Genomic DNA, 140,378 nt, shown 5'->3' with positions numbered 1-140,378 from the left:
TAGAACATTATGAATATTGACAGTCCAAAAAAATGATGGATTTATTCATTTGATTTTAAATCATTCTTTAAGGTATAAAAGGAGATTTATGTAAAGTAGCCTGAAGGATTTGAAATTAAAATACTAGAAGATAAAATATACAAATTAAATAAAATATTACACGGTTTCATCTTTCAAGTCGATCACCATCCTCACGTCAAACCACCCCCTTCAAACCTCATGTTCATCATCGTCCATTACGTTCCTCCTCACCCCTTCCTATAGTCTAATCTTTTGAGTATCATCCTTACTTCACCTACTGTATCCATCATTAATAGTAATTCTATGATCTTATGTTATTTATATATATATATATATATAGCGAATAACAATAGGATAAGGGAATCTCAGTTTCAAAACAGAAGCTCCTCAACAAGAAACAACAATAAGCATACACGAAATAATTAAGAATTGTGTTAGAAACATACATTATTGGTAGAAATAGTGAGACCTGTGTGCGAGTACAGACACGACATCAATAAGGATTGTGTTGGAAACATAAGTTATTGGTTGAAATAGTGAGACCTGAGTGCGAGTGCAGAATGCTAAGAGAAAATTAGGTTCTATAATTTCAACAACAAGAGAAAAAGGCTGATGCATGTCATTCTTGAGACGTAGGGAGGATTCAAATCTTCGCACGCAGCGACGATTGTCATGGACAAGGCCCGCCGCCACCATTATTGATGTTGTGATTGCAACCCGAAGCTCCCGAAGGCGGCACCGTCCGTTGTTTTCGGGACCCCAACAGGAGGCCGTCCTGCGTTCTCCACCACTCCTCTTCCATCGGCCTCGCCGCCACTGCCGGAGACTGCATGCTCGAAAGCAGCAGCAGAAATACCAGCGCTTGCCTCCACGCCACGGCCATGAATCGATGACAGGAAGTAAGATTACTCGGGTTCTCACTACCAACAACAAGTATGTAGGTTATCACTACCGAGGTTGAGATGGGTGTGGTGGTGGAGAGGGGGAGCTCCATATATATATATATATGGGTGGGTCACAATACTATTACTGAGACTTTGTGGCTCCATTCCAAACGCATTTGTTTGTTCTTGACGAGGTTTTGCTTCCCGTCTTCGTGCTTGACGGTGTCATGGTCCAAGTATTTGGTAAGTCATCAAAAGGTTTGAATTGGATGCGGTCGTATGGACTTCAAGGCGGTTTACTAGTCATAAACGGGTTACCGGGTAATTAACATCCACTATAACCTTTATAAACATGTCATATATGACTTTGTACAAGTTGACAAAAGAGATGGAGAGAGAAACCAATGAATGTGATGAATAGAAGTGAGCGAAAGCAATGAATACATTTATTTTATTAGAGTACGTCTTCGATGTTATACATTACGTTAGCTCATTGCTCAAAGTTAATGAGTAGTAAAATCTCACACAGATAACCCGTTAACGAGTAGTAACAAAGCCGGAGGAAGTCCGCATCCATTTCAAACGTTTTGGTCCGTTCCTGACGCTATACATAGCGAATTTAGTACTCGTCAAACATGAAGATTCGAAGCAATCCTCGTAAAGACCTTTGAATGGAATCATGAAGTCACATGAATGCTACGTTGAATGGACGCGAAACAATGCAGATCTCTCTCTCTCTCCTTTTATTTCCTCTCTGTCTTCTCGTAATTATAAACATCGTGGCACCGAAACTTAGGAATTTGCTGACATCTGCAGGCAACGCGGAAACGAAAGGATCCTTTCTCATGAGAATTAGTGGGCATTTGCTGTGTTAATTGAGAAGTATACTTGCCTCATTTTTTTCATTACTTGGTGTGGATTGTAACATGTTATCAGCTAAATTTGTTCGAGTAGTCTATTACTCTTGCGCTCCACAAAGGTTAAGTCCAAAATCAACCTTGTGTTATCTACGAAAGAACATGCAAAAATATATATTATTAGATTCAAAAGGAAAAATAATCTTATGTCATCCACAAAGAATATGCAAAAAGAGAGATTATTGGCTCACTCACGCCAAAAAAGAGATTATTGAATACCTAAAAACAATCCCAAGTTCAAAATGGCCCCACTCAACCAAATGTGGAAGGGCTTGACGACTCTGAGGTTGTTGAATCTCGGATTTTGATGATGAAACCAGTTGATAAGTATTTATGTTTTGATCTGCGTTTTGAGTGACGTAGGATGCTTTGATCAGGATGAGACACTTAAAGCAGGAAGAATCATGTTGGGTCGGAGAAAAACATGTCAGAAGATTGGACGTCGAGCCGGAGGATCGGTTGACGTATCGACAGAAGACTTCGGGCCATGGATTCGGGCATCGGGCCAAGAAGAGCGGATATTGCACTAAGGATATCGGAGTTGCTAAGTCAACTGGCCGATTGGATAATAGGCCGCAAGAGAGGACGATGCACCGAAGAATCGGACGAAGCGTCGAGGGACCAATGATATGCCGGACAATATAATTAATGCTTAATATTAATTGTCTATATCAAAGTGTATTTTACATGTGCAGAATTAACTACGAAAGCAAGGCATGAAGCAAAATGAAGTCTCGGAGTCAAGGACGCGATTTCGTTGGGAGTTCGAGAGTTCGTCGGAAATTTTATCGGAACCGGCCGAGAAGTTTCAGAGCTTGCCAGAGAAACTCATCGGAATTCACCAAGAAGATCGTCGTGAAGTTCAGGAGCTTGCTAGGAGTCCGCTGGAACATTACCGAGAGATAATCGAAAGTTCGCTGGAAGCTCGCCAGAAAAAACCAAGATATAGGGACTTGTTTAGCTTAGAAAATGTCTTAGGAATCGTAGTTAGCACGTAATTGGGTTTAGATTTGGGCCAACCCAATTAGGGGCCAATGAGGCCCATTTAAGGACTGTGTTGGGCCCAATGAGAGGCCTAAACAGTGCCCCAAGAAGTGGCACTATTATGGCACAATCTTCGTGTTACGACCCGAGCCTGATGGGCTAACTAGCCTATCAATTTCGTTTGATCTAAACCACTGACCAAAATGCTTAAACTGAAGTTTATAGTAGTATACTCATTTAAGCTGAAGTTTATAATAGTATACTCATCAGACCCTTATAAGTCAATTCGATGTGGGACTAATCAGGGGTGTTATAATCACCCCCACTCAAAGGCTTGACGTCCTCGTCAAGCCCTAACATAACCCAGATCAAGCCCTAGCATAGTGCATGTGAGGCGCAGCTCAGTGGTGGCTTCACGCCGTGACGAGTCCTCTGACTCCGTCTACAGGTAGCCCTTTCCTACTAGAGCCCTCTCACCATGCCCAAATGCTAGGTCAGCTCTGATACCAAATGTTACGACCCGAGCCTGATGGGCTAACTAGCCTATCAATTTCGTTTGGTCTAAACCACCGACCAAAATGCTTACGCTGAAGTTTATAATAGTATACTTATCAGACCCTTATAAGTCAATCTTAATCTTGCCCACTTTCGATATGGGACTAATCAGGGGTGTTATAACTCCCGCTTAAGCATTTTTGGTCCGTGGTTGAAGGACCAAAATGGAGTTATTGGCCAGTTAGCTCATCAAACTCAGGTCGTGACACTTCGAGACTACGTCAGGTGGTGGTACCACCAGTCTAGGTGGTGGTATCGCCCAACATAGCATTCCAAGCGGTGGTACCATTAGACTGGGTGGTGGTACCGCTTAGTGCAGTTTCAATGTTAGACTGACACTAGCGGTGGTACTGCCTGTACTCGGAAAACCCGGGATGAGATATTTTTAGGCTCCAAGTTTGAATCAACTTGAAGCCTATAAATACCCTTCTCATCCCTGGTTAAAAAACACAAGCACAGAGAATTCAAAAGTGAGAGAACGCTGCTGTTGCAATCTTTTTAGAAATTCTCTCCTCCACTCTAAGTTTAGAATTCTATAAGAGAGGAGTGAGTGCTTGTAAGTGTTGTCTCCTAAACTCGTGAAAAGGAGAAGAGGGGTGTAAGAAGGAGGTTGATCTTCTCCTATTAAAGGAAGATCGATAGTGGATGCCAGTGGCCTCGACCGAGGAGGAATCAGCGGAGTGGATGTAGGTCACGACAACTGAACCACTATAAAATTGGCGTGTTATCTGGTTTGCATTTACTTCCTATCATTTATATACTACGAACTGAATCTTTACTTGCCTACTGCATTCACTTCATAAACGTATGGTTTCAAAGTTAAGTTTTCGAAATTGCTTTTCATCAAAATCAGTTTTAATCGAAATGAAAAGTTTTGAAGACATGATTTTACCACTGTATTAATTCACCCCCCCCCTCTTAGTGCCACTCTTGATCCTAACAAAGGCTAGATAGTTATTGATAGTGATTGATATAGTGATTGACACCGGTTGTTATATAGTGATTGATATAAGAATAATATCTTTGAATAGGTTAAAAATTTAATAATGATAAATTAAATTAATCAGAATTAACATATATTAATTCAAACATCATTTTAAAATTTTAAAAATTTTAAATATAATTTGATATATATATATATCACTTGATTCTCTCGATTTTTATCAATATGAGAATTTTTTTTCAATCTCTTCTATTTTTTAACAAAATAAATAAGAATAAATTTCTATTATAAAATTAAGAGTTAAAGTTTATTTTAGCCTTGTGGTTTAGGTGCTCTTATGATTTACTTGTATATAAAATAACTCCTATGTTTTTAAAAATATAACATATAAGTCATTCTTGTTAAGTCTGAGTTAACAAACATTAGAGTTTGCATACGTAGTATACTAACTCATAATAACCATTAATATAATAACATGTATAATTTAAATTTTAAAAAAAATTGATAATATGTAGATTTGAAAATGTAGACTGGTTGCCTAATCAATTTCTTTCAAAACAAGCCTTTCCATGATCTGGCGTGTGGTGCACTAGTTTTATCTCAACATTCGTCGTAAAGGGAGGATGGTTAAGAAGGCCACAATAGATAGCCGGTCCCTCGAGGCATAGAGGAAATCACTAACCATATTGCATGCTTCGGTATTTAGAGCTTTTCCCTTGTCATGCCTTAGCTTACGTCTAGCAACATCATTAGATCAATCGAGGTGCGAAGAGGGGCGAACGATCCTATCAGTGGCGCTTTCACCTTGAGAGTCACCATGTAACATCCCTTATCTAAGAGCAGGGCCACTTGCAACATCATGCTCACAAGGACGCCACTAGCCTTGGACTTCAATGTCAGCCGACAAAGGACTCCTCCATTAGTGTGATTAGCATATCAAGTGTAAGGAGCCATAAGGCCCATGGAATTGGTCCTCTCGTTCCACATCCCTCATCCTCCTCATCATCGCAGCTTCCTCATTCTTGTCCTCGTTGGCTACTTCTAGTAAAGGATTGAACTACTAGTTACAGGTGCCTTACAAGTCAATCACATGAGTGATGGCACGTGTGTCACGTTGTACGATCTCTTTGGTTATTATTATTATAGTATTTTCTTATTTTATATTACTCGATTGATATATTATGATGTCTATAGATTTGTGCAATGAGAATTGAATAATGATGAGATTACGATAATAAGACCAAATTGCTTGTAAACACAAAATCTTAAATATTCCCGATCATAAGTTACTTAAGAGAGACATTGAGATAACCGGAGAGACCAGTCTACTATTTACCTGTCCATATGATGGAGGCAATTGGTCTCAAAGCTACTTATAGGGATACTACAGATATAGTGCAAATGATCATTGAAGAATGAGTTCACTGAATGATTCGCTCACGGAATACTAGGTAATTAATGATACTTCATCGTTAGATAATGATTCTATGATCCTAATTATGTGTTTAGTCTTTAGACTTGAGACACTAATAATGCAATACTTTACTTTTTGATACCAGACTTATAGGTCTAGAATTTCTAGATCTAACACAGTCGATCATCGAGAGTGATAACAATCTTATACGGATAATTGAGTGTCAGATGATCATTCGCGTTCGATATCATGAAAAAATTATTTTATTTATTCTCGATCTGCCAAACTCCTCACCAGAATCATTTACTTGCAAATCAAAGCCTCTCCATAATCGGAACGAAGTCAACCTTTTTTTTCTCTCTCGCTCTCTTTACATTCAAAACAAAACCATCCTTCTCTCTCCGGTATAGCTACCTCTCTCTCTCTATTAATCTATATATATAGAAACGCTGCTAACACATCGCCATAACAAGAGTAATCAGAAGAAGAGACCGCCGATATTGGTTCCATTGGTGATTCATGGCCATGGCGTGTAGGCAGCTGCTATATTTTCTGCTACTGGTTTGGAGCTTGCAATCGCTGATGGCGGCGAGGCCGATGGAAGAGGAATGGGGGAGCCCGCATCGCAGCTTCTTGATGGGGTCCCGGAAACAACAGCGTGTGACGCGTTCGAGACCTTCGTGTTGCAACCATGAACCCATCGATACTCGCTGCGGGCGTTGTTTCCCGCCCGCCGCATCAGATGCATCATTACTATATCAACCCTGCATGCGTATGTAGCACTAACTATATCAACCTTTTTACTCGCTATTCGGAATTGATAGAACTTCATACTCGCACACTCCTCTCACATTTAGTCGCTGTTGTTTGTATGTGGTCTGGTATCATCAATAATATCAAATCAGAATTGTTACATCACAATTGATAGAACAGCTGAAAGATGACTGTTACATCAAAGCAATCAAGAATATCAAATCAGATGGTTGAAAGCATCACCATCATCTCTCTCTCTCTCTCTCTCTCTCTCTCTCTCTCTCTCTCTCTCTATATATATATATATATATATATATATATATATATATATATATATATATATATATATATATATATATATATATATATATATATATATATATATATATATATATATATATATATATATATATATATATATATATATAGACATTCAAGATGCACGGCTGCTAACTTTGATAGTTATGACGTCACCAACTCATTCAAGATGGTGCCTAGAAGTCAATTTTACATACTATGGGTCCGAGTCAACTCATCCATAGACTTTTATAATAAACCAAATATTCATTCAAGCTACACCTCCTCACGGTCAACGAGCCCCTTCAACCCTCATGTTCATCACCGTCCATTACGTTCCTCCTCACCCCTTCCTATAGTTTAATCTTTCGAGTATCATCCTTACTTCACCTTCACCTATTAGTGTTATCGCATCGTATCCATCTTTAATAGCAATTCTATGATCTTATGATATTGTCATACATATATATAATGAATAACAAGAGGATCAGGGAATCTCGGTTTCAAAACAAAAGCTCCTCAACAAGAAACAACAAATAATTAAGAATTGTATTGGAAGCATACCTTACTGGTGGAAAAAGTGAGACCTGTGTGCGAGTACAGACACGACATCGTTAAGAACTGTATTGGAAACATGCGTTATTGGTTGAAATAGTAAGACCTGCGTGCGAGTGCAGAATGCTAAGAGAAAATTAGGTTCTATAATTTCAACGATAAGAGAAAAAGGCTGATGCATGTGATTCTAGAGACATAGGGAGGGTTCAAATCTTCGCACGCAGCGAGGACTGTCATGGAGTACGGGGCGGGAAACAACGTCCGCTGCCTCTATCGTTACCGTTGTGATTGCAATCCGAAGCTCCCGAAGACGGCACCGTCTGTTGTTTTCGGGAACCCAACAGGAGGCCGCCCTGCGTTCTCCACCACTCCTCTTCCATCGGCCTCGCCGCCACTGCCGGAGACTGCATGCTCGAAAGCAGCAGCAGAAACACCAGCGCTTGCCTCCACGCCACGGCCATGAATCGATGACAGGAAGTAAGATTACTATTCCTGTGGGTTCTCACTACCAACAACAAGTCTGTAGGTTATCACTACCGAGGTTGAGATGGGTGTGGTGGTGGAGAGGGGGAGCTCCACATATATATAGAGGAGCCACACCATGCTTCACGTAAATACTGCATTACATGGTGCGTTCTGCATGCATTCAACGTAGTTTTACGAAGACTTTCTCGCTCCGTTCCGAACGCGGTTGTTTGCTCTTTGCGAGGTGTTGCTTCCCATCTTCGTGGTTGACGATTGCATGGTACGTGACCAAAGGGTTTGAAATTGATGGAGTCGTTTCGACTTGACGGTGGGCTACCTGTCGTCGTTAACTGGTCATTAATAGGTTGTTTTTGTTATTGATTTGCACAATGGAGCGCATTGAGTGAACAGATCATACGATCGTCGGGTTCTTATTTCAGATGCATCCAACCCCCTTGCTAGGTGAAGTTTCAGGGACGGAGACAGAGAATATTAGACTGGGGTTGGTGGGTGGGTCGATCACTCCTCTCGACCGGTGGAAAGTCTCAGAATGAAAGTTATGAATACTTGTGGATGGATTCAATTGATGAGTTGACTCTGGACCAAATCTTGCAACATTGACTCTCGCCACCAACTTTGATGTGGTTTGTCACGCGATCCTATGCGAATCAATTCTACAACTAAATGCACATTTGATAGGTTTCATATTTGAGTCCAACAACAGACGGTGCCGTCTTCGGGACATTCAAATTGCACACACAACGGCAATAATGGTGGCAGCGGTACTTGTCCATGACTGTCGTCGCTGCGTGCGAAGATTTGAGTCCTCCCTACATCTCAAGAATCACATGCATCTGCCTTTTTCTCTTTTGTTGAAATTATAGAACCTAAATTTCTCTTAGCATTCTGCACTCGCACACGATTTCAAACAATAACTTATGTTTCCAATACAATTCTTAATGATGTCGTGTCTGTACTCGCACACAATAATGTCTCACTATTTCCACCAATAATGTATGTTTTCAATACAATTCTTAACTTTTTGTTGTTTCTTGTTGAGGAGCTTTTGTTTTGAAACCGAGATTGCCTGATCCTCTTGTTATTCGCAATATATGTATGACATTAGCATTAGATCATAGAATTGCTATTCAAGATGGAAACAATACGTGAAGTAAGGATGATACTCGAAAGATTAGACTGTAGGAAGGGGTGAGTAACGTAATGGACGGTGATGAACATGAGGGTTGAAGAGGGTCGTTGACCGTGAGGAGGTATAGGTTGAATGAATATTTGGTTGATTATACAAGTCAATAGATGAGTTGACTCGGACCCAAACGTATGTAAAATTGACTTCTAGGCACAAACTTGATTGAGTTGGTGACGCTATGCTACTAATTAACTATCAAAGTTAGCACCCGTGTGCTTTCGATATGGTAATCCTCGATTTAGTTTCAATTCAACTGAGGTATTTATTATTAGATCGTGTTTTACTAATTTGATGAATTTAGTAGAATGAATATTTATTGATAGAAATATACTTCTATATTTCTATCAATAAATATATTTTTAATTCGATTTTTTCTTCTTGATTTTTTCATCCTTGCTGTTCATGGCAGAGGATAACATCAAAACCAAAATCAAATTGATTTGGAACTTAAACTGAACTGAGTCAACGATTTGATGGTTTTGAACTGAATAAGAATTGATCTTTGGTTTCGAATTGATGAGAAAGGTAAATTATTCTTTAGCATATTTTTCTTAGTAAAAAAAATTTAATTCCATCTTGAATAATTTGTATTACAAAAAATAATATAAAATTCTTAGATCATTCATTTCAAATTCTAACATCATATTTTTCTTAAGTATATCTAATGAAATTCTATTATAAATCATATTATCTTTATACAAACACATAATAAAAATTTTAATTCTGTTGTACTATACCTATCATACTTGTTTCAAGTCATATAATACTTTATTCAATTTATATATTTTCTCTTTTAACCCTTTATTTTCAAGTGACAGATTCAGATTGACTTTTTCTCGATTAAAAGTTAATTAATCTAATTTAAATCCATTCAAATAGTTAAAATATAATCATGATTAAGTTCGATAAAAATTATTGGATTAAAATAAACTAAATTAGTCAATTTTATAGTTGAAGATATAATTTAAATTTTTTTAATTTTGTGAGGTAAAACTATAATTTTGACTTAGAATATATATAAAGAGATTTTTTTATTTCTAGAAAACATAAAAAATAAAATTTAAGGACACATTATTAAAATTCTAACATTATTGAGGGGTAAAAATTTTCTTTTAATAAAGATCCTAGTTCTCACCAGCCATCTTTGTAGTCGCCGCTTCCACCTTACCCATGCGCATAGGTCGATGGTGCACCGGTCATTCATTGCCACCCATCATCTGCAATGGGATAGTTGTCCTCACACAGTCGATCGATGACTTTACCGATCATGTGTTGTGCCATTGTGTTTCAATAGAGTGCCTTTGTTATTGATCGACAACCTCAAATTAACCCTTATAGTAGTTAATCATATTTAATTGGGTAAACCTGAAATTGGATTATCCAAATTTGACATATAGATTTGGCCCGACCATTATTCTAATTAGGTTCATCAAATTTAAAATTGATCAAAATTAAAAAGTAGTCAAATTTTATTTTTCTTCGAATTTAATCAAAACTTAATTATTCAAATCTAATTCCAATCAAGTAATCAAAATACTGATTAAATCCAATCGAAAATATTAAATTAAAATAAAATTAATTAATTAATTTTATAATTGAATATATAATTTTAAAAAAATTAATTTTTGAGGGACAAAACTAAAATTTTACTAAGTATATATAAAGTTATTTTTTGATTTGTGATAAATGAATAAAAATTTAAATATTTTTTAGGGGTAAAAATATCTTTTTAAGAAAACGGTACCCTCGCCATCGAGGGTTTCACCATGCCCACATGCATAAGCGACAGTGCGTGAGTCAACGGTATAACAATCGTCCATCGCCCATTGTCTTATCACAAACGGTCGTTGCGCACCCATAATAATTTTGTTCAATGAATCGTTTATCGTTTTTGCATACTTGTACAGAGACATAGCAGCATGTTTTGTCTTGGTTTTGTATGCTTTTTTGTAGAAACTGTAAGCAATGATAGTTCGCAGTGCTATAGTGCGATCACTCGCCGTGTCGGATCGAACTACCCCAAAATAGCTCTATTTTCGTGTGTCACGATTTGTTTTCTACAAACAACAAATGCACGGGAAACATTAGCCATCTCATCACCCTGAAACCCCCTAGGTGACACAAGGCTGGATGGGGTTTCGGTATATACTCGGGCGTTGAATAATTTTCACAAGTTTGCACTGACACGGACTTAGCTGGTTTTGCCTAAGTCGTGCGGCACCCTTGCGCGTCCGTCCACAAAGGTCAGCCTCCCCGAAGCCTCCCATTATCCCTTAGGACCAACAAAAGAGAGAACGAGTTAAAGAGAACGTCTCAATCGGGATCCACAAGCAAACATGTCCGAAAAACACTTCATAGACAATGCAAATTACAAACAGACTTTACAAGCTCTGAACAGTGGCACAACAAAGGGTAAAATGGTCCATTACAGACCGAAAAGCTCTCGCACGTGTCCACATGACACAACCTTTATTTTCAAGCCTAAAGAGGCCACCAACCCAACTAACATGGGACTATTTAGCCTTCGGCCGCCCCTCTACCTGCTGTACAAGGCATGAACATGCCAAAAGACAACGGACAGACATAAGCATTACATCCAACATCTTGTTTAGAAGTTTGCCCGTTACATTCTCCCCCACTTATCCCTTCGACGTCCTCGTCGAAGCCTTTGTGAACACTGCAACTCTTCGCCTTTGCTGAGTCTTCAATCTTCCGCTCCAGCTGCAATGCGCCTCCTGGCTCCCAGCTGCTCTCCGCTGCTGTTTTTGAGTAGTCGAACCTTTGATCCGCCATGCTGCTTCAACTCACCAATGACTCTGACTCTGGTGTGGGGTTGGCTGAGTTGTGTTGATCCTTGTTGATTCCTGCGGATCCGCCAAATGAAGGAAAAGACCATCCTTACTGTGCCAGTCTCTTAAAAATTCCTCATGCTGCTTGAACTGGGTGGATGCTTGTTGGAGCTTTAACGAGCATCGTCTCGCAAACTTCTGAAGCTTTGGGTCCTTCCTCCACAAAATCTGCTCATTGACTCTTCTTTTAGTTAGTTGTCACATCCAAGTAGGTTCGCATCACTTCCGCTTTCGATTGGCATTTCGTTGGGAAATGAAGCGGACAAACTACTCTCAGTAGCACTGATCACCGTTGGTGAGGATTTGACAACTATTGTCTTCGAAGGGTCTTTGAACTTATGCAGAGCTCCTCTGCTGGATAGATAAGAGAACTGGGGTACTCGGTTTCACCCATTCTCTTAAGAATTGAGAAGGCAAAGGTTACTTGACTTCGCCCGCCTCCTCAAGGTTGTACTTCATGCATCAAGCTGGTTACTGGCCTTCACCTGCTCTTTGCTCACACTTCTGAAGCACTTGAAGTGTTTGCACTCCTTGCGTTGAGTTAGCTACTGTGATTCACCTTCTCAATGCCATCGAACTTCTGGAATGCGGGAAGTTTTCACCCCAACTTGGAGTAATTCTCTGATAGATGAGGTCGCCTCTGGGATTGTACCGTCTTCTCCATCAACCCTGCCGCCTACTCCACTGAGTAGCAAAGGTACAGCACCGCGTACTGCCTGCTTCGTTCCTTGGTCGTGCACTCTTGCATGACCCGAAGTCCTTCACTTATGGCTATCTTGATGAGAAACTTGTTGACACCGGTCTTACGAAGTTTCTTGGCCTCTGCCCGTCAGCCTTGTCTCGGTACTTGGAGATTGCCTCTGCATGCTCCACCTCCTCGGCCCCTTTCACGACCAAGCGCTCTCCCTCCATGAGAGCAAGGGATCAATGACTTGCACGGAAGTCCCACCTCTGCGGTACCATGGCGCTGCCATGCCCATGGCCCTACTATCCGTCGCCTCGCCTCTGTATCCCTTTTCTTCACAATCAGTAGAGATGTCTCCGTGGCAATCCTCTGAGTCCACCTCCATTCTAACTGATGCTTGATTTTGGGTAGCTAAGTCCCTCTGGACTCATCGTCGCTTCCTCGCCCCTTTCGACCCCCTGCTTCAACACCTCTGTGTTCTTCAAGCAGTCTGTTTGGTCGATGGAAAGACAGACTACAACTCCCATGCATGGCCTCTGCCATCACGTTGTAGAGTTTGCACCGATTCTGTTCTCCTTAGCTTCCTTGGTAGCAACGTTCGCTTACTCGACCTTGTCCTCTGACTTGTCGGGCTCTCTTAAGCGAATATGAGCTCTGGAGAAGTCCAACTCTCCAGCTGCTTCGATCATACCTCTGCATGATCAAGTCCCTCCCATGGAACTCACTGGTACTTGCATTCGAACTTTTCCCTTGGTGGAACCCAGCCCCCATATGCTGATGACCAAGGTTTTCATCCGATGCAAAATTCGGTGCACGCCCGGAAGACCCGCCTCTGTGGTACCATGGCCTTCACTCCTTGAATCCATAGCCCTTCTTGCCGTCGTGTTGTTCACCAAAGCTGAGCTCCCAGTAGCTCCCGATCATACCTCCATATGATCTCATCCCTCACGGGACAGATTGTGTGTATCGCATTGCCACGAACTGTTCCACCACGATCCGCTGCACCATGTCGCCTCCTGGTGACATCTCCATTGCATTCTGATCCTTGTGGAATAAACTCAAATTGTGAACCCTTCATGTGTGGCCTCTGCCAATACATCGCAAGGTCCCTTCCACCTTCGATTTTGTTCGCTCCTCTAGCAATCGACCTTCATCCACCCACTCCTGGGTCACACCTAGATGAAGCACCGCTCTAGGACAATCCGTCGCCTAGTAGCTCTCGAAGTCCACCGACTTCACTGTAATCTGTGCACCATTGTCTGGATCCTGGGCCTCTGCCCCTACCAGCACAATCTCCGCTGCGCACTGCTTCCTTCATAGCAACTCAAATGGTAACACTGTGGCATATTCTTCAAGAGTACCCGCCTCTGCGTCCTCTTGCCCCGTGCTAAGGCCCTTCTGAACCCAACTTCGCCTCCGCAAATTGAGTCACCTTAGTTCCTCCATCAAATGCTTCTCCGAGTTAAGGTGCATGTGCCGCGAAGCTCCCTTCGTCTTTGGCACCATGCAAGATGAGTCCGCTCCATCAGAAAGAAGGACCCATGGAACAACATGATCCTACTCTTGCCTTTGCATGAGTTCATGTCCTTGACCTCTGTCTAAGGAAAGCACTGTGCCTCTGCTCCATGTTCCAACTTCTATGCTGGCTCCATTCATGCGGCTTGGGTACTTCGCCAAGTTACACCCAAGTTGCTCCGCTCCTTGTTTTTGCATTGAGTCGATGGTGGCCCTCGCGCCCACCATTCCACGGGTCAACCCTCCCTTGAGTTCGATCTCCACATCGACTCCAAGTGTGCCTTCATTTAAGTTGTTTTAGGTCGCTCCCCCACTTGATCTCGCAATGCATCCACCAATGCATTCTCTCGACGAGATCAAGCGACAACTCCTCGCCGCTTGCTCAGTCCACCGAGCTTCGTGGAGTTGTTGTTTGTTGAGGTACTCCTCCTCAACATGTGAGGTCCGTCTCACATGATTCTCCCTCTGGAGAGCCGGGACTTATCCCTCCTGGATAACTACCCCGTTGGAGCAATATCTCTCTTCGTTTCGGAGACCACCATCCCCTTGGACTACTCCGATCAGCTGAACAAACTGTGCATTGTTTTGCCTCCTGCAAACGCACTTGCTAGATTGCGACTCCACGTCCATACAGCCCCCGCTGCACCCCTCAAGGCCTAGCAACATGCTGAACTCATTGCACACTTCAGCCTCCTACGGACGTATCCTTCACATGCTGAAGAGAAAGTTTCCATGCTCCATGGCGCCGAGTCTCGGTCGCCTTGAGATGGCCACGAACATTCCATCGTCCGCATACAAGCCCATGCATGAGTACCAAATTCTTCGAGTTAGCAATTCCCCTCACCTCTGTGAGCTTTGCATAACTCTTTTGGTCGTTGAGCAACTCATTCCACCTTGGATGGTCTCATTCTTGCCAAGCGCCTCGCTTGCTTAGAGCACCATCAAGTATAGTTGTCAACGTTGAGCCGTAGCTCAAACTCAGCCATCCCAACCTTTGTGCGCTCCAAATTCTTCCAAGCTTGCCTGTTCTCGTGGTGCCTCTTGCGCGAAGGGTTGGCCATTCCTCTGAATGCCAATCTCAGATGCTCGCTCCTCTGAGCGACTCTTTTCCCTACATCTCCATGCCCGTTTTCCCTCAAACGGTCGCGCGTGTGCTGACTGCCCTCAACGCAGTCCCGCTAGGTCCCCCACGTTTGCATGTCAAGTGTTTCTATGAGTGCTTGTCCCGCTCTGATACCATATGACACGGACTTAACTAGTTTTGCCTAAGTCGTGCGGCACCCTTGCGCGTCCGTCCGCAAAGGTCAGCCTCCCATTATCCCTTAGGACCAACAAAAGAGAGAACGGGTTAAAGAGAACGCCTCAATCGGGATCCACAAGCAAACATGTCCGAAAAATACTTCATAGACAATGCAAATTACAAACAGACTTTACAAGCTCTGAACAGTGGCACAACAAAGGGTAAAATGGTCCATTACAGACCGAAAAGCTCTCGCACGTGTCCACATGACACAACCTTTATTTACAAGCCTAAAGAGGCCACCAACCCAACTAACATGGGACTATTTAGCCTTCGGCCGCCCCTCTACCTACTGTACAAGGCATGAACATGCCAAAAGATAACGGACAGACATAAGCATTACATCCAACATCTTGTTTAGAAGTTTGTCCGTTACAACACGTTAAAACTTGCCTTTGCGTCCGACACTCGATAAGCAGTTGTTTGTGGACTTACAATTGTTCGTTCTACCTTCAAGTCATTGTTTTTCTCCGTCCTCTCTTTTCTCTCTTGCACCTAAGGTGCTCACTGAATTGCTTGTAAAGCTTATCTCTTCTTGATATATCGAGACTTGTTCGTCGCTTGTTTTCAATCTAATCAACTTTCTATTTTACAGGTCCTTCGGGACCTGTGAGGTTGTAACTAGATTAACATTTTGCGGATGCATATGTTACAAGGGTGCCTCATGACTTAGACAATCCTACCTAAGTCCAACGAGTTAGCCCAAGGGTACCTCATAACTTGGGTAATTCAAACTAAGTCCGTAAAAGTTTGCTAGGATGGCTATCCTAGTACGATTGACCGATGATCTCGTCGATTGTCATGTCGTGCCATCACGTTTCAGTTGATCGGTGATCTTCCACGGCGCGGCTGTGCCGAGTTCTCCCTTTGGACTGTTAAATCCAAATCCATCTCACCATCACTGACCCGAGAATCTAATGGTTTTATTTCTCTGGCCATCGAACCTACTCATGCTGAGCTTCCACTACTGATGCTTGGAAAAAGTATGGTGACACAACGCGATAACAATAGTAATCTATTGTGTGTATATATATATATATATATATAATCTATTGTGTGTGTATATATATATATATATATATAGAGAGAGAGAGAGAGAGAGAGATAGAGAGAGAGAGAGAGAGAGAGAGAGAGAGAGAGAGAGATATGACGTTGTTGCTTTGTACCACCCTTCTCTCTCTCTCTATTAATGTATCATGGAATCTCGGTTTCAAAACAGAAGCTCCTCAACAAGAAACAACAAATAATTAAAATTTGTATTAGAAACATACATTATTGGTAGAAATAGTGAGACCTGTGTGCGAGTACAGACACGACATCGTTAAGAACTAACTGTATTGGAAGCATACGTTATTGGATGAAATAGTGAGACCTGTGTGCGAGTGCAGACTGCTAAGAGAAAATTAGGTTCTATAATTTCTACAATAAAAGAAAAAGGCTGCTGCATGTGATTCTCGAGATGTCGGGAGGGTTCAAATCTTAGCACGCAGCGACGACTGTCATGGAGTACGGGGCGGGAAACAACGTCCGCTGCCTCTATCGTTACCGTTGTGATTGCAATCCGAAGCTCCCGAAGACGGCGCCTTCTGTTGTTTTCGGGAACCCAACAGGAGGCCGCCCTGCGTTCTCCACCACTCCTCTTCCATCGGCCTCGCCGCCACTGCCGGAGACTGCATGCTCGAAAGCAGCAGCAGAAACACCAGCGCTTGCCTCCACGCCACGGCCATGAATCGATGACAGGAAGTAAGATTACTATTCCTGTGGGTTCTCACTACCAACAACAAGTCTGTAGGTTATCACTACCGAGGTTGAGATGGGTGTGGTGGTGGAGAGGGGGAGCTCCATATATATATATATATATATATATGGGTGGGTCTTAATACTATTACCGAGACTTTGTCGCTCCATTCCAAACGCATTTGTTTGTTCTTGACGAGGTTTTGCTTCCCGTCTTCGTGCTCGACTGTGTCATGGTCCAAGTATTTGGTAAGTGATCAAAAGGTTTGAATTGGATGCGGTCGAATGGACTTCAAGGTGGTTTACTTGTCATTAACGGGTTAACGGGTAATTAACATCCACTATAACCCGTTATAAACATGTCATATATGACTTTGTACAAGTTGACGAAAGAGATGGAGAGAGAAACCAATGAATGTGATGAATAGAAGTGAGCGAAAGCAATGAATACATTTATTTTATTAGAGTACGTCTTCGATGTTATACATTCATTACGTTAGCTCATTGCTAAAAGTTAATGAGTAGTAAACTTCACTCGGATAACCCGTTAACGAGTAGTAACAAAGCCGGAGGAAGTCCGCATCCATTTCAAACCTTTTGGTCCGTCCCTGACGCTATACATAGCGAATGAAGTACTCGTCAAACATGAAGATGCGAAGCAATCCTCGTAAAGACCTGGAGTCATGAAGTCACAGGAATACTACGTTGAATGGACTCGAAACCATGCAGATCTCTCTCTCTCTCTCTCTCTCTCTCTCTCTCTCTCCTTTTATTTCCTCTCTGTCTTCTCGTAATTATAAACATCGTGGCTCCGAAACTTAGGAATCTGCTGACATCTGCAGGCAACGCGGAAACGAAAAGATCCTTTCTCATGAGAATTAGTGGGCATTTGCTGTGTTAATTGAGAAGTATACTTGCCTCATTTTTTTCATTACTTGGTGTAGATTGTAACATGTTATCAGCTAAATTTGTTCGAGTAGTCTATTACTCTTGCGATCCACAAAGGATAAGTCCAAAAGCAACCTTGTGTTACCTACAAAAGAACATGCAAAAATATATATTATTAGATTCAAAAGGAAAAATAATCTTATATCATCCACAAACAACATGCAAAAAGAGAGATTATTGGCTCACTCAACCAAATAAAATATAGTAACTTATACATATTAAAAAAAAATGGCCCACTCAACCAAATAATTCAAGACTTTTCAAGGGATTAACATATACTCATAATGAGCGATCGATCGTAAGAGCTTGGCAGGTTAGAGCTGTTGTATGATGATTGATATTTGAGTCGTAAAAATAATATCTTTGAATATGTTAAAAATCTAATATCGATAAATTAAATTAATCAAGATTAATATATATTAATTCAGACATCAATTCAATCAAAATTTTAAAATTTTTAAATATAAATCAAAATTAATATATATAATCCGATTCATATTTATCGAGACTATTCTTTCTTTTTTTTTTCAATCGCTTTTCAAACATGAATATTTCGTAACAAAATAAATAAGAGTGGATTTGTACAATAAACTTAAAGCCATAAAAATATATTAATGAAATTTGACAAGATTCCCAATATATATTCATGGGCAGACAATAAATGAATTCTCCTCCACAAAAGAAAACAATTGCAGAATTTGCAGGCTCAGGGATCCAACAACATGGATCTGATCTTGGAAGAGGTCAGGCAAATAGGTCTGTGTAGAGGACAAGGTCAGAAACAGCATGCAGAGCTGTGTTCTCATTAGGATGTCCACCAACAATTGATTATTCTCATAAGTTTGATGAAAAGAAGCAGAGAAAGCTCTTGAAAAGGAAAGGCCAGAGGATTTAAGCAGCTGCAGCCTCCAAGAGCTCTCTCTCGGCCCTCTCCCTGATTCTCCTTTCTAGTTCTGGCCTAAAATGCCTGATAAGTCCCTGTACCGGCCATGCAGCAGCATCACCCAGAGCGCATATAGTGTGCCCTTCGATCTGCTTGGTGACTTCCTGAAGCATATCAATCTCCTCCAGCTTGGCATTCCCCACCTTCAACCTCTCCATAATCATCCACAGCCATCCGGTTCCCTCCCTGCAGGGTGTGCACTGACCGCAACTCTCGTGCTTGTAGAAGTAAGACAGTCTTGCTATTGCATCCACGACATCAGTGGATTTGTCCATAACAATCACCGCTGCAGTACCCAGTCCAGACTGAACAGCTTTAAGAGCATCGTAATCCATCATGACATCATCACATATGTGCTTGGGAAGGAGGGGAACAGAAGAACCTCCCGGGATAACTGCCAACAGGTTGTCCCAGCCTCCTTGAACGCCACCGCAATGCATCTCTATCAATTCCTTCAGTGGGATACTCATCTCCTCTTCCACCGTGCAAGGCTTGTTCACATGACCAGATACACAGAACAGTTTTGTGCCAGCATTATTTTTCCGGCCAAAGCTTGCAAACCATTCAGGTCCTCGCCGCAAAATTGTGGGAGATACAGCCACAGTCTCCACATTTGTTACAGTAGTTGGACAGCCATACAGTCCTGCATTTGCTGGGAAAGGAGGCTTTAGTCTTGGTTTCCCTTGTTTGCCTTCAAGGCTCTCCAATAATGCTGTCTCTTCACCACAGATGTAAGCTCCAGCACCAAAGTGTATATGAACATCAAAATCATAACCTGATCCACAAGCATTCTTCCCCAATAATCCAGCTTGATATGCTTCCTTTCTCGCCTTCTCAAGTGTCAATCGTTCATTTACATATTCTCCTCTTATGTAGATGTATGCAGCTGTTGCCCTCATACCAACTCCAGCAATCAGGCACCCTTCCAGAAGTTTATGAGGATCATGACGCATGATTTCTCTGTCTTTACATGTGCCAGGTTCACTTTCATCAGCATTGACAACAAGATAAGAAGGGCGGCTATCAGATACCTTGGGCATGAAAGACCACTTCAGACCAGATGGAAAACCAGCTCCTCCACGGCCTCTCAGACCAGACTTCTTCATTTCATTGACAATCCAGTCACTACCCTTAACTACCAAGTCCTTGGTTCTGTACCAGTCACCCCGTTTCATAGCACCTTTTAGAAGAGGATCATGCAAGCCATATAGGTTCGTGAAAATGCGATCTTCATCCTTTAGACCACCAAAATGAGTCTTTTCTGGAGGTGGAGGTGGAGGTGGAGGCTGAGGGGTACTTCCTGTTGTAGCAGTCTGGGTGCTGAATGACCTACAAGCAGAAAATAATCTCCAGCCACTGGAATGGCGAACCAGTCCAGCCCTATAGATCGAAGAAAGGTTCTTGAGAGGTACCTAGAAAAAACATATACACAAGGCAGGAACCATCAATCAAATAATCATCACCATTACTAACTAAAATAGTGGATACAAAGGTTTCATTGAAGAGAATGTGCAACAGAAAAATAGCATAGATTAATTGCATGGCATGGCATGAACTTCTGAAGGATGTGTATGAACATAGTTAAATAGACCAGAGGTGCACTTAACAAAATATTCAGAACATTTCTGAAGTGAATTTTATATTTTCTACTCTGACTGACTAGGAAGCAAAGAAGCATTCAAGACATTATAAATTACAGGGGATGCTTAACAATTAAAATTATCAGTAGGATACCAAAAAATGATCTTCGAAGTTTGACCATGATGCCACATCCTGATTGGTGCCAGAAAGATATTGACAATGGAAACAGATATTTTCCCAAAGCCACTGTCATGATCGGCACATAAATTTTGCTATTCTGGAAAGATATGTCCCGTCATTGTTCAGCATCTAAGAATTCTGCAATGCTCTGTGGCAATAATGCCATTTAGTTTCTGACTGTAGATTTCCTTCCAAACTTGCATCCGATTCAAGTTTAATATTGAACTTGTGTGGTGACCAAATGTGCTTATCTTTTAGCACACCGTGCTCTTAAATTACATTTTAATTCCCCACTTGAATCTTTTCTTAAACATTCTTCATTTATGTTTCCTTGAGAAGGAGACAAATCATATTATTTGTACAAGAAAAAAGTTGAACAAAATTGCCTGAGCAGTTCTTCCCAGAAACAGAAATTTTTGGATGCTCTGATATCATGTTAACCTAGTCCTTGGGTCCTGAAATATTCCAGTACTTGTTTTGCTTTGTATTTGAAGATGTAATGAATAATGTATAGAATTCAGAATAAAGTAAATCTCACAACAGAGTTGCTACATTCATATTATATACTCTTGGCAGCATTAGATTTTATGAAGGTTAATGATGCAAGATTGTCCAAATTTCCCTAGACTCAATGATGATCACTATGGTAACAAAAAAGATATCAGCACGAGATGATGTGCTTGATTTATGAAGCAGCTGAGACATCCTAGACATGGAACCACATGGGGCCTAGTGGGAAAATGGGCTTCAAGGGACATGAAACCATGATAGTATGAAAATTGAGAATGTTAAGAGTTTTAATCTGTGATGATTGTGTGAGATGGAGAAATATTATTTCTAGAGACTATCAGCCTTTAGTTGATCATAAGATAGACATATGATGACCTCTAAGCAAGAATGAAGTCCTATTGCTCCAGCGTTAAAAGAAAATTACATGAATTTGTGGGACTATGGGTAGGTAAGGATCTTGGTAGATACTATATCCAAGTCTAGATCCTAGTCAAATAATATGCCTAAAAATATCTTAATAGATTCAGATCATCGTGGGTGTATCGGATCATAAACCATTAAATTTTACAAGTCAAATCAGGATTTTGATGATATCGCTCTCAAGTTTGGCCCTCCTGGGTCTATTTGTGCAGTGTAAAGTTCAATCCAAGGTGAACCATGCTTAGCTTTGCTTTATTGTTATCTTATGAATATTGGGTGATAAAAGGGACATGTTTTTCATGTTCATTACTTTTATCTTTTAAATATTATTATTTACTCTTTCATGTTATTCCTATATAACAATCTGTTATTTATTTTAAGTTTGTTCAAAGTTTTGTTGTTCCCCACTATCAAATTGCAGGGTCTTTCACTTGTTCAAATCGTATTTGAAAAATCTATGTATCTTAGACCGCAGAATTTAACAAGGATCTTGAGAGTAGAAATTTGATTTGGTCTCGGGTAAACTAATACACTAAATCCAAGCTTCAGAGGAACTTTTCTTTTTTATCCAAATTCAGTCAACTCCACCTGTATGATAGGAGAAAGGCCTTTCCTCTAGAAATTTCACAGAATATTGTATCTTTTTTTTTGGGCTCATACAAAAAAAAATGACAAGTAAAATTGTGATGATCTTATGTTCAAAATATAATTTATTATGAAGAGATAGCAAGGCAAAAGCGTTTCTGATGCCTACGATTCATTATGAAGAGGTTAAATATGCATATTGTTGATATTTTCCAGCTGCATCCACGGCCGACCCATGATGGTATGGCAGAGGGGCGCCGACAGGATTGCAAACGGATGAGACCAAGGTCGACCCGTACCCAGTGCAACATAAGGAAATGATCGGATAACAACAAGAGCAAGCGACCGGGAAAGGGAAGGAGAAAGGCGTATTGCAATCAGATCGATTCTGGCGTAGCAAAAGCCCAACAACGGTAGATTCAGTTGTATCAGAAACCCTAATTCCTCCCGCATCTTCGAACTCTAGACATCGATTACCACCTCCAATACAAGAGCGAAAGCATCGATCTTGATCCAGCAAATGAAACCCCCAAAATAGAAGAGAAAAGTCTAAGAAAGACCCACTTACAGATCCACTTTTGATTGCCGACAAACTTGTCGACACAACGCGCCGGCTGGCCTTGAAAAGAACCATCGTCTGCCTCGCGAAGGAATCGAGAGGATTGAGTGAAGCGGCTCTGCAGAAGCCACGGAATGAGCTCTCGTTCTTCCACGGCCGCCTTGAGCCGGCCGATGAAGCTGGAAGTAGACCGTTCCAAATTGAGCCGGGCCGAACCTGGCTTTTAGTTCACAAGCGATAAGACAATTCTATATTGTGTGGAACTATTGAGTTTTATGGATAAAAAGATAAAAATTAATGGGTAAATTCCTTAAAAAAAATAGGTTTTTATTATTTTTCTTACCATGTGCCATATTTTTATTTCATCATTCTTATTTTTTTTAAAATAAGATTATCCCTAGCCTTCACCATTGAGGTATATTATTTTCATGTGATTACCTTTCGTCTATCGTTGGGTTGCCTCCATCTCGTCACATCGTCTCTGCATGATCTCCTCTATCCTTGAAGGAGTGTTTTATGATGGTATCATGGATACAAACGTGACAATGAAGGTAATGATAAAAAGTCGTATGGGTTGTATGTAGATGATGGGCATGGTAGAGGTAACCACGAGGAAAGACGACCAGAGGTAATTTTATATTTTAAAAATAAAAAAAAAAATTCTATGTGAATAAAATAAAAAGAGAATCTCGTGGACAATAATAAGGTGATGAGGCCTATAAGGGAAAACTAAAATCTTGAGATGTGTTTTTAAAGAATTTGTCCAAAATTTAGTATCAATTTATTCGGAAGGTGTATTGCAAGGCCAATGCCAATTATAACTAAATATCATACATAGATGAAGGAACTATTATATATACTTCATTAAGAATTGAATGCATACGTTGTCTTCCTAAAAGTTGGCTTACTCGCTAAACTGACCAAACCAAATATTCGTCTCCGACTCCTTTGAACCTATGAATCAAGACATGATGATATGCACTTATTGTCTCCCTTCAAATATGATTGATTATAATATATGATGGTCAGTGCGCTTGATTCTTGTTGAAGGATGTTATTATCAGTATAATATGTGGTAAAGGATACATGATTTCAATAAAAAATTAATTAATCTACCCTATCAAAACCGCTAAGTATATGCAACATGGAAAAACAACTTGGATGGATCCATCCAGGAACATGAATAAAAACCTTTAATTTCAACTCTTCTTCAAACAGTTTCCAACAATTTCAAACTCAGTTGTCCAGTCTATAATCAATCAATCAATCAATCAATCAATCAATCAATCAGCAAGAGTTTCATGATCTGTTTAAGCTGGATCAAAGTAGAAAGCAAAGCTGATACTCAATGCTACAAGTAATAGAATTTCAGATACACTAGTATGGATTAATATTTGATATGAACAAAGAAAGATGGAGCAGATTGCAGCACTCTGCTGATCACAATCCTGGAAAACAAAATTCTAGCTTGGGCAGCCAACATAACCGTGTAACTGAGAAAGCACAACCACTTCTCTTACCATCAAAGCTTGGTCTTGCACAATCATAACTCACAGTTGATGCCCTAGATAAGTACTTAAATAACCTTTTTTGCCCTAACGTAAACAAGCATGCACAACTATCCCAAGCCCAACATCAGGACATTAGAACTGGTTCCCTCTGGCACGGCCACCCATCCTTCCTCGTCCACGGCTATAGCCTCTTCCACCAACCCTTCCACCACCACCCCTTCCTCCTCCGTATCCTCCGCCTGTCAAATTTGAGAACATTTAGTCATAGCACATGAAATTTGCAAGCAACTAACACATGAGAAGCAAAAGGTTAGTACAGGGAGGTTTATTTAATTTTCCTTTCTTAAGAGTACAGACAAGAGCTTTAGTCAATCATAAGTTCACTTGCCAGACTACTACACGGTAGACTGTCAGCTTAATTATCTTTTTCTAAGAGGTAACAGCTTTATTTAATCATGTCCACTTGCAAAACCAATTCTCCAAGGGATCCTGTCAACTGAAATATCGGAGCACAAGGATCATTCGGCTTGTAACTTTAAATGGGTATTGATATCTGTCTCAGGGCTGCAGCCTAGAAATTTGACATTTTTGAACCAAATGATTAAGTTCCCAAGTGGGTTAAGAAACTTGAGTAACACTATCATGACCAGACCTGATAAGAATCTGATATATTAGCTGCATACCCCTGGAAACATGTGACTTAAAATGCTTAAACTCAAGTTAATAATAATAGATTACCTAACATCTATAAATCAGCTCCTTCCTCCTCTCACTTTTAATATGAAACAGAACTGGGGAGCCATAATCTAACCAAAACACATCAAAGCCCAAGGAGCAATTCAGAATCATGTATAGTCAATGACATGAGAATCAATCCCGTGATGGTTCAATGCCCATGATGCAATACCAGCCTATCCACGAATAGTAATTCCTACTTGGAAACCTTGCTGTACATATCATTCCTTGCTATCAACCGTCGAAGCCTTCACCAGCCGAAGTAGCTAACATCTTTAAAAATTCAATGAGATTCCAAACCGTCAACTAAGTGAATATGATATATCACCATCATCACCAGACATGTTTTAGGTGTAATGTTAATTCCATTTTGTAATATTAGTTATATTTTGCTAAATGGATTTTTCATAATTGAAATTTACCATACTCCGGCCATACAAATATATATCCTTTCTAAAAGATTAAACAATGTTGATCTAATAAAATTTGCAACAGTTTTTCTAAATAAATAACTAAGGTAAAAAATAATTACCCCTTTCATTTCTTCCTTTGTTACAAAGAAGTTACTAGAACTTTTAGCTAGCTTATGTTCTAATCAAAGACCTATTATGTATTACTTGTTTGGCTTCCATGTCTATTCTTTGAATACGACTGAAGTGTCCAAGGGCTCTAATTGGTCTTATCTCACCTCTCCATTATCAGTATCCATGAATCCTTTGCTGAAAAAGATACTTGATGGACTTGAGCAAGCAGCAACTAACAATTATAAGACATTTTGGTCTTGATGGCATCACAACTTTTGTCATTCTGAATTATAATATCAGACTTATCTTTCATGATAATCAATTTATAATTATGTCAGGTCAGCCCTCAGCTGTAAACAATTTGGCCTAGCATGGGCGCATAGCTTAGCCCTCTGGCCTCTACAATCCCAAGTTCATTTCAGTTGCAACAAGATCACACTCATCACCCAGACCTCATCCCAATAGAGGCTGAGAGGTATGTACAACATTAATGGAAGAAAGCTCAGAAGATTCAGTGAATTTATTTCGCTGTGACTCGAGGAAAACTTAATAGGGGTGAATGTGAATAAGACACCAACAGATATTGAATAAATCATATACTTTTCCACATTTAATCAGCAGATACAACTCTAAAATGGATATAAAGACAGTGTAGGCATCAAAAGACGCCATGACTCCAAAATGCTCGAGGCATTGGGCACTCGTCCGAACAAAACGAGACGCTCCCAAATATTATAATTTAAAAATTATATATCATGATTAATAAAAATAAACTAAAGCAAGCAAAAATAACACATTAAACTTCCATTCATTTAAAGTACCAAATGTACATTGTCCGTATTCAATGACAAAATAAAACAAGATTAACATCAAAGATCATTAAAATCCAGTTCATCATCTAAAGCTGCAACGACAATCCAAAACACTAAAAAGTAATACTAATCACTACAGTAATAGCAATTATAATAGACATTTTACTACTGATTCTCTACAGCAGGCAGCAGCTGCTGTTCTCACAAACATAAACAAACAACAAAGACTAACAGCAAAGCAGGCAGCTATTCTAAGTCTAAATTGACAAACAGCAATGAAGTGGCAGTGATGAATGGGAAATAAGGCAGCGATGAACAGGGAAGAGGGAGGGGAAGAAGGAAGAGGGAAGAGGCTGTAGGATGGCTGCGGTGAATGGGGAAGAAGGCAGCAGTGAAAGGGGAACAATGCAGCAGTGAACGGGGAAGAGGAAGGGAAAGAAGGAAGAGGCTGTAGGAGAGCTGCGGTGAATGGGGAAGAAGGCAGTGTTGAAAGGGGAAGAAGGCAGCAATGAACTGCTAAGAGGGAGGGGAAGAAGGAAGAGGGAAGAGGCTGCGGTGAACATAGGAGGGCTGCAGTGAACGGGGAAGAAGGTAGAAGGGAGGAGAAAGAGACGAGGGAAGAGGCAGTGGAGCACTAAGGTGAACGGAGCAGAGGTAGGAGGGAGGAGGAGAAAGAGAGAGAGATACATTGGGAGGGAGGGGAAGAAGTCATCGCCGCTACAGATGAGCGGTGAATGGGGAAGGAGGGGAAGAAAGAAGAGGGAAGAGGCTGTAGCGCACTGCAGTGAACAGGGCAGAGGTAGGAGGAGAAAGAGAGAGAGATACCGAGAGGGAGGGGAAGAAGTCATCGCCGCTACTGTTGGAGGAACACACTGCTACTACTGTCGTCGCTGGAGGAAGACGCAGTCATTGCTGCTGATGCCGTAGGAAGAAGACGTTGTCACTATCGTTGCTGTCGTCGTTCGCCGATGGGAGGAACTCCACCGTCATGCAGAAACGAAATGAGAAAGGGTTTCTACGTTATGGCTCGTGCATGGATAGGTCCCAATGGAATTCCACGACCGTTGACTCAAGGTCTAACTGGTTCAATCAAACCAGATACAATTATTTGGGTCAACTCAGGTTTGAACTGGCCTGAGTTGAACAAGGCGTCCACCTAGCTCGCCTAGTGCTTAGGCCCAGGCACTCGAATTGGCCTGAGTTGAACCAGGCATCCACTTGGCTCGCCTAGTGCCCCAGCCCAGGCAAGTGCCTAGGTCGCGCCTAAGCAAAGACGCCTGCCCAGCCTATTAGGCGGGCAGTGACTTCAAGTCTCTTCTTGCCTAGGCATCTAGGTGAAGTTAATATTAATAAATCACTGTATGGATCTAAATCAGATTCAATCCGAATAAGATATGATGTTAATATTAATAAACTTAATATATTTTCTTAACATAATAAAAAACACTAACTCAAACCTAACAATCCTATTTCATACATAGGAAAACTTTTTAAAGCAAATGATAAAAGAAAAGAACTTTAGAGAAAAACATTCAAGTGACTTCTTTCCTTAGGTTAATATAGGTGTTAAAAGATACTCAGATATCTGGACATGGATATACTTGAGCCATGTCTATATTCATACCTAGAACTCAGATAGCATAATTTGGCAACAAATACATATATATGTGATAAACACAAATGCAATTATTTACTGAACAACTCACAGAAAAGGAATTGGATGGATGACTTAACCCACTTTCGCCCCTAGAACTCAATGTTTGCAACAAACTATATCTTGTAATATAAGAAGATTAGTACAAATTCAAGATTAACAACTGTCCTAGTTGTTGTAAAACACACACAAGCATATATAAGTAACTCTATGAGCTTTAATCTCTTTCAAGTATGTGTTAAGTGTATAATCTAACAACTTGGCAAAGCAGATGAATAAAACCACAAAGATGATTAGACGAGCTTACCACTATAATTCCAGCCACCTCTACCACGTCCACCACCACGACCCCAATTTGAGTTCCATCCACCATTTTCTATTGTGCAAAAAAGCATGTAACATAGTTAAAAAGTATAAAGGCAATCTTTTCTAGGTGCAACATCATGCAACTTAAATTACCTTGATCATGGTTGTATCCACCATATCCACCTTGATTGTAGCCATAGCCACCATATCCTCCTTGATAGTTGCCATATCCACCCTGGTTGTCATATCCACCATACCCACCATAACCTCTTCCCCAACCCCTCCCTCTTCCTCTTCCTCTACCTCTACCACGTCCTCGTACATATGAATCTTAACCAAGCAATTAAAGAAAATCAATTGTTACAGCCAAACTTAAAGAAACAAATTTCTAAGATGTGTACCTTCATTAAATTGATCTTGTGGTTGTTTTGGTTGAAACTGCTGTTGCTGTTGAAACTGTTGCGGTTGTTGATATCTTTGTTGACGTCTTGGCTGCTCTAAGGGTGCTTGATACCTACCAATGGAAGCAAAGAAATCCATAAAGAGAAAGTAAATAGTTCCCCAACCACCATCCCAAGGAGACTAGCCAAGTATACTCAATTTTAAGATGCAGCATGAGAAGCAGCAACATGTGATTACCCAGGGGAGTTCTTGTTGAGCTCTCTGGTTGACAAAGATATTGAAATCATTGAAACATGACGTGTTGTCTCCAAACTGCAAAGACAATATTAAAAGCTTAGGGACAATCCAGCCTCTTTAAAAAAGTCAAAAGGAGTTAGTTACATATGAACATCAAAACCAGAAAGAGACTTAACGGTACAAGACCCTCTTCAATAGGTTCCCACACATCAGTTATACTGACTGAACTGATTGTGGTGTCTTGATATAATCCAGGATTTCTTTTCTGCACTCAGAAGATCAAAATACATGGGAGTTGAAGATTAATACACTTTGAAAAAAAAAAAGAGAAAAGGGAAGGAAAAAGAAATTAAAAACTAACCTTTATAATCTCAGCAATCGCAACTGCTTTGCTGATTGCCTGTCCCATTGCCTTTAAGACAATCTCTCTAACACGTGTTTCCTGCTTGAAGCACCATAATATGACATCATCAAAGGGAGGTTTAGCCAACAACTAGCAACATGTGAGCAAGTCAATTAAATGACAGAAAATAAACATCATAAAATAGATGCATAGAATTTGCATGATATATTCATTCTAGATGAAAGAATTCACATTTTCATTAAACAAGGCATAACATTGTGTAATCTTTGATGTAACAAGACAATCTCCTTTGCAATCAATTATGCTACAGCACCTGCTGCTCTAGCTAATTGTCCACTAACCAAACCAATGCAAATAACAATGGAAATTGTGCAACCTTCTGTTTAAGACAATCATTTTATTTGAATTTATTCCACCAAAGCAATTTGACTCTGGGTAGACAAGCTAGTGGATACTGACAAATAGGAAACTCAGATTCAATCATCATGTTCAAGAAAAAGAAAATCCAAAGTTCAAATGTTAACTCGTGTTCATCAATGTTTCATGGTGATCTAGCATATAGGAAACCAAAACGAACCCTAAATTAATAAAAATCACTCAAAAAGATTTTAGCATCCAACATACAAATTTACAGTCAAAAGAACAATTGGAAACAATAAGTCATCTAGTCGACACATCTAATTTGCCAAGCCTTTCAAAGGTTAACAAAACTCACACAGGACACATAGACATATGTGAGTGTCGGAACTGTCAAGACCACTATAAAAGAAAATCAAAAGTAATTCAAGATCTTATTGCCCTCATAAAACTAATCCATTACATGACAACAAGAGTCATCATCAAGGTTTAGCACATCTTCACAATTTTTTGAGTGCATCAAGGATCTATCAAATAACAAGTCAGTAGCATATCTGTCACAACAATGTAAAATTGCCCCAGTATGCTCAAACTTAGAACAGTGAATCATGAGTACAACAACAACATCAAACCACAATGTCCCAACTGTTTCAGGTTAGTTACATGGATCTATTCTTCCAAAAAGAAATTGATGCTGCCTAATAGCCTGAAACAAAACCACACTAGGGATCTTTACCGTGTAGGGCTAATGTATAACCACTACACCACAGCATCCATTAAAAAACTTGATTTATAAAAAATAAAAATATATTACTTAGTGAGCCACCATTAAAAAAAAAGGTTTTCACAATCAGATTATTTATTAAACTTCCAAGCAATAGAAACAGAGAAATTAAGAGTGAGAATCTGAATTAGATAATAAAGCAAATACACTTTTTTACATATGGGATTGTATTCTAGGCCCTCTTTCTAATTTAAGTCAATAAAATAATAAAATTTTCCTTTAGAGAACTTGCAGCAGAGATTTTCTCTAGCATGTCTAAAGCAAAGTTTAATATTGTTCCTAGGTTGAATGAGCTTAAAGTGCAACAAAAAAGGCACAAGTTTCTAATTTTTTAGCAGCCTTTGGCTTAAATTTTCAAGGCCTGACATTACTCGGCTTTATTTACTAGGCTGAAATTGGCACTAGCTCAAAGGGACTAATATATTATCAGGTCAGTTACTCATAATATTTGGCTAACTTTGGCAAATACTTCTCAACTTTGAGTTTAGCACTATACTGATTAATACCAAATAAAAAAAGAATTCATAATAATACTGATACTGATACTGCATATACATAAGACATATGCATGAATGAATAGAAAGGTTAAAATATTCAAACTCATATAGACTAAGCATATGAGTGAAGCTCGAGGCATACTGAATAAACACAAAGAAATTAGATGCTACACACCAAAAATTTAAGTTACAACCCAAACCCGTCTCTGCGTGTGTGTGTGTGTGTGTGTGTGTGTGTTTCAGTTGATTCTTTCTTTTCTTTTGTACAAGGAGAAAAAGATTGCAAAAGAATGGAAAAGGAATAGCTTTATCACATGGCCTTCATTTATCAATTTTCTCAAACCAAGCCCAGCCTCTTCCATCTTGAGCCCCAAAGCTTCTTTCCAGAGATCAAGTGCTGAGCAATGACAAAGGGAAGACAATACCCCAAATGTCTGTCATCCGCTGACCTATGTGAACGATCAACCTACAACAACAACATGACTAACAATAGGTGCATGGAGTTTTTATTTTCTTCCAATAGTCATCTCTAGATCTAGGGAGGTTCCCACAATCATGCATAAACGATGCACACAACAACAGCAAGAGACATGCCTATAGCATGTACCTCACCAACCAATCTCCAGAAACGGATGCACTGGAGAGAGCTAAATGGTTGATAAAAACTAGATCAATGGCCAACTTTTACTATGCTTTTCCTAAAGTAATGATGCCATTGTAATCAGATAAACATCACCAACTAAATAGATTATCTGATAGAATCTTATTATAAGTAACAAGAAGATAGTTAAAGAATATGGTTGCAAGTATCCAAATTAAAGCTGAAAGTATAGACTGCAAGTTAGATCCCTGTGATAGATAGTCAAAGTAACCAATCTCATAAAACAACTTATTTCATGCTTCTGAAAGAAACAATGACAGATTTGCTGAGTCTATCCGTATGATCTACTCATGGCACACACAAGTAAGTTTTAAAGGTGAAAGAACAGAGGCCGTAAACTAACAGAATCATGTAAAGAAGCACCCTCTGACAACAGCTTCACCATAAATTACATATACATTTTCTTTTAAAAAGAGTCAATTGTGTACATGTACTTCGATCACCACCAGTAGTTACAAGGTTAAAGAAAACCCATCAAGTTCTCAGCCTCAGAATATGAACAACAAAATCATCAGGCATTATCAAATGGTTCTCAAGATTTCAGCTTTCCTCGATGAATATTAGAAACTTAGGTATCTCTAACCTACACCCTTTAAGAAAACATCTTAAGAAAAACCTACCAATCCTACAAATTAAAAGAAAGGACACCGCTAATAAGCCATTGATCTCAAGCAATGTCAGAAAATAGAATCGGCAACCGAGTGAAATCGGAGAGCTCACACCAAAGAATGATAAAAGCCAGCGAGAAAGAGGGATCCATACCTGGAGGAGGCTAGTCGCGTAGCTGACATAGTTGCGGACGACGCCCTGGCTGGTGATTCGGATCTCGTTCTCTTTGATGACCGATTCCGGCCGTGGCTTCTCCACCTTCTGGTACCTATCCATGGTTGATGAGCCGCTCCTCCGCGACGAAGGGAAGCGATGCCAAACAGACCGATAGGGTTAGGGTTTTGAGTCGAGACGACGGCGAAGGATGATTCTCAGGTCCAAGAATACCAATATATATATAAATATATATATATATATATATATATAAAGGATAAATATCTAAATTATAAAACTCCTTAATTATAATTAGAGGTTTCAAATCGAATCGATATATAATTTTAATGAAATTAAACATAATTTGAATTGGACCCATTCATTTATTATTTTGGTTGAATTTATTATCTTAAAACTTTAACCAATTTAAATCGATTAATTAAATCAATATAAAATATTTAATTTTATAAATAACAAAAGTTTAATTTCAATTTAACCAAAATTTCGATTCAATTCAATTCAATTAAATCGATTTGTTTTACAAAAATATTTTTTTAATTTTTCAAAATTATAAATTAATTAACAAACCAAATTAATCAATCTTGAATTGATTCGATTACATTGATAAAAATATATAGACTATTTTATTTTAATTGAATCGAATAAAAATAAGACGATCAATCCTTAATAGTTCGGTTCAAATAGGTTTAAACATCTACAATTATAATTCTAATTTTATGAGACGTTTACCCAACACCTGCGTTCTACGCGATTTTGACCGACGAAAAATGCTCATTTCGGCGACCCCACGCCTTTCTGGTGAGTCACTTGCCTTGCAATCTCCGGAGGGTATTCGAGCGCGTAAATTGACCGAAGACGGAATAATAATAATAATAATTATTATTATTATTAAATCCCAACCGACAGCTAATGCCAAGTTTTCTCTTCTCTTTCCAATAATAATAATAATACTAACCGTAACAAAATGATAATAATAATAATAATAATAATAATTATTATTATTATTATTAACATCATCTCAGCCTTCTCGAGGAAGGAAGGCGTCACGGGTCGATCGGCGAAGAGCATCTCCCCTTTCTCTTCCTCTCCGCTCTCTCTCGGAGCAGCATTCTTCGCCGATCCGCATCCATCCTCCGCTGCGATGGGAATCTACTGTTGTTCGTACGATCTTCTTCGACCCGTCCTCTTCCCCTTCTTCGCAGCCCTTCTTCTTGTTGGATCGTCGTTGGGCCGAGCGGACTCCGACTTCTTCGATCCCACTCGGGTCACCCAGCTCTCGTGGCGCCCCAGGTGAGGAATCTCGGGTATTCCCTTCTTGTGCTTCCATCTTATGGCCTCGATCTTTACTTTGACGGCTTTTTGGTTGGTAGGGCTTTCCTGTACAAGGGGTTCCTTTCCTATGACGAATGCGATCACCTTATGACGCTGGTTAGAATCTCTTGATCTCTCTTCATTTTGGTTGCCGTGGCCACGTTTGTAATTTAATGACGTGCGTGGAACCAGGCAAAGGATAAGCTGGAGAAATCCATGGTTGCGGATAATGAATCGGGTAAGAGTGTGATGAGCGAGGTTAGGACGAGCTCTGGAATGTTCCTTGAGAAGCGCCAGGTGATGATTCCATGTTTCTGGCATTTCTAGCCCTCTTCTTTCTTTAAAAAGAGCTCCTTTGATGCGTGAATTTTCTGGTCGATTTCAAGCATAACCCTCCTTATTCTCACCTGAAGCACTACAGGTGATGAGTTACCAATTTTTGGAACAACCATTTATGTCTTTGGTTGTTTGAAAACCCTATTTGAGTATTGACATGATAATCACTTAACAATTTGGTCATCCTAGTTCTCATTAAGGAGTTCCTATTGAGCTGACCATTTGGAATTGTTGGACTGAAAATAGTAGCAGGAGGCTTTTCATTTCTCAAGTTATCTAGTATTGTGTCTCTCAGTTTTTTTTTTAGGTACTTTTTGATGGCCCGTCTTATTTAATGTCAATTTTCTATTTGATGGAACTTCAGGTCTGCTGAAATTGTAGTTAAGTCAATGATGTCCTGGAGACCTAGAGACTTTGTAACTTGGGAGTTCTCTTAGAATTAGAAATATAATGTTTGGAAGTGGGTAAAAATGTTCTTTAGTAGTGGATTCCATATATGATGTCTCCTTATTAGTTACTTCTCCATCTTTTCTCCATTTCTCTTTGTTTTCTGTTTCATACGCCTTTATAAAGTACTTATATAATACATTTACAATGGTTGAAGATGACAATAGAGTTTATTCATGAATTGATTTTAAGGTGAGGATGCTTCTTATTTTCATTTCCTTCCACTGTCTGAGATTTTCTGAATATGTAATTTAATTCTGAAAAAAGGAACTGATTCTGTGAAAAAAGAACCTAGAAATGTGAGATAAAAAAAGTGGGCACAGCTGATGATTGACTAATTAGTGTCCACATGGTTAATTTTTTGTCTGATCTTAAAACATTGTCTGGAATGTTATCAGCATCATGATAATACAAATCAAAAGATGATGGCATCTCCTTTCTAGAAATGCATTTCAAATTCTTCCAAATTTTGTACTGTAAATGTGAAGTGCTAGGGAAAACAAACATACAATTTTGGTTATACTTAAAATTTGCTATTTTCAAAGACTTTTTTTGTTTAGGAAAAAAATACTAATTACTTTGACCCAAAAGACATTGTCTGACTTCCTATATTTCAATTTACCTGATGTTGGTTGGAGAAGGAATGCCCTTATTGGGTTCCTTTGCAAACTAGTGCACGAGTTTCTTTTTTCTTTTTTATGTTGCAGTTCCTTTTTCTAATATATATATATATATATACATATATATATATATATATATATATATATATATATATATATATATATATATATATGTATATGTATATATATGTATATGTATATATATATACATGTATGTATGTATATATATATATATATATATATATATGTATATACATATGTATATGTATATGTATATACATATGTATATGTATATGTATATACATATGTATATGTATATGTATATACATATGTATATGTATATGTATATACATATGTATATGTATATGTATATACATATGTATATGTATATGTATATACATATGTATATGTATATGTATATACATATACATATGTATATGTATATGTATATGTATATACATATGTATATGTATATGTATATGTATATACATATGTATATGTATATGTATATACATATACATATGTATATGTATATGTATATACATATACATATGTATATGTATATGTATATACATATATGTATATGTATATACATATACATATGTACATATATACATATATATATATGTATATATATAACATTCATATTTTTTATATGAGCTGGATTTTGTTCTTTTTGTAATGCTGGAAAAACAATGTGATGAGAAGTCAAAATCTTCATTAGATAACAAAAGTTGTACAAACTTGAAGTTACTGAATAAGAAGTCATTAGTTTAAAAGATAACAAGGACCCCAAATCAAGCTTGATTGGGCCCCAAATTTAGGAATTCTGTGTTTTTATCCTTGTAACAAGCCAAAGCGAGTGCTGGAATGTAGATGTGCTTTAATCTGGAAAACATAAAAATAAAAAGAAAGGAAGAACATATATGATTTTGCATGGGCTAGCACTGAACAGGTCTTTGACGCCAAAAATTTCATTGTATAGCAAATAGCAAAAAATTAAAATTATTCAATAGTGAACACAAGGACCCATTATTTTTTTTTCCAAAATTTGGGAACAAGCCTGGAAAAGTGACAATCTTTGCAGTTTGAATTTTTGAAAACAAAATAGTGAACATGTTCATGAACCCAAAAGTTTCATTGTATAACAAAGTAGTGAACACTTGAAACTACTGGATAGTGAACAATATGACAGAAAACCCGAGGCTCTGGACCAAGCTTGATTTTGCCCCCAAAATTGGGAACAAGCCAGAAAGATTGATGGGATATCGATACAGTTTGAAGTTTGGAAAACGAAGAAATAAAAAGAAAGCACCATATTTGGTTTTACGCAGGTTGAATTGACTTGTCCCTGATATACAGTTACATAGTTTTCACTCTGCTTACCATGGGATATTCATGTAAGTTTTTAAACTTCTTTCCTTCTATTCATTAATATGAAGGATTTAGAAACAAACTGGAGAATCCTAGTTGTTGTCATAACATAGGATGGCTTATTGCTTGGTTGGATCCTTTAGCTCCTCTACAATTTGACCTCCATTGCAGCCTTTTCTGTCAGAAATAAATGATAGCATGTCATGAAGAATAGTCATCCAGGTGACGGATAGAGAGCATAAAATGTTGTGCTATGGATGATAGCTGGAGGGAAGATAGAGAGTATGTGACTTTGACAGAAATTTAAGGTGTAGCTACCAATAGATCCCTCTAACCCCAGAAACTGTTCCAAAAACCACAAATTGACTAATCCTACCTTCACTGTTCCATGAACCACATTAAGTGGCATGCCTGCATCTCTGCTTGTACTATGAAAAAGTTTCTTGTCTTGGGTAATTATTTTAAGTTATTTCACACCTATGATTGTTTAATATGATTCAGCATTGAATCATCAGGCTTAGATATTTCAACAAATTGTTGTTCTCTTTCCAAGTTTTTCAGATTATGTTAGAAGCATGATAAAATATTATTCTGCTCATGGTCTTGTGAGGGTTTTTCAGAATATTAGTGAATTCCATGGTATATGTTTACATTTCTGTTTCTTTTCTACCTAGACATAAGAGTATGACAGATTAAAGTATGCAAGGTATCTTAGATTGTTAGATCAGATATTTATGTTTGTAATGAGCTATAGCATAACTGTAATGCACAGAATTTTCTTATTGTTCCTTGCAGCAAAACATTTTTACATTGGATTGATCATCCAACTGGTTTGTTCCTTTGTTATGACCATGGTAGTTGCATCCAAAATATTGTCTAGACACCAAAATCTTATGCACTTTATTGTCTCCTTGTAGGATGAAGTCATTGCAAGAATTGAGAAGAGGATTGCTGCTTGGACCTTCCTTCCAGAAGGTTACAGATCTTCCTTAAATTAGTAGTAAAAAATCATATTTTATCTTATCGTTTGTGTGATGACCCTATGTTCAACCTTTTACTAGAGAATGGCGAGTCCATGCAAATACTGCACTATGAACTTGGGGAAAAATATGAGCCACATTTTGATTATTTTCATGACCAAACCAATCAACAACTCGGCGGTCATCGAGTTGCCACTGTATTGATGTACTTATCCAATGTTCAGAAGGGTGGGGAGACCATCTTTCCCAACTCAGAGGTAACAATTTCACTAATAGCCACATTGCAGAAGATCTCTCTTATGTCTACATTCATCATCATTTTCAGGGTAAGTTATCTCAGTTGAAGAATGATACCTGGTCAGATTGTGCAAAAAATGGTTATGCAGGTATCACACATTACACCACTGTTGATTCGTATCATTTTTGCACTTCATGTAGACCTTGATTCAAGTTCCTAATAGAATATAGATAGAAAATTTCCCAAATCATTGCATTTGTATTTCATGAAATCATGATTATCTAAAGATAAATGCTGCTTCATGATTTGACTTGCTTTGGATTGTATCCAGTGGTTTCTGTGCCTAGTTTCACGATTAAGCATAAAGCGGTCTGGATATTTAACCTTTTTTGTTTGGTTCTGTTAACTTCCTAAACTTTAACTGTTAAATTGTTTAAAAGAATTCTGGTTACACATCATACGTATGTGTTTCTGAACACAGAAGCAATATCTATCATTTATGAACATTTCAGTCTTCCCTTAGTTTGGTTGTCTTTGCAGTAAAACCTGAAAAAGGTGACGCCTTGCTCTTCTTTAGTCTCCACCTTGATGCAACAACAGATCCTAAAAGCTTGCACGGAAGCTGCCCTGTTATAGAAGGCGAGAAGTGGTCTGCAACAAAATGGATTCATGTGAGGTCTTTCGACAAACCAGAGAAAAACAGGTCAAGCGAGGCATGTGAAGATGAGAATGTTCTTTGCCCACAGTGGGCTGCAGCAGGAGAATGTGCAAAGAATCCTCTCTATATGGTAGGATCCAAGGATTCACTTGGATTTTGTAGAAAGAGCTGCAATGTATGCTCTTTGTAGGTTACCAGTTATGTGGTAGTGCAGTCTTACTCAGCATAGTTTTGATTGTATACATAGCATTCGCCGAAAGCAAATGAAAAGAACAGGAAACCTGAAATCTAGTCCATAATTTTCTTATGGTTTTTGTGCAAGCTTTGTCCCTTTAATTTTATAGCTTACATTCTTTGTGTAGTGAGATCATCCAGTTTGATGCGTATAGTTGGAACTGATCCTCACAGGAAACTCTGCTCAAAATCGAGCACATCTTGTTTATTAATCATGAGGCCTATTACATTCCTTATTAGATGGTTGGTGAGAATGGAAGATTCTTTGAGATGAGTTTCTTTTCATTTCTTTGATTGTTATTTGAATGTCACTTGATTGTCAAGAATGTATTCATCATCTTTTATTTGATTGTTATTTAAGACTCTGAATAACATTAATATCCCTAGTTAAATTAAAAGCATCTGAATCCATATTTATCTTTTTAGGTCTCTCTATCTCTCATCATATTTTCTTAAAGAAAATGCTTTAGCTAAATCAAGGAGGTTATAAAATCCACAGAAAAGGATTGCAGGCCTTGATATATATATAGACCAACCCATTCAGCTCCCACACTCACTCTTTGTAAGTGCTGTAGGTTGGGGGTAACAAAAAGCTGCCAAAATAGTTACTACTCTGCAACAGCTTAAAGCAACAAAGGAATAAAGAAGGCTCAGGATCAGTAGTAGATCTCTGCAGTATGAAGAAGATGAGTTTTTTTCCTTTTTCCCCCATCCACATCATGCAGCCCACCACCTAGAAAGAATTATTTCTTTTGTTCTATTGCTAAGGTTATACCCTGCAGATTTACTTATCTGACAGTCTGACCAGGATTCATAAAGTCTTTTGGATTTGAACCCCAGGAACTTGAGTACCAGCAGTGGCTTCCACCCTTCTCCTAGATATCACAAAATCTTAAACTGCATCCTCTGCAATTTTCCCTCAAGGCACTCTAACTTGGATGTGCATTTTTTCTAGTCCACTTAAGTTGAATTTGGAAGGCATCAAGCAACAGGGTTCACAGTTTCTTCAACTTGGCCTCACTGAATTTTTTTGATCTGAACCTACACACAACTGGTGACCAATGTAAAAGGAAGTCTCAGATTCTGTTCCTTGTCTGTGTCTTGAAGGTCCCAGATAACTTCCTTAATGCTTCTAGTTGTGATCTTTGTGGAAGTAATAAACCTGTCAGCCATGTTGTAAAGTGCCCCTTAGGATAAGTACTTTCCAGAGTCCATGTTCTATCAAAGTGGATGTCTCTCTTTTTTGCACTTTGCCATTTCCAATGCTTTAGAAAGTAACCATTCTGGTCCAACACAATGCTGCTTGATAGATCCTATATGCTCATATCTCACTGTCCTACATCTTTACTCTGCAGTCACACATGCTAAGCATTCTGCTGAAATTGAAAAGCTAAATGCTTCTTTTGACCATTATCAGATTTGAGTTTAAAATCTTGGAAATTGAATAAACTATTCCATAGGAGGAGGAAAAATAATTGGCAGTATGCTAATCAATAGGCAGTATTTGTATGATCCAACTATTATATAAACTGCTAACTGCCTGCTTGGGGAAGACAAACACTTGAAACTTCCAGCATTGGCTGTTAGTCTGTGGAACCAACTAAGTTAAACACTGAAGTTTCATCATGAGGGACACAAATCACTTGCCTGTTTCTCATGTACTCCTTTGGTTGGCCATTTCTAGCATACTATCTACTGTATCACCAATGAGGAGCCATTTGAAGCCAAGTGAAGTTCTGAGACATGGTGGACATGATCCTGGCCTTGGCCATTCTTACAGTTCTTCACCATCTACAGCTAATCAACATGGTTCTTACATGCCTCATTCAAAAAAATTCAACGTCCTGCTCTTTGGAGCTACTGGAGATGGAGTTGCTGATGATTCAAAGGTATGAAGCACTTGTGTTGTTGCCAGTTTCTTCCATATTCATCGACTATATCATAATGTAGCATTCTGTACTCTGTTCTGAAGGGCTACCAAATTCAAAGTCTCTGAAGTTTTAAAAAGCTTCTGTTAAGAACATGAGCTTGTAAGCTGTTTTGCAGAAGCAATCAATACAAGTTATTAATTCTTTTAGACACATTAAATTGCAACTCTTGCTTGGAACATACAACCATCAATGACTAGTATTGGTATAATTCTCTGCAGTTGTCAAATAACCTTCCTTGTCAGATTCATCAACTCTTATCCTTTGTTATGTTACATTGAGCATTGATCTAGTGAGTTATTCATGTGAAGCTACAGTAAGACATTCTTTATGTGTGTTCATGTACAGGCATTCAAAGCAGCATGGAAAGCTGCTTGCTTGGTTCCCAGAGCAACCATAGAGCTACCATCAGAGTTCAAATTTCTTGTTAGACCAATCACTCTTCAGGGCCCTTGCATGCCTCACCTTGTTCTCCAGGTTCTTTCTCTTTCCTATCTTCTTTTGTGGTGATGGTTTTCTTTTTTTGATTTAAACACTAGCAAATTACTCTGCTGAAAAACATCAGCTGCCACCTACATCTTCTATGAATTAGCTGAATCTGCCAAGTGACTTCTTCCATGTCTAAGAAGATGTTTTTATCTAACATTATGTGGCTGCGCATCTGCCTTTTCATGTTCACTGCCTCACATATCACAAACTGCTGCTATAATATACCGGAGTGATTGCACTTAATTTTCAGATAGATGGAACTCTTGTGGCTCCTTCAAGTGTGGCTAAATCCAACCTCTATCAATGGATCAACATAAAATGGCTTCATGACTTCACCATACAAGGAAGTGGTACTGTAGATGGTCAGGGTTTTGTACTGTGGAACATCTCTGAAAGCCACCACATTGAGGTGAGGAAAAGAATATAACACATGCATAGACAGAAGCTATTATTTCTGGTCACAGTGTCTGATCAAACTAAAAGCTGTAATCTTGGACTTCTTGTTGCAGAAAGAGACCAAATATGGATCATCTATGAGACCAACTGTATGACATTTCATTCTCTGATTCCTAGTTAGATTTATCACCTGTCATGGATCCCAGTTCAAGACATGTTCTTTGTTACAGGTGATCAGGTTGTACAAGTGCTACAATGTTACGGTTCGCAACATTCGGATCATCAACAGCCCTCTGTGCCATCTGAAATTTGACAGTTCTCAGGGTGTCAAAGTGAAGAACATTACAATTTCTTCACCGAAAGATAGTCCCAACACTGATGGCATTCACCTTCAGAACACTCAAGATGTCGAGATCAAGCACTCTGATATCGGATGTGGTGAGGATGACAAACCTCGATCAAATGCCAGCCACTGCAATGTTGATCATTTTCTTCTGTATCTTTCTAGGTGACGACTGCGTCTCAATACAAACTGGATGCTCTAATGTTCACATCCACCATCTCAGATGCAGCCCAGGTCATGGAATCAGGTGAAGAAACATCAAAACCAGAAATCCCAAACGACAAATTCACAGACTAAATCTTCACTTTTACTGACCATATGAGATCGTGGCAGTGTGGGAGGGCTGGGGAAGGGAAGTAGCTTGGCCTGTGTCTCCAACATCTCCGTTAATAGTGTCACCGTCCAAAATGCTCTATCTGGAGTAAGGATTAAAACATGGCAGGTAAACTCTGCAGCGCGTAGCAACTGAGCAGATTCGGAACTCTGAGCTGACTTCAGATTTGATCTTTCAGGGCGGCGTAGGATCGGTCAGGAACGTGTCGTTCTCCAACGTGCAGGTCGTCGACGTCGATGTGCCGATCGTGATCGATCAGTACTACTGCAACAGGAGATCATGCAGGAACAGGACGGATGCAGTGGCTATCTCCGAGGTAACGTACAAGAAGATATCAGGGACCTACAGGTTTCAGCCCATGAATCTGGCCTGCAGCGACGGCATGCCATGCACCGGCGTAGCACTGAGGGACATCGAGCTGTCGCCGGCGAACGAGACCCAAGTTCCTAGAGAGGCCTTCTGTTGGAAGTCATACGGGGAGTCGCAAGGTCTCCTTCACCCGCTCAGCCTTGGTTGCTTGCAGAGGCCTACCAGGTTGATGAAGGCCCAGATGAAGTCTCACAATGACACTTGTTACTACTGATGAGGAAGAAAACAATTGTTGTGTGAGTTGAAATGTGTTTGGCAAGATCTTTACCGATCTAAATAAGCAATGTTACGGCTCAACATCAACAGCTGTTCATGATCAAACAAATACGGCATGCATCTCAAGCCTGATAGTTGTGGCCTCGTTCCTGTTTAGCCATAGACACTAGAAAGAGTAAGAGATAAGGCCTCGGATCCAATAGGCGATGCACTGGAAATCTGACATTTCTCGCTCGTCCAACTGGAAATCTGAGCCTCATCAAACAAGAAACTTAAATTTGATTTATATTATATCTTGAAGAAGGGATAAAGAGATAATACCACTTGACACTCAAACAGGATATGAGAAGCAAACAACCTAAATCCACCACCTAAAGCACTTCTTCTCAGCAAACATGTCAACAACAAGAAGGAAGAAGGAGCACAATTGGTTCATGCAGAAACAAAAAGGCGATGGTTTGAAGCAACTTTACCTGCCTGCAAATTGGCTGAACAATTCTCATGTATCAAAGTGTTTTCTCCTGAAACAATTGCAAGTATGAACAGAGAGAGAGAGAGAGAGGGAGATTATACTGTAGGTTGGTGGTTAATGGTTAATTTTACTTGGATCACATTCATATTTACATTGATTTATTAGCACATTAGAATTTGGAATATCTCTTTTTGATTGAATCTTACTAAATCTGAGGTGAGTTTATAATGTGGTTTGCTCATTTTGACAAAGAAGTTTGTAACCTCATACCCTATCATATTGAATTCAATTCATTACTGTGAGCCACTTTCAAGTGGCTACCCAACTCAATCCAAAAAGGAAAAGCAAAGTTTGGACATCAGCAACAGTGATACTACTTTAATTATTTTAATATTTTGGGAAACCAAAGAGGCTTTCTTTCTTTATCAGTACTCCTCAATTGCTGTGCATATTGTTTAATGCACAATTCTAGTTTGCACAAACATGAAGACTTGTTTTCTGTCATCATTGACCTAACTATTCTTGAATTATTTTTTGATCAAACCTAATAAGTTCTTTAAGCATCCTTCTCAAAATTCACTTATATTCTAGTTTTGTATGCCATTCATCTTAATCTCCTAATAAGTAAAGAACATACTTAAAGAACATACCTAAGAAGTAAAGAACATACTTAGTAGTCAAGAGAGGATCAATATAAACAGTCTTATCGGAAACTATTTCAAATAATAATGAAACAAAATCAGTTCTTCCACCATTTAAGGGCAAGTGAGCATCCTCTTTAGAATCAAACAAGATCAATATCCTCTTCTGCATAATCCATCTGCTTTCTGGTTTCTACTTCTCTGAGCCCAAATTACTACAGTTTTCACATCACTTTTACCTCTCAGAAATTCTTCGTACATCTTCTGAATAAACAAAATCAACTCTAAACATCTTTCTCAGAATCAAACACAATCAACATCCTTTTCAAAATCCATCTGGTTTCTACTTGTGTGTGTGTGCGCTTGATGCATGCATTGTTCATCTTAATGCAACTATTCATGTATTATAAAGAAAGACCTATTACAATCTTGGCTCTGAATGCATATGTAGGTAATAAACCACATACAAACCAAAACCAAAACCTGACATACTTCAAGGTCTTCATCACAACATGCAAACTCCTTCCACCCTGACTCCATACACACACAACACTTGACACAAAGGTAAAAGACGAAACAGTCGACCACAACATGACAAACACCACAGTCATACAGTGCCAGTGACCTTTTTGGTCTGTCAATAGTAGAACATGTCTGCTGAGGCCATGATGGGCTGATTCAAACATTTGATGGAATTGTCAATCATTTGATGACCACTGATGTTGATGTTCATGTTAAGGAAGCTGAGGATCTCATCAAGAGACTGCAGCCTGTTGCCAAGCTCCATCATCTGAGCCCTCAAGACACAGTTCTCAGCCTCCACTGCAACATACTGCTGCTTGGTGAGGCTGAAGGCTGTCGAGAGCTGGCGGTTCTCCTTCCTCAGCTGGTTCAGATGTGCCATCAGCTCGTCCAAATGCTTCTGCTTGCGCATCCTCGACCGCCTCGCGGATTCGCGGTTCGATATCATTCGCCTTAGCTTCTTTTGGTCCATCACGGCCTGCAGGTCTTCTTCTGAACCAGAATTCTGGAGCTGGCTGGATCCGGAGGAAGTCCCACTAGGAGAAGAAACCATGGAAGATTTGGTAGTGCTGCTTAGGAAAGAAAAGATCTTGGGTGGAAATCTACGTGAAAGATGTTGTTATCCTTTGAACTTTGAAGGATTACAGGAAAAAGGACGAAGAGATTGAGAGACTATATATATGCTCAGATCTGAGAACAAGATCATGAGAATACATAAAACCAGTAAAGGAAGACAACAGAGAAGGATTGAACAAGATGAGTCCTGCGCCGAAGTGTGGAACTTATCATAAACCCAGAGAGTAGGATTTCACTTAGGATAGCCGACATCAATCGGAAACAACAAGAGAATGTGATGATGCATGTGAAAGGAAAACAAAGCTTTGATGCAGAGAAGCACAGAACTTGGAACCAAGAGAAAAGGTAAACCTCCCTTGTTTCAGCTGCAAGGTGGGATTTTTACACCAGAAATCAAGAAAAGGCCGGACCTTGATGATTGTTCCTAGGGTTCTGAAACAGAATCAGTAGTTCCAGAAAAGAATCTGATGGGGTTTCCCCAAAGAGTTCTTGGAACAGAAGACCACCAGAGGCAGGGGAAGAACAGTGGAAGAAGGCCGGAGCAGCATAACCTTGATAAAGCAAAGCGAGGGAGGAGAGGAGAGGAGAAGGGGAAAAGGGAATTGGAGGTGAGGACAGGGGTGGAATTTATAGACCAAAATGAAGGAAAAGAAGGCAACAAAGAGATGAATAAAAATTTAGAAACAGCACTAGAGAGGGAGTGACATTCCTTTCAAGAGGGCATGAATGACATCTCACACAGCTATCCAATTGCAGTCGGTGGATTTTATTTCTCATGGCTGAAAACATTTGCCTAAGAATACGAATAAATCTCTCAATAAACCACTAAATAGTGTGAAATATTCCCATACAATTATCTATATCTAATGACATAACTATTAGTCTAAGCACTAACAGAGAGGTCTAACTTAGCTCAGTTACTTGGTTAACTCCATGTAAAAGGATTCAGAATAGTGCTCCTTTTGGTTTGCATTTAGTGAAGGATGCTCATCTTAGATTAGGTGAATGGGACACTACTTTTCATTCATCAATGGAAATGATAAAGCTGATAGAAGACAAATGCAGCCAAATTTCTAAAGATATGTCTATGGTTTCCTTTTGCAAATGAGGTAGAACACTACAACATCTAAGAGCACCCATAAAGCAGTAATGGCTTAGGTTATGTCCTACTTCAGCCATTAGATAAAGACTACCCTGCTGCCATCACCATTTGATGTGGGCACTAGGGAGTTTCTTCAGTAGAATACTATTGCTTTCAGGATCTTGTTCTATACAAAAGTGCCAATTGAACTCCTCAGATAAATTGATCTCTCTCTCTCTCTCTCTCTCTCTCTCTCTTGCTATGAAGCCAATTCACACTAATATCTAACATGTGTTTTACTAGCAAAAAGTTATGAACCATCCAATATCATTAATTCAATAACTATCAAATGAAACATCATAGCTGGATCTGAAGTTATGGGCTTGCTCATGTGGGTCTCACCTAAAATGTTGGATGAGCAAGTGGGTTAGTTGATAGTAAGAAAATAAGTGGAAGATTGATCAAGGAGTATAAGAATGTTTTCATAGTACTGGACTTAGTTGACCACATTTGCCTTGGAAACATCCAGGTAAGTTCAATTTGATCACATTTGAGAAACATTGCTCACATGGTACATGAATGTGCTGCAAAACTTGGAAAAGGTAGATGAATTAATAAAAAATAATGCCTTTGTCTTTTACAGTGTACTATTGAGTCCAAATCATTCAAACAAGATAGTTATGTTTTTGTTGAATTATCCTTGAAAGCAATTCCAAAGGCAAGAATGACTTCCAAACTTTCAAGAATTTAGGAGGTAGGTGGCTTCACCAGGTTAATCAAGGTCCCCCTAGTATCTTAGATGTCCATGGTCTAACAGCAAGCAAATGTCCTGATGAGACAAAACTGTGCCAGTGGTGAGAAGATGGATTTGGACCTTAAGGAATACCAGTGGACATCCATAGCCGCCTGCATCAGTTTTGGTGGGAGCATATAGCAGAAGTCGTGCTTTTCCTTCATTATCTTGAGGCAGTTGTCTGGTGACTTTCTTAAACAAATGTCTCTTCTTTGATCAGTTTATTTGCTTCACTTTCTACTTTGATAAAGAAAAAAGGATCAAAGTGTTCCTGCTAGGCAAGCTAGAGTGCCTAATTCAATGGTGAACCCTCGTGACCACCAAGCTTTTTTGTACTGCAGTCAGAAATTATATGTAGATTTGTCATGACATTGGGGTTTTAACAGACACAAATTCTTTTGCATGATCTTCAGCAGACTTTGGAAGATGATTGTGATGTGTAGCATGAAGATGATGAAAGTGTTGAGAAGTTTCCAGATCTTATTTTATACAATGACAACACTTGTCATTTCTAGAATGGCTGCTCATAAACTTTGACAGGAATCAACATTTTCTTAATCACATCCATAGTTCTTTACTTTTTGTTTCAAGAAGGCTTTAGAATTTAGAAGGTGATTGTCATGTGTGGCATGAAGAAGGTGCTAGATCTTATTTTAGCTTTTTAGAACCTGCAATTCTATGGTCAAGATGTCTATCAGCTAGACAAAGGACTCTAATACTGATGAAACATGCTTCTGGAAGTTCTCATCTTTCATGCATACAGAAACCTAGATGTGAAAAGAATAAAACAAAACCAGACCATACAATCCTAAGTTAAAACAAGAACACGTTTAGTGAGCTCTTTCCTCTTAGCTGGATTCCAACATGTAACTTCACATTGTGTACTGCAGTTGTTTCCATCAAAGAAAATGTTCTGCAACTGGGCCATTTGGCATTGTAATAGTGATATGTTTCTTGCAGTAACATGAGTATTTACATGGCAAACAGCTTTTGCTTTAAGGGACATGTACTACTGCCTCAATCTTTCATTGCTCTTACATAACCAACTAAAAAAGATTGATCTGATACCAACTGATAAAACACTGCATGTTCATGCTCAGCATGTGTAATCCAATATCACAAAAGTGTTATTTAGGGAACAGGATGCTTTTTCATTTTAGGTGCCATGGAGGAACACTACTTGGGTGCTGTGGTAAACAACATTGGTTGAGAGTGGGATATGAGATTCTTGACAAAATGCAATTATTTATATTGTCATTCCTAAAAAAACTGTGTTTCTGCTTAGTCTTTATTTCAAGTTAAAGGAAAGTAGTCCAACTAACAATTGTTAGATTGCTGATATCTGCTCTAATATCTGAAAGCGCATTACTTTTGCACGACGGTGACTGAAATCAAGAACATCACACAAAAGGCCGAAGCAGCTGGCAATTAACACAAAACCTTTATGTTATGATATCTACTAAATGAAATCACCAGCTTTGTTCTTTTTAATCAAAGCTATGGCTTAGATACTAAGACTAACCAAAAGAAGGATTGTCAATCATGATGTTGGATTCATGCAATTATAAATTATACTGTCAAGAGCAACAACTTTTGAAATAAATAGAGACACCAGTCATAATATTTAAAAGAAGAAAAAGAGGATGAAATTTTACTATGAATGAATTAAAGAACATTTCTTGAAATGGTTATATGTATCAAGTACACCTTAGAGGATGAAGAGTCCTATGAACATGAAGAAATTTAAATTCTCATTTTAAGATTCTTCAGATCAAGTTTCCCTAATATTCATCACTGACATCAGATTAGATGACATGTGCTAGATTTATTGCCCATTGTACTGTAGTTGACTTGTGGCCTGAGGGAAAATTAATGACTCTAGACCAAAGAAAATGACAAATGAAACCAAACCTAGCAAATGGTGTCTATTATAGTGAGGAATAATAATAAGCATTGTAGTAGGGAAAAATTTTCATGAATTGTAGATTCAAATACTCTTCTGAAATAAACAGTTCAAACATGTGGCCAACATGGTTAACACATACCTTTTAACTTGGATTGCAAAGACATCACAAGGAAGAATTCTTTGGTTAGCAGACACCTTACCATAAAATGTCTTTGCTTGCAAGAGTAAGGTTGTATAGTTATTGTTAGGACGATGGTGAACTTGGCAACTCTGGTTCTTTCTCCTGCCTCTCAGAGGAATAAACTTTCTCTTCTCCTAACCCTTCTTGTGTTGCAATTTTTATAATATATATCAAATAGAACTTTGCATGTTTTTTTTTCTGGCATGAAAGAAGTGATGATGAACATGAAAGAAGCAAAGTTGCTTATCATTTATTGTCCTTCCTTGAAAGGTCATTGGCAACAGTTCTTTCCTCCAAAAGACTGCACTATCTGGCCTCAGTATCTTTCACATTTAGTCTCCTTCCTCTGTTCAGCATTCTTATTTCATTAAGCAGCTTCTCTTCTTCCTCATGGAAAGTACATGAACAAAATCTGTCCTTAGGAACACATAATGGCACAGCAAAACGATGAGTAGCAGTAAAAGTAAGTTTTGGAGGATCAAAATGGTATACACAATACAAATGCCACAGTATATTCACTTGATATGAAAGTATAGTAGGAAACAAAATGCCATACCAGCCTATGACTGGGATGAGCATGAATTTAAGAAGGCTCTCAAAGGAGAAATTACAAAGATAAAGAACATGCTGTTGAATTTGAAGCTGAAAAGATGAAGATGCCTATCCAAAGATGAAGCAATGCTGTTGTCATTGTCGACTTTGAAGTAATTTATTCATACTGGTGTGTGACCAGATTTTATGTTTGATGTGGCTTTCTTAGAACTGCTATCAAGAGAGGACATTTTAGTTCTTGTTTGACCAAGAATTCACTGAGCAATCCGCTATAAATTTGGAATAATTTATCTACAATGCCTTCTCCAAAGTGGTGGGTGATCATCGACTCCTGTATGGCTCTAATGGCCATCGATGTGATTCTTGCATCCTTGTGAGGATCTCCAGTGCTTGTGTTCAGCTCATAAGCTTGTATGAAGTCAATCTCAAATGATCCTTCTCTGCCTACTTCATCCTCAATCTCCTTTGTTGATGGAGCATAAAATGGAACATTGTATGTGTCTACCTTCTCTTCGTCAACCATTTCCTGTGAGGCAGGTAGAAGAACATAGTAGAAATGGTTTAGGATATGAGAGTTGCTTTAAGGAATGGAAACTATAATATAATTTTGCTATATTTTATCTTGAGCTTTCAATCCATAGACATCCCTGTATGATATTTGAGGAGAATGGATGAAGATGAAGCAAATGCAGAATGTAACAACAGAGAAAATGACAAGGAACTCAAAAGAACATTATTTTGCCTACTTTCCAAACCTCATTTCGAGTGCTTCAAAGGAATGAACTCATTTATCCCTGCAAGTTGCAGATGAACACTAAAAGGAATAAAAGACAAAGAGTGGCACTCACTTGTGAGACCATAATGGCCAAAGACTGGTCTAAAAGTTCCCACAAAACTGTTGCACTCTTATCGCTGTGATCATCTGTTCTTCTTCCTAAAATTAGGACAACGATTCGTCCACCAGAACGTAACTCTGCTGATCTTGACTTGAGAAAGAGGCTGAAATCTTTCTGAAACTGCCTCAAGTATGCTAAAGGAACAGCAGGGTGGCTTGTGTTAGATATGTATATCTTCCCCTTGTTAATTGGCTTACCATTACCGTCAACAAGCCCCAGAGGAACCTTCAGATTCATTGGACAACACTTCACTCTTAGTTTATGAATACATGTATCAGATCTATCTGAAAGAACTTAGTTATTAGAGATCATATATGGATTTAGAGAACTGAATGCTAACCTCAGAAAGCCAGTGCAAGCTATGACAAGAATAAATGAAATCAAGACTATTGCTTGGGGAAAGCCTGCCATAGAAGGACCCAGGAAGTGCAGCTAAGTATACAGATGGAGCACTGCTTTCTTGCAGCTCAATGCCTCCTTTGAGCTTCCTAGTGAACTCCGGAAAATTCAGGAACACAGAATTGAAGTCATTGGTCGGAAGATCATTAAGGAACACCAAGATCTCTGGCGTCGGCCTTTCTGACTGTCGAGCCTTTTCATGAATGGATTCGACTATTTTGCTGACTAGTGAAAAGGCATTAGTCCCTGAGGAGCAACCAAGATCAGCAATTGTGAAGCATCCTGGTGTTCTTGAGGCATACACATCTGTTGCTGAGTCTACTATGATATGCTTTATGGCCTCCATGCTCTTCTTCTGAATAAAGAACAGACAATGGAAAAAAAAAAAAAAATGAGAGGAGGTCAAAATCATTAGATATTTGTTGACATGAAAGGGAAGATCTTGACCTGAAGGGAGGAATTCTGAGCATAGCTGGTTTCACCCAATCCTTCTTTCATGTGAAGAACACTCTCCACATCCATGGTCACAAGTTCAGTAGTTCTTGGAGGTTGACAGGATGCCATTGCCAGTCTTTTAGTTGCCAATTCAGCCTTGAACTTTTCTTGATCTTCTATTTGTTTCCCCTGCATGGATTAGGAATTCTTGAAATTGTCAAGGAAAAAGCAAAATGTGAGTCTGAGTGCCTATCTCTAACACTTTGTTCTGAGTAACATCTTTCATCTCCTCTCTCATATTAATTAGACCTTAAACAACTACTCACATCAGCCCTGTCTAAAATCAACAAAATCTCCTATTTTATAACTCATTAAACATTATTAATCATTTATTCAAATCACTCCTACCTAATATAGCATTGAGGGGACCATGAGATTGGAAGAAGATCAGTGCAAAATAGGGAAAATCTAAATCTTGATGATATGATGAAAAGAGAGGACTTGTAAATAGTCAATAATCTACAGTAATATTGAAAACAACTGTTATGTAACCTATTATCAACAAAGATCTATGATGCTATAATAGCTGGTATCAGTGCACTGGGTATCATTCTTAATGATCAACATAACTGTTGATTCAGAACCATCAACATCTTTGAGGAACTAAATAGTTTTGCAGAAAGTAAGATCTGGAAAATACCATGAAATTATTTTTTATTTAGTTTGATCCTGATTTTGACAATTTTCCTCTCTTTAATCCCCTCAATATAGCGTTAAATGCTGTTCTCAGACACGACAAGGAGAAACCAACAATTATTCTTTTTTCCTGTCCAACTTTCTCCATGCATCATTTACAGTAAAGCATCCGAATAGTCGGCCACAGCAGCTAAGGATGTCTTTTCTTATTTGTAATGTCGGCTTTACCGGAAATTTCCTGCTTCATAGAGCTAAAATCTAAGAACTCCCATGAATCAAAGGGAAGACGAACATAGAAACACAGTCCATTTCTATTGCATTGAGTAATGAGCAAAGCTGTAAGAGGAAGGAAACATACCTGGGACTGAGACTTCTTCCTGTTACCATAACCCAAAGATAAGGCAGAGTTGGAGGATTTAATAAGCTTCTTCCACCCCTTGAAAGCTCCGGAAAAATCCAAGGGGACTTGAAGAAAAGATGCGCCAAACTTAATTGGAAGGGCAGAAGGCATCACCACATTTAAAAAAGACTTGAATGGCATATGATGTCTGCATAGTTTACTGTTCACAACAATATCCTTTTGGCAGCAGATGGCTATAAAAACAATGCAGGGTGGAGCTTGTTATCTTTTTCTCTTTGTTTATTGTCTTCACTTTGTCACTCATGGCACCAATTGTGGTTCATATATAGTGTGTGTGCATTGCAATTTTCATTGAGTGGCTTTATAGTCAAACCAAAGAGAAAAAGAAGTGAAGAAAGTACATATAGACAGTTGAATGTCAGAGCAAAAGAAATGCAGAGGTTACTGTTTGGAACAATTTACTTTTAGCAGCAGATGAGTTCCTCTTTGTTCATCAGTTCACTTGATCACTCAAGTCATCTCATGATGGTTCAGTCCATGGTGTGGATTGCAACATGCAATGAGTGTCTACATGGTCAAACCAAGAAGGAAGTGGATCTTTAAATCTAAACAAGATCTAAATGGCATAGTTTATTGTTCAGATTTATTAAGTTTGGTTAGTATTTTTTAAGAAAATTCTTAACTAAAAACATGTTTTTTGGAGACCAATTTGCTTAGGGATAAGGGATTTATGTTTTCAAAGATTTCTATTTGAACAAAAAATAATCAGGTGAAAATTAAGGGTTGGTTGTTCTCTAAATACCTAACATGTGGTGTTAAAAGAAAAATACTTTAGTGCTCTTAAATCTAGAGAGATTTAGTACTCCGAAAGTTTATATGCGACGGTATATAAAGAACTAATCTTGTCTAATCTTGTCTCCATCATCTTTTGAGTTTATAATAATAATAATTAGTAATATTATTATTATTATTATTATTATTTATCATCAAGAGTCTTCTTCACCTATAAAGTGATGTGAGAGTCTTATGTTCCCCACAGGAACCATTTCCTTTTGGCAGCAGATTGGCTGTATGATATGGCAATGTTGTGCTTGTTCTGTGTCTCTCATGGTTTTCCAATGCCTTTCACTTTTCATGGCATCAGTGATGGTTCATATCCAGTGTGCATTGCAACTTGCAATGACTACCTTCATAGTCAAGCCAAAGGAAGAAAGGGGAGAAAGCTAGACTTGCCCATTGGATGGTTGGAGCTTCCATGCTTACCCTTTACTTCGAAGCAAATGAAATCATGACATCTCAACTAAATGATATGTTTCTTCTATTTCTCCATTCTCTCCTGTGAGTCCACTTTAAAAAGCTTAAACTTATAGATAGCCAAAATCTATCCATTTCATTATTAACAGTTTCATAAATGCTTAGTAAATGCAGTCAATCAATGATAAAAATCAGGTGAAGACATCAGAAGAGCAATCCTCTAAAACTTGTAATCATTTTTACCAAAAATATTTTTTTTTCCCTAAACCTGCTGCTAGAGTTCACAAGAAATTAATACCAACTTTGTCAATTGCTGTTGTACAAAATTGTATTTCCTTAAAAATAAATGTGTATTTATTTTAAAGAGAATGTAACATTTTACAAAATAAAGCAAAAAAATTTTGAAAAGATCATATAGAGATTGTTTCTTAAACTCAAATCTTAATCTTCTATATTGTAAAGGAGCAATCTTAGCATACAAACATCACTTCTTTTTCATACAGTAGAACTATATGTGTAATTTTTTCTTTTAATTCTTAAATATTATTAGTTTCACCAAAATTTGAGAGTTCTTTTAAACTTTATTGATCATTTTCCTGAAGAACTTCATCTTTCCTATGCAGGATGAATTGACTCTGGGAATGAAATGTACAGGAGAGAATAAGGTGGGAGATGTTGAGAACTCATGTTGTCTGTTTGCAAGTCCATGGAGTTGAGAATCTTCAGATGGTGGCAAAATAGTTTGATACCCATTAATTGGCACAGATTCCCCACAAACAAAAATGCCAACATGCTCCATTTGTTGTATTCCATGTCACACTACTTGAGACTTCTTCTTCTCACCTATAAGAATGAGAAGGAAAAGGTTGAGATGACCTCTATTTGTGCCGACAAATAAATAGGTCTGACTTATCTTCTTCTACCAATGGATAATGCATGTTACTTAGAAAGTACCTGTACCATCAATGTGTCTAACAAAAGACAAGTCTCATCAAACAATGAGGAAATCTTCCCCCCTGTCAACTCAGAAATTGTGCTCATTGTTGTTCATATCTTACAACAGAGAAGACAATTCATGTGTTGTTGACAGAGGAAATAGTTTATGGTTTGTATTCTCACACTCAGCATTTGCTTTGGGGCTCAGAGAGGTCAGGATAAGATCATCAGGTTTTAGAGTGCAGCAAAAGATAACATTATTTGGTTGGATTCTTTCTAGGGGAGTAGAATATTATGGGGGAAAAGAAAGGCTTCTTTATTCTAGCATTTGTTAGAAGTTAGATCATCATCTCTATTATAGTATTTCTTTTAGATGTTTTTTATCACCGTCAATAACAAAAGGACAATATCTTTAATTAAATCAAAAGTAATAAATTATTTTCTTGTTTCTAGTGAAAGATGATCTAATCATGCAATAAAAATAATTAAGATCTATGTTTATGAATTCTTCGTACAATCATCCATCTTTTTATATCCGAGCCTCAAAACGGCATTAACGATGTTATTTGTGAGAGCTAATGCTTCACATTTTTTTTGAAATTTTTATGGAACAAGTAATACGTTCGATATAACTGAACGAGGACGTCACATTGTGCATAAGCTCATCATCCAAAATTTTATAATTACAAAATAATTTGTGATCACTAAAATAACATTCTTTTTAGGTCTCATCATTGTCAGTAAAATGAATAAATTTGTGACCAAACATCTATTAACAAAAATGAACTATCTCCGATGTCGCTTGATTTGAAAACTTCCTCTTCTTCCGGCTTCTAAAAGTGTTGATCACCTGAAAATATAAATAAAATATAAATTGGGATTAGCATGTTCGGAAATTATACAATAATGAGAATAATATCATTGATTAGAGTGTGACATCAACATATCAAGATTCAAAAAGTATTGGACCCTTTAGCATGATAAACACAATCAGTGCATACAGAACAGAGTTGGAAAGTTATAAGCTTTGATACATGAGAAAATGCCAAACCTCTGAGTTGGATTACTTTTCTGCATCTAAAATATTATCTATGCAAAGCAACCAATTGCATGAAACTAATGAATGCACATTTTACCTTGTCAAACTAGAACATCACTATGAAACCAGCAATGGCATGTTAAAAGAGTCTTCTCTTGAGTTAATGCTGTAGTAGGCATACAGCACCAGTTGTATGACTGCAAGAACAGTTCCAATTCCATTTGGGAGCTGCAAAACAGCAGTTCAGAAGAACAAGCATCAATCGCCGAAAGCAATCTACGAGAATCCAATCTAAAATTGCAGCATTCTTACATATATGAAGAAGTCATGCAACAGCATCCCATATGCAAAGAAGGAGATGCTCATCAAGAAGGTTGCGAGGGACAGGTAGAAAGGCATGAACTCCACACTCTTAGTCCTGATCACCAGACTCTGACAAGTGCACCACATAGATAGGTAAAGAAATCCGAACACAATCATCGATCGATATCTAAATTTGCGATGAAAAGAAAACCTACAATGATAGATAATGGAGAAGCAAACATGGAGATAAGCGACGCAACACTCAAGTATCCAACAAATGTTTGCCTCGTCGTGTGATCGAAGAACTCAAGGCTGACAAATACAATGGCAGCAAAAACACAGGCAACTCCTGCCAGCAGCGCCGACATCCTCAACTGCACAATCAATCACACATCAATTGCTGTCTAAAAGCTTAAGCTAGAAGATGAGATGTGATCTGTTCATCCATTCACCTTTCTTGCAGAATTGGCATAGCGAATGAAGAGGATGACATAGACTAATTGGAAGGCGGCACCGACCGAATTGACTGTGGCAACCAGGATCACCCCGTAGGAGACACAAGGAAGGCCATACCACATGCAGATCAAGCAGTTCAAGAGGGAATATATGTAAGGCAGGCCTGAGAACTCCTCGGTGGACTTGTTTTGGACGATTCTTTTGAAGGTCGGCCTGAAGAATTCAAGCAAATCGTGCTGCATTTGAGCTTTTCATGTGCAAATGTAAACGGAGATGGAAATAATAGAGATGTCGATGAAGTGGGCTCACATTGGCGACACAAACAAGACGAAGGCGAAAACATTGCCTGCAACAGATCAAAAGAAACTGCTGAAGGCGAAAACATTCACCATTTCCCTTAATCCCTTTGTCGGGGTAAGGGAAAGAAAGTAGTGATGAAGACATGAACGAACGCTATGCACCAAGAATAAATCGATTCAAATATCTGCTGCATTCACCATTTTCCCTTTATCCCTTTGCTGGGGAAGGGTAAAGGAACAATGATTCGGAAGAACTCTCTTTTAGCTTCCTAAGAGCAGCTTGTATAGATTCTGCTCCTGCGTGCTATGTGTAATTTCCCGGAGGACCTTTTGTTCATGGGATTAACTAATCTAAGGTTGATAGCAGGATTACTGGTTCGACAATCTTGACAACTACACCACTAGAAACAATTAGAAGCAACGTTGAGCGGGTGCTGAGAAACCTCACCGGCAATTCCAGCTGCGTAGCTGCAGATGTCGTAGAAGGAGGCAGAGGAAGAAGATGCCGCTGCAATTCCTGAAGGAATCATCTTGCCCTTCTTCTTCTTCTTCTTCTTCTCTCTCTCTCTCGCGACCAAAAACAGGAAAAGTCTGCTCCTCTCCCACCTTTTCTCTGTTGGTGTCTGCAGACATGTAATCATATATAGGAGGCAACAGCATCGAATCCAGATTCACTTACCTGTCTGCGTGCATGATATATTCAACTCTTACTAAATCCGCTCGTGATTGAGAGAAGGGAAATCGTAGGCTTTGATGTCACAATCTAAATGTTGGACAAGCGAATGCATGGCCACCACCATCACAATCTCCTGTGAGCTGTGATTGCAGTCAGTGTTGACAGCTTTGCCCGTGTGCTGTTCCAACATCTCATTGTCTATTTTCTACTGCTCATTCTCACATCATGAACACCAAAATACTGTTGTCCATTGATGGTGAGAATCTAAAGTGCACTTCTCAGGGATTTCTGATACAGCAGAGAATATAATAAAATAGCCAAAAAAAAAAAAACAAAAACAAAGGAGATGAATCTCATTCTGTTGGAAAAATATTTTTAAAAAAAACTTAAAATGTATATTTAATTAATTAAGGGTAGTTATAATAATCATTCTCATGAAAGAAAATGTCCCTTTATTTTATTTTTTTGGGCTCTATAAATAAATTCCTAAACAATTCCTATTGACATGAATAGGAAATACTCTCCATCTCTTTATTTTCTTTCTACTTATGTTTTAATTCTATTTTTGTTGCTTGTTTTGTCATAATAATCTCGCTGGTAAAAGATGATATATTGATTGAATCGCGGATAAGATTCTCAATAGATTTTGCCTTAATACAAAATATGCATATCTTTGAGTTCCTTCTAAAATTTTTTATTTTATTATTTTAAATATTTATTAGTTAGTCAAAATAAAATTTAAAGGTATTAATTAATTTTATTGGTAAAGATTTTGACAGTATATCTTAAGATTCTATCTTGAATCTCGTCTTTACCTTTTATCCTTTATGAAAAATGATGTTCAATATAATAATAATAAATTGATTGATCGATCAAGAAATATATTAAAAAATAATTTTTTAAAAAATATATTAGTATATGATTAAAATTTAACTTTAACCTTTCTCCCTATAATTAATATTTATTATCTTTTTATAGAGGTATAGGAAGAATTTAACTTTAAGAGAAACATGAAGTGGTATCTTTTGTAAGAAGTGATTCTTCATATTTTAGCCTCTTATATGAAAGTATCTATATTCGATTACAACTAAGAAATTATGTGATTCCTAAAATCTCTCATGAATATTCAAGATTCTTATGCATAATTATTAATGCTAACTCTGCAACTAATCATTGATACCATATTGTAATAATAAAAATATGGGTTAGAAAGAATATAATTCAAGACTTAGATTCATTTTGTTCCTTTGAGATAAAAGTTATTTACTCTAAGTAAAATTTAAATTTTATAGTGTGCTTCATTAACCATCAAGCAATACCTTTATTATTTTTCTTCTTATTTATTATTATTTTAATTTTGATTTTTATAATTTTTGAGTTATTTTAAGAACTATTGAAAATATCTTTAAAATATATAATTAATTAATTAATTATCCTCGTGAAAGGAAGTAATGGTGTACTATACCTTTCAATATGACTTTTAGGACCCTTTTAAGCTCTACAAATAGCATTCTAAACAAATCTTATTGATACCAATAATAAATACTCTTTCTTTTTTTATTTTATTTTCGATTATATTTTAATTTTATTTTATTATTCAATTCATTGAGATGGGATATCAACTCACTTTATAATTATTATTAGACTCAAACTTTAGGATAGAAATCTTGATTAATCCATGATATTTGACCTTAATACATATGTATCTCCGAATTCTTTCTAAAATTTTATCATTTACCTTATTATTTATAATAACTATTAATTTTTCTAATCATAACTCATATACTCTACTTTTATATGAATCCAAAAATTACCTGAGTATATATATATATATATATATATATATATATATATATATATATAGAAGATTATGGAGGGACATAACTCATCAATCATGCAATTTTCGAATGTTCGTAATATCAATATGACCCACACATCAAAAGAAATCATTATGTTGAGTTTATATTTTTCATAATTTAAATTTAAAAATTATACGAGCAAATAAGAAAGAGTGTTCGACGGAATAATAACTCATGTATTATCAAATTATATTGAATTATCAAATATGATCAAAGCATATGTTAACGGCATTAATGTACTATAACAAATCATTCAAATCATCAACACAAAGATGAAAATTCCCAACTTGATCGAAAAAAAGATGAGAACCCTCCCCATTGTCATCTCTCAACCATCCTATTCTTCCACTTATTACGAGCATTGATATCTTACTCTACAAGGGAGGATTTTGCATGATGAATATAGAATGTAGCATTGAAGGGTACACTTCAACCTAATTTTGTTATGTTAATGCCACGAGATTTGGATATTCTAATCAGTCATCTGACGGATATGGACAGGCAGAAGAATAGAGGATGAAAGCAGTTAATTTGCTGTATTTTACTGTGCATGATAAACACATGACAAGAGAAAGGGATGGGTTGGATAGAGACATTTCTGATACAATTATTATTGCTTATGCACTCAACATCTCATAATGGAATTAACAATTAATTCTCCAAGTAATTACAATTTGATGTGATTTGTTTGCTATTATGTGTTGCAATCAATTATAAATTAGACATAAGCAGCTGCAGAAAAAGTTGGCTATCCACAATCATTCATTGCTTTCATTGGTCTGCATATATATATATATATATATATATATATATACACACACACACATGATCAACTTCCTACATCTCATTTTTATTGTATTTTAATTAAATTATGTCATCTTATTTATAATCCAGATTCACACTAGAGAGTGTTAAAAACATAGCTAGAATAGCTGAGCAAGTTATTCATCGCTCAGCATCCACGGATTGATCTCGTCTCATCAACACCTTGTTCATGGATATTGGATGGACTTGGGTTATAACTCTATTACCATTGGATGTAAACATTTTTGGCATGAAGTCAATAAGTAGAGGTGTTATTTTATTGAACCGAAATCTAACGGATGATATCACAAGCATCGAATCGTTCGATTAGAAATTGATTATCCATAATTAGCATAATACATCAATTTAATCTCATATGGAAGTAGGATTTAGCTTGAATGGACTTATAAGGATTAGGTTAGTCTATTAATATTAATTTGATAATATCGTAATAATTATATATTAAGCTATATTTAGTATCTTGATTTCTATATTTTAAAAAATTATAATCACATTCCTATAGTTATAAAATTAAAATATCTAGGTTTATTTACTCTAACGATGTCGGTTTTAATCAGGGTCTGTCGTACCGAACCGTATTGCCCGGTACAGGCGGTACGTACCGATTCGACAGATTGTCGATACGCGGACCGCCTATTACCGGTCCAAGTGCACTGTAGCAGTGCTATAGTACTCGGCACACCTAGGTGTACCGTTCGGTACACCGTACCGTACCGGTACCGAGCCCAGATCGAAATACCGGTACGGTACGATATTACGAACCTTGGTTTTACTAACAAAAATATGAAAATAAAAGATAAAAAGATAATTTTAATATTTTAATTAAATGTGATAGACAACATCGATGTTGATGGATGGCGACGCTGCTAAGACCACGAGTGATTATTGTGGATGAAGAAAGTGACAACGAGAGGTGATGGTCACTTAGCATCTCCCTCGTAGACGCAGAGAGATGCTGCTCGACAATTGCGTTAGTGCGCCTCTTTGCATCTACATCGACGCAAATATCGAGCAACGTCGCTTGGTAATTATGTCGACGTTAACACAGTTGTCGAGCGACCTTTCGTTGCTCTACCTTTGCATCAATACCAATGTAGCTGCAAACTACGTCGGTGTCAACGTAGTTGCCAAGCAATTCTTTTGTCGCTTTGCATCTGCATTAGTGTCGACACAGTTATCGAGCGATGAAAGGACCGTTGATGTAGATGTCAAGCAGTGATGCTTGCCAACTATGTCGACACCAATATAGATATAGAGTAACATCGTTCGACATTTGCATCGGTAACACTTTCGTCACTCAGCAACTACGTCGACGTCAACATAAATGTAAGACGACCCTCACCTCCCATCATCGGTCTCCTCATCCACAACAACTACTCGCAGCCCTTAACGACAACATTGTCCGTCACCATCAACATCATTTATTACCATCAAATGAAACATTAAAATTATTTTTTACCCTTTATTTTATATTTCTATTGAGAAAATCAAAATATACTTATGTCTCATTTTCATAATTATATGAATGTCAATATAATTTTTTAAAATATAAAGATCGAGATACTAAACCTAACTAACTATGGGATAATCTATAATTAACCTAACATCTAATCATTTGTCAAAACTTTGTCATTCTCACACAGCAAGTCGATCAAAACTTTGTCAATTCAGGCGAAAGATTCTCCTACCACAAAACTTTGTCATTCTCACAAATTGGCAGTCAATCAAAACTTTGTCAATTCTGGAGAAAGATTCCCCTACCACAAAACTTTGTCATTCTCACAAATTGGCAGTCAATAAATAGAATATACATAGCAAGTTAGATGTTGATTGACTTGGAACTCGTTTTCCTCTGGACCTCTGGATGCAACAGACAAGCATGCAGAGTGCATCAAGTAATTTTGTTTGAAGGATCCCAAACATCATATTTACTGGAAAATAGAGCAAAGCTGGAAGATTAGGCATCTGGTTCACAGTGAGAAAGATGAAATAAGAGAACATTATGTTTCCATGGTTCAGCCAACAACGATGACTTCAGACTACAATGAAAAGCCAAGACTACAGTGCTGTTTAATTTTCTCTCAGATTTGTGTCAAAGGACCTCTAATTTTTCATCTTAAAAATAAAGTACATGTTTTCCAAATAGGTTCTTTTCTTGCCTCCAGCGATAATATCACTGCCTTGAATACTTATACTCCACAGACTAAATAATGATATTTTAATTGATATTTGGATAGTCATCCTTACAAACAGCATGTCCCTTTTTTTTCTCTCAGAAGAAACATCCCTGCATGCTTTTGTACATAAATGAGTATACAATTACATATGACTGATTAAGGTTGAAATCAATTCATAAAAGCTGCTACCATGCTATCTCGAAAACGAGCAAAGAAAGATATCTGGTGCAGAGAAGCCGACTCCAATAGCATTCATAAGCTAAATTTACCAGACCGATCGATCAAGAGAAAAGCCAGCTACGTAGAACCTCTCATAAGGTATGACACCAAACAACCAAGGACAGCTCCTGCACAAACCTGCATGAAGAATTCCCAGATGCTCAGTATTACTAGTGACTCAAAAATATTCAAATAGCTTTCGTCAGGATACACACTACAAGTACAGCAAAAAAGAGCTAGTGTTATGCCTACAACACATTGCAATTTTGTTTCAAATTAGTGGCAATAGGATGATTTGAAGGAGCATAACACTAGTGAAGCATACGATACCACGAGTTCTCCATAAAAATTTGTGCAATTAAACCAATAGGTGTATGAGAAAGTAGTTGTGAAAACTACAAATCTAAGGAAGTTGAGCATAAAAGCATATCCAAGTACCTGTAGTGGAGTGTGTCCAAGAAGTTCGCGCAGGGGCCTATGGTTAGATGATACAGGATGTTCTGGCGGCAGCTCGCATACTATTTGATTTAGTAACTGCAATAAAGATAATCATGAGATATCTGGAAGAACTAGTTCCCCAACATACTAATCTCAGAGCAGATGTAATTTGATAGTGTAGAGTTGATGATAGTGCCCACATGGCAAATTACATTGGAAGACCTAATGTAGATTTCTGTCTTGAACACTTCTTGTTATTTATCCAATCAGTAAGATTTGAAAAACATGATCAGGATTACATAATAAACTTGCACAATGAGGCCACTTCATGTGTACGTAAATAAATTCAAAATTATGTATTGCAACAAGCTGCAGAAATTTGATTCTAAATTATATATACATAGGCAACTCGTGATCATTCTTTCTTTACACAAAAAATATAAATTATTCTCTGAAGTACCACAGAATATGACACTGAAAGAGCTTCCATTTCATTAAGAACAGATCAATGTCATATCAGCAGAAACATGAACTGAACTACATAACTAGACAGTTCAAAAAGAAACATGTTCACTGAAAAGTGATCAATAACCCTCTGGATTATTTCATCATGCACACATAAGGAGGGACATGGTGACAAGCAATGATTGATGATCACAAGGTACAGGTGATTTCAAGAATTATTATACTTCAAATTCGTTAAAAATCAAGAAATGATGAAAAAACACAGTCAGATACACCATTTTCCTACCAATATGTGGCCTTGGGAAGGTGAAAATATGCAGATCTTACCCCTACAACCAGAGAGCTGATTTTCATGGCTCAAACCATGGGGCAACCTAACAGGTGAAAATATGCAGATCTTACCCCTACAACCAGAGAGCTGATTTTCATGGCTCAAACCATGGGGCAACCTAACGGTGATGTCATGGCCCACTAAGAAATCAAAAGATTGGATAGAGCATTTAGTTTGCTTCAAAATAGTTCTTCTTAATCGAAATTATGATTTCAAGTGACAAAGCAGGCAGTAAGCACTTTTATGAGAACAGAAACCATGTGGTAGGATAGACCAATACATACATTGCCAACAACAAGAGGAGAAAATTTTCACCTGTCATTATATCTTAATTAAGAGCCAATCACCACAAACCAGTTAAAATGCTCCCCCCAGTGCGGCATTTGAAGAGAGTCAATTTACACAACCTGACACTTGCAAGCAAAAATGTTGTTTTTCTGACTCAAAACCTTTCAGTTTCAAGTGAAACCTTGTTGCTCAAGTGGTTGCTCACCACAGAAACATCAACTAGCAAATTTGGTAGGAAACTACATCACTTGGAAGAGATGAACAAGGCAAAAATAAAAGAAGAGGGAAGAGATGTGAGAAGCAGGTGATATTGTAAGTACGGAAAGGTAAACAAGAGATCCTTCAACTTGTTTAAATTCCTTCTAGGAATAAATTGTCAAAATTGCCTTTCTAACCTACACGAATATGACTAGCAATCACCTCTCACGGTTAGTAGCCAGCAGTTCTCTTTCATTTTGAACTCAATTTGCTGAACTTAAAGTGAGCTCAATTCAATTGCTGACTAAAGGACCTGAACATAATCAACTTGTACAAAAGAGAGTAAGATAACCACAATAAAAGTAAAATCAGACATCTATTGGACTCATCACTAGGTCTGGTGATTGTCCGACCAGATTGGAACCATGGCCTTTATCTAAACACCAAACTGCAACCCAAGAGAATACTCAATTACCATATAATATGTTGAGACGTATGCCATGGATAAAACAAATTGCAGGACAAGCATAGACGCAAAAAGAACCATCCACATATCAGTGAATTATCATCAGAAACTCTAAACTAGATCTTTTTCTCTTTTCCAAATAGATAATAAACTGTACTCATTTATCATGTTAGAAGTTCTAATTGCTTGAGCCAGGACAAGTTGGTCATATTTAGGAATGAGTATAAAAACTAGAGATACAGCAAGTGAACTTGGGAGGCATAATAAGGTTATTTCTATGCTGTCTAGTTGTGAGGATTAATAATATCGCTGCTTGTAGAGGTTTGGCTGCATATACTGATCCTCCACAGGCCCATGTAGATTGGAACCTTGTGCATGAGACTGAATTTTTTCTGTTCTGACTAATAGAGATCCACATGTATGAGGCTCCAAAATAATGATTTAGAACTTCAGAGATGATCCTCATGTGATATTCACATACTAAGTAACAACAAGAAGAATTTGTCAAAATTATTTAAGGTGAGCAACAGTGCTACAATGATCATTTGCCACCTTTTGACTCTCTGTTATCAGCTACAAGCCAATAAGGATCATTTGCTACCATTCAACTATTAAGAGCAAAGTCTTTCGATAATAAAAAAAGGCCATAATGTCCTTTCCCACTGTGTCCAAGTCTTGATCTTCGTCTCCATGACCTAAAACCTCAAACTCATATAGGTGTACCTTTTCTTCCCAACTCACTTAGAGGTCGTATACCGATATATCTAAACATTACCAGTTGAAACAATTAAAAGCCTATAAATAATACATATTAAATTTGAGCATTTATAAGATGTAAATCTTCGTAAATAGCTTGGATCATTATTTTATAACCCCCTTCATATGGAGTAAGAAGTCATCATGAAAAGAAACTTACCCGTTGATCAGGAAAAAGATTAAAGTTACCGAAATAAGAAGCCTTCCAAATTTACCAACTAGTAGATCTGAGTCCAGCTTATTTGTTAACCACTTTTTTCTTCCCTGTAGCTAATTCCCTGCTTTTCCTTTTAATTCAACACTATGTTGCCAATATTCTATTTGGTTTGCCTATATTCACTTGCAAAAGTCCAAGATAACATAAAAGTCAAATCAGATAGGTGAAATAATTCCATCATCTAGGGAGACAAAGTATTGTCACATTTTTAATATTAATGTCATACTGTCAGATCCTGCCTCATAAGCCCTTTGGTCAGATGAAAACCTACAGCTCTTGATGAATGTAAGCAGGGAAAAAAAAAGCTAAAACTGAACCAAGAATACTAGTTGCACAGTAAACAACATAAAATAAGGCGGGAAAAACCAAATTAGGCACTAATATCATGGAATTGTATGTATATACCCTAGAATAATCATTTATCAATCATTTACTATTGAAATCATAAAACTTTGCTTGCCACAGTTATACTTTCCTACATGTGGCCTAAAGAATGATGGACATGTACAACTGCAACTGCATTCATTTGTAAAAACATTACACAAACTTTTTTGTTTATAGAAAGCTCATTTGGTGGTCATTACTTGATATTTAGATACATTGTATTTTACCACAGTTTGTCTCCTTGAATCTTGCTCTTACTTTTCGTAAACATCAGATAAATAAGATGCACTAGAAAAAGGATGACCAAGGGCACAACGCTACCTTAAACATGGATCATCAGAATGTCAATATACAAAGTCTCACCCTTTATAGAGACTTAAACCTTTATCACCTAGATCGTAAAGGAGCAGTGATACCAAGGTTCACCCACATACCACGAGATACAATCCATTTATAAATTTTCATAAATAGAAAGTTTCTACTATTAAGTTTTTAACAGATTTGGTATATATGTTTGAAACACAACAAATAAAAAATAAGGTCGCTAATTTTTTTGTTCAAATATTTATAACACACAATATAAACCCTAAAACATGAAGACTTACATTTTCAGTTTGAGTTTTCTCAATAATTTATTCACAAATGATAAAGAATAGCATGTCAAATGTTGAGGTTTTACCTCAGCTTGTCGGCTAGCATGCAATCTAATCCCAGATGCATCGTACATAACCTGTCAAACATTTATGTGACTAGGTCACAATCTCCAAAAAATGCACGAAGGATACAAAAGAAATCATGTTATAATGAAATATAGAAACAATAGTAATGGTACAAAGGTGTCTTTCTTTATCAATACAAAAATAATGTCTACAGAAAAATTATGTCGTTTCAAGCATAGTTTTTAATTTCACCTGACTTGTTACGAAGTGCTGTAGTTAAGGTGTTTGATGTACATTCATGACCCTTAAAACATAAGCTAAGTGGCTATCCTGTTCTCCTTTCATCTTTTAGAGTTATTTTCATCTTTGCTTATTGCAACATAAACTTTTAAAGACCTTAACAATATGTCATGATCCAAATCATAGTACAAAACTACTATCCAGGGCTTTTAAGAGTCATATGAGTTATTACAGGATCAATGTAACAGCTAGACAAATGACTTTAGGCCTGAAGAAACCCATTGGCAGATTGTGGTTCAAGTTGGCAGAAGTTGTATCATAATAATTTCCTCTATCTCAAGCCAACCTTCTTCCGAGGTGATGGATTGGGACTATAGCACACCATTAGGTAAACCTTGGTATTCCATTTTTTTTCTTTGGCATGCATTGGTAGCAAGAGGATTAGATCTCTACTTTTGTTTCTACCATGCTCCCATAGCCATGGCAATATATGCTGACTGCTTTTCGATATGAACAAAGTGAGCAACTGAGCACCTGTGTCAACTGAATAACAAACTCACTAAAGTGGAGGAAGAGGAGGAGACAAGACTGGAAGTGGCTCATTATACTGTCACTGTTGTGGCAAGGAGGGAGAGAAAGAGAAAGAGAGAGACCTTCCTTTGGGTATGGAGACTTATGAATGTATACGACTGATTAGGCAAATGAGAGAGGAATCATGTTGAAGTAGGTGGGAACTAACAGGGGTCACAGGAAAAAATGACTTCTCCTGGGAAGTCACAGAATTAGAGTGGGTTAAGTGGCTGTAGGTGATGATTGATGTGGGTGGTGGAATAGGTAAACTAAGACACAAGATTAGCGGTGGAATAGGTAACTAGGACACAAGATTAATATATAAAACATATATATTGCCTATTTTATTTAGTGAAATTTCATTTAACTATTTTGTATTTCATATCATATAATAAATTGTATGCCTAAATCTTATTATTTTTGTGTTGCGTTTTTGTCCATGTCACTCTGAAGACATTTGTTCCTTACTTTTCTAGCTTTAAGTCTGCAACCATTTCTTCAAAATCTAAAATCACATGATTGTATCAGCCAGTATTAGCCCAATAGAGAATCCTCATAAGCCTGAATGAATTTGAAAAAGCTCATTAATGCAGATCCAAAAAAATCCACAAGATTCATGGTTTCATGAAATTATTAATGATAAGAGTTATTAAGGTGCTACCTGGCAACTACATGATGGGAGAAAGCACTAACAAATAAAAGAGCCCACTTGCACATTTTTGGTTAAATTTGACATTGTTAAATAAGAAACCTGAATGTGGCCCTGAAGGATAGGTAACAAGAAAAAAAGGAAAAACACTTACAATAGATGCTAAAATTACAGCCAGAGCAAATGAAGAACCACCAGTGCCTTCTTCCAGAGCGATTGCCATAGCAAGAGCCGCCACAGTTGCTGAATGTGATGAAGGCATTCCACCTGATCCAAGCAACCTCCTAGAATCCCATCTTTTCTCCTTATACCTGCATGTCTAGGATGGACATACCGAATGCTTAGCACGAAATGAATATAACATTGAAAATGCCAGGTTATGAAATTGGCATGACAAAGTCTAATAAAATCCTTAGTCAAAAACATGCCAACAAGAAGTAGATACCCACTTATTGGTAGCTTCACTTTAGGGGTGAAAATAAGCAAAAATTAATATGGTGATTAATTGATCTATGCAAAAAATCAAAGATGAAAAGTAGTTAAAAAGGGATGCATGCTGTATATTGAGACTGTAGATGGAAATTAAGGGATCAACATATTTTTGTATGACTTTCATACAACTATTTAATGTTTAATCAATTATATGGTTCTGGTATGTTTGCACACCTTTGCAGGTAAACAACATAAGTTTAACTGTAACTAAGTCCATGGCATCTAGCAAAGCAATACCTTTCTTAGAAATGGGCACGTTTGGTTTTTCCATGTCAGTATGATGACCTAAAGAGGATACACCATAGATTATTCTTCCTTTCGCATGTAATTTTAAGTCCTGTTGCATCCAATCTTCTGCTATTTTATCAAATAGGGATAATTTTCTAAACATCTTGCCATTGTTCTTACCAAGACCCAATAGGCCTGTGGAGGCCCTTGCCTAAACATCAGGTGCTTAAACCTAAGCTTCTGTATGATCTAATATTATATACATCATAAAGATCTAGCTTTAAGAACTATCCCATCAACAATAAAGGAACACACAATCATCAAATATACAAATCAATGATACTGATAAATGACATCAAAGTGGTTAGATTGTAGAAATATGTCTCCACCCATAAGGAGATACCCCTTTTGGTGGAAGTTTTGAGTTCGTCCACAAGTTGATCTTGTTGTGTAATGCCTTATCCATGTGACCGCCTTAGTAAAGAAAATTGTAGAAAAAATATTTGACACTGAGTCATGTTCTTGCCATTGTGGGGATAGGGCAACACCAAAAAGTATTATGAGTGATAATGATCATGTTCATAGAATTGGAAAGAACTACTATGGTGGAAAGGCAAATATAGTGTGTTCACAAGAACAATTTATAAGACATCTGCAAGGTCAATTTCCTTTATTATCAGATTCTTAGGTGGTTAGGAAACAACATGTTAACATATACACAAAAAGCTAATATTGCTATGATAAAGATGTTGAATTAAACTCGAGGGATTTTAAGCAAAAAATAGGTGGTATTTATATTTATCGACAGCGAGGGATGGTTCTGAACGAGGTTAATGTAAGGGAAAACTTCTTAATGTGGTGCGGATAGATCTAAGGAAGACCAAGAAACACACCAATTCCATGGAGTCACATAGGATTAGTGACGTGTGGAGAGATAGAGGTAGTCCTATAAATTTTGTTAGTAACTATAAAAAAGATTTGGCAACTCTCAAGTAGATTAGTGACATTGCCCCATATAGAGCTTGATGGATGGAAGAGATCCATGTACTAAATCCCAAATAGTTGATACTTATGGCTGATTGTAGTTAAACCAAATCGTGATGTCGTGTCAGATGAGCTGAGCTGCCAATGATAAATGCCTATCCACATTTAACCTCCTTGGTTAGATCCAATCCTCCTCAGTGGCCAACCAAAATTCCCAGTTTAATTAGATAGCTGACTTCTTGTCAAGGTTATCCTAAGACCAATCAGTTCCAAATATAAACAAGCAAAATAAAAGAAGCATCAACAATTTCTACACATAAATCCTCGACAAGAACAACAAACACATAATGCAAAAGGTGCACCAGAAATCCACGAACCATCAACGTCAAAAGATTAACTCTTTTTGTCCGATCCTCGATTAAAAGGCATGAAATACGCAGAGCACCAAAACAAGGGCATATTCTCATCATCCGAAGACATAAAGAAAGAGGGAAGAAAGGACGCACCAGGTGGTGAAGAGCTTGAGGAATTGGGCAACGGCGAAGGCGAGGACGGCGGAGAACAGCGGGCGATTGACAGCGGCAATAGGTGGGGGCGGGGGAGCGGAGGCAGCTGCTGTCAACGCTTCGTCCATATTGCTCCTCTTAGATCCGACGCTTCTTCCCCCTTCTCCTCTCCCTTCGTCGCCCTTCGTCTTCCCAACCAAATAAATACTATTTTCCGAACGAGTAATATTGTTATAAGATATATATATATTCCATAGATGAGCCAAAATCGCCAAACTCCCATACAAGATCAAATTTCCCAATACGACCCAAGTTAGCCGCTTATGACCCGTAATTACCCATTTGGGATTACAATAACATGGCACTTAACGGCCCAATTACAGCCCCAAAATGAAATGGCCTTGTCTCGTTCGCTACCGTAAGGCGTCCCTGCCCCGCCCGATCACCGCCGCACCCTCCTTGGCGCCCGCCTTCACGTACACGAAGGTGCGGAGGGGCGCGTTGGCACCGCCGCCGTCGTCCAACCGGGCGCGATTGAGATGCATTTCGGGCTACAGGCAGTCTAGGAGAAGCGGAAGGAGCGGGCCAAGGCCAAGCTCGAGCAGGAGAAGCTCGCGAAGGCGAGGCCGCCCGCCAACACGAGCGCTCACATCTCTCTCTCTAACTCCCATGTGTTTCAAGAATCATTTCTTGCTCGTCTCCTGTGATCGACCATGATTGAGTTTACTTACAAGTCTCTGAATTAGGCCTCCAAGTAAAAAACCTTCTTTTCTCTTTTCACATGAGTTTCTTGTTTGAAATCGTATAGTATCAAGCGGAGTGCGTTGCTTATGTTCGTAATCTGGAGAAGAACAAAACTTGTTCATGTTGTTTTTGCTAATGAATTAAGACGTCTTTTATGGATGATCATAGGATGAATTTTCAGGCGTGTTATTGTGTTAGGAAATTTGGTTTTGGAGATGTTAGGAGACAGGATCGTTCATCCAAAAATTAATTATAATTACAATTGTTATGTTAACAAAAGAAGAGGTGTTAACACTAGTGCCATATTTTCTCTTGGTAGTCAGTTGACAGTGCCAAAATTGCCAAGGCCTTAGAATTTGTAAGCTTTGAAGTATGAGATACGAGGAGAAACTAAGAGATGACCCAAAAACATGTTTGGAAATATAAAAACATGAAAAAAATATCATGAGGCATTGTAGTAAATTTAGAAATATTCGTAAGCAAGCATGCTTCAAAATAGTAACAGTATCCAGTCTCAGGACAAACTGAATCCAGAATTCAAACATAGATATGAAATAAAGTTCAACAAGGTAAACATAAAGCATTCCTCATGAACAGAGTCATGAGGAATGCTTTGCCTTCATTTCTTTTGGCATATGATTCCAGTTCATTTCTTTTGGGCAATGAAAAGGCCCCACCTCTGCTCACCAACGGAACTTCTCTTCAGCTTTGCCTTCCAACCATTCACAATTTCGTCGTAATCTTCCTGCATATCAATGTTATCGGTATTATTAACATTTGTTTAATGATTATAAATGGAAAATTATACAAATCAGATTACCTGTGAGAAATCACGTATGAATACTTCCTTGTCCATCTCAACAGCATCCAATTCCCTTTGCAGAACCTCTAAAAACTGTGAAGGAAAGAAATGTCAATTAGTTTTATGCCTAATTTTCTGTGTTGGTCTTTAAACTATAGCCAGTAAATCTGTCTATGGACATTACAATACATAAGCGAACACATACCTGATTAGTCCTATCTTCTGCAATGACCTTATTAAATCCGGCATTCTTTAGCATCTGATAAGAAAATTAGCATTCATTACTTCTGTCCTTGAGTATGTCAAAGCATACAACTGATATGAGTGTCGAAACTAGCCTGGCCATAAGCATCAACATCATGAAGATCATATCCTCTTTGCTTAATATATGCTGCAAAATCGTCAGATGGTGCTCCTAATTTTTTGCAGTAATCACTGATAAGAAGCTTGCCTCCTGGTTTCAACCACTTAAAAAAGCTCCTAAACAATGTTGGTTTGTCCTGAAAAAGAAAAAGCCATAATCATCATGAATAAACATAAATGTGATCTAGCAAAAAGGATATCAGTTTACCAAGAACACAACATGTAGATTTCATGATCTCTGAGTTTTAGATACCAGTGGTAATCTTGCATGATGATGTTTGATAAGGTTACATTTTGTCCTGCAACCAGCATCTGTTGGATAGTTGGAGAGTCAAAGCCTAATAAAAAGATTCAACGATAATTTCTCTCCCAGAGAGATCTTTTGGAGTCCACAACTGTGTGAGCTTATCCAGATCATCGTGGCTGCTATAAGAGCTCCAGTCTAATGTAGACCTTATCAATGCTAAATGTCAAAAAGATTTATTTGTTGTAGAGTTCATCTTATTTGTCTGCTAACAAGAAAACTTGCAGCTTAATTATTTTAGCCCTTTCAGCATAGAATTCTTCCTAAAAAGTAATAAACTCTTATTGACAGAAGAGCAAATGGTTGCCAAGTTTTCTTGGAGTTGTAAACCTTGATGGATAACAATTTATAATGAACAAAAAAAATTAAGAATAAGAGGGCAAACAGAAAACACAAAGGAAAATTCTTAAATTTTTGTTGTTATGTATTTCAATTAGTCTGTTTTTCATTTCTCTCTTTTGTCTACTATATCTATCTTCAGATGTCCTCAACACAGCAGTATGCACTAAAATAAATCTAACAGAAAATCCTATGAGAAGAGCATACCTGTATATGAAGGATAGTGTCGCGGCTGTATATAACATCAAATGTGTTCTCTGGATATGTTTTCTTTGTGCAGTCAACAACCTCAAACTCTACAGCGCACTTGCGTCCAATTGCACGTTCAAGAGCAAAAGACACCATATTTATTGAAAGATCTATCCCAACCACGTCGACATCAAAGTTTTCAGCCATATAAAAGTCACCACCCCCAATACCACATCCAACATCAAGTACCTTCTGTCCAGGCTTAAGTTCAAGCTTTGCCACAAACTCCTTTGTAGTCTCTGATGATGAAGGTTAATTAAGCAACACAAAGGCATATAGAATACAGTACATGAAATAAGATGGGAGAAAAGATACTCTCGTATATTTAAGGAAATTCATTAAACAAATTATGTTTCATCAAAGAAACCCATCATTCTTATCTGTTATGCTTTATTGGCCTGAAATGAGAAAGTTTGTGTTATATAGATGAGCTAAAAGAAGAGAGAAAAATGACGACTCTGAAGGAAAAACAACCTACCACATGTCCTTATATAATGCAGTTAATTTTTAAGTGAGAATTGTGAGATAGTCAGTAGTGCTGAAGGTTATCTAAAACAATTAAGTGTCACAGGATTAACTTAATATAAAGGAGGCTTCTTAATTTCATCTGGGAAAAACAGGGTTGCTGATACAACTGCATCCAGATCAGCTGTACTATCATCCTAATATCATATACAGATGATATAAAATAGATGCTAGTTATGCACAAGCTTTCTACAGCATTCACTTAAAAAAGTCAAATAAATGTTCATTAGATATATCTATTGTCAATCACTAATATTTCATCAAAAGAAAACAATAATAAACAAATAACAACATAGAAGTTCCCAAACCACAAAGCTGATAAACTGGTTTTTAGAAACATATTTATCATTTCCATAATGGTAAACCAGTCAGTTCTTTTTGAATTTTGAGGCAACTTTTCTTTGTAAGACTTCAGACAAGATATAAGAAACCAATAGATGTCATCAAAAAGAACAAGTGGCATAAATTTAAGCAAATTAGACTTTAATAAACCATTCATAAATCACATTAAAAAGAACAAGTGGCATAAATTTAAGCAAAGACTTTAATAAACCATTCATAAATCACATTAAAATTCATAACACAATATGTGTATATACCAATTCCTCCGGTGCTCACAAAACCATCTCCAAAGACACGCTCATAGCGTAGAATCCCATTGCTTTTGTATTGTACATTGTCCAAGAAACGTTGGAAACCCCTTCCATCATCTGATTTATTTTTTCGCCATATCCAACAGATCTGCAAGTTTTTCGGAAAAACATGTAGAAACAATTGATAGAGAAGCCCCCTAAACAAATTAGAAGAGTAAACAATGAAGGATTACCTGATTTTGATTTTTCTTGTTCTTCACATAAGCTGCAATGCACTTATATGTAATAAGAGAGAGTTCAAATGAGTTTCCTTGGTCATCATATGTATGGCACTCTTTAAATACCTGCATTAAGTTTTAAGTCTAAGACTAGAGTAATATGAATACATTACATTATACAGCATAATTGATGGCACAAGGCCCACAAGCATACATCTGAACTCAGCTAGTGATCTTGGAGTAAGCTATTCATTGATGCTTGATGTAGATATGTGAAGAAGACCTAGACCCACTATGAGATGAGAAAAGTTCTTCATTATATATAAAAAAGAAGGAAGCTCAACTAAGAAAGTTCGAGGTGTGGAGAGATGATGGGATAAAGATTAAAAATAGAACTTCTAGGTGATAATTTACACAATTTCATGAAAACTGTTATGCATTTTGACACAGTTAAGCAATTGTCCTTTGAAGTAGTTTCACTCAGTACATTTCCAATTGGTCTATTTTGAACAGTTTGCTCTAGTGGCTTCAACAAGCCTATTTAATTTAAACTATATGGATAACCAACACTTTGTATGAGAACAAACATAAAGACCATATTTTGCAAACAGAGTACAGTAAGCAAGGTCAGAATATCTTGATGTACGGATACAACACTAGCTGCATCACCTTTGTGTAAAATCTTGGCTCCCGGTAATGTGTTGGATTGACTTTCCTTTTGGAGTCACCAGATTGATGGAAACAAGATTCTCTAAAAAAGATATACCCACCGACTTTCACCCATTTTACCATCCTTTCAACCAGTTTTTCCACCTTAACAAAATAAAGTTATGTCATGAGGAAAAATGAGCAAGAAAATATCAACATTCATAGATAAGTGCAATGTCCTTAAAAAACACTGAACACAAAAAAGGATTATTGAAGACAAATCTAAAAATGCTAAAAAGTAAATGGTCATCTAATTACCATAAAATTCTATCAGAATGCTCAACTATATTTACAGATTCACTTTTGAAGGAAATTAGTTAATATGACAGATCTCAACAGATTGTCTTTCTAGAATCAGCAATTTCATTGCCTAGACAATAATAGATAAACTCACATTCTAGCAATCTGGTCAAACCAAGAAATAAATATCGGTTAGTCATGTGCTAATCTGATTGCATTAGCACACTAATTTATGTAAACCTATAACATTGTCCAGTTGATTATTTTGCAAATGAGTAGTTGTCATATCAAACTCCCATACCAACAGTACAAAAACGTGTCATACCAGCCTACCTAAATACATGTCAACATGTATGGGGTGCATGCCTTGCTAAGGATGTGCAGACATTCTTTTGAAAAGGGAAGTTAATACACAGCATAGGATCAGTATGTGGCTATGTGCCACGCTAAGGATATGCAGACATACATTTGACAAGGGAAGCTGATAAACATAGTATAGGATCACATTATAAAATTTGACAAATATACATGAACGCTCCAGTATCATCAGTAACAGTGATGAAAGATCAGAAAAGTACAAATTTAAAGAACTTTCAGAGGACAAAATATAAACAACTTAGACACATGTATCCATTTCTCTGAAAGTAACTGGTTTGAATTTGGAAAAGATAATTAAACTTCCAATAACTGAAATCAGAAGAAACAAAATTTTCACAAAGGCAAGATTACCTCTTTATCAGAGAGATACATTAGTAACCAATTTGAAAATATCAGATCAACAGAATCTGCCTCAATGGTCAAGTCTGGAGATGTGACATCAGCACACATAAAACTTGTATTCTTATAGTGTCCATTCAAACTTTCATTCTGCAATACACAAGGTGGAACAAAACATTAAATAACAAATGCCACGAGAAGATTCTAAACTTGCATGGCGTGTGGGGCACATGAGCCAACTTTTCTTTTTTTTGAGAAAACATTGCCAACAATACCTTCTTAATCACACTTTCAATGAAGTCCAAAGCCAGAACATGACCAGCTTCCTTTGCTAGTTCACTAGTAAAACGTCCGATACCAGCTCCAAGCTCCAAGACTGATTTTCCCTTGTAAGGTGGAAGTAAGGAAAGGACCTACAAATTGGTAACATTTCTTATGGTCTAAACTCTAAATGCTCCTTTTATCACAAAGTCTATCATTCATGAAGAGAAAGCAATTATTTGTTGCTAAGAGCTTACAAATGGCATTCTGCAAATAAAGGTCTGTGGCAATCAGAGTTTAATATTTTCATTTAAATGCTAACAGAAGCATTTAACAAATGGTTATATTCAATTGGGATCTTTAGATGTAACAGTTCTGCATTGTAACGTGGGAGAATAACTCAATCAGAAAGGAACAGTTTTGTTCTCAAAATCAGTTGTACCTTTGAGATGAAGGGTTAAATTTGCTCAATATTCCAGCTTAAATATATCGGAACTTTGAAGGACTTAAACGGCTTCGTGTGCCAGATATCCTTTTATATTTTGATACAAGATCCTCTTGTGTCTACAGTTGACTCGCTAAAGGATCAGGTTTAGAGTATCAACCCAAATTGACAGTCACTTCTAAAGATCAAAAGAAACATTCTATATGAAGCATTCACAATCTCGATCTAGATCAAAAGAAACACTCCATAGCTAAACTTGTGTTGACAGTAAAACCTGTGGAACACAATGGTGAGAATAAAATAATAGAAGACACGGTCAATGTTTGTGATTCTACCGTTCTCGATCCAGATCTATCCATCCATATTCTAAGTTCTGGATTTGTCAAAACTGATCCAGATCATATCATCTGCTAGCAACAAGACTGTTGAGCAAAGCACAAAGGAAGATAAAAGAAAAGGACCATTGCAAAACCATCATTCGTTTAGAACAATCAAATCCTGTCACAAATTTCATCCAAGGGCTTCAGAGCGTCAACACGACATAACAAACAGTTCGAGGGATATGATACCTCAGGCCTCTCTTCCTTGTCGAGCTCAGTGGCACGAGAGTCGAGCATCATAGCCTCCACGGTCAGGTCCCTGGAGTGCTCCATCCAGTAGCTCTTCTGCACCTCCCGCTCCTCTTCCCCTGCCACTCATGGTCAGAATCCAGATCAACTCGAATCACACGAGATCTTACCATGAATGACACCGTTACCAGCAGAAGCCATTACTTCGAAGGAAGAGGCGACAACAAGGAACAAGATTTTGAGAAACATCAATCAATAAACGCGAAGACAGATCTTTCATCTTACCATGCACAGCAGTCTTAGCGAAGGAAGCCATTGTTTTCTTGGATCTTGCTTCTCAAAGTACTACGGAACTGGAAATGGCTACGATCCCTCGATGGCGATGCGAGATCTGGAGAAGCTCCGGGATCGACGATCGTGAACCCTCCCCTTCTGCTGCATACAGATAGCCGCACCCGGAAACCTAGAACGCGTCTTCCCCCTGCGATCCTTCTTTCGCTCCGTGACTCTCTTCTTAAATGAAGATGCAGCCGAAGCGATCAAGAGACCGCATAAGACTTCTACGCGGGTGTTAGCTTTACCGACAGTCCGTTGCAGATCTTATGCGCTATCCGATTGACCGTACTCGTAGATCCATGCTTCCATTGGCAGACGTATGGGACCCAAGAATTGTAGTCAATAGACAGACGAGTTAATATGTTTGGCCTCATGGCCAGGACGGGGGACAGCAGATACGTCTAGCGAATTTAGGAGTTACTTTGTTTACGATTGTACGGTAACACCCTCGCCTACCTCTCGGGTGATTGGACATAGTGGTGGGCCAAGCTGCCGCTAATAATAGGGCCGGTGGATTAAGAGTTGGTTCGCTACTGGGACCCACTTCGGGATGATGTGATATCACCGAAGACCGTATGAAGAAAAAGGGTGAGAGTGACGATCAACGGTCAAAGGTTTTGCCTGTAAAATGAGAGACGTAATGATTTATACATCTTATTTTTTATAATAATTAATTTTTTGTATATAATAATTAATTATAAAAATAAGTTTGACTTGTATTTATTTTACTTTTTATAATTGATTAATTATTAATGGCTTTTTATTTTAAAATATACAATGTATGATCAATTTATAAACCTATTTATGATTTTAAAAATTAATATCAGGACAATTATATGAAAAATAATATGTTAACTTATAAGTTCCTAATTACGAAACAAGTTTGTTCACGAATTCATTAATGTGTTCTTTCATGAGCCTACAGAGAAGGAATTTACTCATTTTAGGAGTCGATTTGTAAGGTGATAGGAGATTGTTGTGTTCAGGTTTGTCTCGTCTTTTAAAAGTTAAGCTTTAGAATTAAGTTTAATCTTAATTTAAAATTTTAAATGAGTATTTTAAACAATGAGATGCTGGTTTAAGAGAGATATACTTGCAGAGATAATTTAAACTACATGATATTTTACTATTATTTATTATCATTTTTTATAGAAGAAATATCTGTTCTAAAGCTTAATACGCCTAGTCACCATATCGAGGATATTAGACAAATACTAAGGAAATATTTTATTCATGATATAAGTATCTCAACTTCTAACACGTTCTTTCATGAATATAAACGGTTTTTATGCACAAAGAGTCTTTCACAAGCAAATGCATCTAAAGTGTATGATGTATCCTTTGCAAACAAAAGCATCATGATTTTTGATGCATACTTTACGAATGTAAGCACCTTCTACGCATAATACAGACAAAAATATCATAAGTATTTAATGCGTCCTTTACGGTTAAAAAGCATTTTAATGTCCAAGATATCACACAAGTATTTTTAATAATGCAAACTGCGTCTAAAACACAACTCAAATGGCAATCACAATATTCTCATGCAATGCCATCGATTATCTTATGCTTCATTATAACAAATCTTATGCTTCACTATAATAAGTTGGGCAGAGGCAATTTTATATGACCTACTTGGGATTCTAGTATGTTCAAGGCAAATTGAGTGATTGTAAGTTTTTACTTCTCGTGTGGGCATCTCAACATGTTTAAAGCAAATCAGGTAAAAATAAGATACGGGCATCTTGACTTCTTCCGTCACCTGACATGGGCATCTCACCGTTTTGTAGTAGGTCAAACCATGCTATGTGATAAGTCCTTATAGTACATCGAGTGATAGTGTGCTAAATCAATTGAAACATAGCCTCCATCTATTGCCTAAAGTGAGTGTCTCAACGATCTTGTAGCAAATCAGCTATCCATCACCCCAAGTGGGCACTTTTGACATTCGATCAACCACATCCTCCATCCATCACCCGACATAAGCATCCCCTTACTTTGTAGCAGGTCAGGTAGTGATAGATGATATGTCTTTATGGTTGATCAAGTTGGTGATAATGTGATAAATCAATTGAGACCCAACCTCCATCATAGCCCTAAGTGGGCATCTTAACAGCCATGTAGCAAGTCAGTTGAGACCCAACCTCCATCATGACCCTCACTTTGTTTGACAATAATGCAAAAGCATATAAGTAACAATCTTCGATTGCCTGATGTGTGGGCCTCTTTGACATCTTTGTTACAAATTTGTTAATAATGAGTTTCCATTGTACGATGTGGGCACCTCAAGACTACTATAATAGGTTGGTCACATCCACCCTCTATTGTCCAAATCAATAATGGATTGGCCAATCTACCAATATACTTCATCGCCTAACATAAACTCCTCTATAATATTATAACAATTTGGCCAATGTCATCTCGCTCAATGCACCCGCCGTAAACTAAGCATCAAAGGTTGCTCGATACATTGATGATCAACGTTTTTAGCCATTCTTTGGTCATACTTCTATATTCAGGTTTCAAAGGATGCCTTCAAGGGGAGATATTTGTCCAATTAAGGCTTAGCATATGGTAGATCAATCAACACAAGGAGGACAAGGGACAAATGCTTAAAATATTATTTCCTATATATCAGAATATTTTCTATAGTTAAATCAACTATAAAAAACCTACTATATCATAGTAATCGAGGTTAGTGATTACTTACTAGAAACTTTCATTTTATTTCATGACTAACTTGAGAATCAAAGAGACTACGTTGAGAAACACATGCGATCTCGATCTTTATGTAAGTCGACCACACCAAAAAAGCATTAGAGGCCTGATCAACCATCAAACGATTACCCAAGTCACCTTTAGTTATATTATCGAATTTCTTTGCACACATGAAATTGAATCAAGTTAGATTAATCTAAACATTATTAATATCCATCACATCAATTTGTATACGATAAACATATCTAAATTTAAGATTATCTAAAATTTTAAGATTTTTTATCATTATTTATTATAGAATATGTCAAAACGTTCTTAATTTTTATCTAAAACAATATATCTCATACAGATGTTTGTTATAAAATAACAAAACCTAAGTTGATAATCAGGGTTGGTAGGAATTTAAGCTAATTATAGTTTTCAATAAGGTCAAAATCTATCATATTTGGTTATTATTATTTAATAAATAAATAAATATTATAAAACTTTTTTGGAATATAAGTTCCTAAAAATGTAAGATTAAATTGAAAAATGAAGATTTATCATCCTTTAGTATAAAATTTACAAAATAATTTAATTTCATTTAAAATAATTCAAAATTCTAAATAAATCATTTTGCAATAATTCATACCTTGTGATGGGACTCATGATTAAGATTCATAGAGATTTCAAGTAATTAAACTTTAGTTATAATGTTTATCAATTCACTCACAAATTTTCTTGGTTACTAAAATAAATTATGTAACCAGATTCAGAAACATCGTAAGCAAAAAGCTCTCTCTCTCTCTCTCTCTCTCTCTCTCTCTCTCTCTATATATATATATATATATATACATATATATAGATACATATATATATACATATACATATATATATATACACACACATATATATATATATGTATATATATATGTATATATATATATGTATATGTATATATATATATGTATATATATATATATGTATATATATATACAAATATATATATGTGTACATATATATATATATATATATATATATATATATATATATATATTAGCTTATTTAAGTTAACATACTCTTAATTTTTAGGATCATAATGATTTTTTAGAAAATATTAATATAAATTAAAGTATTAACTGGTAATTAATTTATCGTAACTAATCAATATTAATTAATATGCAAGTTTTTATGTCTTGAATGTATTTATATATTAAAATTAAACTTATGAGAAATAAGTAATTATGGAAGTCTAAAACTTTAGGTTGACATATTTGATTATGTAACGTTCTGTAAAAAAAAAAAATTGAATCATCAACAATTGTGATCTAAAAAATGATTGATAAAAACAACATAAATAACAACAATTCTCAAAATCAGTGTGAAAAAATGAGATCAAAGGAGTAAAATATTCGAACTCCCAATGAACGAAGTTACTATCTACACTTAAAAAGGGAATCAAGGAGTCGACGTGCGTTAAGTTAGCTCGATTAATCCGGAGGTAAAAGGGACATCAGCACCGCCGGTAGCTGATGACGCAGGAACGGGCGCGCTTCAGAAGGCGCTGATGGCCCTTTCTGCGGGTGGGCAAGGGGGCGGAGGCGTAGGGGAGGCAGCGTCGTCGTCGTCGAGGCCCTGGAAGAACGGGTCCGTGAGGAGTTGGGAGGCAGAGGGCCGAGCCCTCGGCTTGCCGAGGCATCGCTCGATGAAGGCCTGCACCTCGGGGTCCTTGACCTTGGACAAGGCCGCCGGCCTCACCCCGGTCGTCACCTTCCGGTAGATCCTGGCGATGTTGTCGCACTCGCCGTAGGGGATCTCGAGGGTCACCATCTCCAGCACACACATCCCGAACGAGTAGATGTCGACCAGCTCCGTGTAGTCCTCCTCGTACATCTCCGGGGCCATGAACTCCGGCGTCCCCAGCACGGAATGCGCAGCGTGGTTCTTCCCGACCAGCGCCGCTAGCCCAAAATCCCCAATTTTTACCTGCAGGTTATCAATGCCATAAGAACAGAGGGACTATTTCAAGATAAAAACAGCACCTTTTAATGCATGAGTAGAAATGGAGGAGTGGCGTTCGATGGCGTGCCTGGCCAACATTGCCATTGATGAAGACGTTGGAGCAATTAAGGTCGCGGTGGATGACGCACGGCTCGTGGCTGTGGAGGTAGTGCAAGCCCTTCAGTATCTGGCGCGACCATTTCTTGAGGGCCTTGAGCGAGACGTGGCGGTGCCGCTTCCGGTACTCCCGAAGGCTGCCGGAGTTGCAGAACTCGGTGGCAAAATTGAGCGTGCTGCCGCCTCCGTCGTCATCCATCCACCCGTCGTGCAGCGAGATGATGTTCTCATGCCGAAGCGCCCGAAGCAGCCGCACCTCCCCGAAGATGCGGTTCAGCACCTGGTTGTCATCGCTGAAGCTACGTAGTCGGACCTGGTTCCACGCCACCTCGATCCCCTCCTCCTGGTCGAAGCCCCGATACACCCGCTTCACGGCGCCGACGCCAAGCAGGTCGCCGTACCGCCCGTACCGCCCGGAGGGATCGATCTCCTCAAAAGGCTCCGCGTCCACGTCCGCCGGATCCGGCCTCAGGCACGGCATCATCGGTCAAGAACCCTAACTTCACACGCTTCCCCCGCGGCGTCCCCCAACCGATCGACGAAAAGCCAGACGCAACGGAGATGTCGTTCGAGAAAGCACAACGGGAAGCGCCCGTCGCTCAGATGAACTCCAGGACGAAACAGATCACGAGGAAATACGAGGTTTTCGATTCTTTGAGGTACTGATTCGTCGAATCCATTCAAGAGTCAATCAGCAGATCTACAGATACACACAAAAGAACCAGAAAAACATCAACATCCAGGATCGCAGCTCAGAGACTGAAACCCTACAACGAAGCAGAACTCGTTCGATAAGTGCAAATCCCCGTGATCTTGATTCGAAACTGGGAAGAAGGGGGAAAAAAGAGAAAAAGAACAGACGAAGGGGCCGGGGCTTCGGATCGATACCATGGAACTGCGGCGGAGAAACTGAAACTGGAGAGGAGCAGCGGCCGGCGGAATCCTGGCCGAAGAGGCGGCCCTATTTATAGCGCGGGAGTGGGATCTTATCCTTCCGTCTTTGTAGTACTTGACGGAGCCGGACGGTAGCTCGAGAGTGAAACTTTTGCCGCCCTATGTTTCGTACCCGTCCATCTACCTGCCTTCTGGTTCGTAAGCCGTCAGGTCCTTTGCGGGACCCGCGGGTGAGACAACCTCGCACTTCCTCTCTGGAGGTGAGCTTATCGTCGCAAGTAGCCAAAGAACAACTTTAGCTATTGCCTCTATTTTTGAGATCATGGAAGGAATGAAGTGAGAAACTAAATAGAGAGTTCATTTCCCCTATATGGAACACTCTTTTTGTGATGAGCAATATATAGAACCTTTTTATTTTTTTGCATTTAAGGATTGCTAGATATAAAAGGTGAAGCATTCTTTAAGATTTTCCTTTTTTTGACTTTAGTAAGCATTTAATTTTTTTAAAATATGATGTTGTGAATAAAATTTGATTAAAGAAAAATATTGGTTTAGATGGTTGAAGGAAGTTATTAAAATGAGTAAAAATATGTTAGATAATTTAAATCTAGTTTGAGTGAATGAAGATAATCATATTATAATTGAATGAGTAAATGAATAAAGATTGTCTCAATTCCACATTATGGGGTTGGCGATCATTAAAAGAAAATCAAAATTATTTTATTGACTAAAAACCCTATATTTCAAAAAATTAATCTTCCGATTTTGACTCTTGATTGACACTTAGTTTTCTTACTAAAGTAATTTTTTATTAATTATTTGTTAAAATATCAAAACTTTTTGAGAAAACATAATATAAAATTCTAAATAATATAAAAATAAAAAAACGTAGATGTTTTAAAGCTTTTTTTTAGTTGATAGAAAAGAGCTTCTATTTTGATAGTTAATCTTTTAATTTTATCTCAAAAAATAATCATATATTAGAGTCATCAAGTTAGTATGTCATAATATCCTTACATGTCTTATACAACTGATGTCATATCGATTCATACTCTGATGGTAATCTTATGCATTCAACACTCGTATCCGAATCACTCTCACACATCTCATTTATACAAGAGTCCTTACGTAGATGATTTATATTGGCATACCTCGATGTGCACGTACAACTCATACGTCTAACACACACCACATACATCATTCAAGTCAGCATACCCCGATGCACTCAGTATCTCATTTATTTGACACTCCTAGTTTCAGCATTCCTCGAGATCTAAGTGTCTCTCTTATATACAACATAACACCCTTACACCTATGCATGAACGATTCAAGTCAACATGTCCTAATACCCTATAAAGTAGTTCAAGTTAGTACGATCGGATGCTTATGTTTGTCTTTTATGTCCGACATTTACTACTTAGGTAATTTAAATTGGCATACCTCAATATTATCACACATCCTATGTTTTCGATACTCATGATACGAATTGTTCAATTCACCGTACCTTTGACACCCTTGTATGTTTCTTGTGTTCAACACCCTCTTACATGAGCAATTCAAGTTAGCACTTCTTGATGTCCTTACATGTCTCCTGTTTTCTATGTAACTAATTCAAACTGGTATACCCTAATACTTACAAATATCTATATCTGTCTTACATGGGCAAAACATATAATCAATACTTAATTATTTTTTTATATATGTAATACTTTATTATGCTTCGAGCAAACCTTTTTTCAGAAATGATATAGTTAGATTTGATAGTAAATTGGAACTAGATATGTGTCACTCAATCAAGCCATGAGCAACCAATTAAGACTCTACAGTGGTGCCTAGTTGGCCATTAGACCCATTTAGATAGGCGATAATGTGCCACCATATCAGCAACTTAGCCAACATGTGGTGCCATGCATGCATACCTAGTCAGCATGTCACCCAAAACAGAATAGCCAGTAGTGATACAATAACTTTGACCCATGGAAAGAGGGTCTCTTTAAGTATGCATTCATCTATAAGTATCTCATGCATGTAACACTATACCCCGATACCTTCTAGTGTGTTCAGTCAATATGTCCCTACCACATATGTCACGATTCAAGTCACCATGCCTTAATATGCACATATCCTATATGAGACACTTGTTATGCAAGTGGTTCGAGTCGGCATACCCTTGACGCTCTCAAGCATCTTATGTATCTAATACTTAGTACATAAACAGTTCAAGTTGGCATGCTTCAATACCCATTCACGTCTCTATATTCAATTCCTCATACAATTCAAGTTAGCATGTCAAAATATTACTCTTGTATAATGCTCCTTACGTGGATAGTTCGAGTTGACACTCTCGAGCATTTATACGTTGTACATGTTTTACTTGGGCAAAAGATATAAATATTAGTTAACTATCTTTGATGAATGTAATAACTATTAAGCTCATGAGTTAGATATTATGGTACAACATAAGCAAGCCCTTTTCTCAAAGTATAATCAGGGAGAAATGATATAATTAAATTTGATTAAAAAAAATCAAAACTAGACATGACATTCGATAAAAACATAAGCAACCACTTTAGGGTTGATTTATGGCATCTAGTTGGCCATAAGTGTAACTTAGCTAGGAAATGATATGACACCACCTAGTCAGCTAAAAGATGAGATGGTGCCATGTAACTATATTCAAAAGTCTTTTTAGCTCTCTTCATTGTACTCATTCTTGAGAAGTGTTAGAGGAGCCTTTTCCGGCATACTCTTAATGTAGTTTCACGAGATTCTTAGGCTCAGAAGAGATTACTTTTGAGAAGATAGAACATGAGGTGACCAATACAGACACCTATAATTAAGCATCTGATTCACTAACATGACATGTGTAGGAGAATGGGCCAAGTTGTGTCAATTTAATCCAGTGGGATTGATAATCATTTCTGACATTAACACTTGATATAAAAATTTTATATATGAATATAACAAAAAATCTCTATTTTAAAAAAATAGTATTCCTACTCTATCTTTAATTCTTGGTTGATACTTTTGTTTTTATTATTTTATGTCAAAAAAAGATTTTCTTAAAAATTTAGAAAATATAATAAAGAAAGCCAAAGAATTTAATTCAGATAAAAAAAAATGTTTTGAAAGTGGAGATTTTTTTTTGAAGCGATGAAAAAGAAAACCTATTTCAGAGATTAATCTTTCAATTTTATTTCAAGAACTAACCTTCGAGAGTTCAAGTCAACAAGTCTCGGGACCCTCATGTATCTCATGCATCCCACGCTTTCTTTATGGGTAGTTCAAGTAGGCATCTCTACGTAGGGTGGTACACATGTGGTTCCATGTCATATTATTCTCATGTGTCTCATGCATCTAATACTCCCTACGTGGGGTGATTCAAGTCGACACGCTCTCGGTAGTTCAAGTTGCATGTCTCCATGTGCTACTCTTATATCCAAAAGCCTTTGCATTCATGCAAATATGGTTCAAACACACGACAAGAGGACAATTTAGCTAAGTATTCCTAAATGCCTACTTAGGTAGTTTAAATAGGCATGCCCTAATGTCATCGTCTATCTCATACTTTTCGACACCCATAAAGTATATAATTCAACTTAACATATACCAATATTATTCACATCTCTCATGTGTTACTCTAATTTCCACGTATCTCTTATGTCTCATGCTCCCTACATAAATAATCCAAATCAATATATATTTTTTATGTGAACAAAATACTGTAAAATTAAGTTAACTATTTTTTATACATGTAATAAGAAATAATATAGTCAGATTTGATAATAAATTGAAATTGTGCACATAATATTTAATTAAATAATATGTAATCAATTAAGGCTTGACACGTGGTGCCTAGTCGACCATGATAGCCCACTAGGTGATGACATGGCATTGCCTAGGCACACCTAGTTAGCCAGCCCAATTATGATGTGGTGCATGACATCTAAAAGAAAATATATCATGGTGATATCATAATCGTTGGCCTATAAAAGATGATCTCTCCGCATGTATACATTCATCTCTTAGCGTCTTGAATTGTCTGTATTATTTTTTTTCTTGAGCTATTACTAACTTAATAATATAAAATAAAATAAAACTTGTAATTTTGAAGTGACCAAAAAGAGCCCCTATTAGAAAAATTAATCTTTCAATTTAATATTTTAATTCTCGATCATATTTTTCATTTTCTTAAATTTATTTTCAGAAACAGAAAACACAGAATTTTTAAAGAGTCTATATTTAAAAAATTGCTCATTCAAATTAATCTTTAATTTTCGATGAATATTTATCATTTTTTTATTTTTCATGGAAAAAACAAAATGTTTCTCTCTAAAAAAAAAGAATGCATAATAAAAAAAAGGACGAAAAAGAGAGCCCCTATTTGTTATATTATTTTCTTAATTAAATATCGCACACAAACGAGCAGAAATTAACGAAAAAATATATCCTCTTCAAAACGGATAAGAAGCCATAATATGGAAACCGCCTCAATCCAATTCGACTCCCTCCTGACTCTCTCATCTCATCTCCTATTTATATACATTGTCGGCAGTCCGATCTCTCTTCCATCTTCAATCTCCCCTTGCTTCCTTTCTGCTCATCCTCCTCTTGTTTGTGGAGGTGCATGGCGGTGTCTCCGCCTCGCGAGGGCGAGGGAGAAGATGGCAGTCTCCCACAAGATGACCTTCATCTTGTACATGGTATTTGCTTAGCCTTCTCCAAGTTTATATTTAAGTTATTTCCGGGACTTTTTGTTTGGTTTTTGAGCATGACAGCATTTATTTCATCAATCTGATAATTTATTATATATATATTATTTTCCATATTTAATATGGAATCGGTTTAGTGTCATTGACGATTCTGAGCGCCGAGTTGTGCTCAATTTTGTTTTTTTTTTATGAAGATAATAACAATCCAATCTAATCTCACTTCAAAGCTAATGGGATAGGATTTATTAATTGGGACTTAAGTATTTTGGGTCACGTGATTTCAAACATATTAATCATATTGTGGTAATTGGTATTGGTATGGGACAGAATTCCCATATAATGTTGAAGGTAAAATATATATTCCTTCTAAGGTTAGATTGATATAATGCCATTATCTGAGGTTAAGCATATGGGCTACCTGATTTCTAACAGTTTAGTTAGGTCGTGATAATTTGTAATGGTATTAGAGTGGATTTAGTATCAATCACTAATAATTTTTATATAAAGTCGAAGGGAAAATAAGGGTTTAGTATTTAACGTAGTCTTTCCAGAAGCTTGCACATAATGGTTTGTGACCACAGTAACCTTACACCAGATGGAAAGCAGTTGGACATGGTGGTTGCAGAAGAGGCAATCATTCTGGTTATATTATAAACTATAAGGAATTAGTAATAGAAGCTCTAGTAAACTTAGTATTATAAGTGTTAAGGTTTTGGCCTTCCTGCCACCATGAGCCCACTTCCTAAGATGAGAAATTCTGGAAATAAAAGTTAGAAGAGGGCAGAAAGCTAAAGACCAGAACTGGTTGGCAAATGAACATTTAAAGAAGATATAAGACCCAAGAGTCCATAATCAAATGAGAAATGGAACATCGTTCAGTTTGTGTATGCAAAATTTTAGCAATGGAGTTTGAAGTAGGCAATCTCTTCCAAAGAAATTGTCATGATAATATTTTCATTTTTGGGTAAATTTGATGGGTCCATTTCACCTTCCAACCAATCCAATTTGTGTCATCATTAATCTTGCCTCCCCTTAGGTAATGGTAAGCACCTCTTGTACTAACAAAACTTTCGGAATGTGGAGTCCATATCCATCAATCATCATTGGAGTAATTTGGAAATGAACGTTACATATTAATTTAATAAGAGAAGGGTGGAAATTCATCTAGGATGGATGGATTCCATTGCCGGTCATTTATCAGATCAGAAACATTGTCATAAATCATCATCTCATCCATATTAATCAAAGTTGGCCATCACATTATAAAAAATATTGCCATCATATTTTCATTGATGATGAAAAATAATAAAATCCTTCATCATCAATGAAAGATTTTATCATTTTCGACAGCAGGTAGTTATTTATTCAATTGATTGTTAATTGTTTATTAGTTGACAAAAACAGGGCTTGATGAAACTTTTATGGAATCTTTCATTATTAATGTCTATTAGATGGCTAGTAACATAGAATGATGCTTGTGCAAAGTTAGAAATTATTTTTGTACTTTCATCATCACATAATAACATACAATGATGCTTATGCATTGTTTCCTATATTTAGTACAAATTCATTTTGCAATTTGGTACAGTCGGAATTTTATGCTGCTATGCAAAGATTCATTTTTCTGTTTGATACAGTTGTTTCCTGAGTAATATTTTTGTATATTTTATTCCATGCATATTAATTATGTTCATTGTAGTGGAGTTTTTATTGCAGATTGTTTAGAATAGATTACTTTCTGTAACAAGGAATTGAAGCCTCATATGTACATTTTGAAATATAATCTTTGTCTAAGATCCTTCTTTGACAGATTATTATAATTTGGTTGGTTACATAATTTCAGCCTTCATCATCAATATTTTATTATTTTCGACAGTGGGTGGCTATTTGTACAAGACATTTTTAGTTGTTTATTAATTAAACAAAAAGAGGGCTTGATAAAAATTTTATGAAATATTTCATTTTTCAGGTCTATTAGATGGGTAATAACACCCTAGATCTTTTGCATTCTTGTAACATAGTTTGTTGCATTGGGCAACATCTGGACACCATTACTCTTGGAGATTAATATTTCTCTTTTAAAGAAATATAATATTTTGTTGTTTTTCTAAAAGATAAAGATTAACATACCATGTTGTGGCAGATTGTTGTTTTACACACTGTTCATATCATGTTCTTATTGTTGTTGGGCAGCAAAATGATTTGTTAAAAGTGTTATGCTTAAGCTCTTTATTTTACCTTTTCATTCTAATTTTTTCTTCATTATGTGCATAGAGGCTACAAAGTATGATATGGACAATTCGGAATTAGCAAAAGTAATCCTTGGTAGAATTCAAAAGCTTGATCCAGAGAATGCGCTCAAGATCATGGGCTGTATTTTCTTAAAGGAGCCTACCAATCAAGAATTGGTCCAATTAGCATTGGGGTCTGAAAACATGTTACTGTCAAGAATAAGTGATGCTAAGTCCATGCTTTCCAACTCTGACATGCAATTTGGTTCCAACCAACATGGTTCTTACAATTCTCTTGTTCCAAAACCATATTTGAATCTTCAGCTTGTTTCTGGACAGTGTTCACCATACAAAGATTTAATCGTGGATGAGTACTCTTTTGATGAACACACTAATTTTCTCGGTTTGAAGGAGCAATTAGAAATTGCCAATCAGATGGAAAATGACTGCCTCCCTGAAGTTTCACACCATGGTAAGCTGACTTTAAGAACCAGGAGAAGATCATGCAGTCCTTCAAAGTTGAGCAAGGTGTGCCATTTTTTCAACAAGGGTTACTGCAAGCATGGCAGAAGCTGTAGGTTCTTGCATGAGCAATCCTTGTCAGATGGCTACCCTTGGATTTTTATTCGTGACATGAACAATGCTGCAAACTGTGATGAAGGTGCCACACCTATATCACTTGAGAAGATAGAAAGGGAAATTGTAGAGCTTTTGAGATTGAAAGGGCCTATTTCTATTGCATTGCTGCCTAAACTATACTACGATCGGTATGGCAAGCACCTTTTAACCGAGGGGTATCTTACAGAGAGCCAAAGGCATGACAAGACTGGTTTCAGCTTGATAAAGCTGCTCATCAACTTCAAGGATAGTAGCATTGTCATTGTTAGGTAAGTGAAAGTGATTCTTCGCCTATGATTGATTCATATCAATTGCAGTTGCAAATTTGTGTTCAATACTTCTTTGCTGAATGTTAGAGCACATGGAGAGCATTACATATTTCTAGCAGAAGATGCACCAAGATACAAGTCCACGAATGAGAGAACTAATCCAGGCACAGCATCTTCGAGTTCTCATCAGATTTATCTTACATTTCCAGCAGAAAGCACATTCACTGTTGATGGTGTCTCAAACTATTTCTCGTAATCATTTTGACACTGCCAATTCTGTGACTTGGATTTTTTTCCCTTATTATTCCCCAATGGTTAATAATTTATTACCACTATCAGGAAATATGGTCCAGTAAAAGACGTGAGGATTCCTTACCAAGACAAGCGCATGTTCGGATTTGTGAGCTTCGTCAGACCAGAAACTGTTGGTGCTGTCTTGATGAAGGGGAATCCTCATTTTATTGATGGGGCTCGTGTCCTTGTCAAGCCCTATAAAATAAAATCCAGGACTACTGGCAGGTTATTTCCCCCAATTTAGCATGTTTTTTTCTTTTATTATTCCGTGTTGGTTATTATAATCAATGTTTTTTTAAAGTTGTAATGTTTATTTCAGGCTTAAACCTTCCATCATCGTTTGTTCCTAAGCAATTAAAGATGGTTAAGCAAGGTTACCATGAACAGTCACCTGCACACTGTACATGTGTTTAAAGTATCAGGATTAGTTAGACCAACGGGATAATGCTTAGCATGTCTGGTATTCACTGTCTATGAATTTAAAGTTATCTCAAAAGTTGTAGTATCTTTTAGGAAAGTTGTTTGATGTCTAGTGTCCGATAAGTATTTGGATGGATTAAATGATCTACAATCTTTGTATCTAGGAGCCAATATGTTTAACTTTAGTCGATCAAAGCTACTAAAGGATCACAACATGATTAAATTCATTAAAGGTCCTTGAAACACAAATTTAGGAGGACCCATGGTATGGAGTTATTCAATTATTTCTAACTAGCAGTCATAAAATTTAATAGGCTGTTAAAGATTTACAGTATCATGCTAGGCTCATGAATTTTGAGCAACAATGAGTGTCTGAATTTAACTTCTGCAATGGTTCGCATAGTTCACTTCTATTTTAATTATACACCTAATGCCTATGTTTGCCAGAGTAAATTGATCAAACATTCAATACCCTTGATTGCAGATGCAGGGTATATGGCAAATCTTGATGAATTTCACAATTCACTAAATCAAAAACTGGTAAAGGAATGTCAGAGTTAGAAGAACTAGATCTCTTTCCTGTTTTCCATGTTAAAAATTCATGGAACTAGCAGTATATTATGGTACAATTTTAAATTCTTGAACTTAAAGTCGACATGGTTAATCTTAATTTGCAAATAACTGGAAGCTTTCAGCTATATGCAAACGAATAAAAAAAAGTTAAGGGACTAAGATTTAAGGGTATTTCTCTTTGTTATTATGGTTCATCAGAATATGTTGAGGAAAAATAAATTGTAGGGAAAGATATAAAAAGAATTATGTGAACATAGAGAATAAAAAAAATTTTGATAATGCTTTGTTGATTGATTTCTTTTTTATATTTCATTTGTTTTACCAACACTGCTAGTTGAATTTTTTATGACATGAGAAGAATGATAGAAGAGTGACATAGGACAGCCTACTGTGAAGCTATGGCTCAGAAAGTTTGGGGATAAATGTATCATAAGGTGACAAGGAAGAATGCTTGGTGAAAGCATGCTTAATTTGTGGAAAAAAACAATTTTAATAATGTAAAATACAAAAACAGAACATGAGGAAAGAGAAGATCATTGATGTTCACTCTTCCAAGAGTAGTTCTCCAAAGATGTGAAATGTTGAATACTTTGACACTCTGATGGGTTGTTTTAAGGGTGAAGGGAGGCAGTTAAATATTGTAAAGAGTTTGCATATGTTAATAAATATAAGAGGAATGGTAGTTAAAAGCTTGTTTGCAAAAGGGCTGGTGTAAATGTTGAAATATTTAGATAATGAGGAAAAAGAGAAGGGAACAAATAAATACCCCAGACTGTGTCCAAGTACTCAGAACTCACACTAGACCAAAGAAGATGGTCTCACACCACTCATGAATCATGTAGGAAAATATATTGTTTTTGTTTATTTAATCATGTCCATCCTCTTATTCTTTCCATGTCTAATGTGGATCAAGAGGGGCTGTAGTTTCCATTAGAAATCTCAGGTAGGCTAAAACAAATGTGTATTCTACCTGAAAATGTTATCCGTTCATGTTATACTAAGCTTTGTTTTACCTTTTTTTTGTTATTGTACTTGTTCATACGAGTTCTACTAGTAATTGCATTTACACTAATAATATCTTCTCTATCTTCTACTAACATAAAAAATCAGCTCAAATATCTAATCACATTTCAAAAAAGGAACTGTATGATATGACAGGTTAGGCGTCATAAATAAATAACTACTTTATTTCTGAAAAAATTGTTACTGGGATTGATGCTTGTGTTTCAATTTGCTTAAATTTCTAGCTTTAAGATCTGATTCATCTGTAGAATTTCTCACACTGCAGAACGCATACAAAGAAAACAAAGCCCACGACTTGTTATCCTAATCTTCAGATGAATTCTTATTTTCCTCTAAGTAAGTATCCACTGCCTAGGATGAATATGATGCTGAGGTCATTCATTTCATGCATCATGGATTAAAATCTTGGTTTTATCTGAACCGATACAAGGTGGCAGACCAATGCTCTCTATGGGTTGGTATCGATTGCTAGTGACCGAATTAGAGAGGAAGAATAATAGAGGAGGATGAGGTGGTGGTGGAATAGGATGGGGTGGAGGAGGAAGTGCAGGAAGAGGAGGTGATGACCTAAATGCACAGGAGGCGGCAAAATGGAGGTGGGAAGAGATAGAGCCTCATAGGGTAAGAGAGAGAAGAAGGCTAAAAAAGAAAGAAAAAAAAAAAACTTCTTACAGCTATTGAAAATTTTGAAACTTATCGGCTGATAGATTTATTGCATGATATAGCATTTCATCAGTCTATTTATTATCTGGTGAGCCCAGCCCAATAAGCTTACTGGGCTGTTAGCTTGGTTTCAAAATGAACCAAGTGAAATTGCCTGGTCAGCATCCTGGTTGGCTGTTGAACCAGTAGATACCGGCTTGTATCGACTGGTAGAATCGAGGTTTTAATCCATGCCGTGCATGATTTATCTGTGTATATAATTTGCCTGATATGTTTCTCATTTAGTGCCTCTAGATCTTAATTCAAGTCAACTCAGAGAGCAGCTGATTGGGGAGCATGAAAAGATGTTTAAAGATGACAGAATGTGTCTTTCTAAGTTTAACATGGGATCAAGGACACCAACAGAGACACCATTGCTGCACTATGGCACGGAACCAAAAACTTCAGGTTGTTAAAAAAATAAGATAAGTAGGTATTTTCTTTTACTTTGTTTCTTGTTTTGTCTTTTCTAACTTTTTAGAGGCTGAATTATACTTTGTGATTGTCAGGCTATGTCAAATTTCCCGTCGTTGATAAATGCCATGCAGTTGATGCTATCAATACTGGCTTGAACACTGATGATGAATTCAGCAACAGTTGCACTGAAAATAGGTAACCAAGAAGTTTAATATAAACACAGATAATTAATTAATTATTTAATCTGGAATACAAGTATCTCTTACTTGCAGATGCATATATTTATTAATTTTCAGCCATAACAAAGTGTTCTATTAGAAGCTAATTATATTTTCTCATTTGTTGATCATAGCTGCTTCCTCTTCACTTCAGCAGGAATACTGAAACAGAGGGAAGTGTAAGACTGGTTAGATTAGGTCCTACATCTATGTTTAACTTGACATTTTACCTTGTTCACATTATTTGGTATGCTAGTTTTTTAGTTTGATAGAAACAATATGATGCATTTAGTTATCTTTTCTAGTGCATCAGTGACCAGTCAGAAAGGGTGTTTTTTTGCTTCCCCATTTATTTGTTTGAGTAAAAAATGAAGAGTTCTAGAACTGATCAAAGCCTCAAAACTCATTACTAAGTTCGATTGCTGCAGGAGTAGGTTTTTCTTATATTTCTTCTTGGTTCTTGCTGCTTAGATTACAATAGAATTGCATTAGGCTGGTTGTTTTGCAGAAAATTTTCTACATGTTATATGATGTTGCAGATTATAATCCTTCTTTCCATCAACCCAAATTAAAAACAGACAATCTGCTTGATTCTTACATATGTATCTCTGGTTTCCTTTTACTGCACAGTAGTCTATAGCTTGATGATAAATACAAAATCAATATTGCTTGTCGTTGCTGTTGCCATTCCTTATTGATTCTGTCTCCACTGTAGTAAGATGGAAAGCAATGAAACCTCATTAGTTTAAATTGTTCATGGATTAACAGCTTTGTTTAAAGTTTAAACTATGTTCAGTTTACGTAATTCATATGATTTGGTTCTTCTTGTTGTGTATGCAGAAGCCAAATTGAACTTCCTGAGAGTCCTTTTTACTCTCTCTCCAGAGGAAAGCAGTATTTCGGAAGTCATGTACCAATTCAGAGAAGAAAATGAAGAATAGATTTATCAGCCCTTCCATGCCTATCTGAAGCCAGAGTCCACCCTGTATGGGCTAAGTGATGTTTTGTCAATACAAGTGTTATATTTTCATCTCTTTTTTCATTTAGATGTTTTTTATTTATATTTTTGGACAAAATATTAGATTCTCTGGGAGTGACTACAATGGTTCAACAACACCAGGAGAAAGGGGACAAGTTCCAATTGCATACAGGGAGGCCAGAATCCAGTATTTTCAGAGGAGGAGGGACAATTTTCTTTCTAGAAAGAAGCACAGACTTGAAAGTAGAGTTTTGATTGAGTTGTAAATATAGGAAATAAGTCTAGTGATATCTTATTGGAGTTGGTGTTCTTGAATTAGTTGCCAATAAAGAATATGATCAATTGTCCTAGCAAGAAAAGCTATGATGAATTGATCATTTTAAATTTTTTAGGAGCAAATATGATATTTCCAAATTTAGAAGAATGTATATGTAAAATCTTCATTAAATAAGGATATTGTTTCTGGCAATCCATTTTTGCAACTGACAATCTTACTTCATAGATAATATAATTTGACTAAATATAGTTTCTCAATTTTCAATTATACTTTTATTTTTTTATAACCTCTCAATTGATCCAACATCTTTTTGGTTGATACAGATTGACCCATAAAATAATATCTTTTGGATTATTACAGAAATAATTAAAAAATCGATGTCTTAAATCCTAAACACAAAAGCTATTTCTGATCTTTTCTTTTTGATCTTCAGATCATCCCAAATTATAAAGCTCAAAAAATTTAATGAAATTAATCGATATTCTTAGATAACATCAATTTCAACAACATTTACATAGATATTCTTAGATTATTTTATATTATAAAAAAAACCCTTATAGAATTTTCATAATGCACAGGGCAATAATGGCGATGGGACGCGGTTTGACGTCAGCCACCCCTGATGACGTCTCGTGCCTCGGTTGACTCGATAGTACCTGGTCGAACAAACTGGAACGCCGGCCAAGGCGCATTAACATCCTACTCAGACTCGGTCCTTCAAGTCATGCCAACACTGCTGTCAGATGTTACCAGGAGTACGATCATAGTCCTTGCAAGCGGGCACATCAGGCAACGACAACCTTTACTATAAAAACCCCACGTTCCGAGGAAACTGGGAGGGTGAAAAAAAGACAAAAGCCCCCTGTGACTATCAACTGACTGGATTGTCGGAGGGGGTCGGGTCGAGCCTCCTGACCCGACCTATGTGCAGGGACGAAGACGGAGCGCCTCCCACCGCGTGCCCAGGCGAGGAGTTCCCTTCCAGAGGAAGCAGTCGTCCCGTCGTGATCGTACCATCGCAGTCGGCCACCTCAACGGTCTTAAGGGTCGCTCAAGAAGATCCTCAATCATTCGGACCCGAACCCAGTCGTGTTGGCCCCGAGGCCACGACTTCATGTTATTGACACCAACACTTAGAATATTAACTTTTTGTGCAATATATCCTTCCACAATGATCGAGATGAGTTGGTAGAGATCATATAAAGATATCGATCGAGATGGTATGACCTAAAAATATCACTCTTAGAGATCGGCAACTATTACTATCTATTTATACATCCCGTTGTTGAGTTGGGTGAGTTGGTAAAAGTACTAAACCTGAAGGGGGTAATGTGTAAATATGTTCTCAAAGGGTGTACATCAGAATTCGAAGTTGCAAAAGGACTTTTTAGGGAAAATGACGGCTCCCCATTGTCCTTTTCTCGTGGCGGTGGGCGGGCGAGAGATTTCGGCCCCAAGATCTGGTCTTGGCGAGCTCCGGCGGTGGAATCAATCGATCGATCGCATTAGAACCGCTGTCTTCGGTGGTTGCTCGAGCTGAAACTGAGTCGCTCATGGCGGTAATTGCTTGCGGTATGGTTTGGAATCGCGCGGAGGGCGGAATTTGATTTCCTGGTGTTGTTTTGGGTTTGGGGTTGTACGGTTGTTTCAGGTGGAAGAGGGAGATGAGTAAGGGCCGGAGTCCGGAGCCCTTAGATTTCTTCATCTGGACCATCGAGGTAGATTCATGGTCTTCTTGGTTTATTTCTTTATATCTCATTTAGGGATTGGGAAAATGTCCTTAGATCTCGCTGTTCCAAAGGAGAATAATAATTTTGTTTCCATTTGTGAGGTTAGGGATTCGTTTTGGAATCAGTAACTACCCTTGATATATCTCTTCAACCCCATCATATGTGAGGTGTACTTTTGTTTGCTTCAAAGCCAAAATATAATTCATGTGAATTTTGTAGACTGGAGTAATCTCCATTGGCAGGAATTGTGTTTAATTTCTTGCTATCCATACTTGGTTGGACGATTCATTATATATTATCCTATGTTCTATTATTTGGAAAAATTTTGCTTGGATTTTTCTGGATAAAATAAGAGTAATGATAGGAAATATAAGTATCTGAAGCGTGTAAAGCTTTAAAAGAATTGAGCTACTTAACAGAACTTCAAAAATTTCTCTCAAGTAATCTAACTTATGTATCTTTACGACTAAATCGTGGTTGTACAGAAGCAACCAGCTTGGGGAATATGTTGGCAAAAGGAAAAGAATCATATATTTTAGTTTGGAAGTGTGGATATGGCATGGAGGAGATGTTTGGTTGTATGTTTAGGTGTATTATGCTAAAAGTTTGTATACTAAATATTGCTTTTTATTTGTGATGAAACTATAAATGTAACTAATTAAGAATAATTTTTTCTTACTTGCTTTTTAGTTTTAACACCAAGCTACCGCTGCGAGAGGCCTATGTAGTATAGATACACTTCTCAAGCAATTCAAGCTCAGCCCTTTTGCAGATTAATTTCATGGCCTATGCTGATGTAAGATATAATTACTGAGAAGATATAATGGTACCCAGAATAAGTAGAAACCTATCTCAAACTGCCTCATTGGTGACATTTATGTCCATCTCCCTTGCCCCATCCAATGGTTCAACCGTACTCTTACCTGATAGCTAATTCTTTGGATGTGTTGTTCAAATCTCAACCATAACCAATTTTAGGAAAATTTAGAGTATGACGATGAGAAAAGGGATTCCCTGAGTAGCCTCACTCATTAGGAGGAAGCCAAAACCACTTCATTAGGTAAGTCTTGCAACCACAGTGCTTCCAGAAACCATATGTTCTTTAGAATTCCTAAATCCTAACTTGGTACAGCAATTTGAAATTAAATTTTTGAGGGCACGCACCAACTGTATTATGTTAATTTCACTTCATTTGATCTTGAATTCAAATACTAGTTTGCAACATAAGCACTGCTCACTGTTTTATACTTGCAGCAAAGCTGCCCGATAAAACCTGAGAAAATCGTAAATATAGAGGAACTGTTGGGAATAGGTAATTTATCTAGAAATTGAACCACTGAAAATTCTTTTACTGGACTTGATATGGAAAATGTGATCTCAGGATGTTGGATTATGGCTTGAAGAGATAAATCTTGGTAGCTACTGCCAGGTTTTCAAAGACACTGGGGTAAACGGGGAGTACTTAGAAAGTTTATCCATGTTTACAACAGAGCAAATTCTGCGGTTTATCAGGCGCTGCCACATGAAGTGGGGTGACTTTATTACTCTATGCAAAGAGTTAAGGCGCATAAAAGGTTATATTCTTCTATCAATGTTCATAGTTTCTTAGCATGATTTCTTTCCTCCAATATAATTTTTCTGACTACCATTTGGCTGTTGTGAAAATTCATCTGGCATTCGATAACTGAAGAACTTTCACATCTTCGATTACTTATTAGCCACTACAGTTCGTGTTTCATGTCTTTTTCCTATGAACATATGCATGCTTTTCTACCGTGAAAGCTGAAGGTTGATAATACTCGAGAAGAAAGTCAAGGTTTCTGTCACTAGTGGCTTATTGGAATTCAAGATACAGCCCACCCTTATGTTGGCTTGTTGTTGATCTTTTACTGATGAATGTTTTGACATATAAAAAAGGAAACAATGAAGAGTTACAAAAATAGTTTGTAACTCATACAGGTTGCTGGAATAAGCATTACAGTTACTAGATCTGTTGCACAAAGAAAAGTTTTCATGTTGTTACCTCTTTTAGTTGATAGTTGATACGTAACCTCATTGACTTAGTTAAGCTGAAGCATTATCTTGGCTCTTGACTCACCCAACCAGTTAACAAGGAAACAAAAACTTGAAGTGATTACCAGAAATCAGAATTTTTATCTTGATGATAAAGGTTAAGGTGACCTGTTATCAAACTGCCTGTTCATTAGAGTTGATAATTGATCCATTAGTTGGTCTGGTGGATTTGGATCAATTTTTTGTCTTAATACTTCAAGTTAACTAGATCTGTTGATTTGTTTCGAGGGTGAAAGTAAGGTTGGACTTATGTATATTGATTTTTTAGGTCCATTTCACTTCATGAGTGTCCCTTTATACATTTAATGTGAATGATTTGTTTCATACACTAAACTCATGAAATCCTCTATCATAAGTTGTACAAAGTATAATAGATTTCATTTTGCATCAACCAAATATTTACTAATCATGACCTAAAATTTTTGAATTTAGAAAAGTACTCCTAAACTGTACAAGTGATGCTGCAAAAGCAGTTTTTTTTGTTTTCTGATTATAATAGTCTGTTCATAAACATCTTTTTTACTGTTCATGATATCATTTACTTTTTCCCACTAACCTAGCATTCCCAATGTGCCACTGTAGTTGTATGAAGATCCTCTAAAACTGAAGACGAGCATCATACAAAACCTAATCATGGGTACAATGATGTGACGTTGTTTACAACTGTTGTTTTTTGCTTTCAAAAGGATGTATTACTCTTTATCTTATTCCTGTAACAAAACTTTCTCTGTTGATTGCTTTGAGATCAATATTTTTTGCACTTGCTTGTTGTCACTGGAGATGGTACTAAGCCCCACTTACCTGTACCCAATCCGGACCCTACATGGATCCAACCCAGCCCGACCGACCTCGAGCTATGGGCATATGGACATGGTATGGGTCTAGATATGACACATTGATAAAAATGATCTGGGTATTGACACACAAACCTGGTTTATGTTACTAATCTTAAATATATGTACTTCTATACAATGTCATCAAAAAAATTATTTTTTGTAATGGAGTCTGTAACTAGATCATAGTTTTTACATTAATGATGATGTTCTCAATAATTTGATTGCATATCTAATTTGTTTAAAACAGGTATCTAATTTGTTTCCATGGATCATACTCTTTTTTTCTCTGTTTGATAAGTTAGAACTAAATGATTTAAGCAATCTTTTATTAAGAATAATTAATTTGATTTCAACATGGAATAGACTTAAACTATCGTTTGGCTTTCTTTAATTTACGATTTACTGATCATGTTAACTTTTGTATCTCCTTATTTCTGAACTTACTTTGGGCCAGAATGCAAGTGATATCCAGGTCCAACCACACCTGATTCCATCTGTAGCTGTTACATACTGTGGCTGTCAGAAGTTCATCAGGATTATGTGTGCTTATTGGTCCATTATCCATCTTATCTTTAGTATTATCTTGCTTAATTTTTTATTTGCTTGTACAAAAAGAAAGATGGAACGATAAAGCTCTGCTGTTTTAATTAATGATCTTATCTACAAAAATTGGTGATTTGCTGTAACTTAGTTTAAAAGCTTGTAACTCAGAAGATAGTAAATGGTGGGTTGTAGTGATTGAATGAAATTTCATGCTTCTTGTTAATTCTCTCAATGATGCAAGTTAGTAGCCTTGCTTTTCTTTTCATCAAGGAAGTTGAAGAGGGCATTAACAATTATTTATCTAACAAAATTTGAAATGCATGAATATTTTAAGGTGTGGCAGTTATTTTTTTTTAAAAGAACTGAATAGATTCATAAATCCATCATTCTTCTATTGAATCTTTTATCCGTGACAGGTACTGTTCTTTTCATGGAAGTTGTTATAGAGAACAATGCTGTAATTATCTAGTATAATGTAAGAAAATGTGGAACAGCAATGTTATTATCAGAAAATATGCTATAAGCAAACTGAGATTCTATCTTTATTACATTGACACTTTTTTTTTTTTCGCAGAAGTAACAAGCTTTTACTTCTAGGTATGCTAAATTCAAGTTGGCTGAATGGAAGTCGCATGGAATTTAGCAATGATTAACTAGCAATGAGTGTCTTAGAGCATGCATCCATTGAAGAAAAATCTAGAAAAAGCTCACTGAAGTTTATAAATTCACTTTCATGCAACTCCATGCATAGATGGTGTAGGGTGGTAGATATTATCCTATTGCTAGGATCATTAGATTGTGGGGACAACAATTCATAGTTTACATGATTCTCTTGATTGACCATTCACTTTCTTCAACTATACAGATAAATTGCAAGATGATGAAACATTTATAACTTGATCATATGATCTCCAGTTCTGAAGTAATGGTTGTTTGACACAAAGTAATTCTTCCATATTGTTGTTTTTGCCACAAAATTGGTGCATTTATGCAATCACACCTATTTCTTTTGTTCGAACGATCAATATGTAATCCTTCCATCTTGTTGTTTCTGCTATAAAGATTGGTGCACGTATGTTGACTCTTTCTTTTGTACAAGTGATCAAACTCTTTCAACAGTCATGGTTTTCTAAAATCTGCTACTTGCATGTAAATGCAGTTGCATGCCTGAGAGGGGAACAAGAAGTTCGCAAGCCATGGTGGGTGCCGCAATGCCTGTCGGCAGTGTTTGTAAAGGTGGCAAAGCGCAAAAGACGATCACGGGTTGTCTCCCTGAAGGTAGAGCCTTGAGCTCCAAATGCAACTACTCCTACTTCTTAACCCTTTGTTGTTCTCCTGCCTCGTTTCCTCTTATTCCTTATGGTTCAAGTTTGGAGTAATGCCATGGTGTTTCAAGTATATTGGAAAGGCCATAATCCTTGCCTTGGCCAAGGACTTCAATTTGGTTCCGGTATCAATTTTGATAACTTATTGGATCAGTACGATACCGATATATGTCTACTAACCTGTGTCAACTGATATCTTTGTAAATTATATACATGCCATTATCTTTGTAATGATCCAATTGTATCCAAAATACTGGTTTTGATACTTCCTTTTCCCCTTCAAGTCACTATTTCAATCAGCAGCAGGTCAGTGTATACATAGATCCAAGACAAATTTATGCTGCTTGATTCTGAACTTGGCAAACTGCTGTGTGTTTGAAGTCCCAACTTGGCCAATCTGTTCAAACTATACATCACATACGCATCTTAGCAATTATGGGATTTCATTTCTATCGAGGATATCAAACATAACCTTATGACATCATATTCTAAGACATACTTGGAAGCAAAAGCTACAATACTAAGAGTTTAGGATTTAAACATGGGTTTCATTAATTTATCAAATCATATGATATGAATAAAATAATAGAAATAAAAGTTAGTTTATGTGTATTATTGGATAAATAATAGAAATAAAAATTAGTTTATGTGTGCTAATATCGAGTTATGTTTTTAGATATTGAAAAATAAAGAATTTTTTAGGAAAAAATCTTAAATTAAAGAGGAAAAGTAATTTCAAAGAAAAACAACATATTTTGGATTCTTCTACAATACCCTTAAAAAAAGGTCTTTTCCTTTGTAAATGTAAACCTATAGTAAAATTGAGATCTTGTTAGTAGGGATTTGTATTCATTAAAACTCAGTTACAATATTTGTCAATAAAGTTAGAGTATTTTTTGTTCAAAAATACTGTAATTGAGTAAACACATTGACCCTTTTTATTGTCATTATTTCATAATAAATTAACACAAATATTATAATATATTCAAAAAAAGATTAAAATTAAGGATAAATGATAAATAAAAAAAAGATTTGTCATGTTTTATTTTGAAATACATCAAAAACATTCCCAATTTCAGTTAAAAACAATTTAAATTCTCAAATGGATGATTTTATAAACCTTAAAAACTATAATAAACTTGATAACCAAGGTTAGAGGGTATTTAAATTAATTGAAACTTACTAACAATGTTTAGAGCAGTTATAGTGTTTTGGTCCAACTAAAACACTATGACTGGGTAATATCTCATCAATTTCATTGTTATTTTTCATAATAAATGAAGGGGATTTGTCATCCTTTATTGTGAAAAATAATATTCAAAAGCTTGTTAATTTCAATCCAAAATCATTCAAAAACTCTCAAATAAATCAATTTATAGGTTCTCAAAAGGTATACTAAAATTAAATATTATGGTTTGTGGGGATTTAAATAGATTAAAACTTGATTACACATAAGTCCACCATTAAGTCCATTTGAAAACATTGTAATTAGGAATGTCTTACCATTTTAAATGATCATTCTTTCCCAATAAATTAAAACAAATATTATAACATTTTTCAAGATGGCAATACCCATAGGTAAGATTAAGTGATTACTCTTTTATTTTCATCCAAAATCATGCAGAAACTTTCAAATGGATTATTTTATGAGATCTTAAAACATATAATATAGTTGATGATTAAGATCAGACGGAGATATGAGCTAATTAAGCATTGTAATATTTTTGGTCGATATTATGAAATTTGATCATATCAAAACGTCGAATTCTATTTGGGCTTTTGATGGAAAATAGTCCAATATTTTTCCACCTTCTCTCGCGCCTTCTAGAAGGAAGTGGAACCTTCTTCACGGACCTCGTTCTCTTGGTTCTTCCAGAAGCCTCTTCTAGCCCTTTTGCTTCCTCTCCACGCACACCGTGCCCGTGTCTACACTTCCTCCAGAAGCCTCTTCTTGCCCTTTTGCTTCCTCTCCACGCACGCCGTGCCTGTATATATACACACCTCTCTGTGATCTCAATTCAAGACGAACATTTTTCTTCTCTTAGCTTTCGATCAACGCAGAGACATGGAGAGCCCCTTCTTCTACTCGGTCGACCCATTGTGCGCCGCGGGCCGCCGGTCCCAGCACATCGAGAGCCCCTTCTTCTACTCCGCTGACCCATGGAGCGCCGCCGGCGGCCCGCGGTCCCGGCACACCGAGAGCCCCTTCTTCTACTCCGCTGACCCATGGAGCGCCGCCGGCGGCCCGCGGTCCCGGCACACCGAGAGCCCCTTCTTCTACTCCGCCGACCCATGGAGCGCCGCCGGCGGCCCGCGGTCCCGGCACATCGAGAGCCCCTTCTTCTACTCCGCCGACCCATGGAGCGCCGCCGGCCGCCCGCGGTCCCGGCACATCGAGAGCCCCTTCTTCTACTCCGCCGACCCATGGAGCGCCGCCGGCCGCCGCCACCACCCACACTGCCCCGCGCCCGTGTTCACTGCGAATCCTGGCGTCGTCTACATCCCCAACCACTTCGATGGGTCGGACGAGGTTCCCGCCGTCACGAAGCCCGCGAGGGCGCCGCCGTCTGAGGCGGTTCGGTCGTCTGCGGCTGTTGCCATTCAGAGGTTCTTTAGAGGCCACATGGTGCGGAAGAACGTGAGAGTCGTCTCCCGGATCGCGACGGAGGTGGAAGAGATCGAGCGGAGGGTTTGCTCGGAGATGGAGCGGCTGAGGGTGGATCCCAAGGAGCGGCTGCTGGTGGGCGAGATGCTGATGGCGCTGCTCTTCCGTCTGGACTCTGTCCGCGGGGTAAGGGAGTACCGGAAGAAGACGATCCGGAGGGTGATCGCGCTCCAGGAGGCCCTGGATTCGATCTCGGCCCAAACCCTTGAATCGTCGAATCCCATTGATTCTGAACCACCGATTTCGGCGGAGATGCAGCCAGATAACCGTGAAGAGGTGGAGGGGACGCCTCGGGAGGACGATTCCGATGGCGCCAACACCGAAGAAGCCTCGGCTCAAGAATGTCAAGATCCGGACTCCAATGCCGCCCATGAATCTGCCTCTCAAGCTAGCCAAGATCCAGAACCGGAAGCAAAGGATGAAGGCTTCGTGTTGGTAACAGTGGAGGAAGCTACCGGCACTCCTCTGTCGAAGGCCAACTCGGGAGCAAAATGCGTAGACGGCGATGTCGTTACGGACAAAGCAGCACTTTCTGATTCAATGGAGCAAGAGAAGAGGGAACCAACGACGGCCCCGGCAGAGGAAGCACCCGAGATATCGACTGCAGGATGGCACATGACCGAGGATTCGGTGCAGGCAATGGTGGAACCAAGAAAGGATTCGAAGGACGCCTCGGGGATGGGGGAGGCGGCGAAGAAGGTGATGGCGGAGAGCGAGAGGCTGCAAGGGTTGGTGGCGGCGTTGTTTGAGCGGAGTGCGCATCAGTGCAGGCTGATGGCAGGGCTGGTGGAGAGGGTGGAACAATTGGAGGGTGCGGTGCACAGAATGGATAAGAAGAAGGCGAATAAGATGCGTGCAAACTGCCATCCTCCTTCGCCGGTCGACAAGAAAGGTAACCAAACGAGGCAATGATTCCACCGTTTCTTTGGCTTAAGAACAAGTTCGTGGTGAAGCCCGGAAGAAGAAGACCGGAACAATGGCTCCCAACCATGGGAATGTTAGATTGATCAGGTTGCTCCAAATTTACAGTGCATCAAGATTGTAATACCCGTGATGTTCTCAAAATGGAGCTATCTCAACAAATAAAAACAGAAGTCAATTACCAGAAGGATTTGAGAGTGTTTATTAAATAGGAATAGAAATAGTTGTATTTAATAATCCAGAAGATGAACAATCATATGCTTCTATTATATGACCGATTTGATGTTTGAAGGTATTCTAAGTAAAGAAGTGCATAATGACACTAAAGAGATGGTGAATTAAAGTGTATTTATTTTTTTTTTAAGATGTAAGGATAACAAGAAAATAAAAAAAGTCTTGTCTTCAAAAAATATAATATGTGTGGTGCGAATTAATTTATATGTCTATAAAATCATATGTATTTTTTTTAATATTATTACACTGTATATAACTATTTTTTAATATATTAATTGGATACTTGATAATCGGCACCAACGTATATCATTAGTGTATTTTTCCAACGGTAAATAGTGAAATATTATTCTGATAAATTCATCTCTTAACAATAAATAGAAAGATTCTACATCGCACTCCCAATAGATACAATTACTCATATATTAAAATAAGAATATATTCCTCCGATCAAATAGAAAAATTATATAACTATATGTCCAACACCCTTTTAAGTATTTTTATTTATTTATTCTTTCACACATAAAAATCATAATCATAACTAACAAGACCACTTGCTTGCTCAGCATAGCCCATATGATATCCCATAAGAGATGGTTAAAATAAAACCTTTTTATTTATGAGCATTTTGGTAAAAGGACATCTACCCTCCTTCAAGATAGAAGTGCCAGGAGTCCATGGAAGCAGGCTTATCTCTGACTAAAGAAGATGAGAAGGGAAAAATTAGATCCACATACATGAAAAATTAAATTAAGAGGGTAGATTGAGGAGGAGGATGGGTGGGGAAAGGTATCAAATGGTGGAGGAAAAATGTGGAAAAGAGTTGGTCATTCAATAATATTAAATTTCTGTTTGACACAACAATCTCTCTACATTAGTGTAATCGAAGCCAACGGAGATGGATATACTTGTAAAATTTTTCTTTCGACAGGGGTGCCTTTGAAAACAAAATATCTGCAAGGCCCACCACGCAGACAAAAGCGGGCCCACGCACATTGACTTGTCAACGCTGCAAGACGACAGGCAAGACGCGTGTGTGACCGGTTAACCCGGTCTCCTCCCGCCGGGCTTTAGTAATGGATTGCCCATCATCGTGTATGACGTGGCATGTTGCTAGTGGATAATAGGGTGGGGCCGAAAGAAACATCACCTTCGCACGACGCGGTGCGCGACGAGTTCATCCGGTTGCTGTCCCCCGGTTGCGCCGGTCATCGCATTTGACGCGTTGAAAGTTGAAACCCGCTCCGCCCTCCTTTCCGCAGAGGAAAAGGGTGGGGAGAGATCGCAGCAAACCCTAATCCCTTTCTTCTCCCCTCTCTTTACTCCCACTCCTCTGGATTCGGTCGATCCCTCTTCTCCCGGTCTTCCTGCAGTCTTCTGGCGGCTTTTCTCCGCGTCGAATTCAGCTCTAGGTATGCCATCTTGCTGCGGATCACCCTAATTCGTCCACCTTCTGGTTTCGGGATCGAATCTCTGCTTGTGGGGTTCTTAATTACTGCTTTCGTTCTGGTGATTTAGCTGGCGCCATGTTGAATTTGTGGCGAATCATCCTAATAGAAATTTTAGTAGTTTCCTCTTTGGTTTTCTCGTCCAAAAATTTGTCCTTCCCCTTCTCTCGGTTCTCTCGCTGTTTTTACCTTAAATTAGGGTTTTGGAATCTGGAAATGCGTATTCTTTTAGAGAGGCATGTATTGGTCTGATTTCTGGAGCAAGATTCGTTTTTGTCGTTATGTTCTGAAAATGTTAGGATATTGGTCTGATTTATCAACAATTCGTAGGTAAATGCTTTCTTGCGTGCACATTTTGATTGTTTTTTGGTAGAAACATATAATTCGACTGTTTTGTCGAGCAAGAAAAATTAGACTTTGGCACTATGCATCAGACACAGAATTGGATCTTGGAAAGGGACGTTCCTTTTCATGCATCCATGCATGAACCCGTCACGAAGTGTTTTTTCAGTTTTGATGGGTACTTCTTTTTGTTATTTATAATAATTTAGAGAAGGATTTCAAATCCTCAAGTGATTCCGATGTGCTGATCAAACCCTTGAAATGTGGCAGGTAGAGTTTTGAGAAAACAACAATTGAAATGGGTACCCCTTCTGTCACAAATCACCACCACCAATCACCACTCTCTATGCTACCACCACGCCAGCATCCGAGGTCGTCAGGCCTGCAGACATCCCTATCCCTGGCTTCATCAGACCCTGCAGCATCACCCGACACCCAAGAGCCAGGATCTAATTCTGACCAAGGGCAAGACTCGCCCACGGAGAGCGCCAGCTCTCGTGAAACCTGGCCCATTGAGACAAACCACCCTGATGTGGTTGGAGGACATAAAATAGAGAAGGAAAAGGAAGGAGAGAATGAAGTTGCTAAACTGCAGGTCATTCGGAGGGTTTCCAACGCAAATAGGTTATCGCTCCATGAAATTGCTCGAGACAGGGTTGATGTTGTTGCTGAGAAAATCAAGGTCATGCCAGATGAGCTTCTAGATGAGCTTAAGGGTGAGCTTCGGCAGATACTTGAGGGTACAGGTGGTTCTCATCAAATAGAGGAGTTTCTGTATCTTCAGAAGCTTGTGCAGGGGAGAGTTGACCTGACCGCCAAATCCCTTGCTGGTGCTCATCGTGTGCAACTGGAAATTCTTGTTGCAATCAATTCAGGCATTCAGGCCTTCTTGCATCCAAGCGTCAGCATTCCACAGAGTCGCCTCATCGAGGTTTTCTTGTACAAGAGGTGCAGAAACATTGCTTGTCAAAGTGCTCTCCCTGCAGATGAATGCAGCTGTGAGATATGTTCCAGTAGGAATGGTTTCTGCAATCTCTGTATGTGTGTGATCTGCAACAAGTTTGATTTTGAGGTGAATACATGCCGCTGGATTGGATGTGATACATGCACACACTGGACTCACACAGATTGTGCCATGCGGGTTGGCCAAATTGGGACAGGTCAGTCTGTTAAGAGCGGAGTTGGCCATACAGAGATGCTTTTCAGGTGCCAAGCATGCCACAGAACATCCGAGTTGTTAGGTTGGGTTAAAGATGTCTTCCAGCAGTGCGCTCCTGGATGGGACCGAGAGATCCTGATGCGAGAACTTGACTTTGTCAGTAAGATTTTTCAATTGAGTCAGGACCCTAAAGGAAGAAAATTATACCGCAAGTGTGGTGAACTAATAGAAAAGTTGAAAAGTGGCACAGCCGAATCCGTGGCCTGCAGAATGCTCCTTCTCTTTTTCCAAGGTATGGGACAAAAAAATATAACCTACATGCAAGTAAAAATTACACTTGAACTGCCAATTATCATCTATTACTTGGGAAAGCCAGCCCGGCAATAAGATAGTTGTTAAAATCAAACTTGAGATTAGCATCATTTGCAAATTATTGTTCTGATGCATCTGTCAGTATGCATTTGAACCAGTGCTTTTCCCATTTATTCTCCTATGCCACTTGCATCTACTCCTTTTTCCAGTGGTACTGTGACTAGGACTACGATTCAGCCGGTCCTAATGTCACGTCATAAATATTTGTTAAATGTTTTGTGGTTATGACAATGGTGAATACTGTTTTCACTTTTATCTTAATAAGACAATGACAGATATGTCAGATAAACAAAGATTGGGCTTTTTGGGCAACATGTTTCTTAGAAATGGTGGTTTTATGGTGACATTTACAGAATGAAAACTTTCATAGGTCATAATTATTAAAGTTTAAGAGCACTAAGGTGTGGAAACAACTTGGAGCTTAGGTAGCTTAGGTGTGAAGAAGGCCACCTTGTGTCATAAGTCATGAAAAAATGATCTAAGAAAATGACAGGCGTTTTTGAAAGAATAATATGTATTAAGATTCAGGATTTAGTTGCCTCCTAATGACATGTAAATAATTTAATTGATTTGGCTTATTAGTGCAAACGCTTGTGTTTTCTTGATTGCAAAAATGTTATAGTTGATGCTGACCAAAATTCATCATTGTTTTTTTTCATTCTCATGGCTAAAATCTGTGGTCCATTTTTTCCCTTCACCTAATGAAATAATGTAAGCCTTAGTAATAATGGCTTCTGAAGTTCTAAAAACAGAACTGCTGTGAGAATTATATGTGTAACAGTGGAAAGATGCACATTTCATGCATATGGACTGTAGCTAGTTTGCACAGGATTCAGCGAATATGAAGCAATGGAGCTTATTTGTCTTTCATGCTGTCTGCTGATTCATCATGTCCTGTATACTTTTGTCAACAAGTGGATAGGGTTTTTACAAGGCTAACTTCTTGGGTACTGAGGTAGCAACTGTTACTTAAAGTTGGATGTATCTTTCTGCAAAACCTCTTTCTATGTAGAAACTAAAGTTTGATGGATGATCACCATTGACAAAGCTAGCTTTAACCTGTAAGGTGTAATTTTTTGCAAGGGACTTATTACCTTCAATAGGGCCTTTGAACAGAATTTCAAATTAGTCAGGCTGTTGGAATTAGACACTTCAATGACCATTCCTTTTTTCTGCCAAATTCTGCTTGGTTTGCCTAGAACACTTGCTGCAGTCTTTTAAGTTACTTATTTTTTTGTCTATTGCAGAACTTGAATTAGATTCACCAAAGAATTCTGAGAACGAAGAAGTTGGGCGTCTGATTTCTCCACAAGAGGCTTGCAATAAAATTGCTGAGGTGGTCCAAGAAGCTGTGAGGAAGATGGAGATGGTTGCAGAGGAGAAAATGCGGATGTTTAAGCGAGCTCGTTTGGCTCTAGATGCCTGTGATCGTGAGCTTGAGGACAAGGCTAGAGAAGTTCAAGAGCTAAAAATGGAGAGGCAGAGAAAGAAACAACAGGTGGAGGAACTAGAGAGCATCATTAGACTTAAGCAGGCAGAGGCTGAAATGTTCCAATTGAAGGCCAATGAGGCCAAGCAGGAGGCTGACAGACTGCAGAGCATTGCACAGGCCAAATCAGAGAAGGCTGAGCAGGACTATGCTAGTTTGTATCTGAAGCGTCGTCTTGAAGAAGCAGAAGCCGAGAAGCAGTATTTATATGAGAAGATAAAGCTTCAGGAGAGCCAGCATGCTCCGCAGGGTAACAGCAGTGGTGGCAGCGGCGACCATGCACAGACTCTAATGCTGAACAAAATCCAGGACTTGTTGAAGAATGTGCGAAGCATGCCACCAAAGACCGAGGGGCAATAATCAAACTGCTACTTACTCCCTGTAGGGTTCTACTTGCTTTTATTATATGTTGTAATGCACAACTAAGAACACTATTAGATTATCAACTGGATGTTGCTTGAATTTAGATCCACTGTTTGTTCTGAACTATTTTTGTATAATATGGCGAATTTAATTCGTATGTATGCACTCGGTCTTTATACTGAAGTATTTTTGGTGAGCCTTCTTATTGTAGTATAATGTATTTGAAACAATAGCAAAGACAATCCTCATGAAATGAGATGGATTGGATTGTGCAGCTAATGGGGCCCTAAAGAAGCTAAGTTCTACCCAAACCAGATATGAATTAATTACACTGGTTGAATTAATTAACCTTATCAGGTTTACTTATTGTTGTTACTTGAACAAAAATGAGTTGATTGCACTGGTAGTGAAGCCAAAAGATGAGGTTTACTTTCATGTTTTGGGAGAATTGAGGACTTTGTAACATGAGAGTGGCTGGTGTCTAAAACCATTTATAATACTATAGATGGTCCTCTTGCAAGCCAAGGTGGAGATTCTTAGTAAAAATTGTGACAAAGACCTTTTCATTATTGTTTTTATTTTATTTGTTTTTATCTTCAATGAAACAAATTTGTACTGGTAGTTTATTTGAATGAGGTAAATATGTAGGTCAACCTACCTTGTCATTAGATGCTTATGTGCCTTGTCATTTGTACTGGTAGTTCTCTTTTTAACTTTCCTAAGACATAATATTGCTCGTGTATATTAACATGGAGACATTTTATACAACAAACTAGATGCAACAATTGAGATGATTGATTGTGTGGAATTGAAGCTGTGCCTAGAAATGAAATTATGAATCATATTCATCTGATAGAAATTTTTGGGACTAATTACATATAGTTAGTTACTTTAGTATTACAATCTCTATATTTTAAAAAGCTATATTGCTATCTCTATAATAAGAGGTAAAAAGCTATATTACTTCTAATGTTGTTTTACCAATCAAAATACGAAAACAAAAGGTAAAAATATAATTTTTAATATTTCGTTAGTTGTGACAGACGACAACGGTGATGACAAACAATGATGTCATTTGGAGCCACAGCAATTATATGCAATTATTGAACGATAATAAGAGGTAAGGGCCACTTTGCATCTGCGTTGCGTTGATGCAATTATATGCAATTATTGAACGATAAAAGGACAATCGTTACATATACTAAATAGTTTTTTCATTGCTCAACAACTATGTCAACGCTAACATAGATGCAGCATGACCCTCACCTCTCATCGTCACTCTTCTTATTCATAATAACCATTCGCAACCCCAGTAGTAATCCTTTTAATTAGGGTTGGTGCTTTAACCATGTCATCTATCATCACAGAATATTAAAATTATATTTTTATATTTTCGTGAGTAAAATAATATTATAATAAATAAACTTAGATATTTTACTTTCGTAATTATAAAAATAACAATATAACTTTTTAAAATGTAAGGACTAGAATGTTAAATATTATTAAAGATAATATGAAATTAGCCCAAATTTTTGGATGGCAAAGGACAGGGGAGGCAGCAGCTAAATGAAATGGTTTACTTGCATATCATCATCTTCCAAATTAAGACTAACATGAAAACACAAGCACAAAAGAAGAGAGAAACCATAGACCATAGAACATGTAGCAGCTTCCTTGAACATTTAACATTACATCTTATGTTTAAAGACAGCAGTGACCATCAATCGAATTTAAACTGTCAAAGCACCAACCCCAATTAAAAGGATTACTGCACATCGATCTACATTCCTCCCTCAAAACTCCATTGATAATAATAGTTCCATGACCTTTGAGAGCCGCCCAGTAGATGCCTAGACCATCAGCTCTGTTTTGGTACTTAGTCCTCCAAGTACTATTGCGAAAGATAATGCCTGGTCCTAACTCACATCAAACGATGGTATAGGATTTGTAGAGTAGAAACAAGACAGCTTTTATTAAGAACCACCTTAGGGCCTTGAGGATGATGTTGAGATGTTGTTAGATCTTGTGACTACTACTCCAAACATTAATGTTACTCAAGGGGTAATATTTGCAGAAATGGATGTTAAAATATACCTATGGCATGCCTTGTGATGGCCAAGTTGGGATCACCCTCTGAACCTTAAACATGAAAGATGTCGATGGAACTCTTCGATTGGAATCACCATCGCTGCAGCCATTACTATCAATGCTGCCAGAATAAAGAATAAAAAACACTGAGATGTTGTCCTACTATTCAGAAAAAGATGTGGTTGATATCATGATATGGTGCAATTGGAAGGTATATATATATATATATATATACATATATATATGAAGATTTATATACATGTGGTATAAATGAAGATTTGCGCTACCATCGGTATGGTATGGTATGTATGGTGTTTACCAGTCCAATATCTTACCAATACATGGACAAGGTAAACCACATGATGCCTCCAGTACAGGATAGTGCAGGCCCTGTACCAGAGTTTTTTTTGTTTCCTTTTAAATATTTTTCAGTATTTCTCAAAATTTGGCAGGTATTGATGTACCAACACTCAATACGCTGGTATGGACCTGTACAGTATTGGTCTGAAACTGTACTGTGAACCTTGGTACAAACCACTTCTTAGATAACATCCAGCTGACAAAATCCAGTAGCACATTTCCAAGGGAAGAAAGAACTAAATGCTAAAATTCTTTTAATGCCCTTAAATTAAATTTCCCTTGAATTAGAATTTTTCAGTTCATCCATTGTTAGATATCTGAAATATATCAACAAAGATTTGCAACACTTACATATGCACATGAACATGAGACTGTATTTCTGCCATTTTAGTTTTATGGATGGAGATGTGCAGTCCACATAATCTTAGGGTTCAATTGGTTGCCAGAAAAAGGATGGTGAAAAACCTTTTTTTCCATGGAAAACAAAAAAAAGTTGTCTGGATTGTAGGAAAAGGAAATGAAAACATCTTTCCTTCCTGTTTGGATTAGGTGTCATGAATAGATACAGAATTCTGAGACTCAGTTAAGAGGAGCAAAACAAAGGAGTGAATCAGGACTCATAAGCTTGCTTAGGCATAATATCTCCTGATGTAGTAAACTAGGTAGCAAGAATCTTGTATGTGTCCTGATGCACCTGCTTTACAATCTATGCAATTTCAAATCTTGATGCGGATCATGATTAATAGCATTTGTGTCATACATGCTCATAGTTGGAATCATAATTTCGTCCATCCTAATCCATATTATATAAATTGAGAAATATGGCACACTCCACGGAAATAGTTCAAAAGCTTATGACTTGTGTAAGTGGCTGAATGCAAACAAAATAAGAAAAGATTGTTAGAGAAAAAAAGGTTGCTTATCATTTTTCACTCGTCTTCTCCTAGCGCAAAACAAGTGTTGTCATTTGTGTTTGATGAAGAATACATATATGCTTAAGTACACCTACAAGTACACAAATAATATACACATGTAAACTTGCTTCCAACATACCTTTTAAACCTTACTGTTTCCTCAAACCTGAATTCTCCTATGTGCTACTTTGCTTTCCCCTTAATTTAGCTAGAAACAATCACTAAGAAATAAGAATCAATTGCCAAGGTAGCAAATACTTCTGAAATGATAACAAAATAACTTTAACATATTATACCTTCCATGTAGGGATCAAACATGAAGGGGATTTTACGTTCCTTTCCAGGCAGTTTCCTCCTTTGAAGTCGCAACTTCTTGGCCTTCACCAAAGGTCCTTCGTAGACTTCCAGCGTTTATTTTCACGTGTTCCAACTGTGTAAACAAGTACCACTTGATCAATTGCATTTATAGTTACAAAACAATATACACAATGACGTATTGAAATGATCAACGTAGCCTTTTTTAGATATATAACTTTTTTGCAAAGGCATTTCTGCACCTATGCAGTACTTCTATCAGCAACAAAGTACTGTAACTTAATTCTTAATCAAGTTAGGAAAACTTGCTAACTAGCCTAGATGCTCTGCTTCATGTCAGATGGATTAAAACTTTAACTTGAAACTCAGAGAAATCATAGAACATATTTGATAAGATCAGATAATTACATACATAAGTTGTCTCTTCTCGTAATAGTAACATTCATATGTGCCAGTGCTACCACAAAATTGCATGTAGTTTCTCAATGCTGATCCATGACAATAAATGGAAGTAGGGTAGCGAGAGACATGACATGAAAAGCACAGTTAAAAGATATAACGAGGAAAGAAGATATGGGAAAATTTTTGCATATGCAGCATATAAAAAAATCCTTTTATACATTCCTTTTATAAAACAAACATTAAGTTAGATGACAAAAGAGTCCCAAAAAGATTTTCACCTCTAATGAAATTCCTGAAGCTAGCTGAAAATCTTGCACAGAAGCAAATCATACATTATTTCCAGACAGATTTTATGAACAAGCTTGTCTCAAATCACAAGCTGATTCTACTCTAGCGGCCTAGCCAGAACAATGATAGAATTCTTGCTTTGCAGCAAATAATATTCTTTGTCCAGAAAGATGTGTAAGAACAAGCTTTCATCAGAGGATGGTCAATTCAAATCTTGCTGCAACAATGACATTTATCGTTGCTGCTTATAGCTTTGCTCCCTGCTCCTGAACACATCTTGCTTGAAATGAACACCTCAGAAAACAAATTGACCAGGATCTGAGCATTGAACAAGTTTTTTCTTCTCCAACCATGATATATAACTCACCTCCTCATGTAGGCTGTTAGAGTCTACGACATAAGATGTGGCAATATCAAACTATCAAGTCCACAGAAAAACTCCATGTATGTATCATCATCACCAAATATCTTCGAGAAATCATCGAAAATTATAAGATGTTGGGCCAAGTAGCTGTAAATCTCTTCTCAACCAAGCAAATTTGTTCCACTTCTTTATCCCATACACATCTTCTGTGCTTCAGTATCTGATATATCCAGCAACTTAGTTGTGTGTTCATTTTTGAAATAAACTTCAGGAATAAGTCTTGTCCCAACAACATCTAAGTGCAATTCAGTAACCAGGTGGGTCTTTCCAGAGCTATAAATCCCCTCGAAAACCTCAGTAAGCAGAGTCTCATCAGGTGCCATATATCTCCCCAACATTTCCTTCAACAACTCAACCGCGCCTTCATAGTCCTTGTTCTTGCAGAAGGTATATATCAACAGCCTAAATGTATCATTGTTTGGAGTACACCCGCTTCTCTTCATGGCCTTGTAAATATCAAGTGCCCGCTCAGAGTTTTGCCTCTTGCATTGTCCAGTAATGAGAGCAGCAAAAGTCGACGCATTTGGGACAAAATTCTTTTGATCGAGCACCTTCACTACATGGGCGGCCTTCTTTGTCTTCCCTTCATTGCAAAGCCCCAATATAAGAGCATTGTACGTTACAATGTCGACCTCAATACCATCTTTTACCATCTCCTCATAGAGCCTCGAGCCCATCTCGCTGTTGTTCATCTGACTATAACCATTTATCAAAGTGTTGTAGGTCACCGTGTTCGGCCTCACCTCGGCGGCTTTCATCTCCTGGAAAACCCTGTTAGCCTCATGCAACTTGCTTTCCTTACAGAACCCATGGATGAGAGTATTGTAGGTGATCACGTTCGGCTCCAAACCTTTACCGGCCATTGTGTTCTTGAGCTTCACAGCATGCCCCGTGACTCCATTTTTGCATTGAGCATCGATCAAGGTATTGAAGGAAGCAACGGTAGGAGTGAATCCCATCCCTTCCATTTTATCGAACAGGTCGAGAGCCTTCTCCAGCTTCCCCGAGTTACAGAGCGCGCGTATGGCCATGTTTAGGGTGTAGACGTTCGGCGAGATCCGACACCGATGCATCTCCCGGTAGAAGGCCAGCGCGACGTCAGCCCGCCCCAGATAGAGCAGCGAGCTCAAGAAGGCGTTGCAAGATTTGATCTTGGGGAGGAACCCGTAGTCCCGCATCAGCCGGAAGGTCTCGGTGGCCTTCCTGAGCTTGCGCTCGTGGGCATAGGCCTTGAACATGGCGTCGAACACGGCGGGCGTCGAGTCGCAGAGGCGATACGTGCGAAGCACCGCGTCGAAGAGCTCCGAGGTGGAGTTCTGGGTTCGGGGGATCAACGACTGGCGGAAGATGGACTCGGCGGCCTTGAAACGGCGGGATTTGGTGAGGATGTGGAGGACGATGGCGTGGGTGTCGAGGGAGTGGGAGGCGGGGGTGCCGTGGAGGAGGGTCCAGCGGTAGAACTCGAGGGAGAGGATAGGGTCGCAGCGAAGGCGGAGGAGGAGGTGCGCGGTGCGGAAGGGCGTGAGGGAGGGGGCGAGGGAGACGAGGGCGGGCCAATCGGCGCGTAGAAGGTGGCTGTGGGCAACGGCGACGAAGTCATGGTCGGAGCCGCGGGGGTCGGCGAGGGAGCGGTGAGGGATGGGGAGAGCGGAGGCGGCGGAGGAGGAGGACGAGAAGCGGCGACAAGCGAGATATCTCATGGAGGGTTTGATGCCCACCTTCTTTGCGTGTTGCCGTGGGTTCCAATTCGCGACTCAACAGGATCGAGGAGCGGATGAATGGAGCCAACACTTGTAATTTGCAACAGAACTCAGGCAGACTGAATCACCCCTGAAAGTTTCCATGGGGGTTGATGACTAAGGGCGTGACCTGGCATATATAGTATATCTCTCCTTGCTGATTCAGCCGTGACTAAGTTTTTCGAAATAGATAATCTTGATGGAATCTATCATGTTGTGTTGTTATCTTTATGGACATTAAAAAATAGACTGACTTCCAACGAAAAATCATCACTTAAAATCCATATATACTTTTTGTTGTAGATGTGTCAGATTGACTTTGTATAAGAGAAATAAATACTGTTCGATGAATCGCCCATAAGTTCTAATGCAGGCGAACATTGACCACCAAGTCATTCGTCCCTTATAAAAATGAATAGAAAAATTAAAAAAAAAAGAAAGATTAATAGGTATTATGAACAAACGGGAATTGACGGCAAAAAAAATTGACATTTAACATAATAATATCTTTGGATCAATATCAATTCATGCTTGATTGGTGTTAATTTTCAAGGTCAATGCATGAATTGTAACGTTAACAACATTCATGCAAATACACAGTTAGGAGAAGCAAATAAGTTATTCGATACATTTGAAAGAAAATGTAGTATATATGCTAAAAAATAATTTAAACAATGGTGGTATTAAGAAGAGTAATAAACATTTTTTACATGCCACAATTAAGGTGTTACCACTCCCAAAAGGAAAAATTATTCATGAACACAGCAGAACAGCCCCCACAGGAATCACCATCAGCACTAATCCATACAATATTGTCTTATTATAAACTTAATAAGTATTCATTACTCATCAAATAATGAAGCATTGCAGAGTCGAAATCCAACTCCAATGCAAATCATCCGCAAAATATATCTAACAAAATTTCCCTGATAAAATCAAATCCAGATCTTTGAGGGCACTTTCTGTTCTTGTTCTGCATAATCACTCATGAATGACCTATACATTCTGTCCGAGTACGAGTACGATGAAATGCCTTGAGGAAACTGCATGAGAATCCATCCTTAACAAGCAGACCCTGCAAACTCAGAATTTGGGCTGATTAGATCCATTATAATCCAGTAAAAAATATTGGAATTGTGTACTGAAGGTTCAAATTTCCTCTCAGATCCCTCAGAAGTATAATTTGATCATTGGAGACAATGACTCTGCACCAATTGCAGTTTATCATCCAGCATTGTAACATCCAAGTAGATTATTATTCAACTTGCAGGTTTGGCAAAACAGAAATTGCAGAACGTTCAATTCTTCAGTTTTTAATCACATTTTATCCTTGACTTCTTTTGCATCTCTTCTTAAACAATCTCCACATTGTTGAATACCAAATTAATTGCACAACCATAGTAATCATGTGTATGTTTTAGTAAAAAAATTAAAAAAAGAAACAGCAGCACACCTTGTCTAAAGGAAATAGCACCACTGACAAAAGAAAGGCACAGTCAGGACATGCAAGTTTCAATTAATCAGCCATCTGCGAGTGGATCTTTAAACATGTACTACATTATCAAACTTGGAAGTTCATCAGAAAGCATTAATTTTTCACGCATGGCAAAATGTATATCAATATGCAGCACAAGTATCTTCCAGGCTCATTTATTTGTAATAAAAAAACTTTACACCTAGTGTCCTAATATAAACTATAGCAGGAGAATTATGTGTAATCCTAAATATGTTTCCAACATAAATTCAAATTCACATTAAAGGAGTGCCAGATTCAACTCTAGAGAAGAGGCTTCAGCAATGCACAGAGACAAGTAAATAAATAAAAATGATTATCTTCAGAGTACATCATCTAAGACACTCCAAACCTCACTATCATAGCAACAGAAACGAATAAAAAAGTTGAAAAATCTACAGTATAAAAATTTAACTTGGAAGTAACATGAACAATTTGATTTTCAAAAACACAAATATTAAGTTTGATACCATTTTCCAAAGCATATCTACAGATCAACAAACAAAGACTCCCAAGAAACAAATAGATTAAAATACTAACATGTTGCCAAACTCAATTGTAACAAAATTCATTGACATAGGCTCAGAAGAAGTATTACAATCATAGAAATGCCTCATCTGTCGAGACATATAAGTAAATCTTCATCATAGCTAGTCTTGAAGCTGAACGTCAAAGAAAAGAAACCTTATATAAGCAAAAGCAAGAAAATTCTACCTAACAAAAATATATTTATAGTCAAGTACATTATGGAATACATCAATTTTGTAATTAATTGAAATAAAAGAATGACATTACAACTACTGTCAACAGTTGAACATATGTGAAAGCATATGCCACAATCATATATATGAACAGCTTGAACTGAAACTAGCAAACAAAGGTTGAAAAAGATAGTGGAAGCAAAAAAAAGTGGCATCAGATAATAAGCGGAGTTATAAGTCCACACCATGGTTCAGTGTGTAGGATAAGATTTCAAATTCACATCACTTGCCACCCACATACGAGAAAGTTAGATTTGAAAGCATCTATATTTTGAAGGTTTAAAAATCATAATAAACTCATCAAGAGTACACACGTTTGTATAACTAAATCATACTTGAGCTGGAATAGTGCAAAGCAAGCATAAGCACTACTCTAATGAATAAATCTGCATGACACAAGAAAAAAGCATCATATAGAATTCCTTTTACATTGAAAGAAACATAGTTCCGTTTTAATGGTGACAGCTTAGCACATTACAAACATTTGTACATATACTAAAGCATACATAAAATCAATCTTTGCAATGCCTAAAAAACGCAATTAACAGTAAAGTTAGCATAAGAAAAGATTGAAAGAGAGGGCATCAGATAATAAGCGGAGTTAATGGTCCACACCATGATTCAGTGTGTAGGATAAGATTTTAAATTCACATCATTTGCCACTCTCATGGGAGGAGGAAATTAGTGAAATCCTTATATCATATTGATGCTTGACAGGAATTTCGATCGGACCATTTGACACCAGAGCAACAACTAGACGCATGCAATGGGCTGGTAAGCCAACCATTTGTATTTCTGCACCCGTTATATCCCCTCAGATTCAAAGAACACCAGAGAGGAGGGTAACTGGTGCAATTTCAAGGATATCAAATCAAGGAAAACTAAACCTAATTCAAATGTAACAAAAATGTGGGTTGATATTGCTCAGAAGAATCACAACAAATCATACACACCAAGTGGATCTCATATGTCCAGACATAAAACAAAAAATTCTTCATCATAGCGCATCAACCACGACTATTAGATAAAAGTTAGATCTGTACCAACAAATAATACATGTAAAACTACAGTAATTGTGGAATCTCTCTCAGATGCCTTCAAGAGAAAGCATATAAGGATGCAGACATTCAACACGGCATCAGGTTCTGACCGCCCGTCTGCTTCTTCTCTCGTCATCGAGAGCAATAACTCGACAGAAAAAAAAAAAATCGAATTTTTATAGGAACTAACGGAAGAAAAAGCACGGGAAAGAGTGGAAGAAAAGGCGCAGTAGAGATCGACAAGAAGGGCGATGAAGTCCCTCTCAGATGCTTTCAAGGAAAAGCCTACGAGGACGCAGACATCCAACACGGCATCGGGTTCTGACCGCCCGTCTGCTTCTGTTCTCGTCATCAAGAGCGACAATTCGATCAAAACCACAGGATTTCGGTAGGAACAACGAATGGAACGGAGAAACAAGGGAACAAAAAAACCAGGCTCCAAGACGAGCGGAAAGGAGGCGGATGGAGCGATAGATCGAGCGAGGACGGAGGCGTACATTTTAATAGGGCTTCACTGGGGGGAAACCCTAAAGCACTATATATAAGGTTTCTTTATACTATCTTGGGTATGATGGGCTGTAGATGGGCCACTCTCTTTGGTGACGGCCCAGTTGTTTGCTTCCCACTTACAGTCAAACTGGTCAACGGATAGCACGGCACGATGACGAGATACGAAATCCTATATATAAAGCCCTAAGCACATAATGTCGGAACCGCAATAGAATTAGCAGGTCACATATACACATCGCATGGAGAAGGCCTTCTATAACTTTTTGCTGCCATTTGACCCACGCCGGGAATCGTTTACACAATGCATTCATTCTATCACAACTGCCACAGATCTCACAGTGTCTATGAATACATCCATGTAGATCAGTGAATAGGTTTTCGATCGAAACAAGAGTTAGAAGAGGGAGCATTAGCAATCCCCTCGTTGAGCTTTATACAACAGTTAAATCCTACGATTCAAAGGTGCAAATAGCATCGGTAGGAAGCAGTAGTTCAGCCAATGCTATAATAGTATTTCAATCCTTATACTTTAAAAATAAAATATTTCAATCCAATACTATTATAATATCTATACTTACGAAAGTAAAATATTTAACTATGATTCTTCTTACGTTATTAACTTCATCAACGAAAAAAATCATATATATTATCACATACAAAAATGACACGAATGAAAATGATAAAAATATAATATTTTTTTAATTATTAATTTTATATAAACTTCTCATACCTATCTCCTCCTCCTCTTCTCTTTTCAACATGCTCACTCATCACCCGTCGTATTCACTCATCCATTTATAGGTCAATCACTGCCTATAAACTCCTTCCTAAAATCTCTTACCCATCGCTCCGTCATGTCCAGGTGCAAACTATCACTCTTCGACAAAAATGCATAGGCCAGGATCCCTAGCACTCCATTGTCGTGGCTGCCACTATAAAACCTCACCTTAACGTTTGCTACTTCGTACTTTACCAACTTCATGAACCGCACCTCCTCCTCTCCTCTTTTTAACTTGCTCGCTCATCGAGGGCAACCAAGTGTGGTAGCAACGGGCTAGCAAGTTGGAAAGAGGAGGGGGAGAGAAAATTGAACAAAAAGTTTATATAAAATTAATAATTTAAAAAATAAAATTATGTTTTTATCTTTTTTATTCACGTCTTTTTGCACGTAATAATACATGAGATTTTTTTCATCGACGAAGTTAACGACATAAGGAGAATCGAGGTTTAATATTTCACTTTCATAAAGAAAAGAATCCCAATACTACTTTTTAAAGCATAAGGATTAAGATACTAATCATAGTTAACTATAGGAGGTAATATGTAATTACCCCTACGTAGCTTACATTCATTTGTAATCTCCCTGTTTTTAAGAAATTGCTCATAGCATGAACAGAATTGGATATATTGTAGAATCATATATTAAGACTCATTGTGAAGAAATTATATAAAACTAGAAGCAATTAAGCAACTACATTTTACAGCTCACCTTAGTTTTGGTGATGAAGACATGACTAACATAATAGTTGAGCATCATATTTATGTGAACCTTTCTTAACCTCGATAACTTGCTTAACCTTTCTTGGACCGAGAAGATCAAAGAATTTGCTACTTAATTCAAGTAGATTGTCTTGGTTCATCTGATATTACAATGATGATGAGATATACTTTAACCTATAGTGTGATTTTAATTGTACGGAATCAAGAGGAGAGCTCTATAGAAATGCATGTGAACCATTCTTTAACAGTAACAGGACAATTGGGGGAGGTATAGGCTTGCAATCTGCTACTGAACCTAGTTGGAACTGTTCTGATACTGCTAAAGAATGATTCTGCGAGAACCAAGTCCTACTAATACTGCTAAGAGGATTGTTGTATTCAAGAGACCTTCAAAGTGATCAACCTTATGGACATCTTGTACTGGGGCTCACACAATTGCCATTAGAACACATGATTTAGTTTGAGAAGGGTGTCATGCATTATTGAGTTTTGTAATGTCACCCCCTCACTAATCAGGTCTTCTTCTGAGGAGTTACTGAATAATTATTGTGCATATTTTGTGAAATTGATCCTAACATAGCTGGCAAGAATTATGATACTTTAATTGTCAATTTAGTTGGACTGGTGATTGAGAATCTGTAATTAATACATTGTCTATCAGTATAAGCTGGCTGTTTCAATAAAAAGCCAACTTTCTAATTAGTATTTGTTTTCAGGAGATTAGTCTCTATCTTTTTATTATTATCATATGAATTTCTCACAACTTTACTTTTTTATAAGCATTTGCAATTAAAAAAAATGCATTTCTCTTATGCTTGTTGTATGATTTTGAATCTTCACAACTGATATAAAAGCCTTAAGAACAAGGAAATAACATCAAAGGAGTATCTTAAACCAAATAAAACAGATCAGAATAAAAAAAGATCAGCATAATACAAGGAAAGGGATATGTTAAACTGAAGCAAGAGTCTATTGTGGCACTAAATCTTGACAATTCCATGGAGGAAAACACAGGAAATCCTTCCATCCTCTCTGATCTAGTGCTGTGATTTCCAAGCTCAAAAGATCCCATCCAATGTTATAGAAGATGGGACAGAGTACATCCATCAATGCACACCAGGAGAAATCCCATAAAACAGAACTAAGGTGAAAAGTTTGCCTTCAGCTGAGATCAGTGCCTATCAAGGCAAGCTACTACCATCTCTCTCGGTACCTCAGCCACCACTCTTCTCCCACATCCTTCCACAAGCTCCTCTATTTTCAGTCTCTCTGATTGCTTTTGCCACCCTCCTCCTTGGTTTTGCCAACCAGCCTGCAGGCCGCCAGATTTATGTCTTTCTCATCTCTTATGGATGGTCTACTTTGAGTCCTCGCAAGCTGAAAGATTCTAGTTTGCCACATGGTAAAACCAGTGACACAAGCCATGCTACCTCAAGTGGAGAAAAGGAGCAGCTTCCATCACCAGTCACTTTATTTCAAAAAGTTACATCGAAGAATGAAAGCCCATGCTGCTTACAAGAGCATAATAAAGTGTGCTGTAGGTCCTCAAAGAAGCTTGTAGAAGCCAAAAGAAAAGGGACAACTCACCATAATAAATTTGGACACACCATGCTCCCTGATTCCCTCCGAGACGAAGCAGAGTGAGAAGGGATACAGATATGCATCACTGCATCAAAGCTTGTTCAGCCAAATTTACCTTGCAGCTGAGTGACCAATTGAGTGGAATAGCTTCATGATGAGGAAAAAGATCTGAACTTTGTTGAGCAATGCTGTAACTTTGGAGATATATCAGTTTATCTTGGTTTATCGAACTGTCCTTTCAATGCTATTGCTTTAACAGTGGCTAGTCACATATTTCCTGTTATTGCATTGATTGAGTTTCTTTACCAGGAAGGAGACCATGCATAGTCTTTGACATGAACATATAAAAGCCTCATTTACACCATGCTGACAGCCTTAAATATGCCTGCAAGAAAAAATTTCTATTGTGTCAACTAAGATTCCAAACAAAGGCTACAGTCCTCAAAGCTGGTTCTAAATGTCATGCTTGTCAGAGATGAGAAGCTACCGATGAAATCATTGGGAGGGAACGGTAAAATGAAACACACAACAAATCTTGCCGAGAAGAAACGTTGGGATCCTACTTTGTGACTATAAGATGAGTAGATAGCCTTGAAAGGAGTGTTTTAGTGCTTGATGTCTCAGAGAGATGACAGAAGTCAAAAACAACTTGTCACTTCTGAAAGATGATGCTGAATCCTGTCAGGATATTGCTAGCTCCAATTAAAACAGTTTGTCTTTTCATGAAGACCTTGAATGAGAGAACACCTACCATTACTGGAATTCCCTACGGCCGAGGCTTGAATGCCAAATCCATGTCTGAATCATCTTCTTTACTGCTTTGCGTTCTGTGCTGGGAGTTTCCACTCGATGAATCAATGCCTAAGCAGAAAGCATTCATTTCCTATTTCCACGAGGGATGATGCATTTGGCTTCAAGTTATTCGCACAGTGGAAGGATGGGAAGCGAAGGATGGACGGTCGAGATTCCACGGCTGTGGCGGGAAAACCCGTAGTGGCGCCGCCCGTAGATATTTTTTTCCCGGGGTTCGTAGCTGGACGGCGGGTGTCGGACGGGGGAATATAAGTGATTATCCTGAGATCCACTTTGGACGTACCCATTGTGATGACGACTGAAGCGTCAGATGTGGGGCCCGATTGCACCGTCCTACTCGCCAATCAACGATCGAGTAACAAACTGGTCCTAAATTATTGGTGACAAGAAGGTATAACGAACCGCAAACGGACGCCTCTTCCACCGTCACGTGGAAGGAGGACGAGAGATAAGTTTACAACACCATATGGGTCCCACCTAACGGTGACTTCTCCGTCACCGTCCCCTGTTCGTCCTTCCCTTATTACCCTCGATAGGCCACCATATTGACATCATCACCATCCATTACGTATATGTGAATCTTTGCTTCGTCGTTGTTCTCAAATAAAAATTATAAATTATTTATATATAAATAAATAATACTGCATCTAATTGTTGAGCGCTTATTCGTTGACAAAAGATTTTCGATACATTTCTTATCCAAATCGGTTATTCAAAAATTTATATACTAAAATGAAATGTAAAAAATATAAAATACAGCTAAAAATTTGAAACAGATAATAAAAAGTCGAGCGGGTTCGAACCAGAAGAAGTATGGGTAAAATCGTCATTTTAGAAATATAACGCTCGTCCTCCGTAACCGCTATCTTCGAATCCGAGGAGCGCCGGGTTCACCACGCCCCTGCTATACGTGGCAGTACTCCATTGGTTCTACAGTGGTCGTCGGGATTCATGGCCCCGAAAGAGACGCACACGATAAAAGGTGAGAAAAGACGATGAGCGAAAAGAAAACTCGCTCACGCACACTCCGACACCGTCAATCTCTTTCAAATAATTCCCACCAAATTCTCTCTAATTGCTTCCAAAATTCCAACCTTTTATCGCAATGCTCGATCGCCGCATCCAATTTGGCGCCTGGATCTGATTCCTTGGATTTTTCCGACACTTTCTGGTGAAAATTGAGGTGGAGAGGAGCGGGGGGAGCGGGAGGGGTAATTAATGCTGGCGATGAGCGGCGGATGCCAACAGGGCTGCGGGGAGAGCAGCGAGGAGGAGCTATCGGTGCTTCCGCGGCACACTAAGGTGGTCGTGACCGGCAACAACCGCACCAAATCGGTTCTCGTCGGTCTCCAGGGGGTCGTCAAGAAGGCCGTCGGTCTCGGCGGATGGCATTGGCTGGTAAGTTGCCTTATTTGCTCGTTCCCGGTTGGATTCTGGGCTTCTCTGCAAGGAAAGATTGTTCTTTTCGGAGATTTTCAGTGGTGTTGGTGCTGAATTTTCTAGGGTTTCAGTCTCTACAACATTGGGGTTTCCTTTTTTTGCGTTTTAATTGTGCAATGTGGTCCAATTTAATGTATCTAGAGTTCGAATTGATGGGTCTTTTTCTTGTTTTCTAGTAGTAAGAAAAGGACACTTTGACCGTGTGGTTTCTGATAATGAAAATGATCGTTTCTGTTTGCCTCTTCTTTTCTTGTAATTAAAGCTGCATTTATGTAGGCAAATACAGATTTAGTGATTTAAGGTGGAGTTTGATCGAAAGATTAGGGTTCTTATATAACTTAAATTTGTTTGTATCATTTTTGGAATCTTTCGGTTTCTGCATGCGAAAGTTCTCTAATAAAATTTTACTGTTTCGTCTCTTTAACATTTCTATTTTATCTAAGAAGTTGTTAATTTTCTTCGATCTTAGTAATTATAATCGAAAATGCTCTGTTGGCTTTAAATGTGGACGGCACTTATGGCGAATTTTCTTCCGCTTTTTTTTTTTTTTCATTACATTCTCAGCAGATTAGTGGTTTGTGTTAGTAGATATGGAACTTTGAAAGGTGTAATTGGTTAATCACGATTGGTTTGTCAAATGCTATAACGACATTTTTTCTGTTTTTGGTAGATCTGAGGTTTAGTGTAATGATAAGTCAGTTCTTGTGGTTGGGCAGAGAAAGAAAAGGAAACGAAAAAGAGTTTGACTTTTTTATATAGAAATTAGTTTCTTATTTCATAGGAATTGTATTTTTTTAATTAAATTTATTAAATCAATATTCATTTGATATAAATATTCTTTGATCTGAACTTTCTTTTTTGGTCCCTTACATTATATATAATATATGCTACTTGCTAACTTTTCATCAGTATTCCTTATTTGGACCCTAAATTAATGTTTTTTTCCTGCATTACTTTGGATTTTATGTGCCCAAATTTGCAAGTTTTAATTGCTACTGATATCATCCATCTGAGTACATTATACACCAAATCTGAATGAACTCAGGTAGCAATTTCTGAAAATTATCTGATCATTGTAATCTGATTTTTCTGCTGCTTTGTTTGCATGATCCTGTTCTTATGCATATTTGTTCTCTTAGGATGAATCTACTTTTGCTGGCATAGTTGTCAAAATGGAAAATGAACTGGATTAATTACTTGACTGAAGATGTATGATGTTTTATGGAGAAAACATTATTGTTTATTAGTAGTTCTGATGCTCAGCAGGACATGAAGGCCTACTCCCTATCTTTCAGGGTTGCAGACTGAACTACTGTTCAGTTTAGCTTAAAGCTTTTACTCTAAGTTTGATCATTTGCTAATTGTTTATGTATCTATTCTTTTCTTCCTAATTGTGGTCAGCTTAGATGAAATCATGTGATAGATATCACATTCTGTGTTTTAGTATGAAGTAATATAATTCTAATTATTTCCCATGAAATTTCAGGTTCTTACTAATGGTATTGAAGTGAAACTGCAAAGAAATGCTCTCAGTGTGATTGAAGCCCCTACTGGCCATGAGGATGATGATGAGACTGAATGTGACAACATGCAATGGAATGGTTCAGATATGGGTAAGCTTACTATTGGCCAAGTATGTATCAATTATATTTTTTATTTCCTTTCTTCAATTAAAAATGTACCATTTACCAACCATTGATTATGTAGGACCAATTGAGGAGATACAGTGATCTGTATTATCTTTTAGGTCGAACAAGCTGATGGTTTCAATTTCTCCACAAGATCATGTATTAACTACATCTTCTTGCATTAAGTAGCTAAGTTGTTTGTTTGTTCAGTTTTGCCCTGGTCTTCCTTTTCCCCATTCTTTGGCCTTCTGTGCTTTGTATAAGAGAGAATTTGTAACTGTGTCACAGGATATGGCTTCCAAATAACTGTTATATATTGCAGCGAGTAGGAAAAGATTCGTCTTTCCAACAAATGTTGTATGTTGCTGACTGACTGGTCAAAGACTAAATTGTATTTACAAATTTTGATAATTTTGGGTTTCTTCATATCTATCCTTTAGGAGTTCCTATATAGCATATTAGCTCCAAATTTTAAGGTGGCATATATATCCCTTCAAATATTTAGTTATTCCATATATTCTTCAAATTTAATTCTTCCAAATGTGCTATCCCTGTTAGCATTCCTCTAATAAACTCAGGTTAGCCATTGTTGACCAGGGTTACCGATGAGTTCAAAAAAAGTATTAAAATTTTTTAATAACTAAAATGCCCATTACATTTTCACCTCCTCAATTCCTAAACTTAAATTTAATGAATATATACAAAAACTACTAATTTAGGAGGTATATAATTTTTTTTTTAGAGGTAGCAGTGTTGATTGGAGTTTTAACATTATTATGAAAACGGTCTGACTAATGGAGATCAACCATACTGATATATCTGCATGTTTTTGAGTTTTGTTAGGACATACGATAAACTTAAATTTAGATGGGCAAATACCAAAGATACTAATTTTGGAATGATATACATATAATTTTGTCATTTTCTTTTGGACTTTCTATAGAAGTGCAACTTCATTATTGAATCTGAGTCTCTTTTTTCCTCATTGTAATAGAGTAAGTGTTGTTGTAGTACACTAGAGCATGATTATGTAGAAACTATTTTTGAGGTTGATAGTATATATCCATGTTCTTCAGGAACATGATAATACACTAAGTATTATGCTGCGGTTTTATTTTAAGATGACCATGTGGTCTTTAGGTAACTTTGAAGGATGTTCCCTGACTCGATTTGCTAGTAGGTTCTATTATGAGGCTTCATGTTACTGATGTACATAACTTACACAACCTACTTTCCATATATGTGTTAAAATACTCTTTCATTAGCTAAATATAGCCAAGGTCGAGTTTCAATTAGTAAAAAAATTCAATTTTGCATTTCAGCACTTTTTTATAGTTTTTTTTCTTTTAAAATAGGAATGCACTTATGATTCAGGCTGTGAAAAATCCATGTTTTGTTAGTACATCCTGATATATAGGAAGTTTCTTTTATAATAAAGTATCATTGTTGCTGAGATGGGATATGCTTGTCTAAAGGCACCTATTACTACTTTGATCAGGGCTTCTGGCATGGTTTCATCATATTTAATTTTTTTTCGCAATCACTTTTTGCAGTGTCTGATGATATGCAATTGCAAAAGCCACACAAGTCAAGGGTTAGGCATCACAAGGGATCGTCTAACAAATCCTTGAGCCGGTCTCTGTCTTGTGATTCACATTCTAAGGGATCTGTTACATCTTCCAGGAGTATAACTGTAAGTTTATATGAACAACTGCAGCGTGAACAGTGTTATGGGCTGGCTCTATTAGACATGATTCAGCATTTGGGTCTTGGTACCTGACATGTTATAGAATGCCTTACAAGTGTTTCTGGGTTGTGCCATTATTGATTGTTATCCTTTGGGTTGCTTTGGTGTGCAAACTTAATGTCAGGATCACTTAAAATGTACCTTGGTGTAACTAATGAAGAGATGCTCTCTGTGGTTGGTGCAGAAAGTTGACCTGAGCAAGCTAGAAACAAGAGCATTATGGAGATATTGGCGTCATTTTAATCTTGTAAGTTAATCTTTACGCAATCTTTTTGTGGTTAACTTTTATATGTATCAGATTTCTCTTGTTGGTGCCGATATGATGATTTTTTCTTCCAGCATATCCTTTTCTTTGTTTTATCTAACTCACGTGCTTTCGGTCTGCATCAGGTGGATGCCAGTCCTAACCCTTCTAAGGAGCAACTAATTGATGTAGTCCAGAGGCATTTTATGTCACAGGCAAGTCTAGTATTTTCGTGTGTGTGTGCATTTGTAATAATAAATTTTATCAAAAAACCAAAAAAGTTGACAATGGATTCTGTGAACCCAATTGCTTGTTGTTTATCCTGAAGCAATTGGATGAGTTGCAGGTTATTGTAGGATTTGTGCAGGCTGCAAAGAGGCTGAAGACTGTCTGCACTTGAACTTGCAAGGGTTTTCTACATTCATGCTAACTTTTGCTGTTTGCAGCCACATTATGTAACATATGTATGTTAGAGCGTGGATGTTGCAACAAACTTGGATGTTAGTTTGGGTAGCTAGAAATTTGTGTCATCCCTATAATGTAGATATGTTTTCTGGTAAGCATCATGCAGCCATCATGGTTCTGAACATTACCAATGATGCACTGCTGACTATGAGGAAGGAATGCATGTTTTCCTTTTAGGTGATAAATCTTATAACTATTAGCAGAAGTTGAAGTTAATGCACGAGTGATGTAGCTTTCGAAGGAATTATGCTGTGGGTCATCACCTGATCGTAGCTGAGACAATGTGATTTCTGCATCCCTCCTATTTGGGGGACCTTTTCTTCCACTTCCAGCTAGGATTTGAACATCTACTTTGTAACAAAACATATTCGTCTTACTTGAGCTTTTCCTATGTTTTATTGTTGAGGTTTTTAGTCAATTTATCTATTTAACAAATATAGTGTTAATTATAGTTTATTCTTTATCATTAGTTATTTTTAGTATTTTGATTATTATATTTTTAAAAATTATATTAATATTTTTATAGTTACAAAAGTGAATATTTATCTTAACGATGTTAGTTTTATCTATGAAAATATAAAAATAAATGATAAAAGATAATTTGAATGTTTAGTCGATGGTGGCAAATAGTGGTGTCGTTGGTTTTTGATAATAATAAGGTTCGTTCTCAGTACGATGTCACTTGCTTTCATGAGGAATATGTTGTATGATCTTATCATTGCTCATCTTGTGTCGTTTTACATCTTGTGTCGAGCGACAATTGTGTCGGCTTAACAATTGAGTTAGTGTTAATGTATATGGTGGTGGTCGTCACAACGTCTATGGCAAAGATGGGCCACCTCGTTGCTAACCCATTGGGTGGATCCTAGCTCCAGGTCTAGGTTGGGATTTGCGCAACAGGTTAGTGGTGACATGGCCATCATCTTTGTTGTAGATGTTGCAATTGCCACCACCATCAATGTTGATGCATATGCATAGCGACATGGGGCGGGCAATAGCGAGGGGAGCGACAGGAGCTTCGACAACCCTAACTTCGGTTGAGGTTGGGAACCACCCAACGGATTAGCGACGAGGTGATCACCACCATTTGCATTGATGTTGATGTGATTGCTAAGCAATGACTCAAGGCGGGTGATAGTAGGGGGAGCGATAGAAGTTGCATTGACCTTAGCTTCAGTTGAAGCTAGGATTCACCCAATGGGTTAGCGACGAGGCGACTACCAACGTCGTCGAAAATGTCGTAGTAGCCACCATCATCTGCATTAACACCAGCGTAGTTGTCGCTCAGTAATTGTGTCAGCATCGATGTAAATGCAGAACGGTGCGGGGCGAGCGATGAGAGGTCGGCACAGGGTGAGTGGTGGCGAGTGCATCGTGGTGAGAGAGGACCTTATCGTTATTGTTATTGGAGACGGTCAAGCAATTACGTCGATGTCAATGCCAACGATACCATTATCTGTCATCAAATATTAAATTATTTTTTATATTTTTATCGATAAAATTGATAATTTTAGTATAGATAGACCTAGATATTTTACTAATGGTGTTTGCTGCTAACTTGCAATCGTCATGTTTCCTTTTTGTTTATTACATAGTGCTTCTCAGAACTTGCAATCCTTAATACAATTATCACAATTTGATCTTGAGCAATTAAACTATGATTTAACCTTCACGATAGAAATTGGATGCAGTCCATGAAGGCAGGATGTAGCGAACTATTTGTAATCTGATTTTAATTATTGGTGCCAGTCCATGAAGAGAATGGTGAAGGAAGAGAGGAAGAAGAGTCGAAAAGAAAAGGAGATGGTGGAGGAAGGGGAGAGCATGGTTATGAATGTTTTGGATAGAAAATGAAAGGTGTACAATCATTCAAACAAAAGGAGGATTTAACCTATGGAATTACTTGTTTTTTCTTTAATCTCATTACAAATTCCATTGCAATAATGGTTCATTATATATACATCCTTGGCTTACAATTATAATTGGATCTATTGATGTGTTGTGATTACATCATTAAGAAAAAAATAGTTGATATCAAAGTGACATGAAATCTTCTTTTTTTTGTACAATACAATCACATTTGGGCGATTACCACGGAAGGCCTCAGACGTACAAATCACGTGACGGCCGTACGACGCGGAGTCTCTTGGCGAACCGCGCGCCATCACCGGCCACCGCGCGAGGAGGCTGGGTAACCGAACGGCAGCGAACGGATGGACGCCGAGTCGTTGAGATTCGTGTGGCCGAAGCCGTACGCCCGCAGGACCTGGTCGTCGGCGAAGTTGAGCGCGCGCGCCATGCCGTCCACGCACCCCTGCCAAGTGTACGCCGGGTTGTGGTCGCCGCCGCAGGGCTGGCAACCCGTGAAGTGCGTCACGAAGGACCGCCGCTTCCTCGGCCACCGCTTGCCACTCCCCTTCTCCCCCCCGCCGCCGGCGGCCGCGTCGAGGTAACGGCTCCTCGTCTCCCCGTAGCTCCCGGCCTCCTTCTCGGCGTGCCTCCGCCGGAGCACGGCGTCCCGCCGCTCCATCTCGGCGTACGCCGCCGCTACGTCCTCCAGGCGCCCCACGATGGGCTCCCAGTACCCGTGCAGGTCGTACGCGCTCTCCAGGTGCACCTTATCGCGCCAGCGGCGCTGCTCCTTGGCCAGGAGGTGGACGAGAGCGGACTGGTCGTCGGCGAAGGATGTGAGCTTGCCGCGGATCTCCGCGTCGAGGATCCGGCCCCACTTGCCATGGTGTGGGGTCTGGGGACCCATGCTGGCCCAGGCGTCGAGAAAGTCGAGGCCCCACTGGGAGTTTCGGAGGAGGAAGACACCGGCGTTGAGGCCCACCCAGTCGCGGGCGGTGTACACCATGTACGGCCAACCGGGAACCACGAAGTGGTGCGCCCGGTAGCGGTGGAGCGGGGGACGGAACTCCATGTCGGTGAAGGCCGCGTCCTGGTCCACCCACCACACCCATTCCGACTCCGGGTGAGCCACCATGGCGGCGCGAACCAACGGGATCTTGGCCCAGCACCCGGGCATCTCTGGGTGGAGGAGGGCGGTGTTGTAGAACAGATCGTAGCCGTGGAGGCGGCAGTAGTCGGCCTTGTTCTTATAGAAACGGAGGAGCAGGTGGTCACCTCCCGGGTTGGGGCACCGCCCCGGCGGCGATCCGGTCACCATGACGACCCGGTCCGGGGTGGCCAGCGACGGGTTGAGGCGGAGCCATTCGCGGCGCTTGGAGTCCCAGTTGGTGATGGGGCGGTCGATGGTGTAGGACAGGGAGGGGTCGTCATAGAAGGTGGCGCGTGTGGAACGCCGCCGATCGTGGTCCTTCCGGGAGTCGCGGCGGTGGCTGACGGTGGAGAGAGGAGGCCTCGGAGCGGTGGTGGCCACAGGAAGAGGCCGACGAGGGATACTAGGCACGAGAGGAGGCCGATGATGGATGATGGTAGGGAGGGGGGTGGGGATGGGGTTCGGCAGGTCGGTGCAGAGGGAGGAGGAGAGGGCGGAGACGGAGAAGAGGAGAGCGACGCCGGCGCCGAAGAAGAATAAGAGAAGGCGCTCAGCGACGAGCAAGGTGACGGATGAAAGTAGGAAGGACTTCTTTCGAAGGGGAGTCTCGTCCTCTGTTTGCATGTTGTCTTCTACGAGAGAGAGGCATGCAATCCATGGAGGATGAGGAGAAGAAAGAGACACTTCAAGTACGTGCGTGGCACGTGTGCTTCGGGAAACGGGAGAGTACGCGTTCGTACGCGCATGAATGAGCCTTTCTCAATTAAAAATAATAAATATTTAAATTAAAACAAAGAATTGGTACAATAAATGCGTTCACAAAATAGTATATATCATCACAAGATTCATCAACAAAGAAGATGATTGGTTCAACAGTAACAATAAAACCCATAAATCCCTCCCTAATTATTTGGGATTGGCTCAATAGATCAATCTAATAAAAAAATTTATATATTTAATTAAATTAAAAACATTTAAATTTGTATGTAAAGTTAAAAAGAATAATTCAGATATCATAGCATGCTACTTTCATGAGTTGCTCCAATGTAAACTACATCATATTCTTTAAACAAGCATGACAGGGCAAAGAATCTTAACTTGTCGATCCAAATATATAATAAAACCATTATAGAAATAATGGGAATAAATATATTATTGCATGAGGAGATGAAAACATAAATTAAATTTATTTTTAAATTTATTTTTTCAAGGCATATCGATCAAACAATTAACACAACCAACACCACCATCAGCATAAAAAGCAGTAACAACAAAGTATAATAAAGAGGGGGTTTGATAAACTCATAGGACCAGATATGATAACCGCAGTGTTTCATAAATGTCTATCAGAGCATGTTCCAGAAAAATAATAACTTATTTTTTTACCTAGGAAAAAGAATTGGAGCTCAGCTACAGGATCACCAGCCAAGATTACTTCAGACATGTGAAACCAGGGCCTTTTAAGTGTCTCCAAGGCAACAAAACAACAGTCCTCTGACAAATATGAACATCTTAAGTTAATTTCATGGCACAATACAGAACAAAGTACAAATAATAAACTAAGGACAGGCATACAAGAAACAGAAACTGGCATGCATCTCTGAAAAAAGATATGGCAACCTCCCAAGTCGATAGATGCAATATAAGGTAGTGCAACCAACTACACAGAAATAACCAGATCAACCAACTACATAAGCCACAAAAGTACAACAGTCCATCATGGAAACTATGAGACCAAAATTCTTGAACATACCAATCATATGCACAGCATGGCGCTTGGGTACTTTTTGTATACAGGTTTGATACTTTAGAACTGTCAAGCACTTTGTTACTTCAAAATAGGTTATCACCTCTTCTGAGGACCTTGTTTTTTTTTATTTTGGTGTCAGACCATTTGATGATGAACAGGATGGACATATGATTTTTGAAAAATAAAATAAAATTGATGCTTGTATGGAGAATCAGATTATGATTGCATAATTTAGTTGACTCTCTCAGAAACTTTTATTTTACCTTCCATACATCACTGCATAATTATGTCATTAAAAAAATAGCTTCTCAATAATAAGTTAATTATACACTTTGTTAAAGGTTTATATACAATGAATGCAATTAGCTTTGAAAAATTTTCTATTGTTGTATCTTTGCCATACTGTCATTCAAAATTTGAAAAGTTGAAGCATCAAAATCATGCATCCCATATCTGTATCTGTGATTCACAGCTTGGAACAAAACCTACGCTAGGTAAGAATTTTTAGGCTTGTGCAAAACATAAACCTAACTGCTTGGCCGAAGAAAAATACCATAGCTGATGCCATTTATGAAAGAAATACTAATAAAAGCACAACTTTCAGCTATGTTTTTTACAGCTAATTATAAGATGGTTGATAATCTCAATGTCATTTTTGGATAATACCACAACTTATAACACATTCCCATCTAAGAAATGGTATATTCAGAAGAGTATAGCCTGATAATTGCATTTTATAGCTTACTAAATAAAAATATAGTCCAAAAGCTTGAGAATTTAGCATAAAATCATTTCGACATCAACTGATGAAATATCAACTTAGAAGACCTTGATCTTATTTAAGAAATAAAAATCATAACTCTGTTCCCAAGTATTCAGAAAGATAAAGGACATGTGCCAAAGTTGAATACCATCAAGATCTTGCAGTAGTTTCAAAAGCACTCCTTATATATATATCAAGAATAAAATGATTAACAAACAATTCATCGCCTATTAAAAAATCAGGGCAAAGGTTAAAGGTGAGAAGTGGCATGCAAACAGAAGGATATAACACTATAATGATATTGGAAAAAGGTACAAAGAAGTCTTAAAAATGAACTAAACAGTACCAAAAAAAAGATTTTTCTCGATAGAATGATCATTATTTTTGGTACATTTTATAAATAAAAGGGGTAAGAAATTCCAGTTTTAAGAGTATGAATTTTTTTTAATACAAAAAGTCATGCGAAAAAGAAGTTGAACTAGAGAAAGAATCACATTTCGAAAATAAAAAAATTATTTACTCCCTCAATGAAACTTTATATGGGTAAAAAATAGTGGACCAAGAACTGTGGCATGGGTTTTAAATAAATTGTATGAACAAACAGAAGTTATTGTCATGGATTGGACAACATTTTTCATTCACACGTTGGCTCAAAAAATCTTGCAGGATGGTTCCATAACAGGTAGTGACAAAATGTGAGGTGAAAGGCCATGGTAAAAATAATGCCCACCAGTTTAAATAGTCTTGATACTAACAGAAGTTATTGGTTCAAGATATTTGACTTTCAAGTCAAAAAATTGAATTTAGATGAGGAGAACTAAAGGTATTCAAAGCAGCTAAATAACAGCTCAATTATTGCAACTGAAAATAAGATTGTAGGCAGATATTTTGGTCGGACAACATTGACACATTAACATAACATAAAAATTCCCTTACGAAGAAAATTTTCCGGGGCAAATAAACCTTTTCGCCTATAAAGGATAGTTTAATCATATTTCGAAAGTGGCAATAAGAGATGGATGCACAGAGCACAATTACAAATTAAGCACTTACATATTTTGTTGAATGCCACAATATCACAGCTCTGGATGTACTCATTTGCTGGTTCAACCAAGAGATAGTCCTCAATAATGTTGTCAACAGAGACCAAGTCATCCACAATAGTCAACATGATCTGCAATTTTTTGATACCATACCCAACTGGGGCAAGTTTTGCTGCATGTTCAACAAGATATGATCAGATTAAGACAGAAATGTGCTTCCTAAATACTGAATTAAAGTGAAATGACAAATTTAGCTCAGTGCTGTTTGAGAGAAATGGGCTACATACAGGCTCCCCAAAGCAAACCTTCCATCTTGACACTCCTTACAGCTTCTTCAAGCTTTTGCATGTCTGTTTCATCATCCCATGGTTTTACATCAAGAAGTACTGAAGACTTTCCAGCTGCACATGGGAAAAGATCCTCAGCTAAGACAATGTTTATGATGAGAATATAACAACCAAAATGTATATGTTCATGCTCACAAAATTCAAGGAAAAAACACAACAAGCATGTTTGACAGCCAAAATGCATGCCATGAAACAGAAGCCAACATAACTATAAAAATGCACACTTGAAAATGTATCCAACTTACATTCTTTCTTCTTTCCAGATGCTTTGACAGCTGCTGCACGCTCTTCAGCTGCCTTCTTTTCCTCTTCAGTCTCTTCACCAAACAAATCCATGTCATCATCATCATCCTCCGCTGCTGAGGCCTGAATTTTCAGATCACAATTAGAAAATTAACTCATCAAGTAACTTATCATATTATATATAGAACATTGGACGTACGACAATTTTGAATAGTGTCGTGCAATTTGCATTCATAGAAAAATATGCTAAAGCAATGTAACGAAACCAGTAAAATACTATGCACTACAAGCTATTTAAAATTCAAATGTCACCTTGCCACCAGCAACACGGGAGCATGGGGCCTCCTCAAATGATTCAATCTTCACACCATTGCCTTCCTCAGAGATACCACTGATCACATCACATAGGTCAACAACAGGCGATGATCAATACATTCAGATTGAACAAAACCAAGACAAGCACATACCACAACTTGAGAAGAGCATCAATGTGGTTATACCACCTAGCTACATTGATATAGTCCGAAGACAGAGCTGCATTAAGTGCACCATACACAGCAATATCATCATTTGAAGCTTGGTAACTGAAACAAACCCAAGCGAATATGAGATACCATGATCAAAGCAGCAGATATTTATCAGCAGGAACCAAAGCATCCAAACACCTACCCAGTAATATAACTGCGGGTAAGAAGATAGTCATTGAGTTTCTGGAGGCCAGACGCACCATTGAGATTGTGGAAAACAACAGCCATTGCTTTCAAATAAATAAATATCCCGCCTCCTGCAGGTACAAGATGGAAAGATCTAAGTTTGGGTATTCCAACGTATAACATCATCAGTTTCACAACCACAGTGCTAAAATTTCAATAAAACAATCACAATATGAGATAGAACAAGATGTCACTATAGTAAATTATTAGCCCACTTTTAAGTGAAGGAAAAAAAGAGACATTTAAGTGTTTTAAAGAAAAAAAGCTACCAACTTTGCTAAAAGAATGATCCAATTAAAACCAAATACATCTTCACACAAGTAAACCACTACGGAAAAGATGGGGGTTTGTTCTATCGAATCAATAGTCGACCACAAACACAAATGGAATGGATAACACAATATTGCAGTAAAAAATAAGGTCCTCATCGGCAATAGCATAGTCGACGCCCAGAGATAGGCAGCAAAACCCAATGAGATCCATCCATAACAAAAGGGAACAAAACTACAGATCTAATCCTGGCAGGAGAATCATCATGCAATTGAACAACCTACAAGAAACAGGTGACGCGAATCGGAGATGAGCTTTAGGGCTTGAAAGAAGTGAGCGAGCGAGGGAGAGGGCAATGGGACGCGGAGGGGAAGCGATCCAGCGTCTTCTACTTAAAAGAGGGCGAACCCTAAATATCACCGAATCGAGCCACAACCGGTCCAGCCGGCTGCATTCGAGCGCTTTCTATTTACGACTCCCAACCGGTCCGGCTCACATGATGTGGGCTACCTCAGGATGGGCCCAGCCTATAAGCCACCACCGACCGTGCCAACTCATAAGCTGGAGAGAGAGAGAGAGAGAGAGAGAGAGAGAGAGGTGGAGGGGTTGATAAGACTTAAAATGGGATTATTATAAATAAGTGTAAAATAATTAGATTAATCATTACTTTCATTTGTTACATCCATAATCTCATGATATTGAATATGTGTATATACATCTATTTATTTACCTATTTCTTATTTATTTATTTGTTCTTGTATAATATATAAAATGATGGACTTTCAAGTTGCTAGAGTTTGAGATGATGAATAATAATAACGAGATGGGTAGTTTTTGAATAAATTCTTATTTCTCCTCCTTATTAAGGTTTTTTTTTCAAGATGAGATTAGAACTTATTTTGAGTCATCATTAATCATGTTAAATATATTTTAGAAACATATCAACAATACTACAACACCATATGATCGACATATTAATACTACGTGATTAA

The 140,378-nt window shown here is 37.8% G+C and overlaps 18 protein-coding genes and 2 non-coding genes across 30 annotated transcripts; 7 read left to right on the top strand and 13 right to left on the bottom strand.

The window, feature by feature from the left end:
- Positions 1-18,616: 18,616 nt before the first annotated feature.
- Positions 18,617-23,018, bottom strand: LOC135629752 (NADH dehydrogenase [ubiquinone] flavoprotein 1, mitochondrial-like). The gene is made up of 2 exons (XM_065137632.1): positions 22,817-23,018; positions 18,617-20,384 (listed from the first exon to the last, which is right to left on the bottom strand). Exons 1-2 carry the CDS (start codon positions 22,880-22,882, stop codon positions 18,921-18,923), a joined length of 1,530 nt encoding a protein of 509 aa, XP_064993704.1. The 5' UTR covers positions 22,883-23,018; the 3' UTR covers positions 18,617-18,920.
- Positions 23,019-24,133: 1,115 nt separating this feature from the next.
- LOC135628409 (uncharacterized) lies at positions 24,134-32,636 on the bottom strand. The gene is made up of 8 exons (XM_065135042.1): positions 32,414-32,636; positions 29,350-29,430; positions 29,165-29,253; positions 28,989-29,063; positions 28,751-28,863; positions 28,503-28,679; positions 28,351-28,419; positions 24,134-24,557 (listed from the first exon to the last, which is right to left on the bottom strand). The coding sequence occupies exons 1-8, from the start codon at positions 32,534-32,536 to the stop codon at positions 24,451-24,453; spliced, it is 834 nt and encodes a 277-aa protein (XP_064991114.1). The 5' UTR covers positions 32,537-32,636; the 3' UTR covers positions 24,134-24,450.
- Positions 32,637-33,457: 821 nt separating this feature from the next.
- On the top strand, positions 33,458-38,705 carry LOC135583285 (probable prolyl 4-hydroxylase 6). 2 transcript variants are annotated; one of them, XM_065134856.1, is made up of 7 exons: positions 33,458-33,724; positions 33,805-33,862; positions 33,938-34,042; positions 37,440-37,497; positions 37,584-37,759; positions 37,828-37,888; positions 38,281-38,705. In XM_065134856.1, the coding sequence occupies exons 1-7, from the start codon at positions 33,576-33,578 to the stop codon at positions 38,586-38,588; spliced, it is 915 nt and encodes a 304-aa protein (XP_064990928.1). In that variant the 5' UTR covers positions 33,458-33,575; the 3' UTR covers positions 38,589-38,705. The 2 variants fall into 2 exon arrangements, with proteins under 2 accessions (XP_064990928.1, XP_064990929.1); XM_065134857.1 differs by having other exon boundaries at positions 38,264-38,358.
- Positions 38,706-40,217: 1,512 nt separating this feature from the next.
- On the top strand, positions 40,218-43,123 carry LOC135628609 (polygalacturonase At1g48100-like). Its single transcript, XM_065135363.1, has 8 exons — positions 40,218-40,521; positions 40,909-41,037; positions 41,300-41,458; positions 41,559-41,594; positions 41,676-41,883; positions 41,954-42,035; positions 42,122-42,230; positions 42,301-43,123. The coding sequence occupies exons 1-8, from the start codon at positions 40,258-40,260 to the stop codon at positions 42,703-42,705; spliced, it is 1,392 nt and encodes a 463-aa protein (XP_064991435.1). The 5' UTR covers positions 40,218-40,257; the 3' UTR covers positions 42,706-43,123.
- A 1,334-nt stretch (positions 43,124-44,457) lies between these two features.
- On the bottom strand, positions 44,458-44,895 carry LOC135628331 (bZIP transcription factor 11-like). Its single transcript, XM_065134941.1, has one exon. It carries the CDS (start codon positions 44,893-44,895, stop codon positions 44,458-44,460), a length of 438 nt encoding a protein of 145 aa, XP_064991013.1.
- A 4,668-nt stretch (positions 44,896-49,563) lies between these two features.
- On the bottom strand, positions 49,564-52,383 carry LOC135629053 (probable methyltransferase TCM_000336). Of its 2 annotated transcripts, none has more exons than XM_065136190.1 (5): positions 52,216-52,383; positions 51,174-51,350; positions 50,668-51,081; positions 50,280-50,552; positions 49,564-49,957 (listed from the first exon to the last, which is right to left on the bottom strand). In XM_065136190.1, the coding sequence occupies exons 1-5, from the start codon at positions 52,366-52,368 to the stop codon at positions 49,616-49,618; spliced, it is 1,359 nt and encodes a 452-aa protein (XP_064992262.1). In that variant the 5' UTR covers positions 52,369-52,383; the 3' UTR covers positions 49,564-49,615. The 2 variants fall into 2 exon arrangements, with proteins under 2 accessions (XP_064992262.1, XP_064992263.1); XM_065136191.1 differs by lacking the exon at positions 52,216-52,383 and adding an exon at positions 51,862-51,879.
- Positions 52,384-55,058: 2,675 nt separating this feature from the next.
- LOC103987457 (bidirectional sugar transporter SWEET2a-like) lies at positions 55,059-57,351 on the bottom strand. 2 transcript variants are annotated; one of them, XM_009405774.3, is made up of 7 exons: positions 56,954-57,351; positions 56,516-56,552; positions 56,203-56,419; positions 55,966-56,124; positions 55,760-55,879; positions 55,545-55,675; positions 55,059-55,258 (listed from the first exon to the last, which is right to left on the bottom strand). In XM_009405774.3, the coding sequence occupies exons 1-6, from the start codon at positions 57,144-57,146 to the stop codon at positions 55,565-55,567; spliced, it is 837 nt and encodes a 278-aa protein (XP_009404049.2). In that variant the 5' UTR covers positions 57,147-57,351; the 3' UTR covers positions 55,059-55,258; positions 55,545-55,564. The 2 variants fall into 2 exon arrangements, with proteins under 2 accessions (XP_009404049.2, XP_018674475.2); XM_018818930.2 differs by lacking the exon at positions 56,516-56,552.
- A 4,718-nt stretch (positions 57,352-62,069) lies between these two features.
- On the bottom strand, positions 62,070-70,358 carry LOC135628551 (uncharacterized). The gene is made up of 5 exons (XM_065135290.1): positions 70,133-70,358; positions 68,077-68,233; positions 66,484-66,534; positions 62,700-62,795; positions 62,070-62,399 (listed from the first exon to the last, which is right to left on the bottom strand). Exons 1-5 carry the CDS (start codon positions 70,258-70,260, stop codon positions 62,340-62,342), a joined length of 492 nt encoding a protein of 163 aa, XP_064991362.1. The 5' UTR covers positions 70,261-70,358; the 3' UTR covers positions 62,070-62,339.
- A 970-nt stretch (positions 70,359-71,328) lies between these two features.
- Positions 71,329-77,712, bottom strand: LOC103987477 (phosphoethanolamine N-methyltransferase). The gene is made up of 12 exons (XM_009405796.3): positions 77,495-77,712; positions 77,210-77,328; positions 76,210-76,347; positions 75,947-76,084; positions 74,939-75,082; positions 74,285-74,395; positions 74,058-74,199; positions 72,892-73,172; positions 72,017-72,178; positions 71,884-71,937; positions 71,697-71,771; positions 71,329-71,621 (listed from the first exon to the last, which is right to left on the bottom strand). The coding sequence occupies exons 1-12, from the start codon at positions 77,523-77,525 to the stop codon at positions 71,523-71,525; spliced, it is 1,494 nt and encodes a 497-aa protein (XP_009404071.2). The 5' UTR covers positions 77,526-77,712; the 3' UTR covers positions 71,329-71,522.
- Positions 77,713-81,581: 3,869 nt separating this feature from the next.
- On the bottom strand, positions 81,582-83,337 carry LOC135628241 (probable serine/threonine-protein kinase WNK11). Its single transcript, XM_065134826.1, has 3 exons — positions 83,249-83,337; positions 82,332-83,060; positions 81,582-82,228 (listed from the first exon to the last, which is right to left on the bottom strand). Exons 2-3 carry the CDS (start codon positions 82,842-82,844, stop codon positions 81,797-81,799), a joined length of 945 nt encoding a protein of 314 aa, XP_064990898.1. The 5' UTR covers positions 82,845-83,060; positions 83,249-83,337; the 3' UTR covers positions 81,582-81,796.
- Positions 83,338-87,723: 4,386 nt separating this feature from the next.
- Positions 87,724-96,116, top strand: LOC103989558 (zinc finger CCCH domain-containing protein 54-like). Of its 4 annotated transcripts, none has more exons than XR_010493176.1 (9): positions 87,724-87,957; positions 90,241-91,084; positions 91,172-91,336; positions 91,424-91,603; positions 93,660-93,730; positions 94,352-94,504; positions 94,606-94,708; positions 95,572-95,716; positions 95,814-96,116. XR_010493176.1 is itself a non-coding variant. In XM_018826772.2 (8 exons), exons 1-8 carry the CDS (start codon positions 87,882-87,884, stop codon positions 95,663-95,665), a joined length of 1,695 nt encoding a protein of 564 aa, XP_018682317.2. In that variant the 5' UTR covers positions 87,724-87,881; the 3' UTR covers positions 95,666-96,116. The 4 variants fall into 4 exon arrangements, 1 of the variants encoding a protein (XP_018682317.2); XR_010493175.1 differs by having other exon boundaries at positions 94,343-94,504; XR_010493177.1 differs by lacking the exon at positions 95,814-96,116 and having other exon boundaries at positions 94,343-94,525; positions 95,572-95,605.
- A 1,306-nt stretch (positions 96,117-97,422) lies between these two features.
- LOC103987494 (uncharacterized) lies at positions 97,423-102,759 on the top strand. The gene is made up of 3 exons (XM_009405821.3): positions 97,423-97,705; positions 99,099-99,291; positions 102,329-102,759. The coding sequence occupies exons 1-3, from the start codon at positions 97,652-97,654 to the stop codon at positions 102,457-102,459; spliced, it is 378 nt and encodes a 125-aa protein (XP_009404096.1). The 5' UTR covers positions 97,423-97,651; the 3' UTR covers positions 102,460-102,759.
- Positions 102,760-104,559: 1,800 nt separating this feature from the next.
- LOC135628330 (uncharacterized) lies at positions 104,560-106,071 on the top strand. Its single transcript, XM_065134940.1, has one exon. The coding sequence runs from the start codon at positions 104,560-104,562 to the stop codon at positions 106,069-106,071; it is 1,512 nt and encodes a 503-aa protein (XP_064991012.1).
- A 1,445-nt stretch (positions 106,072-107,516) lies between these two features.
- LOC135629318 (OBERON-like protein) lies at positions 107,517-111,645 on the top strand. Its single transcript, XM_065136515.1, has 3 exons — positions 107,517-107,723; positions 108,372-109,552; positions 110,880-111,645. The coding sequence occupies exons 2-3, from the start codon at positions 108,400-108,402 to the stop codon at positions 111,479-111,481; spliced, it is 1,755 nt and encodes a 584-aa protein (XP_064992587.1). The 5' UTR covers positions 107,517-107,723; positions 108,372-108,399; the 3' UTR covers positions 111,482-111,645.
- Positions 111,646-113,131: 1,486 nt separating this feature from the next.
- Positions 113,132-118,059, bottom strand: LOC135629424 (pentatricopeptide repeat-containing protein At4g26680, mitochondrial-like). Of its 4 annotated transcripts, none has more exons than XM_065136741.1 (4): positions 115,842-118,059; positions 115,143-115,276; positions 114,986-115,067; positions 113,132-113,693 (listed from the first exon to the last, which is right to left on the bottom strand). In XM_065136741.1, the coding sequence occupies exon 1, from the start codon at positions 117,973-117,975 to the stop codon at positions 116,404-116,406; it is 1,572 nt and encodes a 523-aa protein (XP_064992813.1). In that variant the 5' UTR covers positions 117,976-118,059; the 3' UTR covers positions 113,132-113,693; positions 114,986-115,067; positions 115,143-115,276; positions 115,842-116,403. The 4 variants fall into 4 exon arrangements, with proteins under 4 accessions (XP_064992813.1, XP_064992812.1, XP_064992815.1 ...); XM_065136740.1 differs by having other exon boundaries at positions 114,986-115,054; XM_065136743.1 differs by lacking the exon at positions 114,986-115,067.
- A 2,376-nt stretch (positions 118,060-120,435) lies between these two features.
- LOC135630095 (small nucleolar RNA R16) lies at positions 120,436-120,522 on the bottom strand. Its single transcript, XR_010493620.1, has one exon. It is a non-coding gene; the product is annotated as a small nucleolar RNA R16 (small nucleolar RNA).
- A 343-nt stretch (positions 120,523-120,865) lies between these two features.
- LOC135630094 (small nucleolar RNA R16) lies at positions 120,866-120,952 on the bottom strand. Its single transcript, XR_010493619.1, has one exon. It is a non-coding gene; the product is annotated as a small nucleolar RNA R16 (small nucleolar RNA).
- Positions 120,953-126,731: 5,779 nt separating this feature from the next.
- Positions 126,732-131,461, top strand: LOC135629048 (uncharacterized). Its single transcript, XM_065136177.1, has 6 exons — positions 126,732-127,130; positions 128,659-128,785; positions 130,354-130,493; positions 130,732-130,794; positions 130,938-131,006; positions 131,120-131,461. The coding sequence occupies exons 1-6, from the start codon at positions 126,951-126,953 to the stop codon at positions 131,189-131,191; spliced, it is 651 nt and encodes a 216-aa protein (XP_064992249.1). The 5' UTR covers positions 126,732-126,950; the 3' UTR covers positions 131,192-131,461.
- A 1,760-nt stretch (positions 131,462-133,221) lies between these two features.
- Positions 133,222-135,390, bottom strand: LOC135628396 (galactomannan galactosyltransferase 1-like). The gene has a single exon (XM_065135021.1). The coding sequence runs from the start codon at positions 134,879-134,881 to the stop codon at positions 133,421-133,423; it is 1,461 nt and encodes a 486-aa protein (XP_064991093.1). The 5' UTR covers positions 134,882-135,390; the 3' UTR covers positions 133,222-133,420.
- Positions 135,391-135,535: 145 nt separating this feature from the next.
- LOC103987544 (elongation factor 1-delta 1) lies at positions 135,536-139,828 on the bottom strand. Of its 2 annotated transcripts, none has more exons than XM_065135022.1 (8): positions 139,671-139,828; positions 139,073-139,187; positions 138,871-138,987; positions 138,716-138,794; positions 138,406-138,526; positions 138,101-138,214; positions 137,824-137,985; positions 135,536-135,751 (listed from the first exon to the last, which is right to left on the bottom strand). In XM_065135022.1, coding segments are annotated over exons 2-8 (681 nt in total). In that variant the 5' UTR covers positions 139,159-139,187; positions 139,671-139,828; the 3' UTR covers positions 135,536-135,749. The 2 variants fall into 2 exon arrangements, with proteins under 2 accessions (XP_064991094.1, XP_064991095.1); XM_065135023.1 differs by having other exon boundaries at positions 139,667-139,824.
- Positions 139,829-140,378: the final 550 nt, after the last annotated feature.

The sequence above is a fragment of the Musa acuminata genome, chromosome BXJ3-1 (genome assembly GCF_036884655.1).
Source record: "Musa acuminata AAA Group cultivar baxijiao chromosome BXJ3-1, Cavendish_Baxijiao_AAA, whole genome shotgun sequence".
In the NCBI taxonomy this organism is placed as follows: domain Eukaryota; kingdom Viridiplantae; phylum Streptophyta; class Magnoliopsida; order Zingiberales; family Musaceae; genus Musa; species Musa acuminata.
This window is presented reverse-complemented; position numbering and strand designations above follow the sequence as displayed.

Bases quoted from the DNA above. Each gene is read 5' to 3' on its own strand.
- LOC135628551 (XM_065135290.1), bottom strand. From the start codon at position 70,260: ATGGACGAAGCGTTGACAGCAGCTGCCTCCGCTCCCCCGCCCCCACCT. The intron at 68,234-70,132 runs GTGCGTCCTTTC...CTAGACATGCAG, and splicing joins CTCAAGCTCTTCACCACCTG to GTATAAGGAGAAAAGATGGG. The intron at 66,535-68,076 runs GTAAGTGTTTTT...AATGTTTGACAG, and splicing joins CTGTAATTTTAGCATCTATT to GTTATGTACGATGCATCTGG.
- LOC103987494 (XM_009405821.3), top strand. From the start codon at position 97,652: ATGAGTAAGGGCCGGAGTCCGGAGCCCTTAGATTTCTTCATCTGGACC. The intron at 97,706-99,098 runs GTAGATTCATGG...ATGTGATCTCAG, and splicing joins TCTTCATCTGGACCATCGAG to GATGTTGGATTATGGCTTGA. The intron at 99,292-102,328 runs GTTATATTCTTC...ATGTAAATGCAG, and splicing joins AGAGTTAAGGCGCATAAAAG to TTGCATGCCTGAGAGGGGAA.
- LOC103987457 (XM_009405774.3), bottom strand. From the start codon at position 57,146: ATGATTACATGTCTGCAGACACCAACAGAGAAAAGGTGGGAGAGGAGC. The intron at 56,553-56,953 runs GTGAGGTTTCTC...GATCTGTTGCAG, and splicing joins CTACGCAGCTGGAATTGCCG to GCAATGTTTTCGCCTTCGTC. The intron at 55,676-55,759 runs GTAAGAATGCTG...GCTGTTTTGCAG, and splicing joins TGCATGACTTCTTCATATAT to CTCCCAAATGGAATTGGAAC.
- LOC135629424 (XM_065136741.1), bottom strand. From the start codon at position 117,975: ATGAGATATCTCGCTTGTCGCCGCTTCTCGTCCTCCTCCTCCGCCGCC.
- LOC135628609 (XM_065135363.1), top strand. From the start codon at position 40,258: ATGAGGGACACAAATCACTTGCCTGTTTCTCATGTACTCCTTTGGTTG. The intron at 40,522-40,908 runs GTATGAAGCACT...GTTCATGTACAG, and splicing joins GAGTTGCTGATGATTCAAAG to GCATTCAAAGCAGCATGGAA. The intron at 42,231-42,300 runs GTAAACTCTGCA...TTGATCTTTCAG, and splicing joins TAAGGATTAAAACATGGCAG to GGCGGCGTAGGATCGGTCAG.
- LOC135628396 (XM_065135021.1), bottom strand. From the start codon at position 134,881: ATGCAAACAGAGGACGAGACTCCCCTTCGAAAGAAGTCCTTCCTACTT.
- LOC103989558 (XM_018826772.2), top strand. From the start codon at position 87,882: ATGGCGGTGTCTCCGCCTCGCGAGGGCGAGGGAGAAGATGGCAGTCTC. The intron at 91,085-91,171 runs GTAAGTGAAAGT...GCTGAATGTTAG, and splicing joins AGTAGCATTGTCATTGTTAG to AGCACATGGAGAGCATTACA. The intron at 93,731-94,342 runs GTAAGTATCCAC...TTTCTCATTTAG, and splicing joins GAATTCTTATTTTCCTCTAA to TGCCTCTAGATCTTAATTCA.
- LOC135628241 (XM_065134826.1), bottom strand. From the start codon at position 82,844: ATGATGCCGTGCCTGAGGCCGGATCCGGCGGACGTGGACGCGGAGCCT. The intron at 82,229-82,331 runs GCACGCCATCGA...GATAACCTGCAG, and splicing joins TCAATGGCAATGTTGGCCAG to GTAAAAATTGGGGATTTTGG.
- LOC135629752 (XM_065137632.1), bottom strand. From the start codon at position 22,882: ATGGTTCTTTTCAAGGCCAGCCGGCGCGTTGTGTCGACAAGTTTGTCG. The intron at 20,385-22,816 runs GTAAGTGGGTCT...TGTTTTTTCTAG, and splicing joins CGGCAATCAAAAGTGGATCT to GTACCTCTCAAGAACCTTTC.
- LOC103987544 (XM_065135022.1), bottom strand. From the start codon at position 139,158: ATGGCTGTTGTTTTCCACAATCTCAATGGTGCGTCTGGCCTCCAGAAA. The intron at 138,795-138,870 runs GTATGTGCTTGT...TGATGTGATCAG, and splicing joins GATGCTCTTCTCAAGTTGTG to TGGTATCTCTGAGGAAGGCA. The intron at 138,215-138,405 runs GTAAGTTGGATA...TCCCATGTGCAG, and splicing joins ATCTGGAAAGAAGAAAGAAT to CTGGAAAGTCTTCAGTACTT.
- LOC135628331 (XM_065134941.1), bottom strand. From the start codon at position 44,895: ATGGTTTCTTCTCCTAGTGGGACTTCCTCCGGATCCAGCCAGCTCCAG.
- LOC135629053 (XM_065136190.1), bottom strand. From the start codon at position 52,368: ATGCCTTCTGCCCTTCCAATTAAGTTTGGCGCATCTTTTCTTCAAGTC. The intron at 51,351-52,215 runs GTATGTTTCCTT...TAATCCATGCAG, and splicing joins GGAAGAAGTCTCAGTCCCAG to GGGAAACAAATAGAAGATCA. The intron at 49,958-50,279 runs GTGAGTGCCACT...CCTGCCTCACAG, and splicing joins TGGCCATTATGGTCTCACAA to GAAATGGTTGACGAAGAGAA.
- LOC135628409 (XM_065135042.1), bottom strand. From the start codon at position 32,536: ATGGATAGGTACCAGAAGGTGGAGAAGCCACGGCCGGAATCGGTCATC. The intron at 29,254-29,349 runs GTTAGTTTTTAA...TTCTGAGTGCAG, and splicing joins CGATTGCTGAGATTATAAAG to AAAAGAAATCCTGGATTATA. The intron at 24,558-28,350 runs GTAAGCTCGTCT...CAAATTTGACAG, and splicing joins AGGTGGCTGGAATTATAGTG to GCGGAGGATACGGAGGAGGA.
- LOC135628330 (XM_065134940.1), top strand. From the start codon at position 104,560: ATGGAGAGCCCCTTCTTCTACTCGGTCGACCCATTGTGCGCCGCGGGC.
- LOC103987477 (XM_009405796.3), bottom strand. From the start codon at position 77,525: ATGGCTTCCTTCGCTAAGACTGCTGTGCATG. The intron at 77,329-77,494 runs GTAAGATGAAAG...CATGAGTGGCAG, and splicing joins CGCTAAGACTGCTGTGCATG to GGGAAGAGGAGCGGGAGGTG. The intron at 74,200-74,284 runs GTAATCCTTCAT...AAAAACTTGCAG, and splicing joins ACAAGAAAAATCAAAATCAG to ATCTGTTGGATATGGCGAAA.
- LOC135629048 (XM_065136177.1), top strand. From the start codon at position 126,951: ATGCTGGCGATGAGCGGCGGATGCCAACAGGGCTGCGGGGAGAGCAGC. The intron at 130,494-130,731 runs GTAAGTTTATAT...TGGTTGGTGCAG, and splicing joins CATCTTCCAGGAGTATAACT to AAAGTTGACCTGAGCAAGCT. The intron at 131,007-131,119 runs GCAAGTCTAGTA...TTTATCCTGAAG, and splicing joins AGAGGCATTTTATGTCACAG to CAATTGGATGAGTTGCAGGT.
- LOC135629318 (XM_065136515.1), top strand. From the start codon at position 108,400: ATGGGTACCCCTTCTGTCACAAATCACCACCACCAATCACCACTCTCT. The intron at 109,553-110,879 runs GTATGGGACAAA...TGTCTATTGCAG, and splicing joins GCTCCTTCTCTTTTTCCAAG to AACTTGAATTAGATTCACCA.
- LOC135583285 (XM_065134856.1), top strand. From the start codon at position 33,576: ATGGGAATCTACTGTTGTTCGTACGATCTTCTTCGACCCGTCCTCTTC. The intron at 37,760-37,827 runs GTAACAATTTCA...CATCATTTTCAG, and splicing joins CCATCTTTCCCAACTCAGAG to GGTAAGTTATCTCAGTTGAA. The intron at 37,889-38,280 runs GTATCACACATT...TTGTCTTTGCAG, and splicing joins TGCAAAAAATGGTTATGCAG to TAAAACCTGAAAAAGGTGAC.